At 43.5% G+C, this 109,921-nt stretch overlaps 2 protein-coding genes, 1 long non-coding RNA gene and 1 pseudogene across 8 annotated transcripts; 2 read left to right on the forward strand and 2 right to left on the reverse strand.

Moving 5' to 3' along the window:
- Window positions 1-19,697: 19,697 nt before the first annotated feature.
- LOC135504558 (uncharacterized) lies at window positions 19,698-24,982 on the reverse strand. Of its 2 annotated transcripts, XR_010450142.1 has the most exons (5): window positions 24,819-24,982; window positions 24,267-24,320; window positions 24,048-24,150; window positions 22,344-22,462; window positions 19,698-20,638 (listed from the first exon to the last, which is right to left on the reverse strand). It is a non-coding gene; the product is annotated as an uncharacterized LOC135504558 (long non-coding RNA). The 2 variants fall into 2 exon arrangements; XR_010450141.1 differs by lacking the exon at window positions 22,344-22,462.
- Window positions 24,600-83,142, forward strand: LOC135504557 (DNA (cytosine-5)-methyltransferase 3B-like). 5 transcript variants are annotated; one of them, XM_064923261.1, is made up of 22 exons: window positions 24,600-24,669; window positions 36,000-36,110; window positions 46,473-46,608; window positions 47,627-47,718; window positions 48,815-48,991; window positions 50,390-50,557; window positions 51,126-51,284; window positions 54,832-54,939; window positions 58,542-58,683; window positions 60,356-60,478; window positions 60,764-60,808; window positions 61,715-61,794; window positions 63,590-63,702; window positions 65,446-65,628; window positions 65,847-65,941; window positions 66,109-66,254; window positions 73,527-73,617; window positions 75,523-75,671; window positions 75,887-75,972; window positions 76,306-76,375; window positions 78,750-78,868; window positions 80,943-83,142. In XM_064923261.1, exons 2-22 carry the CDS (start codon window positions 36,051-36,053, stop codon window positions 81,082-81,084), a joined length of 2,484 nt encoding a protein of 827 aa, XP_064779333.1. In that variant the 5' UTR covers window positions 24,600-24,669; window positions 36,000-36,050; the 3' UTR covers window positions 81,085-83,142. The 5 variants fall into 5 exon arrangements, with proteins under 5 accessions (XP_064779333.1, XP_064779331.1, XP_064779332.1 ...); XM_064923259.1 differs by lacking the exon at window positions 24,600-24,669 and adding an exon at window positions 26,375-26,565; XM_064923260.1 differs by lacking the exon at window positions 24,600-24,669 and adding an exon at window positions 26,572-26,708.
- LOC135503691 (general transcription factor II-I repeat domain-containing protein 2-like) lies at window positions 30,886-33,068 on the reverse strand (annotated as a pseudogene).
- A 13,509-nt stretch (window positions 83,143-96,651) lies between the features above and the next one.
- On the forward strand, window positions 96,652-104,693 carry LOC135504559 (microtubule-associated protein RP/EB family member 1-like). Its single transcript, XM_064923262.1, has 7 exons — window positions 96,652-96,972; window positions 97,689-97,812; window positions 98,014-98,159; window positions 101,270-101,462; window positions 101,767-101,876; window positions 102,005-102,157; window positions 102,588-104,693. Exons 2-7 carry the CDS (start codon window positions 97,692-97,694, stop codon window positions 102,636-102,638), a joined length of 774 nt encoding a protein of 257 aa, XP_064779334.1. The 5' UTR covers window positions 96,652-96,972; window positions 97,689-97,691; the 3' UTR covers window positions 102,639-104,693.
- Window positions 104,694-109,921: the final 5,228 nt, after the last annotated feature.

The following is a 109,921-nucleotide window of genomic DNA, read 5'->3' on the forward strand; positions in this document are numbered from 1 at the left end:
CAATTTGAATGCAAAGAGATCCTGAGGCCCATTCTTGTGCCATTCACCCGCCGCCATAACCTCATGTTTCAGTATGATAATGCATGGCCCCGGGTCGCAAGGATCTGTACACAATCTGAAAATGTCCAAGTTCTTCCGTGGCCTGCATACTCATCAGACATGTCATCCATTGAGCATGTTTGGGATGCTGTGGATCGAAGTGTACGACAGCATGTTCCAGTTCCCACCAGTATCCAGCAACTTTGCACAGCCATTGAAGAGGAGTGGGACTACATTCCACAGGCCACAATCAACAGCCTGATAATCTATGCGAAGGAGATGTGTGGTGATGCATGAGGCAAATGGTGGTCACATCAGATACGGACTGTTTTTCTGATCCACGTCCCTACCTTTTTTTTAAGGTATCCGTGACCAACAGATGCATATCTGTATTGCCAGTCATGTGAAATCCATAAATTAGTTCATAATTCATTTCAATTGACTGATTTCGTTAAATTAACTGTAACTCTGTAAAATCTTTGAAATTGTTGCATGTTGCGTTTATATTTTTGTTCAGTATAATAGAACCCTCCTCCATCCTTATCTTCGGAATGTATACTTCTGAGAGTGTGAGACAATAAAGTAGCGTAGTTCTAACTGTAAATTCACAAGGGACTGCATCATAAGTCATTGAATGCTGCAAAGCCCGTTTTGCAATGTGAAGAATTTGGCTCATAGAAAAGGAAACTCAGATGATACCGGGAGGAAGTTATCTACACGGTAGTGCTACAGAAGCCATACTTTTGCAATACAGTTGGAAGATCCCATATCAGTCAGAAATTTTGAAATTCCAGGGAGTAGAGGGAAAGTGTAAGGGAAGTGTCCAGGGATTGAGGGTCTTAGGGTCTCTACTTTCTGGAAGTGCCTTTGTTTCTGTCTGTTGCCCCACTCCTCCTACAGATGGAGACAAAAGACATCAAAACCAAAAGAGAATTGAACTTTTCTTGTGTCTAATCAGGTTGTTTTCAGGATTGTTTTCAACGAACTGTGGTTAAATCAGTTTGGTGAAACTTTCCGATTGTTGCAGATAGAACGATATGAACTGATACAGATCAGTGAGTCATATTTGTCCAACAAAATCTATTTATATCGGTAGATTGTTGAAAGTTGCACTCTAATGAATAGATGTTGTGCACAAATTAGTTTACATCCCTGTTAGACAGCATTTCTCCTTTGACAAGATAATCCGTCCACCTGACAGATGTGGCATTTCAAGAAGCTGATTAAATAGCATGCTTATTACATAGGTGCACCTTGTGTTGGAGACAATAAAAGGCCACTCTAAAATGTGCAGTTTTGTCACACAACACAATGCCACAAGTTTTGAGGGAGTGTGCAATTGGCATGCTGACTGCAGGAACACCCAACAGAACTGTTGTCAGAGAATTGAATGTTAATTTTTCTACCATAAGCCGCATCCAACGTTGTTTTGAGAATTTGTCATGTACACTGCTAAAAAAAATAAAGGGAACACTTAAACAACACAATGTAACTCCAAGTCAATCAAACTTCTGTGAAATCAAACTGTCCACTTAGGAAGCAACACTGATTGACAATAAATTTCACATGCTGTTGTGCAAATGGAATAGACAACAGGTGGAAATTATAGGCAATTAGCAAGACACCCCCAATAAAGGAGTGGTTCTGCAGGTGGGGACCACAGACCACTTCTCAGTTCCTATGCTTCCTGGCTGATGTTTTGGTCACTTTTGAATGCTGGCGGTGCTTTCACTCGAGTGGTAGCATGAGACGGAGTCTACAACCCACACAAGTGGCTCAGGTAGTGCAGCTCATCCAGGATGGCACATCAATGCGAGCTGTGGCAAGAAGGTTTGCTGTGTCTGTCAGCGTAGTGTCCAGAGCATGGAGGCGCTACCAGGAGACAGGCCAGTACATCACGAGACGTGGAGGAGGCCGTTGGAGGGCAACAACCCAGCAACAGGACCGCTACCTCCACCTTTGTGCAAGGAGGAGCAGGAGGAGCACTGAAAGAGCCCTGCAAAATGACCTCCAGCAGGCCACAAATGTGCATGTGTCTGCTCAAACGGTCAGAAACAGACTCCATGAGGGTGGTATGAGGGCCCGACGTCCACAGGTGGGGGTTGTGCTTACAGCTCAACACCGTGCAGGACGTTTGGCATTTGCCAGAGAACAACAAGATTGGTAAATTCGCCACTGGCGCCCTGTGCTCTTCACAGATGAAAGCAGGTTCACACTGAGCACATGTGACAGACGTGACAGAGTCTGGAGACGCCGTGGAGAACGTTCTGCTGCCTGCAACATCCTCCAGTATGACCGGTTTGGCTGTGGGTCAGTCATGGTGTGGGGTGGCATTTCTTTGGGGGGCCGCACAGCCCTCCATGTGCTCGCCAGAGGTAGCCTGACTGCCATTAGGTACCGAGATGAGATCCTCAGACCCCTTGTGAGACCATATGCTGGTGCGGTTGGCCCTGGGCTCCTCCTAATGCAAGACAATGCTAGACCTCATGTGGCTGGAGTGTGTCAGCAGTTCTTGCAAGAGGAAGGCATTGATGCTATGGACTGGCCCGCCCGTTCCCCAGACCTGAATCCAATTGAGCACATCTGGGACATCATGTCTCGCTCCATGCACCAACGCCACGTTGCACCACAGACTGTCCAGGAGTTGGCGGGTGCTTTAGTCCAGGTCTGGGAGGAGATTGGATCCTTACTGCTGCCCACTGTATGTGGCACACGACTGCCTCCCATTGGCAAGTCACAGTGGGTGAGTGGACACTTCGGTCCGCGGGTAGTATAACTTTTCATTACATTTCATTATAGTACAACGGTTTGATTTGTCTAATCTTAGCAATTTCTTCTTAGCTAGCTACATAGCCGTCTTTGTATCAAAGATAATTGCGTAATTATCGTATTTCGTCGTCCTAACGTAGTCATCACTGCTTTCTGCCCAGCAGCTAGCTAACGTCCACTAGCACAGCAGCTAGCTAACGTCCACTAGCACTGTAGAAACTATTACACTCAACGACTCGATTAGTGTAGTGTTAGCTAGCTACATAGTTGTCTTTGCTGTCTTCGTATCCAAGGTAATTGTGTAGTTTAGAGTGTGTAGACTTAGAGTGATTATCTTAATTTACCGAGGTTAGCTAGCCAGCTATTTGTCGTCCTTAACGTAGGAGTCACTGCTAGCTAGCTAGCCAACAGCTAGCCAACGTCTTCCGAATTGAACTTCAACAACCCGGTCAACATTCCGCCTCGCTCCACAGGTAGTATCACATTTTCATTTCACTTCATTACAGTACAACGGTTTGATTTGTTTGATCGTAGCTAGCTAGCTACATAGCCGTCTTTGTATCTAAGACAATTGTGTAGTCTGGAGCGATTTTCTAGGTTAGCTAGCCAGCTATTGTCGTTCTTTTAACGTAACGTTACGTAATCAACACTGCTAGCTAGCCAGCTAGCCCCGAATAGCAGCACTGTAGAAACTATTACATTCGACGGAACGACTTGATTAGTGTAGTGTCAACAACGTAGCCACTGCCAGCTAGCCTACTCCAGCAGTACTGTATCATTTCAATCATTTTAGTCAATAAGATTCTTGCTACGTAAGCTTAACGTTCTGAACATTCGATAAGTGTAGTCCACTTGTCATTCCAATCTCCTTTGCATTAGCGTAGCCTCTTCTGTAGCCTGTCAACTATGTGTCTATCTATCCCTGTTCTCTCCTCTCTGCACAGACCATACAAACGCTCCACACCGCGTGGCCGCGGCCACCCTAATCTGGTGGTCCCAGCGCGCACGACCCACGTGGAGTTCCAGGTCTCCGGTAGCCTCTGGAACTGCCGATCTGCGGCCAACAAGGCAGAGTTCATCTCAGCCTATGCCTCCCTCCAGTCCCTCGACTTCTTGGCACTGACGGAAACATGGATCACCACAGACAACACTGCTACTCCTACTGCTCTCTCTTCGTCCGCCCACGTGTTCTCGCACACCCCGAGAGCTTCTGGTCAGCGGGGTGGTGGCACCGGGATCCTCATCTCTCCCAAGTGGTCATTCTCTCTTTCTCCCCTTACCCATCTGTCTATCGCCTCCTTTGAATTCCATGCTGTCACAGTTACCAGCCCTTTCAAGCTTAGCATCCTTATCATTTATCGCCCTCCAGGTTCCCTCGGAGAGTTCATCAATGAGCTTGATGCCTTGATAAGCTCCTTTCCTGAGGACGGCTCACCTCTCACAGTCCTGGGCGACTTTAACCTCCCCACGTCTACCTTTGACTCATTCCTCTCTTCCTCCTTCTTTCCACTCCTCTCCTCTTTTGACCTCACCCTCTCACCTTCCCCCCCTACTCACAAGGCAGGCAATACACTCGACCTCATCTTTACTAGATGCTGTTCTTCCACTAACCTCATTGCAACTCCCCTCCAAGTCTCCGACCACTACCTTGTATCCTTTTCCCTCTCGCTCTCATCCAACACTTCCCACACTGCCCCTACTCGGATGGTATCGCGCCGTCCCAACCTTCGCTCTCTCTCCCCCGCTACTCTCTCCTCTTCCATCCTATCATCTCTTCCCTCTGCTCATACCTTCTCCAACCTATCTCCTGATTCTGCCTCCTCAACCCTCCTCTCTTCCCTTTCTGCATCCTTTGACTCTCTATGTCCCCTATCCTCCAGGCCGGCTCGGTCCTCCCCTCCCGCTCCGTGGCTCGACGACTCACTGCGAGCTCACAGAACAGTGCTCCGGGCAGCCGAGCGGAAATGGAGGAAAACTCGCCTCCCTGCGGACCTGGCATCCTTTCACTCCCTCCTCTCTACATTTTCCTCCTCTGTCTCTGCTGCTAAAGCCACTTTCTTCCACTCTAAATTCCAAGCATCTGCCTCTAACCCTAGGAAGCTCTTTGCCACCTTCTCCTCCCTCCTGAATCCTCCTCCCCCTCCCCCCTCCTCCCTCTCTGCAGATGACTTCGTCAACCATTTTGAAAAGAAGGTCGACGACATCCGATCCTCGTTTGCTAAGTCAAACGACACCGCTGGTTCTGCTCACACTGCCCTACCCTGTGCTCTGACCTCTTTCTCCCCTCTCTCTCCAGATGAAATCTCGCTTCTTGTGACGGCCGGCCGCCCAACAACCTGCCCGCTTGACCCTATCCCCTCCTCTCTTCTCCAGACCATTTCCGGAGACCTTCTCCCTTACCTCACCTCGCTCATCAACTCATCCCTGACCGCTGGCTACGTCCCTTCCGTCTTCAAGAGAGCGAGAGTTGCACCCCTTCTGAAAAAACCTACACTCGATCCCTCCGATGTCAACAACTACAGACCAGTATCCCTTCTTTCTTTTCTCTCCAAAACTCTTGAACGTGCCGTCCTTGGCCAGCTCTCCCGCTATCTCTCTCAGAATGACCTTCTTGATCCAAATCAGTCAGGTTTCAAGACTAGTCATTCAACTGAGACTGCTCTTCTCTGTATCACGGAGGCGCTCCGCACTGCTAAAGCTAACTCTCTCTCCTCTGCTCTCATCCTTCTAGACCTATCGGCTGCCTTCGACACTGTGAACCATCAGATCCTCCTCTCCACCCTCTCCGAGTTGGGCATCTCCGGTGCGGCCCACGCTTGGATTGCGTCCTACCTGACAGGTCGCTCCTACCAGGTGGCGTGGCGAGAATCTGTCTCCTCGCCACGCGCTCTCACCACTGGTGTCCCCCAGGGCTCTGTTCTAGGCCCTCTCCTATTCTCGCTATACACCAAGTCACTTGGCTCTGTCATAACCTCACATGGTCTCTCCTATCATTGCTATGCAGACGACACACAATTAATCTTCTCCTTTCCCCCTTCTGATGACCAGGTGGCGAATCGCATCTCTGCATGTCTGGCAGACATATCAGTGTGGATGACGGATCACCACCTCAAGCTGAACCTCGGCAAGACGGAGCTGCTCTTCCTCCCGGGGAAGGACTGCCCGTTCCATGATCTCGCCATCACGGTTGACAACTCCATTGTTTCCTCCTCCCAGAGCGCTAAGAACCTTGGCGTGATCCTGGACAACACCCTGTCGTTCTCAACTAACATCAAGGCGGTGGCCCGTTCCTGTAGGTTCATGCTCTACAACATCCGCAGAGTTCGCCCCTGCCTCACACAGGAAGCGGCGCAGGTCCTAATCCAGGCACTTGTCATCTCCCGTCTGGATTACTGCAACTCGCTGTTGGCTGGGCTCCCTGCCTGTGCCATTAAACCCCTACAACTCATCCAGAACGCCGCAGCCCGTCTGGTGTTCAACCTTCCCAAGTTCTCTCACGTCACCCCGCTCCTCCGCTCTCTCCACTGGCTTCCAGTTGAAGCTCGCATCCGCTACAAGACCATGGTGCTTGCCTACGGAGCTGTGAGGGGAACGGCACCGCAGTACCTCCAGGCTCTGATCAGGCCCTACACCCAAACAAGGGCACTGCGTTCATCCACCTCTGGCCTGCTCGCCTCCCTACCACTGAGGAAGTACAGTTCCCGCTCAGCCCAGTCAAAACTGTTCGCTGCTCTGGCCCCCCAATGGTGGAACAAACTCCCTCACGACGCCAGGACAGCGGAGTCAATCACCACCTTCCGGAGACACCTGAAACCCCACCTCTTCAAGGAATACCTAGGATAGGATAAAGCAATCCTTCTCACCCCCCTTAAATGATTTAGATGCACTATTGTAAAGTGGCTGTTACACTGATGTCAGAAGGTGAATTCACCAATTTGTAAGTCGCTCTGGATAAGAGCGTCTGCTAAATGACTTAAATGTAAATGTTAAATGAGATCCCTCAGGAGACCATCCGCCACCTCATCAGGAGCATGCCCAGGTGTTATAGGGAGGTCATACAGGCACGTGGAGGCCACACACACTACTGAGCCTCATTTTGACTTGTTTTAAGGACATTACATCAAAGTTGGATCATCCTGTAGTGTGGTTTTCCACTTTCATTTTGAGTGTGACTCCAAATCCAGACCTCCATGTGTTGATAAATTTGATTTCCATTGATAATATTTGTGTGATTTTGTTGTCAGCACATTCAACTATGTAAAGAAAAAGTATTTAATAAGAATATTTCATTCATTCATATCTGGGAAGTGTTATTTTAGTGTTCCCTTTATTTTTTTGAGCAGTGTACATCCAACTGGCCTCACAACCGCAGACCACGTGTAACAATGCCAGCCCAGGACATCCACATCCAGCTTCTTCACCTGGGGAAACATCTGAGGAGGGGGAAAGGGGGTGCTGAGGAGTATTTATGTCCTTCATAAAGCCCCTTTGTGGAGAAAAACTAATTCTGAGTGGTTGGGCCTGGCTCCCCAGTGGGAGGGCCTATGCCCTCCCAGCCCCACCCATGGCTGCACCTCTGCCCATTCATGTGAAATCTATAGATTAAGGTCTAATGCATTTATTTCAATGGACTGATTTCCTTCTATTAACTGTAACTCTTTAAAAATGTTGCATTTATATTTTTGTTCAGTATATTTCTATTGGAATGCCATCAAGGCCAGGGGTTTTCCCCGTCTGAAATAGTCAATTGCCAACTGTAGTTGTGTTGCAGCAAGTTTTACCTGATTTTTAAGGAAAATAATATCATAACACTCTTCCTCAAGTTTTATATGAATTAAACCAGAAATTTTCTGGAGAAGTTCCTCAACCTCCTTTTGGTTTGCGTCTAAACTATTCAGTACTATTCAGTACTATTCAGTACGTCCACACCATTGATGTGCAATGTTAGTTCTACTTCTGCTGTAAGTCTTTTCTATGAATAAATTCAGCATATTGACATGTCCCACCGTGCACCATCTGTGACTTATAGGAAGATTTGAACCCACATATCCCCTTTCCTGCAGTCTTAACATTATTAATATTCTTCAGAATATCATCATTAATGAACATTGTTGTTTTTTTTACTTGTAGAAATTCCTGTTTCTATGTCAAAGGGTTTTGTTATATTTCAGTCTTCTGTGATGTACAGTACCAGTCAAAAGCTTGGACACACCTACTCATTCAAGGGTTTCTTTATTTTTTTACTATTTTCTACATTGTATAATAATAGTGAAGACATCAAAACTATTAAATAACACACATGGAAACAAATAGTAACCAAAAAGGTGTAAACAAATCAAAATATATTTTATATTTGAGATTCTTCAAAGTAGCCACCCTTTGACTTGATGACAGCTTTGCACACGATTGGCATTCTCTCAACCAGCTTCATGAGATATTCACCTGGAATGCGTTTCAATTAACAGGTGTGCCTTGTTAAAAAAGTTATAAAGTCATATCTCAGACTGGCCAATACTTCCGGCGCCGACAGAGATGGCCTCCTCGCTTCGCGTTCCTAGGAAACTATGCAGTTTTTTTTACGTGTTATTTCTTATATTGGTACCTCAGGTCATCTAAGGTTTCATTACATACAGTCGAGAAGAACTACGGAATATAAGAGCAGCGTCAACTCACCATCAGTACGACCAAGAATATGACTTTCGCGAAGTGGCTCCTGTGTTCTGCCTTTCACCCAGGACAACGGAATGGATCCCAGCTGGCGACCCAAAAAAACGACTTCGTAAAAGGCGGAAACGAAGCGGTCTTCTGGTCAGACTCCGGAGACGAGCACATCGTGCACCACTCCCGAGCATTCTTCTCGCCAATGTCCAGTCTCTTGACAACAAGGTTGATGAAATCCGAGCAAGGGTAGCATTCCAGAGGGACATCAGAGACTGTAACGTTCTTTGCTTCACGGAAACATGGCTCACTGGAGAGACGCTATCGGAGTCGGTGCAACCAACTGGTTTCTCCACGCATCGCGCCGACAGTTACAAACATCTTTCTGGTAAGAAGAGGAGCGGGGGCGTATGCTTCATGGATAACAAGACGTGGTGTGGCCACAACAACATACAGGAACTCAAGTCCTTCTGTTCACCTGATTTAGAATTCCTCACAATCAAATGTCGACCGCATTATCTACCAAGGGAATTCTCTTCGATTATAATCACAGCCGTATATATTCCCCCCCAAGCAGACACATCGATGGCTCTGAACAAACTTTATTTGACTCTTTGCAAACTGGAATCCATATATACTGATGCTGCATTCATTGTAGCTGGGGATTTTAACAAGGCTAATCTGAAAACAAGACTCCCTAAATTGTATCAGCATATCGATTGCTCAACCAGGGCTGGAAAAACCTTGGACCATTGCTATTCTAACTTCCGCGACGCATATAAGGCCCTGCCCCGCTCTCCTTTCGGAAAAGCTGACCACGACTCCATTTTGTTGATCCCTGCCTTCAGACAGAAACTAAAACAAGAAGCTCCCGCGCTGAGGTCTGTTCAATGCTGGTCCGACCAAGCTGATTCCACACTCCAAGACTGCTTCCATCACGTGGACTGGGCTATGTTTCGTATTGCATCAAACAACAAAATTGACGAATACGCTGATTCGGTGAGCGAGTTCATTAGAACGTGCGTTGAAGATGTCGTTCCCATAGCAATGATTAAAACATTCCCAAACCAGAAACCGTGGATTGATGGCAGCATTCGCGTGAAACTGAAAGCGCGAACCACTGCTTTCAGGGCAAGGTGACCGGAAACATGACCGAATACAAACAGTGTAGCTATTCCCTCCGCTAGGCAATCAGTATAGAGACAAAGTAGAATCTCAATTCAACGGCTCAGTCACAAGAGGTATGTGGCAGGGTCTACAGTCAATCACGGAATACAAAAAGAAAACCAGCCCCGTCACGGACCAGGATGTCTTGCTCCCAGGCAGACTAAATAACTTTTTTGCCCGCTTTGAGGACAATACAGTGCCACGGACAAGGCCCGCAACCAAAACATGTGGACTCTCCTTCACTGCAGCCGACGTGAGGAAAACATTTAAAAGTGTCAACCCTCGCAAGGCTGCAGGCGCAGACAGCATCCCCAGCCGCGCCCTCAAAAGACCAAGTAAAAGACCAAGTCCATATTATGGCAAGAATAGCTTAAATAAGCAAAGAGAAATGACAGTCCATTACTTTAAGACGTGAAGGTCAGTCAAGTGCAAAGTTTCTTCAAGTGCAGTCGCAAAAATCATCAAGCACTATGAAGAAACAGGAAAGGAAGACCGAGTTACCTCTGCTGCAGATGATAAGTTCATTAGAATTAACTGCACCTCAGATTGCAACCCAAATAAATGCTTCACAGAGTTCAACTAACAGACACATCTCAACATGGGCTGTTCATAGGAGACTGTGTGAATCAAGCCTTCATGGTTGAATTACTGAAAGAAACCACTAGTAAAGGACACCAATAAGAAAAAGAGACTTGCTTGGGCCAAGAAACCCAGGCAATGGGCATTAGACTGTGGAAATCTGCCCTATGGCTGATGAGTCCAATATTATTTTGTTCCAACCGCTGTGTCTTTGTGAGATGCAGTATAGGTGAACGGATGATCTCCGCATGTGTAGTTCCCACCATGACGCATGGAGAAGGTGTGATGTTTGGTGGTGGTTTGCTGGTGACACTTTCAGTGATTTATTTAGAATTCAAGGCACTCTTTAACCAGCATTGCTACCATAGCATTCTGCAGCAATACGCCATCCCATCTGGTTTGCGCTTAGTGGGACTATCATTTGTTTTTCAACAGGACAAAACCCAAAACACACCTCCAGGCTGTGTAAGGTGCTATTTGACCAAGAAGGAGAGTGATGGAGTGCTGCATCAGATGACCTGACCTCCACAATCACCCGACATCAACCCAATTGAGATGGTTTGGGATGAGTTGGACTGCAGAGTGAAGGAAAAGCAGCCAACAACTGCTCAGCATATGTGTGAACTCCTTCAAGACTGTTGGAAAAGCATTCCTCATGAAAGTGGTTGAGAGAATGCCAAGGCAAAGGGTGGCTACTTTGAAGAATCTCATATCTAATATATTTTTATTTGTTTAACACTTTTTGGGTAACTACATGATTCCATATGTGTTATTTCATAATTTATGTCTTCACTATTATTCTACAATGTAGAAAATTGTCAAAATAAAGAAAAACCCTTGAATAAGTACCAAATATTTGACTGGTACTGGATATAAAGTGTAATATTGGGATGCAAACTCAAAATGTAATACATTTCAAGCCCATAACCACGTGTGTGAGGTGTATACTTCTGTTTCAACGTAGATTGGTTTTAGACCAAGAAACACTGTGTGACCCTGATTTAGCCCACTGCAGTAAAAGGTTAACCCCAACAGTTCACCATCATTGTAAAGCCCTAGTTATTTGGTTGCTTAGACAAAGACAAGATTATTATTCATTTCATGTGATTAGTTTTAAGGTAAACATTTTTTTATGTTTGTCCCTCATTTTAAATCAACCCTGTTATGTGAACTGAACTCTACTACAAGTGAAACTATTTATTTATAAATATTTTTTTCAAAATAAATATTTAACATCTAAAACGTAAACTCAAAGTGTGAAAGCAGGTGAACTGGTTCTACTCCTTTTTGCATTTTTCTGGTGTTTTGTGGTAGACAACTGAGCATAACACTTCAACCCTGTTACCCAAAGTCAGGCTAGACATGTTGACAATGTGAGGACGTTGGTAAAATGAAAAAATGCAGAGTCAGGCGCAGGACACAGTTCTGAGTAATCATCCAAAATAAGTAAGATTCCAACAAGGAACAAATACAAATAATCCCAAGCACAAACAACGAGAACCCACATGACAAACAATAACGCACAAAACAGAGGGAAATCAGAGGTTTAAATAAGGAACATAATTAATGGAATAGAAACCAGGTGTGTATGATCAAGACAAATAAAACATAGATCGGTGGTGTTTAGAAAGCCGGTGCCGTCGACCACCGAACACCACCTGAAGAAGGAGAGGGACCAACTTAGGCCAAAGTCGTGACAGTACCCCCCCCTCCCCCTTGACGTGCGGCTCCAGCAGTGCGCCGACCTTGTTCAATCTCCTCAGGACTTTAAATGGCCCCACAAACCGCGGACCCAGTTTCCCGGCAGGGCAGGCGAAGAAAGAGAAAAGAGGCTGTTGTGAAAGAGGCTGTAATTTCCCTCTGGGCAGGTGTCTAGGTGCCTTGCACTGTGCGCACACCGAACAGGAGGAAACATAAACCCTCACGTCCTTAACTAAAGTAGGCCACCAGTACTTCCCAGCAAGACAGCACACTGTCCGACCGATGCCAGGATGGCCCGAATAGGGTGATGTGTGGGACCAACAGATCAAACGATTGCGGACATCAAACGGAACGTACAGACGCCCAACTGGACACTGTGGGGGAGTGGGCTCTGCACGTGACGCCCGCTCGATGCCCACCTCTCATACCACCGGTGCCACCACATTCTGGGAACCTGGTCTGTAGGATAGAGTGAAAACAAAGCGGTGAAAAACATGGCCGACCTCGTCTGGCGAGGGTTCAGTCTCCTAGCTGCCCAAATGTACTCCAGATTGCAGTGGTCAGTCCAAATGAGGAAAGGGTGTTTAGCCCCCTCAATCCAATGTCTCCACGCTTTCAGTGCCCTGACAACAGCCAACAGCTCCCGGTCCCCCACATCATAGTTCGCTCCGCCGGGCTGAACCTCTTCGAAAACAAGGCGCAGGGGCGGAGCTTTAGTGGTGTACCCAAGCATTGAGACAGCACAGCTCCTATCCCAGCCTCGGACGCGTCCACCTCTACTATGAACGCTAAGGAGGGATCAGGATGAGCCAGCACAGGAGCCGAGGTAAACAGAGCCTTCAGGTGACAAAAAGCCCTGTCCGCCCCAGCTGACCACTGCAGTCGCACTGGTCCCCCCTTCAGCAAGGAGGTAATGGGAGCCGCAACCTGACCGAAACCCCGGATAAATCTCCAGTAGTAGTTGGCAAACCCTAAGAACCACTGCACCTCCTTTACCGTGGTTGGAATCGGCCAATTACGCATGGCTGAAATGCGGTCATCTCCATCTCTACCCCTGACTCGGACAGGCGGTACCCTAGGAAGGAGATGGACTGTTGGAAGAACAGACAATTCTCAACCTTGATGTACAGGTCATGCTCCAACAGTCAACCAAGCACCCTGCGGACCAGAGACACATGCTCGGCGCGTGTAGCGGAGTATATTAGAATGTCATCTATATACACCACTACACCCTGCCCGTGCAGGTCCCTGAAAAACTTGTCTACAAAAGATTGGAAAACTGATGGAGCATTCATTAACCTGTACGGCATGACTAGATATTCATAGTGCCCAGATGTAGTGTTAAAAGCCGTCTTCCACTCATCCCCTCCCTTTATACGCACCAGGTTGTAAGCGCTCCTGAGGTCCAATTTTGCGAAGAAGCGTGCCCCGTACAATGACTCTGTCATACTGGCTATGAGAGGTAGTGGGTAACTGTATTTTATCGTGATCTGATTCAAACCTCGATAGTCAATACACGGGCGCAAACCTCCACCCGTCTTCACAAAAAAGAAACTCGAGGAGACAGGTGAAGTGGAAGGCCGAATGCATTCCTGTCCCAGAGGTTCGGTGACATATGTTTCCATAGCCACCGTCTCCTCCTGTGACACGTGACTCCTGGGAAGTGCAGCATCTACCAGAAGATTTATCGCACAATCCCCCCGTCGATGGGGTGGTAATAAAGTCGCCTTCTTTTTACAGAAGGCGAGAGCCAAATCGGCATATTCAGGGGGAATGTGCATGGTGGAGACCTGGTTTGGACTCTCCACCATAGTTACACCTATGGAAACACCTACACACCTCCCTGAACACTGACGAGACCATCCCTTGAGAGCCCTCTGTTGCCACAAAATAATACGATCATGAGAGACCAACCAGGGAAGGTCCAACACAACAAGAGGAGTCGATCAGAAAGAGACTAATTCTCTCCTTATGATTCTCCTGCGTTATCATACGGAGTGGAACTGTGACGTCCCTGATTAGCCCTGACCCCAACGGACGACTATCTAAGGCATGTACAGGGAAGGGGACATCAACAGGAACAATAGGAATCCCTAAACTAAGTGCAAAGGTACGATCAATAAAGTTCCCAGCTATGCCTGAATCTACTAGCGCCTTATGCTGGGAAAACTCAGGAAAGGCTACATACAACCACATGTGTGCAACTGGGAGCTCTGGGTGAGGTGTGTGCCTACTCACCTGAGATGATCCACCAGTGCTCCGCCTGCCACCTCGATTACTTGGGAAACCTCCCCAGCACTGACCAGCAGTGTGTCCTCTGCGGCCACAGTTGGTGCAGGGAACGGTCCCCCGTCCAGTCCCCCTCATAGCAGCACCTCCCATCTCCATAGGGGTGCATAGAGGTGCTAGGGGATGGAACTGACGGACCCCGATTTGGACGTCCGCGGGATGCCAACAGGTTGTCCAGCCGGATGGATAGGTCCACCAGCTGGTCCAGATTAAGGGTGGTGTCCCTGCAGGCTAACTCCCTACGAACGTCCTCACGTAAACTACACCTGTAGCGGTCGATCAGGGCCCACTCGTTCAATCCTGCGCCAGCGGCCACAGTTCTAAAATCCAGAGCGAACTCATGAGCGCTCCTCATCCCTTGTCTAAAATGGAACAAACGTTCCCCCGCCGCTCTCTCCTCAGGTGGATGATCGAAACGTAGTTGTCCAACGTCGGGCCTTCTTCTCCTCAGATGGCGTTGGCCCAGACCAGTGCTTTTCCAGTCAGACAAGAGATGAAGGCGCTCACTCTCTCGCGTCCTGAGGGAGCTGGCTGAACAGCTGCCAGGTAGAGCTCCAGCTGGAGTAGGAACCCCTGGCACCCGGCAGCCGTTCCATCATATGCTCCCGGGAGCGAGAGGCTAATCCCACTGGATTCTGATGAAGGAAGTATGGATCTTTGGATCGGTTGATGTGAGAGCTGGGAAGGTGCTGATGGGTGAACCGGAAAACCCCCACTCTCCCATCGGTACATGGTTTGCAGCACGCGATCCATGGCTGTACCGAGACTCTGTAACATGGTCGCGTGCTGCTGGACACACTCCGGTGGTGTGTGGGAGAGGAGGCTGGCTGTACCTGCTGACTCCATTTGTTGGTGCATTATTCTGTGAGGACGTTGGTAAAATGAAAACATGCAGAGTCAGGCACAGGACACAGTTCTGAGTAATCATCCAAAATAAGTAAGATTCCAACAAGGAACAAATACAAATAATCCCAAGCACGAACAACGAGAACCCACATGACAAACAATAACACACAAAACAGAGAGGGAAATCAGAGGGTTAAAATAAGGAACATAATTAATGGAATAGAAACCAGGTGTGTATGATCAAGACAAAACAAAACAAAAATGAAACATAGATCGGTAGTGTCTAGAAAGCCGGTGACGTCAACCGCCGAACACCGTCCAAAGAAGGAAAGGGACCAACTTTGACCGAAGTCGTGACAGACAATAACATTTTTTGGGTGAAACTTGCATTTAATTACCACTCCCTGTTGCACACAAAAAGCTTCCATTCCCCCTGTCACACAGAGATTCATGGCTGATTTAAGATGAAATTGTCAACCCTGTTACTTTATTTGGCACATAATTTAGACTTACTATAGTCATTTTTATTTAACCTCGAAATGCATTTAAAAACAAAATCAAGTTGAAAATGTGCTCTTTATGACAGAATGATAAAATTAGGTGACATCAAATGTTGTTTTTTGACCAAAGTACACTTCTCAAAAGGCATCGTAGTGGTGGAATGACCCACCTAGCAGCCAACATGCTTGCACCAATCCCATGTAATTACAGTAAAATACTGTGAAATACAAACCCCATCTCTCCTCAATGAATTCCATTCACTCACTCAATTATTTGCTCATAACGATTACAGTAGCATTTACTTTTGTACAGTATATGCAGGAAATTCCATGGTATTGTACTGTGTCATTACACAGTACTTGCTTTGATACTGTATTTAGATTACAGTAGATGTACTGCAATATGAAATACAGTACCTTACCACTAGTTGCTTATAAGTTACTGTCAAATGTGCTGCAACCCGTTTACATTGTAGTACGATTCAGGTTGGCCCTATAGTGTAAATCTGGTATGAGTATAGTGACACTGGTAATGGAAGAAAATAGCCACATTTCTCTCAAAGGACTCTGGGAAGACTAGTGTTTCCCTCTATTCCTCCAGAAGGACGGGGGTTTAGCACATCAGCACCTGGCCTAAAAATGAGCTCCCAGACTAAAGTTTGATGGATGCATGGCTGCTTTCCCTTTCTTGTCATGTGAGACTGTGGAAACTTCCGGGAGCTAGTCTCAGAAATCCCAGACCTTGGCACTACGTAAGCCTAGATTTCCACAGAGTCGACTCTCTCTCTCATAGAGCAAAAACATGTATTTGCATAAAAAGCATAAACTGCACACCCTTAGGGGAATGTTATATGATTTGACACACTCCCTCAGGTAACAACACAGTAAGTCGGGGAAAGTTGCTTTTTAAACATTCTGGAAATTCTTAACTAGATAACACACCCTCAGACATATCCTCGGGGCAAGATGAGATCGAGAGTGATATTGAACCACGTGGAAATGTTCAACAAATGAGCCACATACATACATCATTGAGGTATTTGATCTCTTGCCTCGATACGGTGTCTCTCAGGGGATACACCCAGGGGATACAACCAGCTGTGAAACTTCTCAAATACCACATTCAACGAAGTATGAAAGGTATGAGTAATCGCAGTAGGTTCTGTGAAATAACTAACCTGAACCAAGCTTCTACTTCCTCTTCTGTGCTGTGCTCACCAACGGTAATCTCCGTCTCTCTCTCTCTCTCACACACACACACACACACACACACACACACACACACACACACACACACACACACACACACACACACACACACACACACTGCAGGTGGCTGGTTGGCAGGTGGTCTTTGGCGTCATTGGGCGAGACACCGTAATCTGTCTGATCTAACTGGGAAAGACATTTATTTCACCGACTCATTTCTTTATTGAGAAATTGCATATATTCCTTCTTCAGAAACCCGCAAGAGGAATCCCCTCTTTAAATCAGCCTGGCAGTCTCAATCATACAAGTAAGAAAGTGTTTGCTTTCATATGAATTATTATGGATATTACTTGACAAGGGGAATTTCCTCAATAGAATACACTGGAAATGGGAGTACACAGCTGGGTTTATGAGAAACAGGTGGATTTCTGTGAACATGAATAGGTGAAAAACTATCCCCTTCCTCCCCTTTTCAAAACTGCACCACGTATCAATATATCTCATATTTTGTTTTATTGGTATAGTCCTTCCCTGTAATCATATCCAAGTTCTGTATTGAATTCATATGTAGACTGAGTATAACACTGGAATTAAGAATTGTTTAAAAGCCTAATTTGTGTTTTAGTTCTACAACAAGGAATATCAAAGGGGAACAGGCATGGTGTATGAAGGGGAATAAAGGAACATAATTATACAAGTGAGAATGTGAGAAGGGAAAATAGACGTTTTCATTAACTTGTCCATTGATTCTTTTTGTATTTTTTTAGGGTCGCCATTTAGAAAGTTTGCATAGAAAATAGGTGCAACAAATGCCTGCTATTGTGCGTTTCGACTGAACGGTCGTGTGGATAAAAACAGTGGCCGACGTGATTTGCACTCCCGTAGATCTGAAATAATTGAATGGTGAAACTTGCATCAAGTCAACTAGAAAAGCAAGAGGAAGCAATTCAGGCAACTTTGAAACTCAAGATGTCCTGCAAAAAAAACCATTGTTATAGTTGAAAAATAGATTTAGCAAGCAGTATGCATTTAGAATTAACTGTAGAGTAGAGCTTTATAGTTACGTGACCAAATCACGTGCTCCACATACTTTCAAAAGGATTCGGCAATCATAAATCATTCGAAAAACACCGCTTCTATCTTTTGTCGCAATAAAGTTTGACAAAAGAAAAATCCACCACGTAGAATGAAAAACATGTTTTCGATTTTTAGAACATTTCTCCTATAACTGCCGTTTCCAGAGGGGTGAAGACTGAAGAGGGAGACTATAACCCAGATTTTTGGGAGAAGGCCAAGAACTACAGAAAGTAAGACGTGAGTAAGACTAAGACCAGGCAGAAGTAAAGATATCAAACCCAACATGAATGAATGAGTAATCAAATGAATTGGTGACATCATTAAACGTGCAGAGCCATGCCTGATCATTTAAAAACTATAGGCTACCTAATATACACTCTTAAAACGCAAGTGCTTGATTATATACATTTACGGAAACAAAGACAATGACATTTTCCAAGCTTGTATTTCTCCAAAAACATATCACGTATTCTGATCAACACCCTATTGGTTATTATGACAATGTAACCATCAAGCAATGCAGGCAGTGTTAGGTTGTTTTCTGTTTCAAGCTCTTATTTCGCAAAACACTTTCAAAACATTTAATGAATGTAGAATGCCCACAAATGGCAGGCCATTGCTGCGGGCTCAAATGACAGTAGAACATATTTGGGTGTACATTTGATGCGACTAGTTGGATAATTGAGGTACAGAAGTAGGATGGCGTGACAACTAGTATGCACAAGCCCCTCTCTCTCATTATGCTGTCAGTGGAATAGCTACTGTTATTACTGTTATTAGAGCCAATTCAATAGTATCTTCTATGTCAGCGTAATAATCTTGCTGTATAATTGTCTGAGGATATTGTTCAGAATTTCTAGCATTCATTCATCATTATGTGAATACCTACAGCAGACCAGTGGTGGGCCGTCAGGGCCAGCAAGGCATTCTCTGCTGGCCTAAACATCATCAGAATATAAATTTTTTTTAAATATGTTTTCCCACAAATATGTATTAAATGATTCCCCAGAGTAAGAGTTACACTCTTCATTTCATAGCTTTCCTCTTGATTGCACTGCTTCCAGCCCCAGGTTGAGACTTGGAGGGCTGGTCTTTATGTTAGGTCTTTTATCCAATCATATTCAGCCATCATGTGTTGCCAGGGGTCTAAAATCTGCCCTCAGGCCTTCAGAATCAACAGTGCGGGCGCTTGTAGCTTAAAGTGAATGGAAATGAAAATTTAGTGTCAACCAATCAGCTTTAGAGTTGGCTATTGTACGCCTGCTGGCTGGCTCCAGTGTTACCCAGGAGCCAGCTAGCAGGCGTAGTGCGTGCACGTCTTTTGATTGGATCACCAATATTGAGAGGCAAGTCCTATGGGTACTGGAAACTGAATTTGCTAAACAAATTAATTTGCGTACTACTAAGCTGTTTTTTCAATCCACAAGGGCGGAAGGAGGAGAAGATATCGATTTGGTCCAGGATACAATTATAACGCCATTCTCAAGACAAACTTTTCAAGAAAAGTTAGACATTGTAAGGAGAGGTTGCCCGACTCAAAGTTCCAACTACGAGCGCTATCAATGGCTCACAGGCTCCGAGAAGCACTGCAAACTGTACTGCTGGAAATGCCTATTATTTGCAAGTGATCGATTTGGTGTTTGGAGCCACACTGGCTTTGCAAACTTGAGTTGTCTAACCAAGGTAGCAAAGAGACACCAAAGTACGGCTGGGCACTTACAAGCAATGGTGCTATAGAAAACTTTTGGAGACACCCGATTGGATCTACAGCTCAACGAACAAGCGCGCATGGCAATGGAGCTGCACAATGAAAAGGTGAAGAAAAATAGGGAAATATTGAAAAGACTCATTGATTGTGTCATGTTTTTGGGTAAACAGGAAGTGTATTTATTTATTTTTTAACTTAAAGCTCAAAGTTTGTGGACCAGAAATGGATAGAAGAAGAATATTAATATAACTCTGTTGCACTCGACTATGTTCTTGCCTATTAGTTGAACTGTACTGTATTGTACTCTTCCCCTGCAATTTTCTGAATAAAAATTTCAATTTCAAGGTGACGCACAACTTGGTTATACTGTTTTCCTATCTAAATGTATAGTGTCTAGAGCCATGGCATCATAATGATGGTAATAAGAGGTGGATTAATTCGGGTGGGACTGTGTAGGACCTCACTGAAGGCCCAGGCCCCAGGCCCACGGCACGCCACTGCAGCAGACCAATATGACATCTGAATACTTAATAAAATAGACAAAATAAACTGAAGGAAATCTGTGATACAAATGATTATAGATTGCAACAACAAAAAAACAGTTACATGTATGCCTCACATCACTTGTAGTGACAGCCAATGGAATTAAAGTAATTGGGTTACAATTCAAAACACACCCGCAAAGAGTTTCTCACGCACACAAAATCTCTACTGCGAAAAACAACTGTGCACATTTCAAAAGACAAAATATTGAAATCGTTTAATGGTATGTGAGAATCTGGACGTTTCCTTCAGATTCTGTATGTTCTATTTTGAACTCATTGTACGTCCCAAATTGCACTCTATTCACTATATTGTGCACTACTTTGCCCCCGTTCAAAAGTATTGTCCCATAATGGGAACAGTATGCCATTTCGGGCAGACCCAATGTCAACCACTGTCGCTGGCAACTCCATTCATGTTTCCTCCTGTCCCTCAAGGACACATTCAGTACATTCTCATGTTACTGGTGATAAAGCTCAGCTGAAGCAGTCCATACTGGCTTTGGCCCTCTCCATTTCATGGAGGTAGTTGTAAAACCGGGGGAGGGTCAACTCTGAAGAAAGAACAACAAAAAACAGACCAAATCTGTCAATGACACCAAGAACAATAGGCAAAGTGAACCAATGACATGTTGACTAGGAGATAGCGCAGCCAGAGTAAGAGCTTCACCCATGTAGACATTTTCAGTTGAGTTCCCCTTTCTGATGACCAACTTAAGCTGGAAGAGACGTAGAGATATTTTCAAATAGTGTAGAACACTGCAATGTGCCAATTTCCTCGAAATTATGAACATGGACAGATTCTGTATATTGTGCTAGTCAGGGTTACTAGTCACATGTCCACAGGTAACCACTTTTGGATTACCCAAACTCAGTAACGTAATCTGATTACTTTCCCTCTAAGAGGCATTAGAAGAGGACAAATTAATATTACCAATTGAATGAGATACACTACCGTTCAAAAGTTTGGGCTCACTTAGAAAGGTCCTTGTTTTTGAAAGAAAAGTACTTTTTTTGTCCATTAAAATAACATCAAATTGATCAGAAATAGAGTGTAGACATTGTTAATGTTGTAAATGACTATTGTAGCTGGAAACATCTACAAACTGTAGGACTACAGAGGCCCATTTTTAGCATCCATCACTCCTGTGTTCCAATGGCACGTTGTGTTATCTAATCCAAGTTTATCCTTTTAAAAAGCTTATTGATCTTCTTTAGACTAATTGAGTATCTGGAGCATCAGCATTTGGGTTCGATTACAGGCTCAAAATGGCCTGTAAGGGTATTTCTTCAAGTTGGAAAATCTTTGGATGATGTCGACAGCAGTCACACCATTGGAAGACAGCCTGGACTGTAGCCTATTAAAATCCTGTTCCTGCTCTTTTCCCGCAATCCATCAAACGCATTGGTGTGTCATAGTGGTCTCTGACTTGTGGTCAGACTCGCTCAGATGGAATAACGTAAACCTGCGCCTTTTTTCAATGCGGATTTAAATGTCATTGAGAAAACAGAAAGATGTACGATTTTTGTTGTTGTTGTTGTTGTTGCAACAATCCTTTCTGAATTTAAAAGTAATTATCTAATTTGATTACAATATTTTTGCAAACTGGTGGTCACACCAGATACTGACTGGTTTCCTGATTTACATTTTTTTTAAGGTGTCTGTGACCAACCGGTGCATGTCTGTATTGTGAAATCCATAGTTTAGTGCCAAATGAATTTATTTAAATTGACTGATTTCCTTATATGAACTGTAACTAAAAATCTTTGAAATTTTTGCATATTGAATTCATATTTTTGTTCAGTATAAATGAGTGAAACACACATCTACATTATACGATAAGGTGGGGAGGATCACAAAAGAGTGGACCATTCGCAAGGGAACTTCTATCCTAAGGTTATTTGTCTTACCACCAAACTTCCACTCCATGTCAACCAGCTGGTTGACCATAAGAGTCTGCCCTACAGCCAGCCTGGACAACACAGGGTAGTGGCTGCTCCACTGAAAAGAATTATTCAATCAATTACATTTTTTCTCAATTCAATATCCAACAGGGAGGATAGGATATTAAATGTTGTAACATACATGTTGTGAAAAATGGGCTGCCTTGGCATCATTGAATCCTATCAATTAAAAGTTATGGTTAAAAGTTGTTTAATGACACTGTAAAGCTCAGTACCAATATGGACTGTGGAGACTGGAGTATTTGCAGCTTTGATAGTGTACATGGGGTTTATTACATATATATTACAACATACCTAAAGCCAGAAGGTCCTCTTAGACTTGGTCTGCCGTCAGATTTTTCTTCAGGGCACCTGGAATTTTTTTCTTCCAATCTTGGTTTTGAGTTCAAATAAACATTGTCCATTTTATGTTGCTGTAACCACATAATTAAATCGAACACATTTTCCAGTGCATTCGGGAAGTCTTCATACCCCTTGACTTTTTCTTATGTTACAGCCTATTTCAAAAATATATTGAATGGCATTTTCCCTCAATCTTCACACAATACCCCATAATGACAAAGTAAAAACATGTTTTCAGAAATGTTTAGAAATGTATAAAAAATGTTTTGTTGAAATATCACATTTAGTATTCAGACCCTTTACTCAATACTTTGTTGAAGCACCTTTGGGCCACGATTACAGCCTCGATGCTACAAGCTTGGTATGCCTGTATTTGGGGAGTTTCTTCCATTCTTCTCTGCAGATCCCCTCAAGCCCTCTCAGGTTGGTTGGAGCGTCGCTGCACAGCTATTTTAGGTCTCTCCAAAGATGTTCGATCAGGTTCATGTCCAGGCTCTGGCTGGGCCACTCTAGGACATTCAGAGAATTGTCGCGATCCCATTCCGGGTCGTTGTCCTTTTGGAAGGTGAACCTTAGCCCCATTTTGAGGTCCTGAGCTCTCTGGAGCAGGTTTTCATCAAGGATCTCTCTGTACTTTTCTCTGTTGATCTTTCCCCTCAATCCTGACTAACCTCCCAGTCCCTGCTGCTAAAAAAACATCCCCACAGCATGATGCTGCCCCCACCATGCTTCACCGTAGGGATGGTGCCAGGTTTCCTCCAGACGTGACGCTTGGCATTCAGGCCAAAGAGTTCAATCTTGGTTTCATTAGACCAGAGAATTTTGTTTCTCATGGTCTGAGAGTGCTTTAGGTGCCTCAAAATCCAAGCTGGCTGTCATGTGCATTTTACTGAGGAGTGGCTTCTGTCTAGCCACTCCACCATAAAAGCCTGATTGGTAGAGTGCAGCAGAGATGGTTGCCTTTCTGGAAGTTTCTCCCATCTCCACAGAGGAGCTCTGTCAGATGACCATCGGGTTCTTGGTCACCTCCCTGACCAAGGCCCTTCTCCCCCCATTGCTCAGTTTGGCCGGGCGGGCAGCTCTAGGAAGAGTCTTGGTGGTTCCAAACTTCTTCCATTTATGAATGATGGAGGCCACTGTGTTATTGGGGACCTTCAATGCTGCAGAAATGTGTTGGTACCCTTCCCCAGATCTGTGCCTCAACACAATCCTGATTCTGAGCTCTACGGACAATTCCTTCGACCTCATGGCTTGGTTTTTGCTCCGACATGCACTGTTAACCATGGGACCTTATATAGACAAGTGTGTGCCTTTCCAAATCATGTCCAATCAATTGAATTTACCACAGGTGGACTCCAATTAAGTTGTAGAAACATCTCAAGGCTGATCAATGGAAACAGGATGAACCTGAGCTCAATTTAGAGTCTATTTAGAGTTGCTGAAAGGGTCTTAATACTTATGTAAATAAGTTATTTCAGTTTTTTTTATTTCATTAAAATTTGCAAAACTTTCTAAAAGTGATATACTAATTGATATACTAATATACTAAGATATGTACTGGACTCTTTACCATATTTTGGTTTAGGTGTATTTCACGTTGTATACACAAGTTATCTCTAAATCTCTTTATTTGTGAGTGCTGTCTGTCAGTCTCACCATAGGGAAGCAGCATGAAACTCTTCATAAGGTTTCTCAGAGGGCCTGCACTCATCCCATTCTCCTCTGCAAACTCACTCAGCTGCTGCAAGAGCCTGGTCATCTGCAAATACACACTACAATGAATGAAGGAAACACAGTCAAGTGGCAGTCTGTTCACACATCCAGCACACAAGTAAGTATAAGATCATATATGTCTGTCCTCATGAGTGTGTTTACCTCTTTTGGATCCAATAGGAAATTGAAAACAATCTCAGTCAGACTTGTAAATTGCTGCAGAGAAACAGTTTAAGAATACAGAGTTTATTGGTCTATTCAGTACATTGATTCATAGTCGCCATAGATCTACTTTGTTGTTAGGTTAGATGGGCCAGACCTCATATGAATCATGTGACCGTACCTAGTCATGTGACCTGGGACGTGTATGGCCTAACTACACACATTTCGAAACATTGCATCATACTAAAAGCAGCATGTTTCGAAATCAGTTAGGCTTTATGTCAATTCGTAAGTACAAGCAAGCATGCAGCTAATATTTGCAGGGGTGTATTCATTGCATTCACCGTTTAAGAACCACACGGAAGCAAAGAGAAAAACGAGAGCTTCTATTTGACAAATTCAGGTAGGTCCCGCCCCGTTTCGTTCCGTTTAAGAAACGTTTTGCAACAGAATCGGACTAATGAATATACCCCTGCAGTGTTTACAGTTCACTTTTGCTCACTGTACTGAGTTCATACTCAAAACGACCATTTCACGTTATCGAATGCTCACCTGCTCGTTGAATTTGTTAATGTTCAGAAAGTCATTGCTCACAGAATCTGGTAAAGTATCTTTAGTAAATTGAAGTTGCACAATTGTTGCTGTCAGCTAGTGCACTGATCAGCAAATTCAAAGTTCGTTGTCTTGCTATTCAACTCCGCACGTTCCATACTTGTTTCTTCTATTGTATTATGGAGGTCCGCAAACAAACGTTAGAAGTGCATGCCGCCACCTACTAGATGGGGTGAAAACTGATCATAATAGCGGAAGGGGGAAAAACATACTCATAATATTCCAAAGGTAAACAAAATACAGTATATATATTTAAAAAATAGATCTATATTTTGCTCCTTAAGTCGGATTCAGATGTCCCATCAGATCCCCCAGGCTCAGGGGCCTGAGAGGGGTACATCTTCATTCAGTATTCTCTACAAAGTTTTAGCCATGAAGTCTGGTTTGCCCAATGTGTATATAAATCCTGGTTTACTAATGCTATGTATTGGCCATTGAGAGGCATTGCCTCGATGACAGCTTTGCACACTTTTGGCATTCTCTCAATCAGCTTCATGAGGAATGCTTTTCCAACATATGCTGAGCACTTGTTTCCTGCTTTTCCTTCACTCTGCGGTCCAACTCATCCCAAATCATCTCTATTGGGTTGAGGTCGGGTGATTGTGGATGCCAGGTCATCTGATGCAGCCTGGAGGTGTGTTTTGCATTGACATTTAAGTCATTTGGCAGACGCTCTTATCCAGAGCGACTTACAAATTGGTGAATTCACCTTATGACATTTTGGGTCATTGTTCTGTTGAAAAACAAATTATAGTCCCACTAAGCACAAAGCAGATGGGATGGTGTATTGCTGCAGAATGGTGTGGTAGGAATGCTGGTGAAGTGTGCCTTAAATTCTAAATAAATAACAGACAGTGTCGAGAGCAAAGCACCTTCTGCTCCATGCTTCACGGGGGGAAATACACATGCAGAGGTCATCCGTTCACCTACTCTGCGTCTCACAAAGACACGCCGGTTGGAACCATCATCATAACTGTGCTCATTTCAATTCTATCGCACATTTGTCTTACATGTTCCTATGTTTTGTATTGTAGCCTATGTAATGTGCTTTGTTCACGAATTCAAGTTTGGTTTGCAGGTAGGATGAACAAAGCACATTACATAGGCTACAATACAAAACATAGGAACATGTAAGACAAATGTGCGATAAAATTTAAATGGGCACAGTTATGATGATGCATTTGCTATTATACCAATGGATTTAATAAGACTTCAGTAAATGAATAGAATGGGCAATCCTTTTTCAGTGACAACCTCAAATGTTTGGATATATTGTTATTGTGGACATTCGGTTACACGTACACGCACTCTCCTAACAAGGACCAGTGGGGTACTTACTAACTAGACCATTGGCAGAGCAGTTTATAAATTGTGTATAATGCAACGTAGGTTTATTAAGGGTTAACACTGGAAAAGGTAAATATATTTTTCATTCAGCTACAGCGTGATTCGAGACCCGGGAAAAGTTACGCCTGAATATTGTTGCAAAAAAAAGAGGAAAAAAGATTGCAGCAGGCAAGTTTGAGTAAAGAACTCGGCTTAAAATATTCTCCGCCAGTGTAAAAAAAAAAGAAGAAGAATGCGTGCGTAGGTTGAAGTAGGTAGAGTGTGGGCCAAGCAGTGAGAGAGGACCAATCAATTTCAACTGTTCCCCCTCTTTCTTTCCGAATTACAACCTCTGCAACAGGTATTTTTTTGTTGTTGTACAGTTGCACTTCTCGTGATAAGTGTTCATGTAGCCTGGGCTGTGCTCTCTGCAAAACAGCACTCAGGAGATCAATTTACGCCACAGCAGCATGCTGCTTGAGACCGTAAGAATTCCTGCATGAGGTTTGACCACTTTCTTACTTTTACAGTCATTTGTTCGATTGGGAGTTATATTAATTCCAACTTTATTTTGCTTAAAGACATGCCACACTTCGATGTAATTGACGCAACAAGGTTGCGCGGATGCATGATTATGAAAGTTGGAGACAAGGAAGGAAGGGAAAATATCCAACATATCATCAAACATGGCAAAATAGGGCTATTTACGGTGAAATTTACTATTTACTGTGAACTGTATTGTGTTCTGTATCGAAATGTTTAATATTGCAGTTTAAATTCAGCGAGTTGATCTGGGTCGCGCAGTTAGTAGCCTGTACAGTTGGCAACAGACGTTGCGAGTGGAATCTAATGCATTTTTACGCGTGAGTAGGCTAGTTTGTGATTTTCAAGAAGACGGTGATTCATTTTTTTAGCGTGTCTTTGGACGTTTATCTAAACGTTGGTTCAACTAGAACTCGACTACCGAAGTGTTACATTGCTATAGTGGCATTGGCACAATTTCCTCAAAATAATTTCAAATTTGATTGCGACGTTTTTCATACAAGCCAAGCGCATGTTTCCTAAATCCATGTCGTGCCAGAGAGAGAGTGATAGTTTTTTAATGGTTTATTTGGAATAGTTGTTTTCTGTAAGAATATGTGCCTTCGTAATCATTGTATGTACTGGGCCTAATGGGCCTACATTGTAATGCTGGAAACTTAATATAATAGGTGTTTAACCCTAGCCTAGTTGTTTGAGTGTTACAGAATTCGTAAACTGTTGTGCACCTGCGTGGATATTTATATCAAGTTTGCAGAGTCTTTGAAGTTGGGTCTTTATTCTCTGAGAGTTCACACGCATCAGCGCGAAAGTAATAGGATAATTGGCGTATTTGACTGTAGCCGAAACCGCATCGTGTGAACCCGCTTGGGCCTGCTCAAGGCATGCCCGCGGTAAGTGGGATTTCCAAAGATACATTTTTATTAACCACACATTCACGGATACCGTTTCTAATTAAGAACAAAAACTCATTGCTTTGGCTTGGTTGTTCATCTTTCGAGAACTATACTTTGTGCTTAGTGGCGAGGGATGGCATGAACCATCTTCGGACCCCTCATACGCGCTGCAGGCGCACGTGTGAACACACTCATTTTAAAACATCCACATGTTTCATTTTTTTCTGCACCAGTTTGAACTATTTGGAGGTTACAAATATAACAAATACTGTAGGCCTACAGTTTCTTGCATACATAATTTATGAATAGTTCATTTAAAGGTAGGCTGCAGAATTGTAATGACTGTTAGCGGTGACACCCCCTGTGGGTAAAAAAAAAACCTTTCATGTTGTAGCCCTAATCTCTGACATTCAGGCTGCCGAAAGAACTTTGATGTGGCCCCTTATTGTCCCCCCACCCTCCACCTCCTACCTTCACCCTCTCAGTCGCCATGGCTTTTGCCAGTGTTAACTTCACAATGTGGCTTTGCATTTCAAAGTGTTTCTTAAGAAGCAGTAAAAACAGAGGTTTGAAAGCTTGTTGAAAAGGTATTTATTTACAGACTAATCTTGAGTCATTTAGAGAGGATCATTAAGACTTACCTTGGCTGTGTGTGTGTGTGTGTGTGTGTGTGTGTGTGTGTGTGTGTGTGTGTGTGTGTGTGTGAGTGTGTGTGTGAGTGTGAGTGTGAGAGAGAGTGTGAGAGAGAGAGCGTGTGTGTGTGTGTGTGTGTGTGTGTGTGTGTGTGTGTGTGAGAGAGAGAGTGTGAGAGAGAGAGCGTGTGTGTGTGTGTGTGTGTGTGTGTGTGAGAGAGAGAGAGAGAGCGTGTGTGAGTGTGTGTGTGTGTGTGTGTGTGTGAGAGAGAGAGAGAGAGTGTGTGTGTGAGTGTGTGTGTGTGTGTGAGAGAGAGAGAGAGAGAGAGAGTGTGTGTGTGTGTGTGAGTGTGAGAGAGAGAGAGAGCGTGAGTGTGTGTCCCCTGTAGTTTGCAGGATGCACCTGTGGCCCTGGCTGTTTCTGGTCTTGGTATGGGCTTCTTCTTTTAATGCCTGGAATATTCATGCAAATGGGGATGTAGGTGTTGCATAGTAAGCTGTATGTGATCTTTCACTTCTTCTTTGGTTTATGGGGTGCTGCAGGGCTGACTTTTGAGCCCCTCCCATTGATAATAACATTCAGCCAGTGGCTGAAATTATCTCTCTGAAATGATCTCTCAAACAAAACAACAGCAGTGCCCCAACACACGATTTCAATTTGGTAACCGCCTGATCACTAGGCACCAACCAGCCTTATCTGACCTCGCTCATTGCCCTCCAGCGGGGTCAAATCACTATCCTGCGAGACAAATTCCTCTCTCTCTTTGCAGAGGCATGTTTGACAATACTGTTGACCTGTTAGGTCCTTCCCGGCCTCTGTGTGTGTGTTTACTCCCGGGGAAGTGTATGGACATGTCTGGTCTGCTCCCGGGCCTCATTCTGAGCCCATTGTGCTGTATCCTGTGATGTAGTGGTGAACAAAAAGGTGGGTACGCTGTAAACTTCAGTCAGGGGGCTAACGAGATAAGACGAACAACCACCGATATCAACGTTTTTTTGTAAACTGTTATTTGCATATTGATTGCATTTTAATGTATGCCTATAGTAGTGTTGAGGGAATAGTGCTTTTTGAGTTCAGTTTGTTTTTTAAAGTTTTTGTTTTATTTTTACATTTAATGATTTTAGAGCTTTTTAATGGAAATACCAAAGCCAAAAATAGTGAGCATTCAATTGCCAAAACGTAGAAAATATTGCATTGTCTCTGTCAGGTCATTGGGTAGACATCCGTAGAAAAATGTGTATATTGTTGTTTATATTACTTGAAATAAATCAAATTAGGCCCTAATCTATGGATTTCACGACTGGGCAGGGGTGCAGCCATGGGAGGGGGTGGAGGGCCAGGGGAGCCAGGCCCAGTCAATCAGAATGAGTTTTACCCCACAAAAGGGCTTTATTACAGACAGAAATACTCCTCAGTTTCATCAGCTGTCCGGGTGGCTGGTCTCAGATGATCCAGCAGGTGAAGAAGCCAGATGTGGAGGTCCTGGGCTGGCGTGGTCACACGTGGTCTGCGGTTGTGAGGCCGGTTTGACATACCTCCAAATTCTCAAAAATGATGTTGGAGGCAGCTTATGGTAGAGAAAGGAACATAAAATGATCTGGCAACAGCTCTGGTGGACATTCCTGCAGTAAGCATGCCAATTCCACGCTCTCTCAAAACTTGAGACATGTGTGGCATTGTGTTGTGTGACAAAACTGCACATTTTAGAGTGGCCTTTCATTGTCCCCAGCACAAGGTGAACCTGTGTAATGATCATGCTGTTTAATCAGCATCTTGGTATGCCACACCTGTCAGGTGGATGGATCATTTTGGCAAAGGAGAAATGCACATAAACAGGGATGTAAACAAATTTGTGCACAACCTTTGGGTCCCGACCTCAAGTTTTGGAACCTCTGTACTGTCCTCTCTGCTTGCTTCCTATCTCTGTGTCTCCTCTCCCTCCTCCTGCATGCATTGCAGCCTTTCTCAAGCTCACCACTGTCTGTGTCACTAGTACTCTCTGTAAAGCAACGTTAGAATGAGAACTAGCCTATTTTTTGCTCCTGCTGAGGTCAGGATCTGTTTAAAGTAGAACTGAAATGCTCAATTCAACCAACAACATTATTTTACATGTCAGTGTTTGGTAACCTTGTTGAACCATTGATTTACATGTCAATGTTAGGTAACCTTGTTATGAAAATGTATACTATTTGAAACAACGGCATGGGAATGGTAGTGTACGCGCTTTACTCATGACTTTTTGATCAAGACTGATCAAGAAGTGAATCAAATCTAACCTTAAACAATCAACTTGAGATCGAAAAACTATAAAATACTCACAACCATGTTAACAAACCTGTATAGTCCTGTCAAAAATCCACTTGCATACGTTTTTGAGCACATTGGTCAGAGGCATCATGTAAGGCAGGGGTGTCAAAGTCAAATGGACGGAGGGCCAAATAAAAAATTTAGCTACAAGCCGAGGGCCGGACTGTTCGAATGTTCATTGAAAAATTTTTAAATGACGCATATAGTCTAGTGAACCTAATTGAACCTACTGAAAACCTAACAAATATATTCCAATATGATCAGATAAATAAAGCAATATTTTCTTATGGCTCTGTCAGTAATCTTTAATTTTCAACAGACACAAAAGACAAATTTCCTTTATATAAAAATCCCCATAACATGAACATTAAATGAAAGAAACCGGTATTCAAGGCACCATCAGTAGCCTATATTTTCTATTTTAGCAAAAGTGGGCTAAATTTACTTCAAAGAAAAAAACAATAATAGCAATTTTCTATCATCCACTCAACTGAAATATTTTTAAAATATAATTGGATTGAAATACAATAAAATAAAGTGCAAAAATCTATTAATCAAAAACAACACTTTGTTTAAGGAGAAGTAACATGCAGTGAAAACAAATATTAAACTTTAACTTTTAAACTTGAACTGAGTAAAAACTCTAAATATGTGATTGCACAGTAATGTTCACTTGTTTGAGGTTGAGGGTGATACTTGGTGGTGTCCCATCTTTTCCACAAGTTCATCAATGTTCGGGGTAAGGCTCTGAGCTGAGGAAATCCTCAGAATTGAGTGGAGGTGTTCAGCAGTAAGTCGACTTCTGTGTGATGTTTTGTTCAGGTTCATCAAAGAAAAAAGTTGTTCACACAGGTATGTGCTGCCAAACATAGACAACGTTTGAGCAGCCTGGATGCGCAGCTGGGGCATTGTGTCGGGGAGGAAACGGGCGAACTCCGCAGCACCCACTGCCGCATATTTTGCCCTCAGTGCATCATTGCATTGGAGGTCAATCAACTCCATTTGGAGGTTTGGTGGTGAGCTTTCCACGTCAACAGCAAATGGGTTACCGAGCAGTTCCAACCTGCTTTTTTGTGCTTCAAAGTCAGCAAATCGGCGTCGAAAGTCAGCGGCAAGCATACCTATTTTATCAGCCAACTGTGCGCTCGGGAACGCACTGGTAGAGAGCTTCTCTTTCATGGTCTGGCAGCTGGGAAAGTGGCTCAAATTTTCTTTCCGCATCTGCGTCTCCCACAGAGTCAGTTTGGTTTTAAATGCCTTCACTGTACTGTACATATCAGAGATGACATGATCCCGACCCTGCAGCTGCAAGTTCATTGCATTCAGATGACTCGTAATGTCACACAGAAAAGCCATTTCACACAGAAACATTTCGTCTCGGAGTTGTGTTGTGTCTTTCCCTTTGCTGTCCAAGAACAGACAAATCTCCTCACGAAGCTCGAAACATCTTTGAAGCACCTTTCCCTGGCTTAGCCATCGCACCTCTGTGTGATAAGGCAAATCACCATGCTCCGTTTCTAACTCCGTCAGAAATGCCTTGAACTGGCGGTGATTCAAACCTTTGGCTCTGATAAAGTTAACTGTGCGCGTGATGATGCTCATTACATGCTCCATTTTCAAGGCTTTACCGCACAACGCTTCCTGGTGTATGATACAATGATAAGCTGTCAGCTCACCTGTCGCGTTTTCCTCTTGCATCTTTTCCCGTATCTTCGCCACCAGTCCGCTCCTGTGTCCACACATCGCAGGTGCTCCGTCGGTTGTCAAACCCACGAGTTTTTCCCAAGGCAGCTCCATCTCATTTACACATCTTGACACCTCTTCATACAAATCATGCCCCGTAGTTGTGCCATGCATAGGACGTAAAGCCAAAAACTCCTCTGTCACGCTTAGGCTGGAGTCCACTCCGCGGATGAAAATTGACAACTGGGCAATGTCAGAAATGTCGGTGCTCTCATCCACAGCCAAGGAATATGCAATGAAATCTTTTCCCTTTTTCACAAGCTGCTCTTTTAGATTGATGGACAACTGGTCTACTCTCTCGGCAATGGTGTTTCTGCTCAGACTCACATTTAAAAAGAGTTGCCTTTTTTCTGGGCAAACTTCGTCACAAACTTTAATCATGCAGTTTTTGATGAAATCCCCTCCGTAAATGGCCGGGCTGATTTAGCGATCTCTTCTGCCAAAATAAAACTGGCCTTGACAGCAGCCTGGCCTTGTGATTTGGCTTTTTTGAACAGAGCCTGTCGAGATTTGAGGCCTCGTTTTAATTCCTCTGCCTTTTGTAGCCTTTGTTCCATGTCCATATTCTTGTTTTTGTCCGCGTGTTTCGTTTCATAATGTCGTCTCAGATTATACTCTTTCAGTACCGCCACACTTTCTCCACACAGAAGACACACAGGTTTTCCAGCTACCTCCGTGAACATATACTCCGACTCCCACCTTGTTTGAAACCCCGGTTCTCAGTGTCCACCTTCCGTTTTGCCATTTTTGATGGGTATCTGAAAGTTAATTTTACTGTGATGCTGACGACTGCTGTGCCAATAAATATTGAAATGAAGCAGCCTACTGCTCGGTGCGTCACCGTTGCATTGTGGGAAATGTAGTATTGGTGCGTGTAAAAGATCTGCGGGCTGCCGGCTTGCTGCGGTCTGCGGGCCGGTTCTAATAATAAATCAAGATCATCCCAGGGGCCGTAAAAAACCTTCTCGCGGGCCGGATGTGGCCCGCGGGCCTTGACTCTGACATATGTGATGTAAGGGGTGCGTACTGGCGGCAGAGAAGTCAGGTGCAGGAGAGCAAAGAACTGTGTTACAACGGCGCAGTTTAATAATAAAAATCACCGTAAACAAAACAATCACTACAAAGGGTACAAAACCCATCGCACACCAGACATAATGTGCACAAGCACTTACAATAAACAATTCCGGACGAGGGCATGGGGGGAACAGAGGGTTAAATACACACTATGTAATGATGGTATTGAAACCAGGTGTGTGGGAAGACAAGACAAAACAAATGGAAAATGAAAAGTGGATCGATGATGGCTAGAAGACCGGTAACGCCGCCCGGACAAGGAGAGGAACTAACTTCGGGCGGAAGTCGTGACACATCAGATCTACTGTTACCCAACATTAGTAAACTAGCTAAATGCATGATGTCCACAATAGGAAAGCAGCTAGCTAGCATCAAATAAGTGTCTATAGTCCAGTCAAAACCCACTTGCACATGTTTTTGTGTTCATTCAGCAAGCAAGGTCTAGCTGTGTTAAACATTACAGTAGTTTTGACATGGGCATTATACTCAAGCTAGCTAACAGAAAACAAGATTAGTAAGCTAGCTAACTACTTGGTCATGCACCTGATAATAAAGACACTTTTGAAGGGAGATCGTGTACACAATGCAGGAAATGTTATTCATATATATGGCTTGTATTGAGGGTCTTCAGATGTGCCAAATCTAGTAGAGGCTAGCTAGCTAGCTAGTTGGGCTAGAAACAGCTGGCTAGAAAAATGAGTATTCAAGCTGGCAAGTTGGTTAACTAGCAAGCTGTTCTGCTAACTTCACAAGCTAACGTTAGCAAAATATCCATCAATGATAGCTGAGCTTGCCGTTGTTTTGGACGAGCTGGCTATGGTAGACCACCTGGCACAGTATAATTTTCTATTTGTCATTCATGCCATGTTCAAATCAAATCAATGATGTTACCTGGCTAGTCTCTAGCAGGATAGCCTTCTAAAAAGGCACTTGTTTTCAGATTTTTTTTTATTGTTGTCTGGTCTGCCTTTCAGCCGAACCATTCAAGTGATGTCATTGATGACACATTATCAAGATGGCGGTGCACAGTAGACAGATGAGGCCATTTTCAAATGTTTAAACATAAATATGTCACGTTGGCATAAATGGTCGGGAGACAGGCGCAGGAATGCGTAATAGGGTTTTTTATTTACCCAAATTACAGCGTGCCATGTTTAGGCACAGGGACGAAGACCAAACAAATAATTATACAAAACACAGAGTAGAAACCCAAACAACGTGCGAGGAGTACTTCGAATAAATACACAATCGAAACAATGATACCACATGGAACGAGACCCGTAATCATCTGCACAATCCACGTGGCATGAAAGCCACACAGCACAGGTACTCACACGACCAACTGACATTGTAACAATAATCGACAGGACAATGGTGAACAAAGGGCACATTTATACAAATACTAATGAATGGGAATAGGGACCAGGTGTGCGTAATGACAGTTCCGGAGGGATCCGTGATAAAATATGATTTTTTCAGCAGTTTTAAGAGTAAGAACATTATCACATTTGGTTATCAAAAATCACCTTAATGTTTCAGTTCATCTTTAACATTAGCTTCTTACTTCGACCTAACACGAGAGCCCTTTAACATTACTGGAATATGAATAGAATTCTCTGGCCTCCCGGGTGGTGCAGTGGTTAAGGGCGCTGTACTGCAGCGCCAGCTGTGCCACCAGAGACCCTGGGTTCGCGCCCAGGCTCTGTCGTAACTGACCGGGTGGTCCGTGGGGCGACGCACAATTGGCCTAGCATCGCCCAGGTTAGGGAGGGTTTGGCCGGTAGGGAAATCCTTGTCTTATCTCGCACCAGCGACTCCTGTGGCGGGCCGGGCGCAGCTTGCAAGGTTGCACTGTGTTTCCTCCGACACATTGGTGCGGCTGGCTTCCGGGTTGGATGGCGCTGTGTTAAGAAGCAGTGCGGCTTGGTTGGGTTGTGTATTGAAGGACGCATGACTTTCAACCTTCGTCTCTCCCGAGCCTGTACGGGAGTTGTAGCGAGATAGTAGCTACCAAACAATTGGCTACCACGTAATTGGGGAGAAAAAGGGGTATAAAAAAGAAGTCTCTGCTGGAGTTTATCCTGCCTGTATCCCCTGGCATTGAACTTCAGGAAGAACACTTTTGAGCTGTTGCTACTAATTTTGTTCTCACCAAATCCAAAAGATTTTCGATAAATGTATTTTTACGTGTGAATTAGCTTTCAGAGGCTATTTTGGTGGGGATCTTCTCTGGTGGTCTGATTGTAGTGTCAATACTGTTGCGTAAAGACAACGAGGTTAAAGCTTTTTTTGAAACATGAGATCTAACTTTTGTGGTGGGCATTTGAGTAGAAGACGTACGTCCAAAATGTAGCACTGGTGTATTATAGTAATATTATAATACTGTAATAATACATATTCAGGTGGCCACTAAGCTAGTGATTCTGTGTGATTAGATAAGGAATTGGTATTTGACTCAAGATTCTCTCTCTGTTTAGTTTGTGAACTTGTAAGAGGGGAAAGTATGGGAAATGTATGTCAATTGTGTGAAATAATGCACTTTTAAATGTGCTGTTTCGTGCACTCTCCTAACTGCTACATTGTTTTTCTGGTTTACCTCCAGGTTAGAAGAGAAACAAAAGAACAATCCCTGAAGAACACAACTGCAACAGTAATGCCATCCAACAAGTATTCTTCAGCCATCATGGTGGAGAGTGACAAGATGACGGCAACAGTAAGTGGTGGGGGGGGGGCTTAGGTCTTCTGATGGTGCTATTGCCAACAAAGTCACCAAATATCCACGGTTCACATTGTTTTCCACTGGGTTTTGCTCCAAAATGCACACCACCATTCTGAGCACTGTTGTACTATACAATATATTGTCCCCAAATGTTTATTGAAAACATAAATGCACAGTAAGCATTTGTGGTCTCTCATATACATCATTACAGTTGTTGGTTAGCTAGCTAGCGAATTTGAGCCATATTAGCATAGACGTGACATATAAGTCAAAAGACCTCAAAACAAGAAGGTGGTATCAAGAACAAGATGAAAACTAGCTGAAGGGAGCCATCTACGGTTTACCACGTGGCAGCTTCGAGATGCGTACACATTGTCATGATGTTGTCAACCCACCCTACATGTCATGGTAACTCATCTGCCTGGCTTTAGTGTCTGCCCCTCCTCCTCCTCCTCTTCCTCCTGTGTTTGCCAGAAGCCTCAGGCCTCAGCTCCCTCCCTCAGTCAACTGGCCTGCCTCTGTGTCTCCCAGCCTCCCAGGCTGAATGTGCATAATCATTTGGCCTCAGAGAGCAAACTGGCAACTTCTCACAGTACATCTGGCCTGGATGTGTCATAGCCTTTCATGGAGCAGCCAGGGCAGCTGCCTCTTTAGAGAGAGAGAGAGAGGGGGAAAGAGGAAATGGAAGAGGAGGAGTGTGTGTGTGTGGTGAGATCCATCATCACAGTGGGCTCTTTATGTACCGAATTAACACTCGCTCTAGTGTGGACTTCAGGTGGCTGTTGTTTCCACCCATTGCTATTTCTTGGTATTGCAGTATTACTAATGTGCTGTTACCTGTCTACACACCCCTCTCCGGTATTGGGGAACTGCAGTGCTTGGTACTTCACAGCAAATTACCGCCGTGTTTTCACCCTACAAAGCGCCCCCCCCCCCCTGCAATTCCATCAACAGGTGTTTTTTTCTTCACATCAGATCAGATGAGATATGCCCCCGGCTCCAAGAGTTGAGATTCTCATAGTTTGTCGCTGCTCGGATAACACTCCTTCTGGTTCCACCACTAACGCTCTTGCACAGAACTGGATCATGATACATTGGGACAGTTGTGATAGTTTCGGTTGTATTGGTTTTGCCCTCAAATCCCTCTTTTTCCGTTCAGCAGGACAGTCTATCTACCCAGTTAATTAGAGTTGGAAGAATGTTGACTTCCAGGCAGCCCCAATAGCATTCTCTGCCTGTTAGGTTTTGGCTTTCATTTCTGGATTATACCGTTAGTTACTTTGAGTCGCTGGACGAGTCAAATGGTTATGTAGTTATACAGTTACTTGAGTTTGTGTCAAAGACTCAGTCGGTCAAATGGGACAACCCCTGGCTATGGTGAAAAATGTTGTTATGGGCAAATGTCTCGATCATTCGCCATATCGTAACACGTTGTACGTTCTCTTCTGTGGTGTCCGTCCGTGTTGGAGCAGGGTGAGATTGTGGCGTCGGGCTTGTGTCTGCTGCTTGTAAGCCGGAGTGTGATCGCTCTTCAGGGCATCAAGGAACAGCTCGATGGAGAGAGAGACCTGTTTCAAACCAGAAGAACCTGCTCTTTATTTTCTCTCTCGCTCTCGGGTTTCTACATGCTTTTCCAATGGGGAGTTTCTATGGTTTCTAGATCTGCCTTGCATTCTGGTCCTCAGCTGTATGAATCTGTGATCTCAGAGCGTGTGTTCTATGGAAAGCAGTTAAAACACAGACATGTTGTCTTAGCGTTGTGTCTGTTGACCAACTTCTCCATTTATGGTTTCTGTCACGTTCTTATCTTGGTGCCTTTGTGCCGAGCAGGCGGAGTGAGTCTAAACTGTGAGAATGAGATTCACGGACGTCGGCTAAGCACCTTGACATGGCAAGCCAGTGACTTGTATTGTAAATGTGTCTGAAAGGTGTGTGCTTGTAATGCAATGCTGTCTGTGTGTAATACTGTGTGGGTCCATTGAAAGGGCCGATCTCTCTCTCCGTCTCTGCATAGTCTCTCTCCCCCCCGAGACAGACAGGCAGATCAACCAAAGGTGTTGCTCCGCAATCTGTCAACACACTTTGAATGAACCCATACATGCGTTGTCTTATGTCAGGCACCGATATGTTTCCTAAGTCTCCTGCGCTCTCCTAGCCAGATGTGGGGAGGAGGGGTGCAGACAGGAGGGTGGGGTAGCAGACGGAGCGTTAACACACGCAGAGGGGTGTCCTGGTTTGGGACAAGGCGACTCTCTCAGGTCTAATCTCACTAATGAGAGGAACTCTGGCACTGACCCCCCGGCCTGGATGTGTCACTCTCTATCTCTCTCGCTCTCTCACTCTCACTCTTGTCTGTCTCTCTCACTCTTGTCTCTTTCTCTCCCTCACTCTGTCTCTCGCTCCTCTCTCGCTCTCTCGCTCTCTCTCTCTCTCTCTCTCTCCTCTTTCTATCGCTCTCTATATTTCCCTCTCTTTAATTCTCTCTTTCTACCTCTGCCCCCTCTATGGCTAAATAATGGCTGTATCCTGGGTGAATTGAGTTCATTGGGACCTATGGCTGTACTTGTACTGTGCCTTACTATATTATACTGTGCTGCGCTGCCTGCGTGTGAGGCCCAGGTTGGCTTTGGTGAAACGCAATTTGGGCTGACACACTGTTGCATGTGCGTCAGAATGAGTCTCACAGCCTGAGGGCTCTCTTTTCTCCTCCATTAAGTTTGTGAGGAGCGGAGAGAGAGGGAGGGAGAGAGAGAGAGAGAAGGACACAAGGGCACAGCAGCCAGAGAGAGAAACTGCTTAGTTCTTTTTATATTGTAGTGCTGGTTTTCCAGAATGAGAGAGAACACACTGTGTGGCATGTAGGGCGCTATAAAATCTATTGATTTTTTTGACCGGATTCCAGTTAGTCTTTCCCCGAAATCTGTTTTCTCCTGTTTTTTCCCCCAGGTTTCCCCCCCCCCCCCCCTGTTTTTTTCAGTTTTTTTTCTCAAAAGTCACACAGAAAAACAACTCAATTGAATGTTCTAAGTCCACAACAAATCTTAAACCTCCTCAGGAGACCACTTTTGAGATCTAGAAACATTTAAAAGAGATGTAGAATTTTGGGTGTGGTAACCCTTTAATGCAAGTGTGCACCAGCAGTGTTTCTGTAGTGTACACCAGTGTTTCTGTAGTGTACACCAGTGTTTCTGTAGTGTACACCAGTGTTTCTGTAGTGTACACCAGTGTTTCTGTAGTGTACACCAGTGTTTCTGTAGTGTACATCAGTGTTTCTGTAGTGTACACCAGTGTTTCTGTAGTGTACACCAGTGTTTCTGTAGTGTACACCAGTGTTTCTGTAGTGTACATCAGTGTTTCTGTAGTGTACACCAGTGTTTCTGTAGTGTACACCAGTGTTTCTGTAGTGTACACCAGTGTTTCTGTAGTGTACACCAGTGTTTCTGTTGTGTACACCAGTGTTTCTGTAGTGTACACCAGTGTTTCTGTAGTGTACACCAGTGTTTTCTGTAATGTACACCAGTGTTTCTGTAGTGTCACCAGTGTTTCTGTAGTGTACACCAGTGTTTCTGTAGTGTACACCAGTGTTTCTGTAGTGTCACCAATGTTTCTGTAGTGTACACCAGTGTTTCTGTAGTGTACACCAGTGTTTCTGTAGTGTACACCAGTGTTTCTGTAGTGTACACCAGTGTTTCTGTAGTGTACACCAGTGTTCCTGTAGTGTACACCAGTGTTTCTGTAGTGTACACCAGTGTTTCTGTAGTGTACACCAGTGTTTCTGTAGTGTCACCAGTGTTTCTGTAGTGTACACCAGTGTTTCTGTAGTGTACACCAGTGTTTCTGTAGTGTACACCAGTGTTTCTGTAGTGTACACCAGTGTTTCTGTAGTGTACACCAGTGTTTCTGTAGTGTCACCAGTGTTTCTGTAGTGTACACCAGTGTTTCTGTAGTGTACATCAGTGTTCCTGTAGTGTACACCAGTGTTTTCTGTAATGTACACCAGTGTTTCTGTAGTGTACATCAGTGTTCCTGTAGTGTACACCAGTGTTTTCTGTAATGTACACCAGTGTTTCTGTAGTGTACACCAGTGTTTCTGTAGTGTACACCAGTGTTTCTGTAGTGTACACAAGTGTTTCTGTAGTGTACACCAGTGTTTCTGTAGTGTCACCAGTGTTTTCTGTAATGTACACCAGTGTTTCTGTAGTGTCACCAGTGTTTCTGTAGTGTACACCAGTGTTTCTGTAGTGTACACCAGTGTTTCTGTAGTGTCACCAATGTTTCTGTAGTGTACACCAGTGTTTCTGTAGTGTACACCAGTGTTTCTGTAGTGTCACCAGTGTTTCTGTAGTGTACACCAGTGTTTCTGTAGTGTACACCAGTGTTTCTGTAGTGTACACCAGTGTTTCTGTAGTGTACACCAGTGTTTCTGTAGTGTACACCAGTGTTTCTGTAGTGTACACCAGTGTTTTCTGTAATGTACACCAGTGTTTCTGTAGTGTCACCAGTGTTTCTGTAGTGTACACCAGTGTTTCTGTAGTGTACACCAGTGTTTCTGTAGTGTACACCAGTGTTTCTGTAGTGTCACCAGTGTTTCTGTAGTGTACACCAGTGTTTCTGTAGTGTACATCAGTGTTTCTGTAGTGTACACCAGTGTTTCTGTAGTGTACACCAGTGTTTCTGTAGTGTACACCAGTGTTTCTGTAGTGTCACCAGTGTTTCTGTAGTGTACACCAGTGTTTCTGTAGTGTACACCAGTGTTTCTGTAGTGTACACCAGTGTTTCTGTAGTGTACACCAGTGTTTCTGTAGTGTACACCAGTGTTTCTGTAGTGTCACCAGTGTTTCTGTAGTGTACACCAGTGTTTCTGTAGTGTACATCAGTGTTCCTGTAGTGTACACCAGTGTTTCTGTAGTGTACACCAGTGTTTCTGTAGTGTACATCAGTGTTTCTGTAGTGTACACCAGTGTTTCTGTAGTGTACATCAGTGTTTCTGTAGTGTACACCAGTGTTTCTGTAGTGTCACCAGTGTTTCTGTAGTGTACACCAGTGTTTCTGTAGTGTACACCAGTGTTTCTGTAGTGTACACCAGTGTTTCTGTAGTGTACACCAGTGTTTCTGTAATGTACACCAGTGTTTCTGTAGTGTACACCAGTGTTTTCTGTAATGTACACCAGTGTTTCTGTAGTGTACATCAGTGTTTCTGTAGTGTACACCAGTGTTTCTGTAGTGTACACCAGTGTTTCTGTAGTGTACACCAGTGTTTCTGTAGTGTACACCAGTGTTTCTGTAGTGTACACCAGTGTTTTCTGTAATGTACACCAGTGTTTCTGTAGTGTCACCAGTGTTTCTGTAGTGTACACCAGTGTTTCTGTAGTGTACACCAGTGTTTCTGTAGTGTCACCAATGTTTCTGTAGTGTACACCAGTGTTTCTGTAGTGTACACCAGTGTTTCTGTAGTGTACACCAGTGTTTCTGTAGTGTACACCAGTGTTTCTGTAGTGTACACCAGTGTTTCTGTAGTGTACACCAGTGTTTCTGTAGTGTACACCAGTGTTTCTGTAGTGTACACCAGTGTTTTCTGTAATGTACACCAGTGTTTCTGTAGTGTCACCAGTGTTTCTGTAGTGTACACCAGTGTTTCTGTAGTGTACACCAGTGTTTCTGTAGTGTACACCAGTGTTTCTGTAGTGTCACCAGTGTTTCTGTAGTGTACACCAGTGTTTCTGTAGTGTACATCAGTGTTTCTGTAGTGTACACCAGTGTTTCTGTAGTGTACACCAGTGTTTCTGTAGTGTACACCAGTGTTTCTGTAGTGTCACCAGTGTTTCTGTAGTGTACACCAGTGTTTCTGTAGTGTACACCAGTGTTTCTGTAGTGTACACCAGTGTTTCTGTAGTGTACACCAGTGTTTCTGTAGTGTACACCAGTGTTTCTGTAGTGTACACCAGTGTTTCTGTAGTGTACACCAGTGTTTCTGTAGTGTACACCAGTGTTTCTGTAGTGTACACCAGTGTTTCTGTAGTGTACACCAGTGTTTCTGTAGTGTACACCAGTGTTTCTGTAGTGTCACCAGTGTTTCTGTAGTGTACACCAGTGTTTCTGTAGTGTACACCAGTGTTTCTGTAGTGTACACCAGTGTTTCTGTAGTGTACACCAGTGTTTTCTGTAGTGTACACCAGTGTTTCTGTAGTGTACACCAGTGTTTCTGTAGTGTACACCAGTGTTTCTGTAGTGTACACCAGTGTTTCTGTAGTGTACACCAGTGATTCTGTAGCGCTCATGTGATTGCAGAGTTTGCAAAACAAATGGCTACTGGATTCAATGCAAAATGGTGATCATTAGCATTACCATGAACAGCTACTCAAAGTGTAGACTAAACATAGGCGCACCACACGACACACACAGACAGGGCTCTTCCTGTGCCGTTTCACAAAGTTGCAGGACAATAGATATCACTGATGCATTTTGTTCATGTCGTATGATTAACTTGGGCAAATGAATGAATGTTCGATTAGATGAGATGTTTTTATTTAGTCACATGCACAGGTGTAGTTGCAGTGTACCGTGACATTCCTAAGCGCCGAGCTCCCAACAGTGCAGGTGTGAATGAAACTATGAAAAAAAAATGTAGAATATATACATGTTTACAACCGTGACAGTGATGAATATTAATGTCCATTGGTGTGTGGGCAGGGTAATTGTCTGTTGAGGGGGGGTAGGTAGTGGTGGCTATTCAGCAGCCTGATGGTCTGGGGGTAGAAGCTATTGGCCAGTCTGTTCGTTTTACCCATGACTGCACGTGTCTGAGTGATGGAAGTGGGGAGAACAGGCCATGGCTCAGGTGGCTGAGGTCCTTGATGATTTTCTTGGCCTTCCTGCGACACCTGGTGTTGTAGGTGTCCTGGATGGCAGGCAGTGTGCACCCAATTGATTAAGTTCAATACATTTAGTTGATTTCCTACTAAAGTTTTTATTTTATTATTATTATTTTTTTTGTCTGGATTCCGTGATTCCATGCACGTTTTCCGCAACACAGAGTTTATAGGGCCCTAGGTATGGTATTGAACTGTGCTCAGCTCTGCTGTACTGCTGTGCTATTGTGCTCTGTGCTAGCCTGGTCTAGGTTGGGTTGTGTCTTGGCCTGTGTCTGCTGGCTGGCTGCGTTAGCTTTGGCAAGTGACAGTGCCACCAGAGGACAGCTGTGGTAGGAAGTGTACCGTGTCTCAGTCTGGCATTCCAGAGGAAGATTCCTGATAACCCACAGCTGCCGGCATTGTTCCAAGGCCAAGGGCTTACGCTCCCTGAGGAGGAAGCCTGACTTTGGTGAAGGCCCTTAACTCTCTCTTACCCCTCGTTCCACCTCTCTCACCCTCCTTCCTTCCTTCCTCCTCTCTCACCCTCCTCCCTCCCTCCTCCTCTCACCCTCCTCCCTCCCTCCTCTCTCACCCTCCTCCCTCCCTCCTCTCTCACCCTCCTACCTCCCTCCTCTCTCACCCTCCTCCCTCCCTCCTCTCTCACCCTCCTCCCTCCCTCCTCTCTCACCCTCCTCCCTCCCTCCTCTCTCACCCTCCTCCCTCCCTCCTCTCTCACGCTCCACTCTCACCCTCCTCCCATCCCAGCCCCATGTTCCCTGTCATTGCAACAGAGGTGTGACAATCTAAAGATGTCAGATAGATGCTTTCACTCTTCTCAGTCCATTCTATAATCTCTGTATCTACAGTCACGTCCATAATTATTGGCACCCTTAATAAAGATGAGTGAAAGAGACTGTATGAAATAAATAATACAAATTTGGAGCTACACTATATAGTGTGGACACCCCTTCAAATTAGTGGATTCGACTATTTCAGCTACGCTCATTGCTGGCAGGTGTATAAGATTGAGTACACAGCCATGCAATCTTCATAGAGAAACATTGGCAGTAGAATGGCCTTACTGAAGAGCTCATTGACTTTCAATGTGGCACCATCATAGGATGCCACCGTTCCAGCAAGTCAGTTTTCTGCCAAACTTCTGCCCTGCTAGAGCTGCCCCGGTCAACTGCAAGTGCTGTTATTTTGAAGTGGGAACATCTAAGAGCAAAAATGGCTCAGCCGCGAAGTGGTAGGCCACACAAGACCAGAAAATGGTAGCACCTAGTGCTGAAGCACGTAGCGCATAAAAAATCATCTGTCCTCGGTTGCAACGCTCACTACCCAGTTCCAAACTGCCTCTGGAAGCAGCATCAGCACAAGAACTGTTTGTCGGGAGCTCATGAAATGGGTTTCCATGGCCGAGCAGCTGCACACAAGCTTAAGTTCACTATGCGCAAAGCCAAACGTTGGCTGAAGTGGTGTAACGCTCGCCATTTTTGGACTCTGGAGCAGTGGAAACTCGTTCTCTGGGGTGTGGAATCACGCTTCACCATCTGGCAGTCCGACAGATTAATCTGGGTTTGGAGGATGCCATGAGAATGCTACCTGCCCCAATGCATAGTGCCAACTGTAAAGTTTGGTGGAGGAGGAATAGTGGTCTGGGGCTGTTTTTCATGGTTCGGGGCTAGGCCCCTTAACGCTACAGCATACAATGACATTCTAGACGATTCTGTGATTCCAACTTTGTGACAACAGTTTGGGGAAGGCCCTTTCCTGTTTCAGCATGACAATGCCCCCGTGCACAAAGCGAGATCCATACAGAAATAGTTTGTCGGGATCGGTGTGGAAGAACTTGACTGGCCTGCACAGAGCCCTGACTTCAACCACATCGAACACCTTTGGAATGAATTGGAATGCCCACTGCGAGCCAGGCCCAACATCAGTGCCCGACCTCACTCATGCTCTTTTGGCTGAATTGAATGAAGTAACACTAACACAGTTTTGCTTGTGCCTGTCGTTTTACCCGTAAACATTATGTCCGCAGAAATGTTTGTAATGACCTGTCAAACACACCCCGTTATTAATGGCTGAAATGTGCTCAATGGAATACATTGTCTTTCCGTCTATAGGAACGCTAAAGCTTTGTCTGGAATTGAATGCAACGTCTCGACACATACATCACCAAATAGAGAAGAAAGATAACTTTATTTTGATGGGTGTACATTTTTTTGGGGGGTTAACAAAATAATAATTTAGTGAAGATGAAATGTTTTCAAATGATATGCGCTGAAATGAAAGCAACTTCCTAAAATGTACACTTGGATTATAGTGATATTATGTCTGATCTCGCAAACAATGTAAAGTATGTTTAGATAGGTGTTATCTAGAGACAGGCGTGTTGATTTTTAATCTGAGCATATCCTGCTATTGAATTATGCAAAAGACCTTAACAACAACAATAGTTAATGATGCAGTCTAGACAGCACAAGTGAGTGCAAGTAGGGTAGACAGAGCTGGTGAGTGCCGGTAGGGGAGACAGAGCAGGTGAGTGGAGGTAGGGTAGACAGAGCAGGTGAGTGCAGGTAGGGTAGACAGAGCAGGTGAGTGGAGGTAGGGTAGAAAGAGCAGGTGAGTGCAGGTGAGTAGACAGAGCAGGTGAGTGCAGGTAGGGGAGACAGAGCAGGTGAGTACAGGTAGGGGAGACAGAGCAGGTGAGTGCAGGTAGGGTAGACAGAGCAGGTGAGTGCAGGTAGGGTAGACAGAGCAGGTGAGTGCAGGTAGGGTCTACAGAGCAGGTGAGAGCAGGTAGGGTAGAAAGAGCAGGTAGGGTAGACAGAGCAGGTGAGTGCAGGTAGGGTAGACAGTGCAGGTAGGGTAAACAGAGAAGGTGAGTGCAAGTAGGGTAGACAGAGCAGGTGAGTGCAGGTAGGGTGGACAGAGCAGGTAGGGTAGACAGAGCAGGTGAGTGCAGGTAGGGTAGACAGAGCAAGTGTTTAATGGTTTCAGCCCTGCCCCACCCCTTTATGTTAATTGAGTCATACAGTGCCTTGCGAAAGTATTCAGCCCCCTTGAACTTTGCGACCTTTTGCCACATTTCAGGCTTCAAACATAAAGATATAAAACTGTATTTTTTTGTGAAGAATCAACAACAAGTGGGACACAATCATGAAGTGGAACGACATTTATTGGATATTTCAAACTTTTTTAACAAATCAAAAACTGAAAAATTGGGCGTGCAAAATTATTCAGCCCCCTTAAGTTAATACTTTGTAGCGCCACCTTTTGCTGCGATTACAGCTGTAAGTCGCTTGGGGTATGTCTCTATCGGTTTTGCACATCGAGAGACTGAATTTTTTTCCCCTTTCCTCCTTGCAAAACAGCTCGAGCTCAGTGAGGTTGGATGGAGAGCAAAAAAAAAAAAAAAAAAAAACGATGACCGTTGCTTCTGTTTTCCATAGTGTTGTTGAGTGCTGTGTGTTGATAGATCCTCTCCTGTCGTACCCAGGCTGAGGTGAATGGGGACATGCCTGCAGCCGATGACAGTGGCATGGAGATGACAAATGAGAACAGCCCGCTCACCCTGGCCGAACCTCACTCCCCGTTCAGCCCCAAGCAGAATGGAGATGCTGCCTCACCTGCAGGTCCGGAACACACACACACACACACACACACACACACACACACACACACACACACACACACACACACACACACACACACACACACACACACACACACAGGACATTCTCGGAAAGCTTTCACCCCTCTCAGTTGACTTCAGGCCTTTGATCTCATTATCACATCACACCTTCTGACCGCGTTGAGTTAGATCATTCTCTCACCTCTCAACCCTCACCCTTCTCACACACTCTCTGAAACCTGTGTTTGCATAAAGGGGTCAGCATGCTTCAGTTCGAGTGTGCCGGCATACTCCCTGGAAAGACCTTCGCTTGAAAAACAAGAAAAAGCACCAATCGTACTGTTTGTCCATTTTGAGACGCCGTAACCAATATACACTTCCTCAAAATAGTCCAAATTAATCTAAGATAACTCAAGGAATCTGTCATTAATTTTTCAGTTTTTGCCAAAGAGATCTTATTATCTAACTAAGTCGTTTGGTGTCTGAAAATGCCTCTCATTGAATGACAAAGACTTTATTGAAGAATCCCCACTGTTGACCAAACACAGTTGAAGGGGCGTAGACTTCGGCTCCGAACTTCGTCTTGCCTCCAGAAAGAATGCTGTGTCCGAACAGCCGAAAAACCCTCACCCAAGTCCAAACCGGGAAAAAAACATGACAAAATGTCAGCATAATTTTGGGGCGGCAGGTAGCCTTGTGGTTACAGTGTTAGGCCAGTAACTGAAAGGTTGCTGCATCGAATCCCCGAGTTGACAAGGTAAAAAATATTTTGTTCTGCTCCTGAACAAGGCACTGTTCCTAGGCCGTCATTGTCAATAAGAATTTGCTCTTAACTGACTTGCCTAGTTAACTATTTTTTTAAATGTTTTATAATCATAATATATGAACCAATTCCTTGGCTGTTTCGGCTGGGAAGCGGGCGGATGGCTTAAGTCACCATCCTTACCTTGTATCCCATGTATCTCTCTCACTTTCTCACCTCCCCTCTCTCTCCCTGTTGCCCCCCCCCCTCTCTCCAGACTCAGATGTGAATCAGTTGTCTGGCAGCAGAAAGAGAACTAGGAAGAGGTCCTCAGAGGAGGAGTGCAGCTGGGACTCTACCGACAGTGAGGTGAGTTTCACACACACTACACACACACACACACACTCTCTCTCTCTCTCTCTGAGGGTGTCTCAGGGGGAGTTGGGATATGCAAAAAAACACATTTTCATTATACACCTCATACTCATACAGGTGACCCACTTGTGCATATGGACAAATATCTTCTTTCCCCCCCATTTTTAAAAATGTATTTCAATGTTATGAATATCGCTAGCAACAACAGAATTAACCAATTATTATTTATTTCTCACCTCCTGATATTGAGCAAATGACACTCATTGGAGCCATTTACACTCACTTGCGTATCTGACAAAGGCTCTGAAGAAGCACCTGGGAATAGGTTGCGTAGAGCCACTGGCTGCTGGTTTAGCTTTCTAGACCAGCTGCTCGTAGGGAAAATGCTCTGAGCCCATTACCTTTCTAGCTAAGAGGCTATGTTAAAGTTTATAGTTACTCTTCCAATTGTAATGTGGGGAGTTCAAAATAATGACAAACTATCTACCAAATCTATTCGCCTGATAAGACAAGACTTGTGATTATTATAATTATTTTTTGCCTGGGAGGGGGACTCTGGTCAAGAAAAGGTTGAAGACCCCTTCCTGATATAGATATATGCGCACACACACACACACACACACACACACACTGCTCCAGCTTTCTCCCCAAGTCACTGTCATACCTGTGACCCATAAACCAAAAGAACTGTCTGTCTGTCTGGCAGACAGCAGGACTAACTGGTTCTAACTGTTAGGGACACTGCTGGTATCAACTCAGCTTTGATATAACCACACATCTCTTATCAACCGAAACCTGAACGTTGATGATGATCATCTCGTAGCCAGACACCCTCTTCTCACACTCCTCCTGCACCCTGGAACCAAGACAAGCACGGCTGGTAATGCTGAAACCTGACCTGTGTACAGTTGGTAGAAACGTTTTGAAACGGCGAGGCGATACCTGAAATTGCCCAATAAGAACACAGATTGTTGTGTTTTTTTAAACACTTGCCCTATTAAACAAGACTCTGACGCTGTGTTTGCCTGGATCTTGGTCCCCTTGGTACCTATTGGTTGAGTGAAAGGGTTGTGTTGTGTCTTTTCTACAGCAGAAGGCCAAGGTGGCAGGGGTGGGGGCCTCGGAGTCGGGCTCGGGCCTGAGACAGAGACCTTCTCCCAGGACCATCTTCCAGGCCGGTCTGCTGGCCCCTCACAACAAACCGCGCAGCCGCGAGCAGAGAGGAGGAGGATGCCAGAGCAGGCTGGAGCACCACAGCAGCTCTCCGGTGAGACTAGACTGAATGTGCAACAATGTAATGAACAGACACGATAACTCCCAGGGCATATCCTATCCAGTCTGTCAAAATATTCAGCTCTGATCTTTTGTATTAAAGTTCATTATTTACAATCATCTTTTTAATTCACGCAAATTTGACACCCCCTAATAAATGTTTTACTTTGCTCCAACAGTACCTGAGACATTATTTGACATTAAAAGAAGACATTGTGTCAATCGCATTAGCGATGACATGACTAGGTAGTCATGCTTTTGGCAGTCTCTCTGACTCTTGGCCTCAAAGGGCAATTCATGTTTCTCTCTGCGTATTCTCTCAGTTCTCTGAGACATGACAAGTCAGCACTTGTAGAAAGACACCATCCAGCATGACTTGTCACAGTCAAACAGACACACACACACACACACACACAGGAGATATGACGCTCAAACAGGAGATATGAGTGGGTAGGTAGAGCTAAACCAAACCAAATCGTTGGAGACATAACACCGTAAGTGCTGCCTTTGTTTGAAAGGCTGTGGTGATTATTTCTCTCTCACCCACTTTTTCCTCAGTGTTTATTTTCTGAAGCCTCTTCTTTGCAGCGAGAGCCAGTTAAAACATGATTGTCTGCAGTCCGCCACGTGATGAGATTCCAGAAGTGCTTACTTAAGTCCTCGCCGGCTTCGCTTCGTGACGGCGCCGACAATGTTTGGCGCCTCTCTGGATCTCTTTCTTTCCCTCTCTTTAGCTCTCTCTCTCTCTCTCTCCCTCTTGCGCTCTCCTCCCTTTCACTCTCTTTACGTTCTCGCTCTCTCTCTCTCCCTCTTTCGCTCTCCTTCTCCCTTTCACTCTCTTTACGTTCTCGCTCTCTCTCTCTCTCCCTCTTGCGCTCTCCTTCTCCCTTTCACTCTCTTTACGTTCTCGCTCTCTCTCTCTCCCTCTTGCACTCTCCTTCTCCCTTTCACTCTCTTTACGTTCTCGCTCTCTCTCCCCCCTCTCTCATACCCTCTCCGTCTGTCCCTCTGTCACAGTACCTGCATGAAGAGTTGCTTTGGTTCGGTTACCACTGAACCAAAGCAATTGAATCGGAAAGAGAAAAGAACACTTGAGCAGGTTTCAAGGTGTTGGTCTGAATTAGCTGTGTAGGTGTGGGAGTCCATTTGAGTCAAGAGGACTAAAACACACACGGATGGCGCTGAGAAATAGGGTTGGGTAGAGCAGAGAACATCAGGACCAACTTAAACCACAAAAAACACATACAAGTTCAACAGTTACTTGGTAACATAGTGTACTTTACACTGTAGTTAGACAGGTTGTAATGACCAATGCAATACAATACACCCCAACTAACGTTTCATGCATTGTGCCTGCCTTTCTCCCTCCCTTCCCCTTTCTCTCGCTCCACAGAGCCTGGCCTGCGGTGTTGGCCCCGGGCCCCTGGTGTCCGTGGTCCCTGAGGGCCCCTCCCTGGAGCTCCTGGAGCAGGACTCTAAGGACTCGGCCCAGAGCACCTCCACCTCCTCCACCTCCCTGATCTCCCATGCCACAGAGATTGCCTGCCAGCCGGAGTACAAGGTAACTGAACGGGGATAGAGGAGAGGGTAGGAGGGAGAAGGGGAGAGCGGGGGAGGGGGGTGAGAGAAGGGAGAAATGGAAGAAGTGTGGAAGTGAATATAGGGCCAATAGAAGAGTGAGTGAAGGTGAAACAGAGAAAGAAAGGGGAGGAGATCAAAGAGGTCTCTCATCCCCGTCTTCTGTTTGTCCACCTGCAGAGAGAGTGTGTGCGTCGAGCATGGCTAACTGTGTGTTTGTACATCTCTGCACCCTTTGATGCTGGCAACCTCACAGATCTACACAGCTCTGTGGCGTGTGGTTAGTCGGTGGCACATGAAGTAAATGAAGTGTAACATTCTCATGGTAAGACTTGAGTCTTTGTAATGTGTGGTTGGAGACCAACCCGTATCCACAGTCCCCTAGCAGCGGTATATCCATTATGATTATGTGCACCTGGCGGTGTATCTATGCACTGACATGTCCCATGGATGCTAAGACCTCCCCCGTCTCAAACTCCAAATCCAGGTCTCACACGCACACCCCGTTTTACCCCTCTAAACCCCCCCCTCTCTCTCTCTTCCCCTCGCAGGACAACAAGGGTTTTGGTATTGGGGAGCTAGTGTGGGGGAAGATTAAGGGGTTCTCCTGGTGGCCAGGCATCGTGGTCACCTGGCGCGCTACGGGCAAACGACAGGCCACGCATGGCATGAGGTGGCTGCAGTGGTTTGGCGACGGCAAGTTCTCTGAGGTGAGCATTGAGGAAGTGGGTTCCACAACCCTCCGTCATTGTTTTGGGCGAGCGAAACATTTTGGGTGTTATTGTAAGTCTGTCATAAAGTCTGCTGTATTATCAGGGCCAGCATGCACAAAAGCCATGTTTATACCTGGTGCTAACATGTGTCCTTGTCCTGATCTTGTCCACATTCTGATTGTGCCCACATTTTTAGAATGGTGTAGATGATTAAAAGATGCATTCCCTGTGGAGATAGTTAGGCACAAATTGTATCTGGATATCAATCAAGTGTAAACAGATCGAGATGGTGAAACTATTTAAATCATCATTATACCGGCTTCTAAAATCATTGACAGGTAGCACCATTGCCTTCATAATTATCTTAAAATAAATAAATATTATCTGTATGCCAGAAAATTGCATACAGGGAGGGACTAGGAAATCTGCAGTCACAGTGGCTGGATAAGATAGACATTTTAATACCATGTGTAGATGCAACATATCTTGATCAGATAATGATTGAATCATCTTGATCAGATTGTGATTGAATCATCTTGATCAGATAGTGATTAAATTATATTGATCTGAACATAAAACCCACATACACTATATATACAAAAGTATGTGGACACCCCTTCAACTTAGTGGATTTGGCTATTTCAGCCACACCCGTTGCTGACAGGTGTATAAAATTGAGCACACAGACATGCAATCTCCATAGATAAACAATTGCAGTAGAATGGCCTGTACTGAACTGCTGTACTGCTAGAGCTGCCCCGGTCAACTGTAAGTGCTGTTATTGTGAAGTGGAAACGTCTATGAGCAACAACGGCTCAGCCGCGAAGTGATAGGCCACACAAGTTCACAGAACAGGACCGCCGAGTGCTGAAGAGAGTAGCGCGTAAAAATCGTCTGTGCTCGTTTCTAACACTCACTACCAAGTTCCAAACTGCCTCTTGAAGCATCGTCAGCACAATAACTGTTTGTTAGGAGCTTCATGAAATTGGTTTCCATGGCTGAGCAGCCGCACACAAGCCTAAGATCACCATGCGCAATGCAAAGCACCGGCTGAAGTAGTATAAAGCTCGCTACCATTGGACTCTGGAGCAGTGGAAACACTTTCTCTGGAATGATGAATTATGTGTCACCATCTGGCAGTCCGACAGACAAATCTGGGTTTGGCGGAAGCCAAGAGTACCCTACTTGCTCGAAAACATAATGCAAACTGTAAAGTTTGGTGGAGGAATAATGGCATGGGCTGTTTTTCGTGGTTCGGGCTAGGCCCCTGAGTACCAGTGAAGAGAGATCTTAATGCTACAGTATACATTCTAGACGATTCTGTGCTTCCAACTTTGTGACAACAGTTTGGGGAAAGCACCTTCCTGTTTCAGCATGACAATGCCCCCGTGCACAAAGCGAGGTTCATACAGAAATGTTTGTCGATATTGGTGTGGAAGAACTTGACTGGCCTGCACAGAACCCTGACTTCAACCCCATTGAACACCTTTTGGATGAATTGGAACGCCGACTGTGAACCAGGCCTAATTGCCCAACCTCACTAATGCTCTTGTGGCTGAATGGTAGCAAGTCCCTGCAGCAATGTTCCAACATCTAGTGGAAAGCCTTCACAGAAGAGTGGTGACTATTATTGCAGCAAAGGGGGGAACAACTCCATATTATTGCCCATGTTTTTGGAATGAGATGTTCAATGAGCAGGTGTCCACATACCTTTGGTCATGTTGTGTATTAACGCAAGGTGTAAACAAGGCTCATGCGACACAGAGTAGGATTGCTGATCGAGAATCCGTTTCAGATCATAATGAATAACATTATAGGGCACCTGGTCCTAGATAAGACGCTTGGGGCCTTTCCTACGGACTTCTCAGTATTTGGTATTCAGACTTACCTTGTTAAGTAGGGTAACGCACTCTGCAGATGTGGGTACCTTGCAGTCTCTCAGGGGCATCATGCACCGCAAGAATTTGAGGGGGCACAAACTATGTGAGTATGGCTGGGGGGTGGTCCAGAAGGGTGCTATGCCCCACCCCCTAGTTCTTAAGTTGTAGAATCTTTCAAACACCTGAAACAGCTTTTTCCTGCTGTCTTGAGCTACAATCATTATGCTTAATTCTATGACAAAAATATTTTTCTGCATATCTAATCATACCTCTTGAGCTGTCTGTATCCACCTGACTGGTGTTTTTTTGTTGTGTTGGAACTAAATAGGCTTCTTTGCATCTCTCCTAAAATCTGTGTAGAAGATGGAAAGGAACGTGAGTCTTGTTCATGAGTTATTTCTTGCTTTTCTAAAGTCTACCAGCCTTACCAGCAGGCCTGCCAGCTAAGATAGTTGGACAAGCTAGCTACTTTAACTTGATTGACAGCGTTTTATAGATCCCTGTTAGTGAGCATTTATTCTTTGCCAAGATAATCCATCCACCTGACAGGTGTGGCATATCAAAAAGCTGATTAAACAGCATGATCATTACACGGGTGCACCTTGTGCTGAAGACAATTAAAGGCCACTTTAAAATGTGCAGTTTTGTAGCACAACACAATGCCACGAAAGTGTGCAATTGGCATGCTGACTGGAGGAATGTCCACCAGAGCTTTTGCCAGAGAATTGAATGTTCATTTTTCTACCATAAGCTGCCTCCAACGTCATTTTAGAGAATTTGGCAGGAAGTCCAACCGACCTCACAACCGTTTACAGAGGAAGCAAATGAAGGTAAACGAAAAAATGTAATTAAATGATAATGTAGGCTATATCAACTGAAGGGAACTAATAGTAAATTGGCAGTTGAATGTCTGTGGTTAGTATTCCTGCTGACAGTCGATACTGATAGTGGCTAATATTTAACATGATAGAAATCGGAAACAGAGAAAGTTGGGGTAGCCTGTAATAAGACATTAGAGAGTGCCCATCCCTGCAAGTTAAATGGCTGTACACATGAAATTATGCATAATGGCACCAGCATTTCATAAACTTTACTTTGGGAAAGTTGATATGTTGATATGCTTCAGTTAGCTGCCATATGACTAGTTTCAATTTTTTTCTCCAGCCATCATAAGGTAAAATATATCTAAAACCATTGTCATTTATATTTACAATTCCCTTATCATTTACCGAGTTATTACCACGAGCTCTTATCGAGTTGTGAATGACAGTGCGTGGAGAATGGTGTAGATGTTTTTCTCCCCCACTTGGAACCGGTTGGATCGCTAGACCTTATTTACGGTTTCCTTGCGAGAAAAAGGCGGTGGAATTATTAGGGAATTAAGTCAAGGTCAGAATAGGGAGTCTGCGTAGACAACACCTCCGCCACACCTTCATTTATTCCATCTACATCCCAAACGAATAGCGAGTGAATAGCATGCTGTTCTCATGCTGACGTTATAAGGGTCAGAATATGCATAGAGCGAAAAAAGGGCATGAAAAAAGGGAATTCCACGGTTAACTTGTGTCGGAATTCCCCCCTATGTGAATGCAGACCTTGTTTTACAGTAAAGCAATGAATGAGGGTTTAACCCTCCATACCTCCACTCATCATCCTTCCTCCAGGTGTCTGCTGACAAGCTGGACTCCATCACCGCTTTCCCCAAGTTCTTCAACCAGGCCTCCTACACCAAGCTGACATCCTACCGCAGGGCCATCTTCCAGGCGCTGGAGGTAAGGAGGAGGGGGGGGGCTATATGTGTGTGGTTTAACGCTTACCTGCCTAGTGCCTACCTTCCTTCATGTCAGGAGTGTGTGTGTGTGTGTGTGTGTGTGTGTGTGTGTGTGTGTGTGTGTGTGTGTGTGTGTGTGTGTGTGTGTGTGTGTGTGTGTGTGTGTGTGCGTGTGTGTGTGCGTGTGCGTGCCAATATAACTGTGGTTGCCTGTATGGGGGTGTGACAGCTGCACAATAAAGTCAATACAGGGCCTTGCTTTCCCTGCAGTTTATTTATCAGTCTCTCAATACGAGGAGCTGTTGACAGACAGACAGACAGACAGACAGACAGACAGACAGACAGACAGACAGACAGACAGTCAGTCAGTCAGTCAGACAGACAGACAGGGACACAGACAGACCGACATCTCACTAGACACACAGGTCTTCCTCTTTCTCGCTCTATCTCACAAAGGCGGACAGATCATCATTAACCAGAGAAAATAGTCAAACAAACACACAAAAGAACATGACAAGGAGTCGAGAACAAGTAGGGTCGGCACGCTCATTAGGCAGGATTAGGCAGCATTTTCTGACAGACAGACAGATAGATAGATAGATAGATAGATAGATAGATAGATAGATAGATAGATAGATAGATAGATAGATAGATAAGCAACATGATGTTGAAAATAAGTCTAAAATACATATTTTCCAGACTTTGAAGTTAGCTTAAATTTAGGTTCTGAGTGAAAGGTGAAAATTCTTATTTTCTGGATGTTGAAATAAGGTTCATTTTCAGTTCTGAAAGAAAGTTGAAAATACATAATTGATAGACCAATACATAATTTATAGACCAAGAATCTATGTCCGTGGACGTTGACATTAAGGCCAGAATGCTTCAGATCTAAACCAGACATAGCCAGCTATGTTTGGTTCCGCCCCTGAACGAGGCAGTTAACCCACTGTTCCTAGGCTGTCATTGTAAATAAGAATTTGTTCTTAACTTCATGCGACGAGCAATCCCGGATTCGGGATCCTATTTATAGCCTCAAGCTCATTAGCATAATGCAACGTTAACTATTCATGAAAATCGCAAATAAAATGAAATAAATGTATTTGCTCTCAAGCTTAGACTTTTGTTAACAACACTGTGATCTCAGATTTTCAAAATATGCTTTTCAACCATAGCTAAACAAGCATTTGTGTAAGAGTATTGATAGCTATAAGCCTAGTATTCAGCCAGCAACATTTTCACAAAAACAAGAAAAGCATTAAAATAAAATCATTTACCTTTGAAGAACTTCAGATGTTTTCAATGAGGAGACTCTCAGTTAGATAGCAAATGTTCAGTTTTTCAAAAAATATTATTTGTGTAGGACAAATCGCTCCGTTTTGTTCACGTTTGGCTACGAAAAAAACCTGTATCCAGTTATAGCCTCAAGCTCATTAGCATAACGTAACGTTAACTATTTATGAAAATCGCAATTGAAATGAGATAAATATGCTAGCTCTCAAGCTTAGCCTTTTCTTAACAACACTGTCATCTCAGATTTTCAAAATATGCTTTTCAACCATAGCAAAACAAGCATTTGTGTAAGAGTATTGATAGCTAGCGTAGCATTTAGCGTAGCATTTAGCAGGCAACATTTTCACAAAAACCAGAAAAGCATTCAAATAAAATAATTTACCTTTGAAGAACTTTGGATGTTTTCAATGAGGAGACTCTCAGTTAGATAGCAAATGTTCAGTTTTTCCTGAAAGATTCTTTGTGTAGGAGAAAAATCACTTTTGGCTACCAAAAGAAACGAAAATTCAGTCACCAAAACGCCGAACCTTTTTCCAAATTAACTCCATAATATCGACTGAAACATGGCAAACGTTGTTTAGAATCAATCCTCAAGGTGTTTTTCACATATCTCTTCATTGATATATCGTTCATGGAAGTCTGCTTTCTTCTCTGAATTAAATGGAAAAATACTTACAGCTGAGGTTTACGCACCAATTTCGACGCAGGACACCGGGCGGACACCTGGTAAATGTGGTCTCTTATGGTCAATCTTCCAATGATATGCCTACAAATACGTCACAATGCTGCAGACACCTTGGGGAAACAGCAGAAATTGTGGGCTCTCTCCTTGCGCATTCACAGCCATATAAGGAGACATTGGAAAACAGCGCTTCAAAAATCTTGCTCATTTCCTGTTTGAAGTTTCATCTTGGTTTCGCCTGTAGCATCGACACTGTGGCACTCAGAGATAATATCTTTGCAGTTTTGGAAACGTCAGAGTGTTTTCTTTCCAAAGCTGTCAATTATATGCATAGTCGAGCATCTTTTCGTGACAAAATATCTTGTTTAAAACCGGAACGTTTTTTTATCCAAAAATGAAATACTGCCCCTAGAGTTCAAAGAGGTTAACTGACTTGCCTGGTTAAATAAAAAATGAGTTATCCTGAGCCTATTTGCAATGTGTTTACACAGCGAGAAATGCAGAAATATAAGGATACATACTTGAAACCACTGATCATGACAATTTAGCCCACAGGATGAAAATCATGGACAGCAGTTGTGAGTAGCCTGATTGTCCATTTCACCTGTCCTGTGTTTTTTATCGGATCGCCCGTCATTTAGGATAGGCTATTCGATCGGAGAAACATGATGTTTCCGTCTCTTTGCGTTGTCTTTCATTATATCTCCAGCCTGTAGGCTACAGAAAAGGCCACATAGCCTACTCTGTCTACCATATGCTATATCTGATACATGATTTATGTTTGATCGTTTTTGGGACGGAACGTCAGTGGAGCGCTGCAGAGATGAATCTCTCCAACAGCACCCTGGACAAGCACGCTGGGAATGGACAAGATAAATATTTTGCTTCCTTGCCTTTGACAAAGTGGGCACTGTTTATCCCAAGGCGGCGTCAGCCCTCACCTAAAAAGCCCATATGCCACTGGTTGAGAGCAATTGTCATAGTTTTTTAGAAGAATTATGTGAGGTTTTATGTGTTGTTGAAGGTGCTTCTTGGCCAGTTTAGCTCAGAAAATGCCATGCTCAGAAAATGCTGCCTAATCCTGCCTAATGAGCGTGCCGACCCTACTTGTTCTCGACTCCTTGTCATGTTCTTTTGTGTGTTTGTTTGACTATTTTCTCTGGTTAATGATGATCTGTCCGCCTTTGTGAGATAGAGCGAGAAAGAGGAAGACCTGTGTGTCTAGTGAGATGTCGGTCTGTCTGTGTCCCTGTCTGTCTGTCTGACTGACTGACTGTCTGTCTGTCTGTCTGTCTGTCTGTCTGTCTGTCTGTCTGTCTGTCTGCGAGCACAAGCCCCTTCTTGTAGTAGCCTAGTTCAGTCTGTTGTCTCTGTCTACCAGGTCTGTTTGGTCTCTCGTGTGCTTGACTGTCTGTATAGAGTACCTGCCTGTTTGATCACCTGTTTGTTTAGCAAGGCTGACAATCATCTCTTCTCAGCTCCATTCTTCTCTCTGCCCCTCTTCCCCCCTCTCCTCTCACTTTCTCTCTCCCTCCCATCTCATATTATCTTCCCCCTAACCTCCTCCCTCTCCTTCTACCTCCCTTCCTTCTCTCCTTCTCCCCGCCTCCCTTTCCCCCTCCCTCTCTCAGATGGCAAGTCTGCGTGCTGAGAAGACATTCCCTCAGTGTGAATCAGAGGGGCCAGAAGACCAAGTCAAGCCCATGCTGGACTGGGCCATCGGGGGCTTCCTACCTAAGGGCCAAGAAGGCCTCAAACCCACAGACAACCCTGGTGAGACTCACCAACCAAAGCCAATATAAGGTCTAAATGTCATGGCTGGGGTTTTCTCCTGCCTCCTCCTGTCTTGTCTAATGTGGGCACGTTAAAGGGATAGTTAACTTTTTAGAATTGTTTTGTTGTTGAAACTTCTCAAATGCGAATGTTCCCTTGAAGCAATATTTTAGTTTTCACATCATACAGTAATTGTGAATGTGCCTAGGAAGTACCTATGTAGTCCAATAGATCACTGTTATAGCACCCAACTTAAAGGTGCAATATGCAGAAATGTTGCCGCCATTTTGTTGCTAAAATTCTAATAGTTCAGGTGCTTTCAGTTTATTGTACCATCTAAACTGCTGTGAAATATATTTCCAATAACCAAAAATATAATATTTTCAGCTTTTTAAAGCTGGTGTACAAAATCGAAAAATAAAAGACGCAAAAACAACATTTATGAACGGGAAGCATAGAAATAGCGCATATATAACAGATCTACTGCTTCTTGAGAGTGACAGATCCATAACTCATATTTCTATGTGAATTTGGTCGGGTCGCCCCAAAACGTTACATATTGTGGCTTTAAACGATAGCCCCAGTTCGGGCTGAGACAATAGTTGCTAATGTATTTAAGAGTTCCACCATTACTTTCTCTTCGATCAATATGACACATTTTTAATTAAATACTTTTAAGACTTACGTAATTTATTCCTGTCTCTACTTGGCATCCTAATCTGCCTTTCCTATCTCTGTCATATGATCGGTTAATTGTATGTTGGCACGTTGGTATTTCATTAGAGAGGAGGGGTGGTTATAGCCTATGTACCAGTTCCTTTAGCTAATCCACTTCCTGTTCTCCGGTTTCCACTAGTTGGCCTAGATCGTAAAAAATGTATGAAAAGGTTAGGGTTAGGCATAAGGTTAGCAGTGGGGCTAAGGTTAGGGTCAGGTTTAGGTTTAAAACAGTGGAGGCTGCTTGAGGGGAGGACAGTTCATAATAATGCTGGAACGGACCAAATGGAATGGTGTCAAATACATGGATACCATGTGTATTTTCTATCATTCCACTGATTCCGCTCCAGCCATTACCACCAGCCCGATCTCCCCAATTAAGGTGCCACCAACCTCCTGTGGTTTAAAATCAGATTGAGAAGAGAAGTGTTAGAAATAGATGGGGTTTTATGACTTTGTGACTGTGGTAGCTAGTGATGACCAAAGTTGCTAGCTCACATCGAAATTCTCAAACTAAATACATACTGCAATTCCAACCACAAACTGTCGTCTTAGTTTTGATTTCAAACCTAAAAATACCACAACCTGCCTAGGTAACAGCTAAATGTTTGTTTTTGACTTTGTCCTAAATTCTAATTCTATTTCCGAAGCTCCGCATGCTGGATAATATTCATGTTATTTCCAACAACCAGAGCAGAAAAGGTACTCACACTAGGGTGGTTAAGGGTTGTCTTCTGTTTAGTATGCTTTATTATGTCATCCACCATACTCCGGACGTAAGGGTTCAATAGGTTTGTCGGGTCTAGTGGGCCAATATTACTTGGCCAATAATACACAGTAATATCAACTGGTATACAGTAATATTACATATATTCGTTGAGTATTTTAGGTACCGTATACTTTCTTCTACATGCTTTGACAGTTGCGCGCGCGTGTGTGTGTGTGTCCTCTCCAGATAGCAGCACGTTGAACCACCAGGTGTTGGACGTCAGTCTGCCAGAGTATTTCCCGACAGCCAAGAGGCCCCGCGTCAGCCTGTGTAAGGCCAAAAGCGGCCCAGAGGAGGTCTACAGTCGAGGTCAGAGGTCAACCAAATGGGTCTACCCGGGGTTATCAGGGTCGTATTTATTAAGGCACCAAACGGAAGAAAACAGAAACGGGGAAGGGACTACTTGGATTTGTTCTATAAGAAACACTAATTTCCCATTTCCGTTGCAAAATTTTTCTGACATTTTATGCCCTAATAAATATGATCCTGGAGTCGTCTGTGATTTATTGCTATGGCATGTTATTATTCCTGTGACTCAAGACCTGTCTTTAATTGTTGACCTGCATGTGTCTCTCTCTCCTCTCTGCCCTTCAGAGCAAATGGTGCATGAAGTTTTGAAGAATAACAGAAGTATAGAAGGTATGTTCTCCTTTTAGTTTCAGATATTTCTTTCTAATTGACATACAAGGGTCTTCAGATATTGTAGAAAGTATTCATACCCCTTGACTTATTCCACATTGAAACCACATTTTCTTCCTCACCCACCCATTCCTTCTTTTCACTCTTGTCAATTAGGTTAGTGTTGTAGAGTAACTACAATGTTGTTGATCCATCCTCAGTTTTCTCCTATAACAGCCATTAAACTCTGTAACTATTTTAAAATCACCTTTGACCTCATGGTGAAATCCTTAAGAAGGACACCTGTATCTTTGTGGTGACTGCGTGTATTGATACACCATCCAAAGTGGAATTGATGACTTCACCATCCTCAAAGGGATATTCAATGTCTGCTGTTTATTTGTACCCATCTACCAATAGGTGCCCTTCTTTACGAGGCATTGGAAAACCTCCCTGGTCTTTGTGGTTGAATCTGTGTTTTAAATTCACTGCTCCACTGAGGGACCTTACAGATATTTGTATGTGTGGGGTCGAGTTGAGATAGTCATTTAAAATATCACGTTAAACACTTTTATTGCACACAGAGTGAGTACATACAATTCATTAAGCACATTTTTACTCCTGAACTTTTTTAGGCTTCCCATAACAAAAGGGTTGAATATTTATTGACTCAAGACATTTCAGCTTTTCATTTTGTATTCCTTTAAAAAATGTGTTTTTTAAACACTTTGACATTATGGGATATTGTGGGTAGGCCAGTGACTAAAAAACACCTCAACCCGTTTTAAATACAGGCTGTAACACAACAAAATGTGGAAAAGGTCAAGGGGTTTGAATACTTTCTGAAGACACCGTAGCCGTTGAACATGAGCTGCGAAAAGTGTTTTCGTCGAAAGTCTCCGTCTAGCTCATATTTGTTTCGTGCAGACTTTTGCCTCTCTTGCGGGAAGACAAGAGTGGCAACCTTCCACCCACTTTTTGAAGGAGGCCTTTGCCAAGCATGCAAGGTTAGTGCACTTCTCTAATGCCCTCTCATTCAGAAATGACATGCTGACAAGAAATACACCTATATTACATTTACACTGTCATCACTGTCATCAGTCTCACACCACCATCTTTACCAACCGCCACTGAGTCTCGATCCCATTTAAAGAGTCAGGACACCCTGAGGTGAATAACACCTACCTACCTGAACGTGTAATCCAACCCTGAATCCCTGCGCTGGGGGTGATAGTGTTTATTCGTGTGTGGCTCTCTGGAGGAAGACTTTCCACAGAAGTCATCTTGAGCTATTTTGTCAATAGAACCACTGTGTTCAGAACTTAAGAGTGAGACATGCCTAGGCCTGCCTCTCTTGTGTCAGGGACTAGAAGCATCGATACCAGGCCTAGCTGACTGCTTCTATTGACATTACCTCCAGTCCAATAGATCATTACCACCGGTGTGACTGTTCACTACATGATCATATTACGTCACCTCATCCAGACCTGGGTTCAATTACTATTCGGAGTCTTCCAAATCCTTTTAGTGTTTGCTTTAGCTTGTATGGAGTGCCAGAGGGTTTGTGGCGTTGAGGCTATTCTATTTGCTCCCAGGAAAGCTCAAAGCTCATCATTGTTGAACCCAGGTCTAATCACACCATCTTATTGGGTTTCTGAAGCAAAGGCCTTTATCCAGACTTATCGAGGTCTCAGGAAGTTCTTATAGGAACTATTGGCTGAAGCATTCTCCATTATTATTAGCAGCATTGTTGTTATGGGCTCGGTTCCATCATAGTTCAAATAGCTTTGTTAAGTGCAATGGGTGCATGGTGAGTGACTGGTACAATTGCAGTGATGTTGATGTCAGTTTACAGCTTTGTCAATGTGTCCCAGAGCGGTGCCTTTGTGTCTGTGGACTTTGGTCTCTGTGTTTAAAACACACAGATGTTAATATTTCCCTTCCCAGGAACTGAGGCCTAGACCGAACCATGAAAAACAGACAACAGACCCAGACCATTATTCCTCCTCCACCAAACTTTACAGTTGGCACTATGCATTCAGGCAGGTAGTGTTCTCCTGGCATCTGCCAAACCCATATTTGTCCGTCGGGACTGCCAGATGGTGAAGCGTCACTCCAGAGAACGTGTTTCCACTGCTCAAGAGTCTAATGGCGGCGACGCTTGGCATTGCGCATGGTGATCTTAGGCTTGTGTGCGGTGCGGCTGCTTGACCATGGAAACCCACTTCATGAAACTCCAGACGAACAGTTCTTGTGCTGACGTTGCTTCCAGAGGCAGTTTGGGAACTCGGTATTGAGGACAGATGATTTTTACGTGCTACGAGCTTTAGCACTCTGCGGTCCCATTCTGTGAGCTTGTGTGGCCTACCACTTCGCGGCTGAGCCGTTGTTGTTTCTAGATGTTTCCACTTCACAATAACAGCACTTACAGTTGCCTGGGGCAGCTCTAGCAGGGCAGAAATTTGACAAACTGACTTGTTGGGAAGGTGCATCCTATGACGGTGTCACGTTGAAAGTCACTGAGCTCTTCAGTAAGGCCATTCTACTGCAAGTGTTTGTCAATGGAGATTGCATGGCGGTGTGCTCGATTTTATACCCATGTCGGCAACGGGTGTGTCCAGATACTTTTGTGTATATTGTGGATCTTTGTATTCACATTCTTGTTTGATTTCCTGCCTCACTATACATGCTCGAACTGGTTAAAGATCCTGGTGTCAAGACATGTGGTATTTTGTTGTTCTGTAAGTGAACACTGGCATCTAGATATTGTTGTTAATGACTGTTGTTGCATGCGTGTGGTAGGACGTGTATCTAGAGATATCCTACATGTATGATGACGACGGCTACCAATCCTACTGCACGGTGTGCTGCGGGGGCCGCGAGGTGCTACTGTGTGGGAACGCCAACTGCTGCAGGTTGGGACTCAACACTCACCTCGTTAACCGTATCTCGGTAATCTTCTGAGAGTGTGGCCCAAATGCTACCCTTGTCCCTTTTATACATTCTTAGGGAAAAAAAGGGGCGCTTTCTAAAACCGTAAAAGGTTCTTCCGCTGTCCCCATAGGAGAACCCTTTCCAGTGAGGTTTCTGCATGGAACCCTAAAGGGTTCTCCTTTGGGGGCAGCTGAAGAACGCTCTTGGAACCCCTTTTTTTCCCCAAAAGTGCAGTGCACTACTTTATGGGCTGTGGTCAAAAGTAGTGCACTAGGGAATATGGTGCTATTTGGGACGGGCTGTATCTATACTGTGTCATTAGTGTATTATTCTGCATCTTAACTGTAATCTGCTGTATCTTAGTTCATTTCAACCCTCTTTTACGTTTTGCCTTCTGTCTGCTTCTACTTTTTCTTTCGCTCTCCTTTCTCTCTAACCTGCTGATTAGATGTACAGTGCTGTGAAAAAGTATTTGTTTTCTATTTTTACATATTTTCTTTATACTGAATGTACTGTTTGGTTTTGCCAGACGTAAAGGAACCCATCTCGTCCGAAAAGTTGACTCAAGCTTGCCAACAAAAAAAGCACCTGGATGATCATCAAGACTCTTGGTAGAATGTTCTATGGACAGATGAGTCAAAAGTATAACTTTTTGGACGATATGGGTCCCATTATGCCTGGCGAACACCAAACACTGAATTCCACAGTAAGAACCTCATACCATATCAAGCATGGGGTTGGTAGTGTGATGGTTTGGGCATGCTCTGCTGCCTCGGGATCTGGACGACTTGTCTTAATAGAAGGAACCATGAATTTTGCTCTGTATCAGAGAATTCTACTGGAGAATGTCAGGCCATCCGTCTGCGAGCTGAAGCTGAAGCGCAGATGGGTCATGCAGCAAGACAATGATCCAAAACACACAATCAAGGCTACATGAAAATGCTTCATGCTTGATAACCTACAAATGTTGCTGAGTTAAAGCAGTTCTGCATGCAGGACTGGACCAATATTCCTCCACAGCGACATTACAGACTGATCAACAACTACGGGAAGCATTTGGTTGCATTCATTGCAGCTAAATGTGGCACAACCAGTTATTGAGTTTTTCACATAACGGAATTGGTTGTTGTATAACTTTGTTAATTAAATAAAGGAGGTATATTTTTTTTGTGTTATTTGTAAACTTGATCCAATATTAGATTTTGGTTAAAGATCTGATAACATTCAGTATAAAAAATGTACAAAAATAGAGAAAATCAGAAAGGGGGCAAATATTTGTTCACAGCACTGTATATGTTTCCTCTGTATTACCTTTTATTTTCACTAGTTCCACCTGCTTTCTCTCTCTGCTTTCTCTCTCTGTCTCTCCCCCTCCCGCCATGTCTCTCTTTCCCCTTCCCACAAATCTCTCTCCCATTCCCCCCATAACCCTCTCTCACCCCATATCTCTCCCCCCATATCTCTCCCCCTGCCCCATATCTCTCTCTCCCCCTCCCCCCGTATCCCTCTCTCTCCCCCTCACCCACATATCCCTCTCTCCCCCTCCCCCACATATCCCTCTCCCTGCCTTTCCTCCCTTCTCCCTCCCTCCCTCCCCCTACTCCCTCCCCATATCCCTCTCTCCCCCTGCCCACCCTTTCCCTCCCCCTCTCCCCTCCCCTACTCGTCCATCTCCCCTTTTCCCCCCTCAACCTTATCACACCTGTCTGTCTACTCCCCTGCAGGTGTTTCTGTGTCGACTGTCTGGACATTCTGGTGGGCGCAGGGGCATCGAACAGTGCCCGTAACCTGGACCCGTGGCGCTGTTTCATGTGCCAGCCCCTGCAGAACTACGGCGTGCTCAAACGACGCCACGACTGGAGCATGAAGCTGCAGGAGTTCTTCGTCAACGACAACGGCCAGGAGTTTGTGAGTCCCATCAAGATGCTTTAGTTAACTCCTAACATTGACCCTTGTCCCACTACCGAGGCCAAACTAACTTCGCTCATACAGTATGTAGGGCCTGCCGTTCTTCTTGGACAGGTCACAGGGTCAGGAAAAGTTCAGGGTCCCACTGCATAGCAACACTACTACAGTACATACAGTGTCTGTGTTTGTTTATATAAACATTTTGATTTGGTCTATATGTTTCTCAGGAAAGCCCAAAGATCTACCGGGCTGTCCCTGCAGAACAGAGGCGCCCCATCCGCGTGCTCTCACTGTTCGATGGCATCGCCACTGGTAAGTGTGTGTGCGTGCGTGTGTGTGTGTGTGTGTGCGTGCGTGCGTGTGTGTGTGTGTGTGTGTGTGTGTGTGTGTGTGTGTGCGCGTTAATGCATTACTCAAGTGTAATATTCAGAACCCGCAAAAAAAAATATCTTGACGTATGTTTACCTGTGTGTGTTCAGGGTACTTAGTGCTACGAGACCTAGGATTCAAAGTGGACCATTATATTGCGTCAGAGGTGTGTGAAGATTCCATATCGGTGGGGGTCGTCCGACATGAAGGAAGAATCCAGTATGTGCACGATGTGCGCAACATCTCCAGGAAGAATGTAAGCAGATCTCCCTCCCTCTTTCTCTCTCTCTCTTCTCTCTTCACAGTCTTTACATATGGTTGGGCAGAACAAATTGAATCTGAGTTAAATCATATAGAGGGAGGGGTGAGAGAGGGGAGAGTAGAGTACTAGGTTTGTCTCTAAAGCAAAGATCCAATCCGTTCCCCAATGGCTCATTATGTTGTTGTGTAAAGCAAGTGCTTCTTTTCCTTCTCATAATTCAACATATGACAAAGTATCGTTATATTTAACAAAAGTAACACGTTACTTTACAATGTCACTTTGTGTGCAAAGTAATAAGTTATATTACTTTGTTTTAGTTTCATGGAAAAGATCTCAATCTCCCTGTTTGTTTGACTGTCGGAGGGAACAAGGTTGATCCCTGTGCGCTCTACCAAAGATTACCAACTCTTGTTTGATCGCTGGTGGTCCTGATTAAAGAAGCAATAAAACTGGCCTTCTTTAGACTAGTTGAGTATCTGGAGCATCAGCATTAGTGGGTTCGATTACAGGCTCAAAATGGACAGAAACAAAGAACCTTCTTCTGAAACTCGTCTGTCTATTCTTGTTCTGAGAAATGAAGGCTATTCCATGCGAGAAATTGGCAAGAAACTGAAGACCTCGTACAACTCTGTTTGCTACTCCCTTCACAGAACAGTGCAAACTGGCTCAAACCAGAATTGAAAGAGGAGTGGGAGGCCCCGGTGCACAACTGAGCACATTAGAGTTTCTAGTTTGAGACACAGACTAGAGGTCAACCGAATATGATTTTTCAACGCCGATACCGATTATTGGAGGACCAAAAAAAGCTGTTACCGATTTGTCGGGTGATTTTATATATATATTTGTACCCTCAAAACACCAGTCTCAATGTCAACAGTGAAGAGACGACTAGGCAGAGTTGTAAAGAAAAAGCCATATCTCAGACTGGCCAATAAAAATAAAAGATTAGGACGAGCAAAAGAACATAGACACTGGACAGAGGAAGATTGGAGAAAGGTGTTATGGACAGACAAATCTCATTTTGAGGTGTCCGGATCACAAAGAAGAACATTTGTGAGATGCAGAAAAAATGAAAATATGCTGGAGGAGTGCTTGACGCCATCTGTCAAGCATGTTGGAGGCAATGTGATGGTCTGGGGTGGTTTGGTGGTGGTATAGTGGGAGATTTGTACAGGGTAAAAGGGATCTTGAAGAATGAAGGCCATCACTCCATTTTGCAACGGGATGCCATACCCTGTGAACGGCGCTTAATTGGAGACAATTTCCTCCTACAACAGGACAATGACCCAAAGCACAGCTTCAAACTAATAAAAAATAATTATGTATAACCTTGTCAACATCTTGACTGTATTTCCTATTCATTTTGCAACTCATGAAAAACAAGGACATTTCTAAGTGACCCCATACATTTGAACGGTATTGTATACTGTAAGCCAAACATCTGTACTGATTTCCTATCTTTTCATTCCAAATCTTTCTCTCAAGACGTAGAGATGAATAAAGGGAACACTTGCCACTAGACAGGAAAGCCCACTATGGGCTTTGCTATCACAGAAGCAATCAATGGCAAAGATCAGAGGTGCAGCCTCTCTAAAAATAATTGTTGGTGCTATTTTATAGACAATACAAATCATTGGATTATGGACACATGCGGCAGGTATAGTAACTGTAATAATATTACCCAATTTGAAAAAGTTATGAGTTACTTTACTACATTACTCAATAATGTAATTTGATTACGTTCAGCGCCTTGCAAAAGTATTCACCCCCTTGGCATTTTTCCTATTTTGTTGCATTATAACCTGTAATTTAAATTGATTTTTATTTGGATTTCATGGAATGGACATACACAAAATAGTCCAAATTGGTGAAGTGAAATGAAAAAAATGAAAAACTGAAAAGTGGTGCATGCATACAGTGCCTTGCGAAAGTATTCAGCCCCCTTGAACTTTGCGACCTTTTGCCACATTTCAGGCTTCAAACATAAAGATATAAAACTGTATTTTTTTGTGAAGAATCAACAACAAGTGGGACACAATCATGAAGTGGAACGACATTTATTGGATATTTCAAACTTTTTTAACAAATCAAAAACTGAAAAATTGGGCGTGCAAAATTATTCAGCCCCCTTAAGTTAATACTTTGTAGCGCCACCTTTTGCTGCGACTACAGCTGTAAGTCGCTTGGGGTATGTCTCTATCAGTTTTGCACATCGAGAGACTGAATTTTTTTCCCATTCCTCCTTGCAAAACAGCTCGAGCTCAATGAGGTTGGATGGAGAGCATTTGTGAACAGCATTTTTCAGTTCTTTCCACAGATTCTCGATTGGATTCAGGTCTGGACTTTGACTTGGCCATTCTAACACCTGGATATGTTTATTTTTGAACCATTCCATTGTAGATTTTGCTTTATGTTTTGGATCATTGTCTTGTAGGAAGACAAATCTCCGTCCCAGTCTCAGGTCTTTTGCAGACTCCATCAGGTTTTCTTCCAGAATGGTCCTGTATTTGGCTCCATCCATCTTCCCATTAATTTTAACCATCTTCCCTGTCCCTGCTGAAGAAAAGCAGGCCCAAACCATGATGCTGCCACCACCATGTTTGACAGTGGGGATGGTGTGTACAGGGTGATGAGCTGTGTTGCTTTTACGCCAAACATAACGTTTTGCATTGTTGCCAAAAAGTTCAATTTTGGTTTCATCTGACCAGAGCACCTTCTTCCACATGTTTGGTGTGTCTCCCAGGTGGCTTGTGACAAACTTTAAACAACACTTTTTATGGATATCTTTAAGAAATGGCTTTCTTCTTGCCACTCTTTCATAAAGGCCAGATTTGTGCAATATATGACTGATTGTTGTCCTATGGACAGAGTCTCCCACCTCAGCTCTAGATCTCTGCAGTTCATCCAGAGTGATCATGGGCCTCTTGGCTGCATCTCTGATCAGTCTTCTCCTTGTATGAGCTGAAAGTTTAGAGGGATGGCCAGGTCTTGGTAGATTTGCAGTGGTCTGATACTCCTTCCATTTCAATATTATCGCTTGCACAGTGCTCCTTGGGATGTTTAAAGCTTGGGAAATCTTTTTGTATCCAAATCCGTCTTTAAACTTCTTCACAACAGTATCTCGGACCTGCCTGGTGTGTTCCTTGTTCTTCATGATGCTCTCTGCGCTTTTAACGGACCTCTGAGACTATCACAGTGCAGGTGCATTTATACGGAGACTTGATTACACACAGGTGGATTGTATTTATCATCATTAGTCATTTAGGTCAACATTGGATCATTCAGAGATCCTCACTGAACGTCTGGAGAGAGTTTGCTGCACTGAAAGTAAAGGGGCTGAATAATTTTGCACGCCCAATTTTTCAGTTTTTGATTTGTTAAAAAAGTTTGAAATATCCAATAAATGTCGTTCCACTTCATGATTGTGTCCCACTTGTTGTTGATTCTTCACAAAAAATACAGTTTTATATCTTTATGTTTGAAGCCTGAAATGTGGCAAAAGGTTGCAAAGTTCAAGGGGGCCGAATACTTTCGCAAGGCACTGTATGTATGCACCCCCTTTGCTCTGAAGCCCCTAAATAAGATCTGGTGCAGCCAATTACCTTCAGAAGTCACATAATTAGTTAAATAAAGTCCACTTGTGTACAATCTAAGTGTTGTGATCTGTCACGTGATATCAGTATATATATTTTTTCACCTGTTGTGAAAGGCCCCAGAGTCTGCAACACCACTAAGCAAGGGGCACCACCAAGCAAGCGACACCATGAAGACCAAGGAACTTTCCTAACAGGTCAGGGACAAAGTTGTGGAGAAGTACAGATCAAGGTTGGGTTATAAAAAATATCTGAAACTTTGAACATCCCACAGAGCACTATTAAATCCATTATTAAAACATTTTAAGAATATGGCACCACAACAAACCTGCTAAGAGAGGGCCGCCCACCAAAACTCACGGCCCTGGCAAGGAGGGCATTAATCAGAGAGGCAACAAAGAGACCAAAGATAACCCTGAAGGAGCTGCAAAGCTCCACAGCGGAGATTGGAGTATCTGTCCATTGGACCACTTTAAGCCGTACACTCCACAGAGCTGGGCTTTACGGAAGTGTACGGAGTGGCCAGAAAAAAACATTGCTTAAGGAAATAAATAAGCAAACACATTTGGTGTTCGCCAAAGGGCATGTGGGAGACTGCCCAAACATATGGAAGAACGTACTAAGGTTAGATGAGACAAAAATGTAGCTTTTTGGCCAACAAGGAAAATGCTATGTCTGGCGAAAACCCAACACCTCTCATCACTCCAAGACCTCCATCCCCACATTGAAGTATGGTGGTGGCAGCATCATTCTGTGGGTATGTTTTTCATCGGCAGGGACTGGGAAACTGGTCAGAATTGAAGGAATGATGGATGGCGCTAAATACATGGAAATTCTTGAGGGAAACCTGTTTCAGTCTTCCAGAGATTTGAGACTGGGACGGAGGTTCACCTTCCAGCAGGACAATGACCCTAAACATACTGCTAAAGCAACACTTGAGTGGTTTAAGGGGAAACATTTAAATGTCTTGGAATGGCCAAGTCAAAGCCCAGACCTCAATCTGTGGTTTGACTTAAAGATTGCTGTACACCAGCGGAACCCATCCAACTTGAAAGAGGTGGAGCAGTTTTGCCTTTGAGAATGGGCAACAATCCCAGTGGCTCGATGTGCCAAGCTTATAGAGTCATACCCCAAGAGACTTGCAGCTGTAATTGCTGCAAAAGTTGTCTCTACAAAGTATTGACTTGGCATTGACTTTGTTGTGTAAATCAAATGATACAAACCCCCAAAAACTATTTTAATTCCAGGTTGTAAGGCAACAAAATAGGAAAAATGCCAAGGGGGGTGAATACTTTCGCAAGCCACTTTTGCCACAAGTGTCACTTTTGTAATGCATTACCCCTAACACTGGTCATAAGGAGTAGTCCTCGTCAGTGTCATGGAAAATCAAACAATTGCACACATTCATACCACACACCTGTTACTGGTTTGTCATGTCTGGACCAGGCCATTGCCTGTCCAGACAGGACAGTAGTACCTTATTGTAACCTAATGAGCCTCACCTTATAGTGAATGCCCTTCCCCCTGACCTACATTATGTGAATCCACAATGAAACCTATACAAACTCATGGGCTCGCAAGGACTCTTTTGAGGGCTTCAACACAAGAGCACAAACATGCAAACACATCAACAGACAACATTAACCACTCCCAAGTCGAACCTAAACACATGGCTCCACCACAGCTGCAGAGAGGGGTGTGCTGGTGGGTTGCATGAGAGTCCGTGAGGTCATCTGGTTTAGAGGACAAAGCACAGCCTCTTGTCAGAGTAAATCCCCCAGAACCCATTCACCCCTTTGTCAGCGACTCAGAGCACTCCTCAAAGAGGGGCTGGGCCCGAAGAGGGTCTGCTCTGGCCCTGCTTGGGGAAGCTACACCCCCTCTCTCTCTCTCTCTCTCTCTATCCAAGGCCTTTGTCACAGATGAAAAGGCCCCTATGTAGAGCTGGGGAGGAGGGGGGTGTTCTGTAGGGAAATGGGGGGGGTCTGTATGGGTCGTTCTGTAGGGTGGGGGTTGGTGTTTATACAGTGCCTTCAGAAAGTATTCACACCCCTTGACTTTTTCCACATTTTGATGTGTTGTGTTTAATTCTTACAAATTAAATATGAAAAGCTGACATGTCTTGAGTCAGTAAGTATTCAACCCCTTTTTTATGGCAAGCCTAAATATGTTCAGGAGTAAACACTTGCTTAAGAAGTCACATACTGTATGTAGATGTGATATCAGTTTTTTTGGTATACATTTGCAAAAATGTCTAAAATCCTGTTTTAGTTTGTTATTATGAGTTATTGTGTGTAGATTGATGAGGGGGGGAAACTATTTAATCCATTTTAGATTAAGGCTATAATGTAACAAAATGTGGAAAAGTTAAGGGGTCTGAATACTTTCCAAATGCACTGTAATAAGTTGCATGGACTCTGTGTGCAATAATAGTGTTTAACCTGATTTTTAAATGACTACATGATCTCTGTACCCCACACATACAATTATCTGTAAGCTCCCTCAGTCGAGCAGTGAATTTCAAACACAGATTCAACCACAAAGACCAGGGATCTTTTCCAATGCCTCACAAAGAAGGGCACTTGTTGGTAGATGGGTTTTAAAAAAAGTGGACATTGAATATTCATTTTAGCATGGATGGTGTATGAATACACCCAGTCACGACAAAGATATAGGCGTCCTTCCTAACTGAGTTGCTGGAGAGGAAGGTATGGGGGATTTCACCATGATGCCAAAGGTGACTTTAAAACAGTTAAAGTTGCAGAGTTTAAGGAGCTGTGATAGGAGAAAACTGAGGATACTAACCTAAATGACAGCGTAAAAAGAAAAGACTGTATCGCTCGCATAAAATATTCCAAAACACGCATCCTGTTTGCAATAAGGCACTAAAGTAAAACTGCAAAAAATGTGTCAAAGAAATGAACTTTATGTCCTGAATACAACACATTATGTTTGGGGCAAATACAACACAGCACATCACTGAGTACCACTCTTCATATTTTCAAGGATGGTGGTGGCTGCATCATGTTATGGTTATGCTTGTCATCGGCAAGGACTAGGGATTTTTTTTAAATAAAAATAAACGGAATAGAGCTAAGCACAGGCAAAATCCTAGAGGAAAATATGGTTCAGTCTGCTTTCCACTGGAAGACAAATTCACATTTTCAAGTTTTGCCATAGATTTTCAAGCCGATTGAGGTCAAAACTATAACTAGGCCATTCAGGTAGGGTTAGGGTTAGAAAGAAAGACTGACAGATGTAATCGCTGCCAAAGGTGATTCTAACATGTATTGACTCAGGGGTGTGAATACTAATGCAAATGAGATATTTCTGTATTTCATTTTCAATAAATTTGCAAACATTTCTAAAGACATGTTTTCACTTTGTCAATTAGGGGTATTTTGGGTGAGAAAAAAATCTATTTCATCCATTTTGAATTCAGGCTGTAATGTAACAAAGTGTGTAATAAGTCAAGTACTTTCTGAAGGCACTGTACTACCCTGCGTTGGGGGTGGTGGGCAATATGGATGAGGTGATGGGGGGGAGGTGACACTATGTAGGGATAGGATAGGGGGATTGGGAATGACAGAACGGCAGATGGGGGGCAGATGTTGGGGCATTGACGTGTGTTACACTCAGTCTGACAGGAGTGTGGTGTGATTGTCTCACACAGATAGAAGAGTGGGGTCCATTTGACCTGGTGATCGGAGGAAGCCCCTGTAACGACCTGTCCATCGTCAACCCCGCCAGGAAGGGGTTGTACGGTAAGAAATCAAACCAAAATAATGCATTTGAATCAAACTTCATTACATGTATTAACAAGCATGCTTCACTTCACTCCAATTAGGGTTTAGAATTCATGCCAAGTGTTGCAGGCTAAAATTCCAGTGAAGTAGTTCTTATGAAATGTAATTTATATACATTCCCTCTTACATGTACATTATAGACGTGTACCTCTAAACGTCCAGGGCAACGAGTAAGGTATAAGAATCAGGGATATTTGAAACTCATAATGACAGATGCATTATTGGAATTAGGGCTGGGCGGTATACCGTATTTGACTTTAGACCGGTTTTGATGCACGGACCGGTTTGGGTTTTTACTTTACCTTCTGTAACGGTATGTGAATGTTTGGTTTGTTACATGTGATACGCTGTGTGTAATGTCCCTTTTTATAGTTTACTCCGCTACTTGAGTCATCTCTCTCTTCTGTCTCTCTCTCCATGCTGTTTTGCACCTGGACCGAGCTCGGCCCCGTCGATTAAGGAGCGCATTTGTTGTTGCTCGACCACGAGACGGTTGCGTTCAGTGGTCCATGCAGCACAAATGTTGATGACTACGATTCTGTTTCCACTTTGCTTCTTAATATCAGTCCTCAAGCGTTCTATAATTGCACTATTATTTAATGTTTCTTACATCTGCAAACAGCTAATTTGTCTTTTCTTAGCAGGTTGTGGCTAAGTCGTGTTAGCCACTAATGCTAGTCACTAGTTAGTCAGAGCAAACGTAGCTAGCTATACAGCCTGATACTAGTGTTGGTGTAAGCTTTAATCAGCATGTTGTTTGTGTAACAATATCTTCTAAATCAAAGAGCATGAATATGTTAGCTACATGAAGTAGCTAAGAGAAATCATTAAATGTAGCCAAAGATTATAGTGTCCCCGAGGAAACACTGGCCAACACTTTGGTTCCTACCGTGTCACAATAACTCCTCCCTGCCATTTTATTTTGTTATCATGTCAAATAACACTGTATTCAAAGTGCCCACTATTATCTTCTAACTGTAGAACATTATTTTTCCTTCATCCCATCAGTTCACCCAAGTGTTTTGATCTAAATTGTAAGTCAAATCACAACATTTGGTTAAAAATAAGGCCTAGTTGTCACGTTGGTCGTAAGGAGGAGACCAAGGCTCAGCGTGATACGAATACATACTCTTTAATTAAACAAAGAAACGCTAAACAAACGTGACGCTATATAAATCGAGTGCTGACATAGGCAACTACACATAGACAATAACCCACAAACTATCCAAAGCATATGGCTACCAAAATATGGTCCCCAATCAGAGACAACGATAAACAGCCTCCTTGGATTGAGAACCAATCTAGGCAACCATATACATAAAAACACCTAGACTGGAAAACCCCATAAACATACAAAAACGCTAGACAGGACAAAACACATATATCACCCTCGTCACACCCTGACCTAACCAAAATAATAAAGAAAACAAAGATAACTAAGGTCAGGGCGTGACATTAGTTTTCTTGCCCATTTCGTGAAGCCCTATGTGGCAGTGTGAAAATTATCTCCAATGAGTGCAGGAAGTGCAGAAATGTATGAAAATTAAGAAATGTATTTTTGGTTTAAGTTTAATTGAACAGTATAAAACAATCTGAATAGAGATAGATAAACCCATCGGAATCACTTAGAACGTATGTGTTGGCACCCTAGGGTCTCACATCACTCATAAAGCAAAATTAGAACTTTTTAAAATCCAAAACATAAAATACAGTCACATTATTTTTAAATAGAGTGATATGATATTTTGGCCATATCGCCCAGCCCTAATTGCAATTGATGTACATTATTATTCGGTGTACATTGGACTGTAGTAGGAATCTCCTAGTGTGTTCTCCTCATCCCCCGTCTGTCTGTCTGTCCAGAGGGCACAGGGAGGTTGTTCTTTGAGTTCTACCGCCTGCTGAGTGAGGCCAAGCCCAAGGAGGCCGAGGACCGCCCCTTCTTCTGGATGTTCGAGAACGTGGTCGCCATGGGCGTCAACGACAAGAGGGACATCTCCCGTTTCCTCGAGGTTTGTTGTGTCCACAATATCAATTCAATATCAACGGATCAATACAAGTGACAACCTCAGAGGTCTTTGGCGGTACCTCGTGAGATAGCTTGAGAAGTCGTCTCGTCTACTGAAAATGTGTATCCCACGGTAGCAGCGGCATGTTCAATTAAACACCAACCTGTGCGTGTGCGTGTGCGTGTGCGTGTGCGTGTGCGTGTGTGTGTGTCCTACAGTGCAATCCAGTAATGATCGACGCCATTGAGGTGTCTGCGGCTCACAGGGCTAGGTACTTCTGGGGCAACCTACCAGGGATGAACAGGTGTGTGATGACCACAGTGTGTTTCCTATACTAACACAATCTTTCATATTCCTGTTGTTACTTTACAATACAAAAATGACCAAATTGCACTGTAAAATCTAATGGTAATTACACAGTAATAACTTATGAATTATTTTTACTTGTTTGTTCATTTGGAATTCATTAAACGCACCATTTGATAGTTGCCAAATGTGTTTAGTAAGTAAATGCGAGGAAGTACACATTGTTACCAGTTGATACTAGTGGAAACCGTACAGTAAAACAAAGTGCTAGCCACTTCACTTTACGGATCTCTTGGAGGATTCCATTTCTAATTCCCATTCTTGTTGTCAGGCCACGGTGTGCATCTGGGATGGACAAGCTAGAGCTACAGGACTGTCTGGACCATGGCCGTGTGGCTAAGGTAACACTATCTAGCTCTCCTTCATTCAGTGGAACTGGACAGGAATCACTAAGTGATTTTATTTCAATGTACACTACCATTCAAAAGTTTGGTGTCACTTAGAAATGTCCTTGTTTTTGAAAGAAAAGCCCATTTTTTGTCCATTAAAATAAAAATACATTCAAAATCAGTCATCTCCAGCTACTATTGTCATTTACAACATTAACAATGGCTACACTGTATTTCTGATCAATTTGATGTTATTTTACTGGACAAAAAATGTGCTTTTCTTTCAAAAACAATGACATTTATGAGTGACCCCAAACTGACCCCTAATTAGAGCAGTAAAAATACATGTTTTGTCATATGGTCTGATAACTTTTTACTGCTCTAATTACTTTGGTAACCAGTTTATAATAGCAATATGTTACCTCAGGGATTTGTGGTATATGGCCAATATACCACAGCTAAGGGCAGTTTTTACGCATGACGCAACGCAGAGTGCCTGGATACAGCCCTTAGCCGTGGTATATTGGCCATATACCCCGAACCCCCAAGGTGACATATCGCTATTATCAACTGGTTACCAAAGTAATTGGAGCAGTAAAAAGATATCAGACCATTTACAATGGGTATGACAAAACATATTTTTACTGCTCTAATTACGTTGGTAGCCAGTTTATTATAGCAATAAGGCACATCAGGGGTTTGTGGTATATTGCCAATGGATTAAATGTTGTTGTTTTTTTATCTACACACAATACCCCATAATGACAAAGCAAAAATAGGTTTAGACATTTTTGCACATTTATTAAAAATAACAAACTGAAATGTCACATTCACAGTTCCTTTGGAAAGTATTCAGACCACTTGACTTTTTACACATTTTGTTACGTTACAACCGTATTCTAAGATTGAGGGGAAAAAACAATTGAATCAACCTACACACAATACCAAAGCAAAAATATGACATTTACATAAGTATTCAGACCCTTTACTCAGTACTTTGAAGCACCTTTTGCAGTGATTACAGCCTTGAGTCTTCTTGGGTATGACGCTACAAGCTTGGCACACCTGTATTTGGGGAGTTTCTCCCATTCTTCTGTGCAGATGCTCTCAAGCTGTCAGGTTGGATGGGAAGAGTCGCTGCACAGCTATTTTCAGGTCTCTTCAGAGATGTTCAAATCAGGCTCAAGTCTGGGCTCTGACTGGGTCACTCAAGGACATTCAGAGACTATTCCTGAAGCCACTCCTGCGTTGTCTTGGCTGTGTGCTTAGGGCCATTGTCCTGTTGGAAGGTGAACCTTCGCTGTCGTCGGAGGTCCTGAGCGCTCTGGAGCAGGTTTTCATCAAGGATCTCTCTCTACTTAGCTCCGTTCAGGCCAAAGAGTTCAATCTTGGTTTCATCAGACCAGAGAATCTTGTTTCTCATGGTCTGAGAGTCCTTTAGGTGCCTTCCGGCAAACTCCAAGCGGGCTGTCATGTGCCTTTTACTAAGGAGCGTCTTCCGTCTGGCCACTCTACCATAAAGGTCTAATTAGTGGACTGTTGCAGAGATGGATGTCCTTCTAACATCTCCACAGAGGAACTCTGAAGCTCTGTCAGAGTGACCGTCGGGTTCTTGTTCACCTTCCTGACCAAGGCCCTTCTCCCCTGATTGCTTAGTTCGGCCATACGGCCAGCTCCAGGATGAGTCTTGGTATTTCCAAACTTCTTCCATTTAAGAATGATGGAGGCCACTGTGTTCTTGGGGACCTTCAATGCTGCAGACATTTTTTGTAACCCCTCCCCTGATCTGTGCCTCGACACAATCCTGTCTCGGCACTCTACGGACAATTCCTTCGACCTCGTGTCTTGGTTTTTGCTCTGACTTGCACTGTCAACTGCCGGACCTTATATGGACAGATGTGTGCCTTTCCAAATAATGTCCAATCAATTGAATTTCATCACAGGTGGACTCCAATCAAGTTGTAGAAACATCTCAAGGATGATCAATGGAAACAGGATGCACCTGAGCTCAATTTCGAGGCTGATAGCAAACGGTCTGAATACCTATGCAAATATGGTATTTCTGTTTTTTTATTTTTCATACATTTGCAACAATTTCTAAAAAAAATATGTTTTTGCTTTGTGTAAATTGAGGGGGGACAACTATTTAATAAAGTTTAGAATAAGGCTGTAATGTAACAAAATGTGACAAAAGTCAAGGTGTGTGTGTGTGTGTGTGTGTGTGTGTGTGTGTGTGTGTGTGTGTGTGTGTGTGTGTGTGTGTGTGTGTGTGTGTGTGTGTGTGTGTGTGTGTGTGTGTGTGTGTGTGTGTGTGTGTGTGTGTGTGTGTGTGTGTATACATATATACAGTGTATTAATATGAGTGTGCATTTTCCTTGTCTGGTAGTTTGGAAAGGTGCGCACCATCACCACACGCTCTAACTCCATCAAGCAAGGCAAAGACCAGCACTTCCCCGTCATGATGAACGGCAAAGAGGACATCCTGTGGTGCACCGAGTTGGAGAGGTGAGACCGAGACCCACAACTCTAATCTGACTGTGCCACTCTCTTTGTCCCAAGTGCGCCCTCTACCTTTTTTACTCTGTGGTGCCTCTGTTAAAAAACATTGTCAAATCACATTCCTGGGTCATAGTCACTAGGCACCAAACAAAAGAAAACAGGGAGGGACTACTGGAACTTGTCTTAAGCTCGTTTTTGTTTTCTGTTGCAAATTGTTTTGCTACTGTGTGCACTAATAAATAAGACCCAACTCTGCCCACGATGCCCTCTGATGCCATTTTAATACTACTAATAATAATCATACATTTTATTTTAAGCGTTTTCCATGACACCAAAAGTCACTTTACATACACAAGAAAATCAGCAGGATAAATTGCAATAAAATTACATATTAAATAAGTATAAAAAATATGACTAACCAGGGAGAACACTAAACATGATGACAGACTAACCAGGGAGAACACTAAACATGATGACAGACTAACCAGGGAGAACACTAAACATGATGACAGACTAACCAGGGAGAACACTAAACATGATGACAGACTAATAACCACACTAAACATGATGACAGACTAACCACACTAAACATGATGACAGACTAACCACACTAAACATGACAGACTAACCAGGGAGAACACTAAACATGATGACAGACTAACCAGGGAGAACACTAAACATGATGACAGACTAACCAGGGAGAACACTAAACATGATGACAGACTAACCAGGGAGAACACTAAACATGATGACAGACTAACCACACTAAACATGATGACAGACTAACCACACTAAACATGACAGACTAACCAGGGAGAACACTAAACATGATGACAGACTAACCAGGGAGAACACTAAACATGATGACAGACTAACCAGGGAGAACACTAAACATGATGACAGACTAACCAGGGAGAACACTAAACATGATGACAGACTAACCAGGGAGAACACTAAACATGATGACAGACTAACCAGGGAGAACACTAAACATAATGACAGACTAACCATTGAGAACACTAAACATAATGACAGACTAACCATGGAGAACACTAAACATGATGACAGACTAACCATGGAGAACACTAAACATGATGACAGACTAACCAGGGAGAACACTAAACATGATGACAGACTAACCAGGGAGAACACTAAACATGATGACAGACTAACCAGGGAGAACACTAAACATGATGACAGACTAACCAGGGGGAACACTAAACATGATGACAGACTAACCAGGGAGAACACTATACATGATGACAGACTAACCAGGGAAGTGAACTAGGCAGTGGATAAAAGCTAAGACAACAGAGAATCTGGGTAAGCCTGTCTGAAGAGGTGTGTCTTTGGTGTAAACATATGGGTGTGTAGGGGTGCAAGTGTAGGGGTACGTGAGGTCGGTGGGTGCCAATAAATAAGGTATGTGGGTGTTTTGTAGGTGAGCATGAGCAATTTGAAGATGGTCCTGTATTGAATTGGGAGCCAGTGGGGGTGATATGGTCTCAGGGTCTGGTGTGTGTGTATGAGGAATAGTCCAGCTGAATTTTGAATGTGTTGAAGTCTGTCCAGTGTTTTAGTGGGGAGTCCATAGAGAATGGTGTTGCAGTAGTTCAGGCGTAAGAAAACAATGGTGTGAATGAGGGTTTTAACATTGGGGTCAGTGAGAGAGGGTCCGAGTTGTGAGATGTTTTTGAGGTGGAAGAAGGCTGACTTAGTGATGTTTCGGATGTGGAGTACAAATGCCAGAGTGGGGTCAAATGTAACATCAAGGTTGCTGACTGTGGAGTTGGATTGGATGGTGAAGCCTTCGATTTCCATTTTGAGCTCACCCAGTTTCTTGATGAGAGAGTTGGGGCCCATGAGTTTTGTCGTCATTTAGTTTTTTAAGGTTTTCACCTCACAGAGATAGTCAACAACACAGGGGGGTTGTGGAGTGGTGGTGTTTTTTGTGGATGTAGATGTATGTCTTCATAACAGTGAAATAGAGTATTCAAATACTAAACAGTAATGGACCTAACACTGAGCCTTGTGGGACAACTTGTGATAGACCCTTGTTCTGATCATCTGTTTCCTCAAGGATCTTCGGCTTCCCAGTCCACTACACAGATGTGTCAAACATGGGTCGCGGTGCCAGGCAGAAGCTGCTGGGCAGATCCTGGAGCGTGCCCGTCATCAGACACCTGTTTGCCCCACTGAAGGACTACTTTGCATGTGAATAATTCCCTCCCTGATCCATCACTCTATCCATTCCACACCTCACCTTGACCTTCTCCAATCATGAGGCTGTGTAGGTAATGGTAGAGGAGGGCCCCTTCTGGAAGAGCAGGAGGACACAAGACTGGGCAAGTACAAATGGTGACTATGCTCTCACCCCTCTCCGTTCAGCCTAGGTGTTTTCATCCAACACACTTGAAAAATACCCTACAATCAAGGAGCCAATCCTGCTTCTACTGAGCGAAACCAGCCCTGCAATTGGGGAATAATTTGAGGGTCTGGCTCCTGTATCCTTTCCTGTAGCAAAAGGCTGGGCTGAGTGTGACATGGAAAACACCACTGATCGTCAATCAGAAGTGCCAATGCCAAGTTAGACCATCTTGTTGTCCCCTGGTAGCCAAAGTGTTATTATAGGGTTTTAAGGTTTTAAACACTGCTTTTATTTTATTTTTTACTAATGACTTCCCCTTATGTTGTCTTTGACTGGTTTTGTTGTGATCACCATTTTGTTTTGTTGGTCAAACTTATTTTGATACCACGCTGATTTATATAAATTCTTAAATTGATATAGATCTCTTTATGAATGAGTAGAAATGTTGTTGTTTTTTTCATATTTTCGTTTTTCATTTTTATGTCAACATAGTCAGAGTTGGGAAATATACATGTTCTTCTCCCAAATGCCAATGCGACTGAAGAAGAATCCGTTCTCAGCCATATCCAAAAAGATGTATTTTTTAAATACTGTAAAATCAATGCAAAGACAGACATGTAAAGACATCTCAATATTGGACATTTTGACATTTGTCTATGGTATCCATCTTTTTTTAACTGGAAGTTTGTTTTTTTGCTTTCACCAAAAATAAGTGGGCATTACCTCATCATACAGGGCATCTATATATATATATTTTAAACTTGGTCATCTGTGCAAAAACAACAACAAAAACATTTGACACTTATTTTTTTAGTCACTGGAATGTTTTATAGAACTTTTATACTTCATTGCTATACTGTATATTTACAAATGTTTACAGGATTTAACAGTATTTGATTGGACTGGGAGTTTGACTGTCCTAATGTCATCTTAAATTGATATTTTTTAAATCTGTGAATTTCAGCAGTTGATAACCCCCAGTATGCCTCACCTCACATTAAAGTACTCTGGACTTCAGATTGAAGTACAATATACACTTTTTGCTACTCATTTTGGCTACATTTCTAGCCCATTTTTGTTTTGGTAATTGAATGTGTACAGTTTGCTATTCAGTTTTTTAAATACTGGACATTTAACAGATTTTACATATCATATGTGCACAGTGGAGACCTGCCAGTTATTTGTTTTTGAGTTGTCTGTACTCACTGAGTACTACTCAATAATACTCACTCATTCAGGGTGCCTTTTATGAGTATGTTCAAAGAGCTACTTCAGTTACACACTGATTGTATGTCCATGACATAACCAGCAGTTGCTTTACTTCAAAGGTTATTTTTTACTAAGATGCCAAAATACATAAATCGTTTACATGCTTCATCACTACTGTATCCTTTTAAGTTTGTTGAATGTCATGCTTATGATTTTGAGTATTCTAAATGTTTTTTTTTTTAATATAATTTTATGACTGTACCTTTAAAATGTTTAGTTTTATATACTCGGATATTCTGCTTACTTGCAACAGTATCTGAAATAGTAGCACAACATACTGTATATAAGGCTTGCTTCACATTTATCATTTTATAGAGCATTTTAGAACATGATATTAATCAATAGGATTGTTTTTATTGTCAGTGGATGTTAGATTCGCAACATCGACAAATGTTAGATGTGTTTGATCTATCTTTTGTGAAAAAATACTTTCTCCAATAATACTGTACTTTCATTGTGCTTTCAACATTTTTTTTCATTAACCTTTTTATTTCAACACTTGTGATTTGAAGTGCAAGCAATTCAAAAAGACCAGTCTGCAATTTTTGTACTAATTGTGCACTTTTTGAAAAAGCAGCAAGAAAGTATTTCTGTACTCGTATATGTTACTTTTATTCAATAAAAAGCCTTCATTCTAAGCTGACATACGGAATTGTTTTAAGAAGGTCATACCGTGGATCATTTAGCTATTTGTTTTTTAATTTTAAGACCCCTTTAGGCATCAAAAAATATGTACAAAAATGTGATATAATATTGAATTTGGCCTTTACTACTACAGCTCATAGAAATGCATTGAATAACACATTCATAAATGTTTAAGTCTCTGCCTTAGATCTAGGAAATGTAAGAAAATGTGTATATATATATTTATATATACAGTTGAAGTCGGAAGTTTACATAAACCTTAGCCAAATACATTTAAACTTGTTTTTAACAAATAAAAAGGTCAGTTAGGAACACCACTTTATTTTAAGAATGTGAAATGTCAGAATAATAGTAGAGAGAATGACTTACTTAAGCTTATATTTCTTTAATAACATTCCCTGTGGGTCAGCAGTTTACATACACTCAATTAGTTTTTTGTCCATTTGGAAGACCCATTTGCGACCAAGCTTTAACTTCCTGACTGACGTCTTGAGATGTTGCTTCATTATATCCACACCATTTTCCATACTCATGATGCCATCTATTTTGTGAAGTGCACCAGTCCCTCCTGCAGCAAAGCAGCCCCACAACATGATGCTGCCACCCCCATGCTTCATGGTTGGGATGGTGCTCTTTGGCTTGCAAGCCTCCCCCTTTTCCTCTAAACATAACAATGGTCATTATGGCCAAACAGTTCTATTTCTGTTTCATCAGACCAGAGGACATTTCTCCAAAAAGTACCATCTTTGTCCCCATGTGCAGCTGCAAACCGTAGTCTGGCTTTTTTATGGCGGTTTTGGAGCAGTGGCTTCTTCCTTGCTGAGCAGCCTTTCAGGTTATGTCAATATAGGACTCGTTTTACTGTGGATATAGATATTTTTGTACCTGTTTCCTCCAGCATCTTCACAAGGTCCTTTGCTGCTGTTCTGGAATTGATTTGCACTTTTCGCACCAAAGTATGTTCATCTCTAGGAGACAGAACGTGTCTCCTTCCTGAGCGGTATGACGGCTGTGTGGTCCCATGGTGTTTATACTTGCGTACTATTGTTTGAACAGATTAACATGGTACCTTCAGGCATTTGGAATTTGCTCACAATGATGAACCAGACTTGTGGAAGTCTTGGCTGATTTCTTTTGATTTTCTCATCATGTCAAGCAAAGAGGCACTGAGTTTGAAGGTAGGCCATGAAATACATCCAAAGGTACACCTCCAATTGACTCAAATGGCTTCTAAAGCCATGACATAATTTTCTGGAATTTCCCAAGCTGTTTAAAGGCACAGTCAACTTACTGTATGTAAACTTCTGACCAATTGGAATTGTGAAACAGTGAATTATAAGTGAAATAATCTCTGTAAACAATTGTTGGAAAAATTACTTGTCTCATGCAGAAAGTAGATGTCCTAACTGACTTGCCAAAACTATAGTTTGTTTACAAGAAATTTGTGGAGTGGTTGAAAAACGAGTTTTAATGACTCCAACCTAAGTGTATGTAAACGTCCGACTTCAACTGTATATATATACATCGCAATCGCAATCTCTATTGAGACATATTGCAGACTTGTTGAAAAATATGTTAGTAATCTCCTTAAGAACAAACAGGAGTACATATCTTTCCATAATTTACCTAAGGATGAAATATAAACTTTGCTTGATTTACATTCCGATATGTCAGTCCTTACCTGTCCTGGTGATAAGGGTGGGTCAGTTGTACCCATGGATTGGATAGCTTATGTAAATGAGGGGCATAGACAACTGCTTGACAACACCTTTTACAAGAAACTCCAAAGTGACCCCACTTCCCAATTTCAGAACACAATCTTTCCTGTCCTAGATGGGTGTTTAAATTCTGGTCAGATTACCAAAAAAGAACACAACTTTTTGCCTATTAAACACCCTAAAATTGCCACATTATATACTTTGCAGAAATTACACAAGAATGGTACAAAACCTCCAGTGCGCCCTATTGTATCAAATCAAATTGTATTGGTCACATACACATGGTTAGCTGATGTTATTGCGAGTGTTGTGAAATGCTTGATGGGCATTATAGACTTTTGTTTACTTTTTTATTAGACCAGTCGCAGAACAGCTCCCCTCCTTTGTAAAGGACAGCAGCAGTATGATCTCTATCATTGAATATCTTGATCCTCTCCCTGATAATACTTTGTTATTACTTTTCATGTTGAGTCGTTATACACACATATTCTACACGAGGGCGGTATTGAAGCCATGGAACATTTTCTTCTGCAACGTGACCCTAATAAATTACCTTCCAGTGCATACATTATTGGCTGAAATAGTACTCACACACAACTATTTCATGTTCCTAAACGATTACTTTATTCAGACGAAGGGTAGTGCTATGGGATGCCCTATGGCTCCTAACTATGCTAATTTGTATGTGGGTTACATGGAGAAACAGTCAATTCTCAATCCTATCAAAAATGTTTTCTTGCCTAACATAATTATTTGGAAACGGTACATTGATGATATTTTTGTTCTATGGAGGGGTGATGCAAAACAGCTCCAGGCGTTCCATGCTTTTCTTAACTCTCGTTCTGAGCACCTGAGATTTATTATGCAGTCTGACACACGTCAAATCAGTTTCCTTGATCTTCTGATTTTGTGTGAGGATAATGTTCTATACACTGATCTTTACAGGTAACCTACTGATCGTAACAATTTGTTGAGGGCTGATAGTTGTCACCAGCTTCCCTTAAAAAACAGTTTCCCTACAGCCAATTCTGTCGAATAAAAACAAATCAGATTTCGACAGAAATATGGTTTAGACGCAAAGATAATTAAAGGAGAGGGTACAATAATTGTCAGATGAATACTGTCATTGAAAAAAATCAAACCGAAACATCTTTCAATAACGACCCGCTATTCAAAGTGCACTGAAAAAATGAAGGGAATCGTTCACAAACAAGATCCGATAACTGTAACGGTAATGTGTTTTCCGATTCTCCCTTGGTCGTATTCTCGCCGGGCAGAAATCTCAGAGATCAATTAGTAAACTCCACCACACTTTACCACCACAAAATATCCCCTGCACGACGTCTATTTGCGCCTCTACCGGGTGAAAACCACAAGTGTAGTGGCTGCGCTCAATGCAATGGCTCTTACAAATGTAGATCCTTCAAACAACCCCAAACAGGGAAACAGATCCCAATCAAAGGTGTTATCACGTGCTCCACTAAGGCAGTTATTTATCTTATAACTTGTCCTTGTGCTAAAAACGTATGTGGGTATATCGGCATCAACAATTTATTGTTAAAACGAGATGCTGTCTGGATCTTTAATTTAAAGCCCCTTGTGCCCTTTGGTCTCAACATAGACTTTGATCTGAAGACATTGTGATTTTGCTATTCATTGTAAATGTTTGTAGGCCTATGTAGCCAAATTGGATCTTTTCAATGTTATTTTTATATCTGAGAATTAACCAATGATATCAGGCCACACCCAGCCATGATTACTGACTCCTGTGTCTCCTTTGACAGTGTTTGTGGTTATACCATGATGAAGATAGCTTGTCTGTTGAAACTTTGGATATTAGGTTACTCAATTATTGCATCTTAGCTCCTAGAGTGTGTAGCTCTCCTTTTCCTTTTCCATGTGTTCTACTCCACTTGCCAGCACCTCTGCCTCAACAGGTGTGTGTTTTCTTTCGCCTCCAGATTAAGTCAAGAAACACCAACACATTTCTTATGAGATTTTGGGGTGATTACGATCAAATGGTCACATTCTTCTCTCATGTGAACAAAACTCAAGAGCTTTGATTGAAACAAAACCCATGTAGGCTATGCTACCACGTTAACACCATCTGCTCTGAAATTTGCTGGCAATACATCATTTTTAAAACAACACTATTTCGAAACTGTAGCCTATAACTCAAGAAGATCTAAATGCATATCCCATGTCACTGGTTTGAGATCAAATGGACGGGCATGCAGATGCTACATGGACGATTCCCGGGAAAACTTGAAGAAAAACTAGCTGTTGGGAAAAAAGGTCCAGAAAAGGTGGATCTGCAGCCTCGGCCTTGTATTAAATAATAGTATTGTGTTGGAAGTCCGGCTCATTCATTGTTTTGTTCACTCATGAATCACTCACTACTTAATTTTCTATCTTCCAAAGCTTTCTGCATGTGCTGTATGACTGACGATGTAGAGATTGTCCATCCACTATTTGAAGGAAGCCTTTGCCTTTAATGCAAGGTAAAGCCAAACATATGTTCCTCGTACGGTTCCTTTCTACATTTTACCATGTAGTACTGGTCACAGAGGTTCCAAAAAACATATATGTTACACAAAATGTATCGTGTGTGTTGCCTCCAATAACCAAATGAGAGAGTTTGACCTTTGCTCTCTCTAGGAGCTCCACCAGGTATGCCCGTCCATCCCTGACGGAAGAGTGGCCAGAAAAGATCCATTGCTTGAATAAAAAAGTAAGCAAGCACGTTTGGTGTTCGCCAAAAGGCATGTGGGAGACTCCCCAAACATATGGAAGAATGTACTCTGGTCAGATAAGACTAAAATGTAGCTTTTTGGCCAAAAAGGAAAACACTATTTCTGGCGCAAACCCAACACCTCTCATCACCCCGAGAATCTCATCCCAACAGTGAAGCATGGTGGTGACAGCATGTTTTTCATCGGCAGGGACTGGGAAACCGGTCAAAAGTGAAGGAATGATGGATGGCGCTAAATACAGGGATATTCTTGAGGGAGACCTATTTCAGTCTTCCAGGGATTTGAGACTGGGACAGAGGTTCACCTTCCGGCAGGACAATGGCCCTAAGCATACTGCTAAGCAACACTCGAGTGGTTTCAGGGGAAACATTTAAATGTAAAAAAAATGTAAAATATATTTTAATTCCAGGTTGTAAGTTAACAAAATAGGAAAAATGCCAAGGGGGTGAATACTTTCGCAAGCCACTGTATTCTAACCCTCTTTCTTTGGAACCTGTAGCTGTCTGTTTCCAAGCATTTCCTGGTGTCTTACGTTCTTGTTTTCCTTTGTTTCGTTTGTATGCTATTGCACAGTTCAGAAAAGTGAGGACAATCCCCACCAACTCGAACTCTCTCAAGCAGAACAAAGATGTGGGCAAGCTCCCGGTATCCGAGAAAGACGTGGATGACAACATCTGGATCACAGTGCTGGAGAAGGCATTTGAAATGTAGCATTTAATTTATTCTCACATTTATTTCTTGAAATTCAGTTGAAATGAAAGGTCAACTGCCCCTTAGAACCAACCTCTCTGGTTTTGAACGGCCTATGTTGCATCAATATGAGTCATATGAAACATTAATTCTACACTCTGACTTTTTTTTCTCCAAAAGGATTCATCGGCTGTCCCCATAGGAGAACCCTTTTTGGTTCCATGTAGACCCCTCTGTGGAAAGGGTTCTACCTGAAGCCAAAATAGGTTATTCAAAATAGTTATCTTACTGGGACAGCTGAAGAACACTTAAGATCTAGAGTGTAGTGTCAAAATTGACTACATAGTGTAAATAGGATAATTTTGGTCATGAAGTTTGTCCAAAGCAGAGTTTTGTAAATGAGTTAGTCGCGACTTACTGGAGGTTGGTTATGGATTATGAATATGGCCACTTGCCCAGTGCCCACTAACACCGGAGAAGCATTGAGTGCTGCGTGCACTCTATCCATTCAGAGCAGCCAAAACCTCCAGACAGTGAGACAAAACCTGCACAAAACCTGCACATTACACAGACCCTAAGACTTGCTTACATAAGACAACACGTCACTAACGTTATGTTGAAATAACCCTTGGCCCTAAGCCCTTTATGGAGTGGCCATTTGCTGATATGTTTGATCGTGTCAATCACTCCAGTCTGCCACTTTATTGGGCAAAATTAGAATTGAGATGATCAAACGCCCACTTTTATCTCAACTGCAACGTGTCAATATTGCAAAACACATTCGTGAGCATCTTATGTGCAACACAACCTGTTTTGTAACATGATTCCTTGTGAAACACTACTAGACAGACACATACTCTGTTGATAGGTTGTAAAAAAACAAAATGGCACTGCAGCACACACTTCGCCACTCGCCAGTGACTTGATAAGCTAATTGTGGCCTGGCTGCTCAATGTGCCTGCTCGCTACTACTTGTAAGCTTCATTGACAAACACAGAGTTGGATCTTAGCTAGCGAGCAAGTGATTTTGGGCACTGATAAACAGCTTGTACTATATTTACGATAGTTTGAAAGCTTGCAGATGATGACGCTGTAGATATGTTATTGTTCTCAGAAATCAGTCATGAGCACGCAGACAGACTTTCCTGACTCGATAGGCTGCATGCAGTGCACTGACAAGTTTTTCATGCACATGTTTTTACCTGAGAAATACTACACCAAAAACCTTAGCTAGAATTGCATGACTAAAACCTCTTCTGCAAAAACATTGAAATGAATGACAGATGTCTTGACACTGCTAGCTAGCCAGCTAGCCAGCTAGCCCCCGAATAGCAGCACTGTAGAAACTATTACACTCGACGGAACGACTTGATTAGTGTAGTGATTAGTGTAGTGTCAACAACGCAGCCACTGCCAGCTAGCCTACTCCAGCAGTACTGTATCATTTCAATCATTTTAGTCAATAAGATTCTTGCTACGTAAGCTTAACTTTCTGAACATTCGAGACGTGTAGTCCACTTGTCATTCCAATCTCCTTTGCATTAGCGTAGCCTCTTCTGTAGCCTGTCAACTATGTGTCTATCTATCCCTGTTCTCTTCTCTCTGCACAGACCATACAAACGCTCCACACCGCGTGGCCGCGGCCACCCTAATCTGGTGGTCCCAGCGCGCACGACCCACGTGGAGTTCCAGGTCTCCGGTAGCCTCTGGAACTGCCGATCTGCGGCCAACAAGGCAGAGTTCATCTCAGCCTATGCCTCCCTCCAGTCCCTCGACTTCTGGCACTGACGGAAACATGGATCACCACAGATAACACTGCTACTCCTACTGCTCTCTCTTCGTCCGCCCACGTGTTCTCGCACACCCCGAGAGCTTCTGGTCAGCGGGGTGGTGGCACCGGGATCCTCATCTCTCCCAAGTGGTCATTCTCTCTTTCTCCCCTTACCCATCTGTCTATCGCCTCCTTTGAATTCCATGCTGTCACAGTTACCAGCCCTTTCAAGCTTAACATCCTTATCATTTATCGCCCTCCAGGTTCCCTCGGAGAGTTCATCAATGAGCTTGATGCCTTGATAAGCTCCTTTCCTGAGGACGGCTCACCTCTCACAGTCCTGGGCGACTTTAACCTCCCCACGTCTACCTTTGACTCATTCCTCTCTGCCTCCTTCTTTCCACTCCTCTCCTCTTTTGACCTCACCCTCTCACCTTCCCCCTACTCACAAGGCAGGCAATACGCTGACCTCATCTTTACTAGATGCTGTTCTTCCACTAACCTCATTGCAACTCCCCTCCAAGTCTCCGACCACTACCTTGTATCCTTTTCCCTCTCGCTCTCATCCAACACTTCCCACACTGCCCCTACTCGGATGGTATCGCGCCGTCCCAACCTTCGCTCTCTCTCTCCCCCGCTACTCTCTCCTCTTCCATCCTATCATCTCTTCCCTCTGCTCATACCTTCTCCAACCTATCTCCTGATTCTGCCTCCTCAACCCTCCTCTCTTCCCTTTCTGCATCCTTTGACTCTCTATGTCCCCTATCCTCCAGGCCGGCTCGGTCCTCCCCTCCCGCTCCGTGGCTCGACGACTCATTGCGAGCTCACAGAACAGGGCTCCGGGCAGCCGAGCGGAAATGGAGGAAAACTTCGCCTCCCTGCGGACCTGGCATCCTTTCACTCCCTCCTCTCTACATTTTCCTCCTCTGTCTCTGCTGCTAAAGCCACTTTCTACCACTCTAAATTCCAAGCATCTGCCTCTAACCCTAGGAAGCTCTTTGCCACCTTCTCCTCCCTCCTGAATCCTCCTCCCCCTCCCCCTCCTCCCTCTCTGCAGATGACTTCGTCAACCATTTTGAAAAGAAGGTCGACGACATCCGATCCTCGTTTGCTAAGTCAAACGACACCGCTGGTTCTGCTCACACTGCCCTACCCTGTGCTCTGACCTCTTTCTCCCCTCTCTCTCCAGATGAAATCTCGCTTCTTGTGACGGCCGGCCGCCCAACAACCTGCCCGCTTGACCCTATCCCCTCCTCTCTTCTCCAGACCATTTCCGGAGACCTTCTCCCTTACCTCACCTCGCTCATCAACTCATCCCTGACCGCTGGCTCCCTTCCGTCTTCAAGAGAGCGAGAGTTGCACCCCTTCTGAAAAAATACACTCGATCCCTCCGATGTCAACAACTACAGACCAGTATCCCTTCTTTCTTTTCTCTCCAAAACTCTTGAACGTGCCGTCCTTGGCCAGCTCTCCCGCTATCTCTCTCAGAATGACCTTCTTGATCCAAATCAGTCAGGTTTCAAGACTAGTCATTCAACTGAGACTGCTCTTCTCTGTATCACGGAGGCGCTCCGCACTGCTAAAGCTAACTTCTCTCCTCTGCTCATCCTTCTAGACCTATCGGCTGCCTTCGATACTGTGAACCATCAGATCCTCCTCTCCACCCAGTCCGAGTTGGGCAACTCGGCGGGCCCACGCTTGGATTGCGTCCTACCTGACAGGTCGCTCCTACCAGGTGGCGTGGCGAGAATCTGTCTCCTCGCCACTCGCTCTCACCACTGGTGTCCCCAGGGCTCTGTTCTAGGCCCTCTCCTATTCTCGCTATACACCAAGTCACTTGGCTCTGTTATAACCTCACATGGTCTCTCCTATCATTGCTATGCAGACGACACACAATTAATCTTCTCCTTTCCCCTTCTGATGACCAGGTGGCGAACGCATCTCTGCATGTCTGGCAGACATATCAGTGTGGATGACGGATCACCACCTCAAGCTGAACCTCGGCAAGACGGAGCTGCTCTTCCTCCCGGGGAAGGACTGCCCGTTCCATGATCTCGCCATCACGGTTGACAACTCCATTGTGTCCTCCTCCCAGAGCGCTAAGAACCTTGGCGTGATCCTGGACAACACCCTGTCGTTCTCAACTAACATCATGGCGGTGGCCCGTTCCTGTAGGTTCATGCTCTACAACATCCGCAGAGTACGACCCTGCCTCACACAGGAAGCGGCGCAGGTCCTAATCCAGGCACTTGTCATCTCCCGTCTGGATTACTGCAACTCGCTGTTGGCTGGGCTCCCTGCCTGTGCCATTAAACCCCTACAACTCATCCAGAACGCCGCAGCCCGTCTGGTGTTCAACCTTCCCAAGTTCTCTCACGTCACCCCCGCTCCTCCGCTCTCTCCACTGGCTTCCAGTTGAAGCTCGCATCCGCTACAAGACCATGGTGCTTGCCTACGGAGCTGTGAGGGGAACGGCACCGCAGTACCTCCAGGCTCTGATCAGGCCCTACACCCAAACAAGGGCACTGCGTTCATCCACCTCTGGCCTGCTCGCCTCCCTACCACTGAGGAAGTACAGTTCCCGCTCAGCCCAGTCAAAACTGTTCGCTGCTCTGGCCCCCAATGGTGGAACAAACTCCCTCACGACGCCAGGACAGCGGAGTCAATCACCACCTTCCGGAGACACCTGAAACCCCACCTCTTCAAGGAATACCTAGGATAGGATAAGTAATCCTTCTCACCCCCCTTAAATGATTTAGATGCACTATTGTAAAGTGGCTGTTCCACTGGATGTCAGAAGGTGAATTCACCAATTTGTAAGTCGCTCTGGATAAGAGCGTCTCCTAAATGACTTAAATGTAAATGTAGATGTCTTGATTGATATTTTGAGGAAGTGACTATTTTGTGGAAGTGGCTATGTTGTTGCTTTCTACGGTGACAAAGAACAAGGTACAATATGTGACCATAACACACCCACATCAAACCTCACCCTAAGACAACTCTTGTTTGGCTTCAGTCATGGACGAGGCCTAATCAGGAAGTGCAGTCACTCTTGAACAATTTTCTCTTCTCTTCTGCCTGTCACTTCAAGGATCTTCGGCTTCCCCAAGCACATCTAGTTCCTCAGCAACAGAGGTGGGGGAGAGGTCAATGGCTGACCCTTTGTGGTGTAATCCCCTGGAGTGACAGTTGGGTTCAGCAAGGATGCTTAAACTAGACATACATTTGACAATGACAAAAATCTTGACATTTTGGGAGTACTCCTATTATGGGAATTGTCTGCATAATCTTGTCATCCTGAAGTCTGTGACCGGTGTGCTCACATTACACAAGTTTACTCACATTGCAACCTGCTAAGACCCCTCCCTGTCCCACGATTTCCAGATGTGTCGTATCGACCGTGGTTTTAAGAATTGTCATCATTGCCCCTTCTTCTCTGTGGCTGTAGCCGAGCAACGAAGACCAAGTTGCAGAAGTCGCATTGTAGCACACCGCTCACTATACAAAATACGACAAAAATATCTGTCATGTCAAAAAAATGATTTGGACCTAAGGTGCAGATCAGGAGAGCGCCAGACCCATAATTGCACGTCTTTCGCCCACTCACATTATGCGACCTACGACTATATGATTTACCTGCTACTCCAGATATTTGTTGTGGATCCCAAACTTTGAAATGGTCTGAAGGTACCTGAAAATAGCTGTGCAGCGACGCTTCCGATCCAGCCTGACAGAGCTTGGGAGGATCTGCAGAGAAGAATGGGAGAAACTCCCCAAATACAGGTGTGTCAAGCTTGTAGCGTCATACCCAAGAAGACTCAAGACTGTAATCGCTGTAAGGGTCTGAATACTTATGTAAATGTGATAATTATGTTTTGTATTTTTTTTTATAAATTTGAAAAATATCTGAAAAACTGCTTTTGCTTTGTCATTATGGGGTATTGGGTGTAAATTGATGGGGGGGGAAAACAATGTAATACATTTTAGAATAAGGCTGTAACGTAACAAAATGTGGAAAAAGTCAAGGGGTCTGAATACTTTCATTTACATTACATTTACATTTCCGAATGCACGGTATATCTTTGTAAATAGAACTCAATTGTTATTGTATGATAATAACGTAAATAATTTGGACAACTATTGAGTGTTTTTAAATGGTTCCTTGATTGTGTGAAAGAAGGCTTTTGACGGAATCATGTGTAATTCACAAAATCAATGCTATGTTGTTAAACTATATGTCCTATTTTGTTAATTGAAATGATTAATACAAATCCAAATATATTCTTATAGTAATTCATATATACTGAAGAAAAATATAAATGCAACATGAAACAATTTAAAAGATTTTACTGAGTTACAGTTCATATAAGGAAGTCGGTTAATTTTAATTAATTAATTAGGCCCTAATCTATGGATTTCACATGACTAGGAATACAGATATGCATATGTTGGTCACAGATACCTTTAAAAAGAAGGTAGGGGTGTGGATCAGAAAACCAGTCAGTATCTGGTGCGACCACCATTTGCCTCATGCAGAGCGACACATCACCTTCACATAGAGTTGATCATGGCTTGTGGCCAGTGGAATGTTGTCACTTTCCTCCTCAATGGCTGTGCTGGATATTGGCATGAACTGGAACACGCCGTCATACAGATTGATCCAGAGCATCCCAAACATGCTCAATGGGTGACATAGTATTCAGGCCTTGGAAGAAATGGGACATATTCAGCTTTCAGGAATTATGTACTGATGCCTACGTCCATTATCATGCTGAAACATGAGGTGACGGCGGCGGATGATTGGCACGACAATGGGCCTCAGGATCTCGTCATGATATCTCTGTGCATTCAAATTGCCATCGATAAAATGCAATTGTGTTTGTCGTCCATAGCTTATGCCTGCCCATACCGTAACGCCACCGCCACCATGGGGCACTCTGTTCACAACGTTGGAATCAGCAAACCGCTCACCCACACGACGCCATACACGTGATCTGCAGTTGAGGCCTGTTAGACGTTCTGCCAAATTCTCTAAAATGATGGCTTATGGTCGAAAAATGAACATTAAATTCTCTGGCAACAGCTCTGACATTACTGCAGGCAGCATGCCAATTGCACACACCTTCACAACTTGAGACATCTGTGACTGTGTTGTATGACAAAATTGCACATTATAGTTGCCTTTTATTGTCCCCAGTACAAGGTGCACCTGTGTAATAATCATGCTGTTTAAACAGCTTCTTGATATGCCAACATTTTAGAGAAATAAGCTTTTTGTGAGTATAGATCATTTCTGGGATATTCTATTTCAGCTCATGAAATATGGGACCAACACTTTACATGTTGCATTTATATTTTTAAAAGCTAAACTACTATACTTGCCCACAAGATCTTCGGGTAAAATATTCACATTTGAGCCAGGCCTACCTCAAAGCAGCGAGCCGTGCAGCACTGGGAACAACCACTGTTATTTTATCATAATGAGCTCCAAATGCAATGTCTTCACTGGAAACCCCAATGTCCATGTAGATGATTATCTAATTTGTGTGTTTCTCTTGCTCTGCTCTCTCTCGTTTTGTGCATGCGTGCATATATTGCATTGTGAGTGTGTAGGGTCATGTCTCGTGAAAAGAGGCCATTCAGATGAAATGTCCCTTTCATAGCACAAAGGAGCCTTTGGTGACTACTTTTACAACCAAATAGGAGAATAAAGGGTTGAAAGGGATGAAGTCACGGTGATAGTACAGTTGATATACAACTTTAGCAGTTCAAGGTTTGGAGGGAAGCATGCATGCCTTTCCCAACATAAAGTAGAATTAGACCACTGTCAAACTCTGTGCCACCGGTGTAAAGTGTAAAGAAATGATGTAAAGTAAGCGTTTCAAATCATATTTGTCACATACTTCATAAACAACAGGTGTAGACTAACAGTGAAATACTGACTTACAGGCACTAACCAACAAATCAGAGAGAAAAATAAAAAATTATATCACGAGGAATAAATGACACAATGAGTAATGATAACTTGGCTATACACAGGGTACCAGTGCTGAGTTCATGTACAGGGGTATGAGGTAATTGAGGTAGATATGTACATATAGGTAAGGATAAAGTGACTAGGTAACAGGGTAAATAATAAGCAGTAGCAAATGAGTCAAAATAGTTAGTGCAAGGGCGGCGGAGGTTGGGGTCAATGCAGATAGTCCAGGTAGCTATTTGGTTAACTATTTAGCAGTTTTGTGGCTTGGGGTTAGAAGCTGTTCAGTGTCCTATTGGTTCGAGACTTGGTTTCTGCTTGCCATGCAGATCGGTAGGAGGGAGAACAGTCTATAACATGGGTGGCTGGAGTCTTTGAGAATCTTTAGGGCCTTCCTCTGACACAGCCTGTTATAGAGGTCCTGGATGCCAGTGTTTCAAATTAGTATGTTGCCTGTAGTAATAATAATGTATAAAGGTTGGTTGATACAGAAAGCGTTAGTCTAGCCCAGCGTTGTAGCTGTGTAGTGCTAGGGCAAAAAAACAACACAAAAAACGTGCACCGAGTTTGTGAAACCCTGTTCTAGCTCAATGACTGTAGGTCTAGCCTCGCCCAAGCTGCTCCGATCAGTGCTATTTAGAATCCTTGGGACGTCCCTACCATTTTAAATTTCTACTTCGATGTGGTAAGGACGTCCCAGGGATTCCAGATAGCAACGACCAAGCTGCTCCCAATCTCTACGCACGCAGTCGCGCTGAAAGGAATCAACCCGCTGTCGCCGGCATTATTGAACTCGGAACTGGCTACCAGGAGAAGAAAAGAGTAGCAAACATTGACGTCTGTATTTATATGAGAAACAGTTTACGTTGAATTAATATATTAGCAACACCTAGAGTTCTGAAAGCCATTCCAAAACAAGGTAAGTATTTTGTTTGTAATTTAGCTAGCTAGCTGTGTAGTTGATGCCTAGGCGGGGGCGCAGAGGCCGGGGAGGCTTGAATGCGTCTGTCGTTGGGAGTCTAGCTGTAGCACGCTAGCCTTCTGAGTTGGGCAGGGGACATGTTGGTAGCTAGCCATCCAGTATAAGTCAGCTGACAGTTGTCTAACTAGCTAACGTTAGTTTACTCACTAGTTAGCTAACTATTTAAATATAACTAGCTAGCATGTCTAATATTCAAACGTCCGCTAAGTTGATACAGTAACGTTTGCTAGTTCAAAAAGCTATGTAGTAACTTAGCTACCTTGCTAGCTATTTAGCTCAAACTAGCAGGCTTGCTGCTGGTGTTATAACTAGCTAGTAAGCTAACGCTGGCTCTGATTACATTACCTTGGTGTTAGCTGGCTAGCTGACTTACTGTTGTTAGCCTTTTCAGGCCCACCCTACCTAGCTAACTAACGGTATCTGGCATGCAAGACAGGTCAGAAATGGTACTTTCTCTAGCTAGTAGTACTGATTTTATTAGGGAAAACTGAAATGATCGTTTCTCCTCATTTCAGGAATGGTCCCCCACTGAACCAGTGCTAGGTGGCACCTGTTGTGCCGCTGACATGATTACTAGCTAGTAACTTTGTGCTTTGTGCTTTTTCTGACGTGACATACACTTGAAAACAAATCTCTCCATTGTGCTTCAACAGAAAATGGCTGTGAACGTTTACTCAACCTCAGTGTGCAGTGACAATTTGAGTCGTCATGACATGCTTGCATGGATTAATGAATCGTTACAGATCAACCTTACCAAGATAGAGCTGTTATGTTCAGGTGAGTGGATGGGTATGGATGGCACAAATGCATTTGTTCTTGCATTACATCATACGGCAGAGATTGCTTATACTTGAGTAAATGAAAGTAAATCCTATAATTGATGTAGCCTAAAGGTTTAGCCTAATTTCCTTTTGTGTGATCAAAGAGGAATAGTTCAATAGGATTTGTGATGACCCCTGGTGTGTCTGTCTTCTAAAGGTGCGGCCTACTGCCAGTTCATGGACATGCTTTTTCCCGGCTGTGTGCCTTTGAAGAAAGTCAAATTTGCTGCAAAACTAGAGCACGAATTCATTCACAACTACAAGATCTTGCAAGCTGGCTTCAAAAGAATGGGTGTTGACAAAGTAAGTAGGCTATTCTATTTTCCCTCTCAGCATAGCCTAGGCTGTAGAGCAGTGGTATTCAAACTTTTTCAGCGGGGACTCCATTTTCTTCCCCAGCAGAATTTATGGGGAACCAATTTGTCCCCAATAATTTCTCCAAAACCACACCCAAATCTAATAATACAACCATAAAATATATACATTTTGATTTTTACATCAACAAATAACCTTCAATTCATTGCATTTTAATCTCTTATCAAAAGGAAAATAAACTTTTTTTGTTGTTGTCCCATACAATAATCTGTTCTCTTAGTTTAAAAATAATAATTTTGGTGACCCCACTGCAGTTCCCCCGTAACTGTGACTTTGAATGCCATTTCTCTAGTCCACATCCAGAGCTGTACCTATTTGCCGGGCTACGAATATTTGTTTTTTTATCTGTTGAACTGGTTGCTTTTGAAGCATATGTATCTATTAATCCTTTTGCTTCCTGTCTTTACCATGTGTTGTCTTGCAATATATTAAACATTTCAATATCACCACCAAGTGCGTACAGGAATTCATACAACCGAAAGACATGGCCTACTTGTCTCTTGGATGTTCTCTAAACCTAATATCCTAATCTTTGGCTTCTCATTTGGATTTAGACATCTGAGTTGCCCATAGTGTGTGTGTGTAATCATTACGGCGATTCTGTTGAAAAACGTTTTGCACAAACCATTTACTCCAAACGGAAAATGCAAACGAGTTTCTATTGGAGAAATTCGGGTAGGTCCCGCCCCGTTTTTTTCCTGTTTGCTTCCGTTTTGTTTTTTAAACTGTACAGTTCCCTGCTTTATACTTCTCTGGCACTGCTTGCTAATTGTTTCCTGCTGAGCTAGCATGGCCTCTGTCTACTGTGGCTCACTGATATTTACTTTCCTGTGCCAGAAGAGAGGGACTGTTGGCATCCTATACAGACTCCTCTCTGTTAGTTAGTCGTTAGTTCTCAGCCAGTAGTTGGATGGCGTATTTGTTGGCTTCTGCTACTGCACAGTCGAGTGTGTGAGATGGAGAGCAAAAAAATGAGTAAGGATTTTCTCCCTTCAAGTGTCATGACGAAGTCCCTGAAATCAAATTTTATTTGTCACATGCAGAGGTTAATGTGAGTGTAGTGAAATGCTTCTGTTCCGACAGTGCAGTAGTATTTAACAATTCCCCAACAACTACCTAATACACACAAATCTAAAGGGGTGAATGAGAATATGTACATGTAAGTATATGTATGAGAGATGGCCGAGCTGCATAGACAAGATGCAGTAGATGGCATAAAACACAGTATATACATGTGATATGAGTAATGTAAGATATGTAAACATTATTAGAGTGGCATTATTTAAAGGGCATTGTATAAAGTGACTATCCATTTATTAAGTTAAAATGGCCAGTGATTGGGTCTTAATTTAGGCAACAGCCTCTCTGAGTTAGTGATTGCTGTTTAGCAGTCTGATGACCTTGAGATAGAAGCTGTTTTTCGATCTCTCGTTCCCAACATTGATGCACCTGTACTGACCTCGCCTTCTGGATGATAACGGTGTGAAACGGCAGTGGCTCGGGTGGTTGATGTCCTTGATGATCTTTTTGGCCTTCCTGTGACATCGGGTGCTGTCAGCGTCATGAAGGGCAGGTGGTTTGCCCCCGGTAATGCGTTGTGCAGACAGCACCACCCTCTGGAGAGCCTTGCGGTTGAGGGAGGTGCAGTTGCCAAGCTGTGATACAGCCCGACAGGATGCTCTCGATTGTGCATTTGTAAAAGTTTGTCAGGGTTTTGTGACAAGACAAATTTCTTCAGCCTCCTGTGGTTGAAGAGGCCCTATTGTGCCTTCACCACACTGTCTGTGTGTGGACCATTTCAGTTAGTGACGTGTACGCCCAGGAACATAACTTTCCACATTCTCCACTGCTGTCCCTTTGATGTCAATAGGGAAATGCTCCCTCTGCTGTTTCCTGAAGTCCACAATCATCTCCTTTGTTTTGTTGACATTGGGTGAGAGGTTGTTTTCCTGAAACCACACTCCGAGTGCCCTCACCTCCTCCCTGTAGGCTGTCTCGTCATTGTTGGTGTTAAGGCCCACTACTGTTGTGTCGTCGGCAAACTTGATGATTGAGTTGAAGGCGTGCATGACCACGCAGTCGTGGGTGAACAGGGAGTATAGGAGGGGGCTGAACACACACCCTTGTAGGGCCCCAGTGTTGAGGGTCAGCAAAGGGGAGATGTTGTTTCTTATCTTCACCACTTGGGGGCGGCCTGTCAAAGTCCGGGACCCAATTGCACAGGGTGGGGTTGAGACCCAGGGCCTCCCACTTGATGATGAGCATGGAGGGTACTATGGTGTTGAATGCTGAGCTGTAGTCAATGAACAGCATTCTTACATAGGTATTCCTTTTGTCCAGATGGGATAGGGGAGTGTGATGGCGATTGCATCATCTGTGGACCTATTGGGGCGGTAAACAAATTGAAGTGGGTCTAGGGTGGCCAGTTAGGTGGAGTTCTTGAAGCATGTGGGGACAACAGACTGGGATAGGAATTGGTTGAATATGTCAGTAAACACACCATCCAGCTGGTCTGCACATGCTCTCAGGATGTGGCTAGGGATGCCACCTTGCGACGGTTAACAAGTTTAAATGTTTTACTCATGTCAGCCTTGTTGAAGGAGAGGGGGAGATTGCAGTCCTTGTTAGCGGGCTGCGACGGTGGCACGGTATTATCCTCAAAGCGGGCAAATAAGGTGTTTAGTTTGTCTGGAAGCGTGACGTCGGTCTCCGTGACGTGGCTGGATTTCTTTTTGTAGTGTGTGCAATTTCCTGTAGATCCTGCCACATACGCCTGGTGTCTGAGCCGTTGAATTCCCTGAACTGGCATTTTGCTTGTTTGATTGCCAGTACAGGGACAAGGTGGAGTCGCAATTCAACGGCTCAGACGATCTTCCTAGTCTGTGTTCTATCCATATTCATTCAGCATTAACGGTAGTTACCTCCGCAATGCATGTTTAGGGTAAATCAACTGTGTCTGGCGTTGCCATCCACTAGTGTTTATCTAACCCATTTTTGTGGTGTTGAATCCACTAACATGGTTATTTGTTCCTCTCAAGATCATCCCTGTTGACAAGTTGATAAAAGGCAAGTTCCAGGACAACTTTGAGTATGTGCAGTGGTTCAAGAAGTTCTTTGATGCCAACTACGATGGGAAGGAGTACGACCCTGTGGAGGCTCGCCAGGGCCAAGACACCATGCCCAGCCCTGCCATGTCTGCCCTCAACAAACCCAAGAAGATCCTCAATGCTGGTGAGTGGTGGCTCAGCCTGTGCCATGATTGTATTTTTATTTTTTTAGGAGAAGGTTCCACTAGATAATGTTCCAGGCAGGGCACAAAGTCCCCAAAAATCAACATCTTGAGACATTTGAACTAAAATTGTCAATCGAAAGCAACGAAACCAAATTGTTTTGGGTTGGAGGGAGAATAGAAACGTTGAGAGAAACTGACTGCTGTAAGCAGTTGAGAGATGACTCTTTCCATATTGAAATCTACTGAGCTTGTCAATAACAACCTCTCCCCATCTCATTCTAATTAGTTGCTTGTTCCCCTCAGCACCCCAGCGGGCAGCAGTTGCCAAGGTAGCACCCAAAATGGCGCCCAGCTCGGCACGAAGACCAGGGGCTGGCGGAGGTGACGAGGAGCGGGCCGAACTCATCCAGGAAGTACTGTCATCCATCCTTCCATTCATGTGCCTTGACATGTATTAGAATAAAAAATTGCTGTATTCACACATTGTTTGGCTGAAGTTGTAGCAAAAGTTTGGATATGCATATTGCCCTTTCCCTCCCAGGTGAATATACTGAAGTCCACCATCCAGGACATGGAGAAGGAGCGGGACTTCTATTTTGGCAAACTGAGGAACATTGAGCTCATCTGCCAAGAGAAGGAAGGCGAGGGCGACCCCACACTGCAGAGGATTGTAGATATACTCTACGCCACAGATGTGAGTTTAGTAAATTTTACACGCAGAGCCTCGTGGGTCAACTTTAGCTTTCTTAGATTTTAAGCCTGTGTTTTGGTTCAAGCAATTGCTTATGCCCTCTAAAATTCCATCCGTGGATTGGCATGTATTGTAGCTCAAGTGGAATGCTAAGGTACAATCATACAGCTTGGAAAAACTGCTGTTTCCCTCCATCAGGCCGCGCATGATTGGTTCAGTCTGTTCGAAACCCATTCATCTGAGTCAAATAAATGTCAAAACACTGGTGTGCTTGATTTAGTGTGGTTTGCACTTTTGGCACTATTCCATCTGTGCCTCTACCAGGCAAATCAAACGCTGCGCAAGTATTTTTTAAGAAGTATTTGACACATGTCAGGTTTAGATCAAAATGTGAGTATTTCGACTCTCTTCATCCGTCTGTCTGTGCTTTCAGGAGGGCTTCGTCATACCGGACGCTGAGTCAGAGGACCACGAGGAGTTCTAATGTTCAAGACTGGACGTGCAACTTTTAATACTACCCCCCCCCCCCCCAGCCCCTTCAATCAGCTACAACAGCTCCCATCCTCACCCTGCGTAACACACCCTAAACATCCAGATCATGTTATTCATTGCTTGGTCTCTGAATAGACTATATCAACAACAACAAAAATTGTCTCTCAGATCAAGTTGAAATAAGTAGTGTGAAGTACCTCTGAAGCCCCTTCTTCGGGTTATCCTATTGGCCTGTGCCAGGGTCGATCTTGGCATCATGTTGGAAGAAGGCGACTATTTTGGCTCTCTATTTGGGTCCAGAAGAGTAAACTGTCAGTCTAAGATCCTGCTTTTTTCTTGGTCTTTTCTCTAATTTTCTGTCTCTTCCGGGAATTGGAGTTTGAGTTAAATTGGAGTTAAAAGTTTGTTGGCACCTGCACTCACTTTTGTACATTGTATTTTTCTTAGTTGACTTGTTTCCCAAATTATCACAGTCTTTCCCACATGTATATTGTTTTATGGGTCTGAGAAAATGTATTAAGTTCCTAATCATTTCAATAGAGAAAGTGTTTTTTAGATGGTTTCAATGAAAGGTTAATGTACTTATTGTGGAAGAATTGTTTTCTTCACTAACCACAACTCTCATATTTTCAAAATTCTTTAATTTGGTCTCATCCAGTTTGGAGATTAACCTGTTTTAAATAGTACTATTCTTTATTCCAGGAAAGTGGATATTATTATTATTATTATCATTATTTTTTCTCAAAGATACAGGACAGCTCATAACATGACAATATTTAATGCTGAAGAAACATGTTAGAACTACAAGTTTACGGTGGAATACTTTGCGTGATTTATCTGTTTTGTTTGTCTCTTGGCTGTTGGAAGGCATGTGCACTGTGGATGCCAGAAACTCCCCTAGTCCCAAGCCCATCCCAAACTACCTGCTTTGGGTTTTTTGTCTTTTTTTCTCCCGATATATAATTTGTCAGTTGGCAGGGGATGGAAGTTTTAACTTGATTTAGCCTCTCGTGTCTAATTCATCCTCTTAGGGAATGTGAAAGGTGAGTGACTTTGCTGGGGTTTTTTCTTCTCATTTCTACATACTCAACAAACAGAATACTCCTGGTTCTGTAGCATGTTTTAACACTCCAGTTGTAAGTTTGTTTTGATCATGTAGCAACTGCACCAGTGACAGGTTCTGAGGCCCAAAATGCTGATATGCAAATAGAACTGCCAGTCTGCGCTAGAAGATCAGATTATTTTTTTGAATTGCTTTATTCTTAATGAGTAAAAAAAAAAACTTTTAATAACCTACATAGATGTGACTTTGATGTACTCTTTTTTTTTTGGGGCAGATGTTTGTAATACGATTTAAAGTATTGTAATTTAAGCTCTTATCAATTGTTTTTCTCTCTCTGCTGCTCTGAAATAAAGATGTGTAGAGAATCTGGCAGAAACTTGGGTATTTTAAGCTATTATATAGACTTTCAGTCTTCCGGTTATACGAAAGCCAATGACATTTTTATACCGTTGATGGTTCATTAATGTGTTATGAACCTATTGGTGTACTTACTGGTGCCGCCCAACGTTTGAATGAAATACCTTCATAGAAATAACCTCTCCAATGATTAGCAATACATAACTGTTTAGTCCAATGTTTAGTCCAATGTATTGTCTCCTAGCAGGGCTCGTTAAATAATGTTTTAAATTGTCGCATTATTGTACAATGGGAACAGCAATAGGATCAATCGGTTGCGTTTAGCGAGGCATCATTCGCTTTTCATGATGGGGATTTTCTGATGCTGATTAGGTAATTGCCCATTTGGTTTGGAGTCCACATTGGAGTAGCACACATTTTAACATTGCAGGGTACTTCAGTTATCTGGCACTAAAACAGGCCCTTTGAATAATACACAGAGATACTAATTGTGACGATCATCCTTTTCAGCAGATTCCATAGCGCTTTTCGAGGGTCGGTTCGATGAATAGAAAACAATCACGGATTTCGGTTTTGATTATTTGGGTTGAATGCTGTAACACAGAATAAAACAATTAAGTCCCATGATGATAGTGACTTCTCATTACTGCTTACTGCTCACTTGGTGATTGGCCGACAGCTGTGGTATATCAGAAAGTATACCACGGCTATGACAAAACATTTTTTTGTACTGCTCTAATTACGATGGCAACCAGTTTATAATAACAATAGGGCACCTCGGGCGTTTGTGGTATATGGTCAATATACCACGGCTAAGGGCTGTGTCCAGGCACTCCAGGATGCGTCTGCTTAAGAACAGCCCTCAGCCATTGTCCATATACCACATCCCCTCATGCCTTATTGCTTAATTAACATTATATTACTTTCCTTTAATGAAATATCTCAGTTGTGTGTGTATTACATTGGTTTTATTTGATGACTTCATTTAATTCTAAGTAATTTAAGCTCTGCTGCATATGCTGTCTAAAAATCACTATTTTGTAGTTATTCCAAGTAAATAAGGCATACTTTGACCGCTGAATACCAGCTATCAATCACTTGGAGCATGTATTTTCAGGTAGAAATACTGCTCGAAGCAACAGCTGCGCTATATCCTCACGGTCGCGCATTCTAAAAGGAATAGACTGGATAAGTTTATGCACAATGGATCATTGTAGTTGATTACCATGTATATTATTTATAGAGAAACTGCAATGTGCACGTTGAGATCAAAGGAAGAAAAAAATGAACCAAATGTAATTCAAATAATTGAACCGATGTCAGGCAATTAGTTGTTTAAAACGAAAAAATAACCGCAATTTCGGTTAATATCTCCGCACTAAGATTTCAACAACTTTGAGTGATATAGGCTTGAAAGTTTGAGAACTTCACATTCTCTTGTTTGAAACACATCTAGCTTGTGGTTTGATGACTAAACAAGTCTGATGGCTGATACTGAGGGGTTTTGCCAAGACAAATCTTAGAAACACTAGTCTGTTCCAGGCTGAATACATTGAAAGGTGTTTTATTGCATCAACCAATGGTTGTGTGCCACGTCATCGTCTGCGCAGTCGGGCTTCAGTTTGCTATGTCATATGATGTGGTTTGCTGATATTAAACACCTATCCAGGCGTTCTGAGGTCTGGCATGCATCTAGAGTACTCATCTTGGAACGCTTTCATTGTCTTTGTAAACGTCCATTTTATATGCAAGTGGGACAACCCCTCAATGGCCTCTTCATCTAACCCTTTGCCAATCTTAACCTCTAACTTTGATCAACTTTCTGTTTGCCTTTTGATTCCCATTTTTATTTTATTTTTTAGATATTTTCAATGATTAGAATAGAGTGGTTATTGGAAGGATGTTACTCACAGCACACACTGTAAGCAAGCCATATGTTTTGGGGGTGCAAAAGATCAGTGATGCTCATCAGATCTCCACTGTGACATTCTCACCAATCTGTGCTGACATTCTTGTACACTGTGGGCCTTGTGCCACCTTTTTTGTTCTCTTTTTTGCTTTCGCTCTTCTGCTCTTCAGCGGGAAATTCATAATTTTTTCTTAATTTGCTTCTTAAATCCTATTTGCTGAATCAAGTTTCTTACAAACAATAAAACAGTATTTCCATGTAAATGTTTTCTGTTGGCTGTTTCTTTTTTAAGCTGGAGCGGCAGGGTAGCCTAGTGGTTAGAGCAGGGTAGCCTAGTGGTTGGCCTAGCAGCCGAAAGGTTGCAAGTTCAAATCCCTAAACTGACTATGTACAAATCTGTCGTTCTGCCCCTGATCAAGGTCTTTGCTGTGAGTATTGTGTTGACAAAAAAACAAACCTGGTTCAGAATGTGAAATTGACATTACACCATTTCCAGCTGAAGCTTTCAGATTGGAATTCCACTGCTGTGGCATTAGCTTTTCTGGAATGCCAATAATTTTCTGTGAAACTCCATTGTTGAAAACCTTACATAGATTCCACCTATACCCTATATCTCTTATATTATCCTAATGCCTCTCTTTTCTTCTCTCTCTCTCTCTCTCTCTCTGCCCACCTGTCTTTCTCTCTCTCTCTCTCTGCCCACCTCTGTCTTTCTCTCCCTCTCTCAAAGGATTGTATATGGATGAGTTTCTCTAGGCTATCAAGAAGATGATGGGTGATATTAACGATGAAGATGTGGACATCTTCATGAAGGTGGACACCAACTGTGACGGCGGTGTGGACTAAATGGGTGTGTCTGGCCAAGCTGGTAGTTTTGAGGACCCTGGAAAAAGGCTGTTGTCTATTTTATTGCTCAGGGCAGGGGTTAATGGGTGGGTAATTAGAATTCCGGGGATAAATAGAGTTTAAAATCCTTCTGTCCTCAGGCTTTTGACATGCTTGTGTGGGCGTGTCCCATAGAACGCCACTTGTGTCCCTCATAAGACAGTGAGCCCCCTCTGACTCAAACCCCCAGCCGCCACCCAGAATGATTATTTTATGAGCATCCCTACCCTGTTACTAGACAGAGGGCTAGACCAGGAGGTGTCTGTGTGCTGAGACACTGAGGAAGACTGTGGTGGGAATCTCCTATCTGAAATGACTGAAGGACTACTCACACACATACACACTGATACAGGCCAGACTTCTACTAGACTAGACTGGAATGCAATGTCCACAGGGACTTATTTGAATAATACATGATCCCATTGTTTCTGTTTCACATGGAATAATTTGAATGATTCATCATTCCTCACCCATAATTTTACTGTCTTCTATCTTATATGAATACATCCACAGGCAGCTTGCTCATGAAACCCATGGATCATTAGACTCTTTGGAGAACCTCTATGCTCACAAGCAGGAAGCAACATTTATAACTCTCCACTTTCCTCCTAAATCCTTGATGACTGCATCCAACATGACACACTATTCTCGACCCTCTATATCACTCATGGGGAATAGGGTGCCGTTTCAGATTTGGCTTTGGACATAAAGAACATTTAGCTCATGATGTGTGTCTGCCTGTAGGATCGTCCCTGTATTAGTGGTCGCTCACCTGGGTTCTATTCATTAGGGCACACCGTGGCCAAACGTTTTGCAATAGAAAACTAGTCCATCCAAGTTTTAGTCTGTGAATACAACCCTGGGTTAGGTGTATTGTCATGGTATGGTGCCGTCCCTTGGATCCCTGGGGAGACCGGAGAACGATAGGATGCTACTGCTTTATGTGAGACAAAAGAGGCTCACAGATAGACATGGATGATTCCCATTGTGGTTGGCTATAACATGATGACTACTTCCCATGTATATGTATGTGGAGAGAGTGAAAGAGATTATTTGCATCTAACAATCCATTTCTGGTTTTACATGTCGATAATTCAAAGAGGCTGAGGATTTTGGCCGGGAATCTCCCAAGAACTCTCTAACTCCCACTTTTTACTTTGCATTCTGAAATGTATATTCTCTCGCTCTCTCTCTCTGTGGTGTTCCGCGCTCATGTTTGTGTCTGGTGTGTATGCAGGCATATATTTCCCCCTGTCTGTCTGTCTGTCTGTCTGTCTGTCTGTCTGTCTGTCTGTCTGTGTCAGGGACTCATGTCTGTGGATGACACATCGCTGCTACTCTTCTTACTTACTGTGTAATGGGAGTAGATTACTCTGTGGGTCGGCTCTTACCTGACGAGTCATACTGAACTTAATTCCACTGTTTTATCTGTCGCTACATACATTCATCGTGGAGAAGTGACGTCAGTGGGCGTGGCGTTTTGCCGGAGCGACATGGATGGGTAGCCAGACAATGTATGTCCCATGTGTCTAAGAAACCCTGCATGGTGAAAACTAATCAGATCACCAGCATTTAGGCCTCCTGGGTTCAATTTTCTGACTATAGGAGACATGGATACAGGCACAGTCTATAAATATCAACACAGAATGGCTAAAATAATCCAATTGAATCATCATGGAATAGGTCTTTAGAAATATTGCAGCTTGCCACATTTGCTCACGTACGGATTTTGACCAACAAAAAATATTCTGATTCCTAAATGTCCAACACATAATCCACAAACAGGTTTTGTTCTTTGACTGATGTCTTGGTGGTCTGTGGGGTTTCTCTGTCTGGTTCTCTGCAGTGCCCACAGTGAGCCCATCATCCGGCTGCAGTTCTACCCCTTCCAGACACCCCAGGCGGAGAGGATCAGGGGTCAGGGCAGGGCCGTGCCCAAAACCTGCACCAAGCTGGGATGCTACCTGTCCATCAGCCGAGACGGCATCCTCAACTACTGGAGCGAGAGGTTCAAACTGACACGCGCGGCCAACGTGTGTGTGTATTAGCGCTTGTGTGTAAACACCAGAACACTTCACTTTTGGGGTTGGACTGAGTGAGGAGAGAGGAATTCAGCGCATTGCGTGGTAGGATGAAAATATTAGCTGAGTCAATGCTGCGCTTCCATAGAGAAGAATGGATGGATGTCCCGTCACCACCTAGTCTATTCTAAAGTGGGCCACTATGACAGCTGTCATGGCAATAAATCAGACAACGTAGTTTAGCTCCGCGGGGGACAGGGGCGCCACACATAGCAACTGCTTGAGTAGGGTGGGCGACTGTGGATGCAGTTGTCAGGCGGATTACCTCGAGTCTATCCATGGTCTCTCAGTTAACCTCTGTGCTTCTGTAAAGCCTGGCTGAGATTAGCAACATCTCATGTTGCAACATCTCTCAACCCTCTGAATCTTGTATTGGATGCCATCTCAGTAATGTGATCCAATCAGCATAAGCGCCAGCCAGGTGTCTATAAACAGCATATAATATATCATAATTCCAAGCCCCTCCTTCCTAGCCATGTACAGTACCAGTCAAAAGTTCAAACACACCCACTCATTCAAGGGTTTTTCTTTATTTTTACTATTTTCTACATTTCTGTAGAATAATAGTGAAGACATCAATACTATGAAGTAACACATGGAATCATGCAGTAACCAATAAATTGTTTAACAAATCAAAACATTTTATGTTTTAGATTCTTCACAGTAGCCACCATTTGCCTTGATGATAACGTTTCACAGCTGGCATTCTCTAAACCAGCTTCACCTTGAACGCTTTTCCGAAAGTCTTGAAGGAGTTCCCACTTATGCTGAGCACTTGTTGGCTGCTTTTCCTTCACTCTGTGGTCCAACTCATCCCAAACCATCTCAATTGGGTTGAGGTCAGGTGACTGTGGAGGCCAGGTCATTTGATGCAGGACTCCATCACTCTCCTTCTTGGTCAAATTGCCCTTACACAGCCTGGAGGTGTGTTGGGTCAAAACAAATGATAGTCACACTAAGTGGGATGGCGTATCGCTGCA

Source organism: Oncorhynchus masou, chromosome 18, assembly GCF_036934945.1.
Source record: "Oncorhynchus masou masou isolate Uvic2021 chromosome 18, UVic_Omas_1.1, whole genome shotgun sequence".
Lineage (NCBI taxonomy): Eukaryota > Metazoa > Chordata > Actinopteri > Salmoniformes > Salmonidae > Oncorhynchus > Oncorhynchus masou.

Excerpts from the sequence above, each read along its gene's own strand:
- LOC135504557 (XM_064923256.1), top strand. The coding sequence starts at position 26,833 with ATGATTATGAAAGTTGGAGACAAGGAAGGAAGGGAAAATATCCAACAT. Across the intron at positions 36,111-46,472 it reads GTGACAAGATGACGGCAACA|GCTGAGGTGAATGGGGACAT; the intron begins GTAAGTGGTGGG and ends TGTCGTACCCAG. Across the intron at positions 75,672-75,886 it reads ACATCTCCCGTTTCCTCGAG|TGCAATCCAGTAATGATCGA; the intron begins GTTTGTTGTGTC and ends TGTGTCCTACAG.
- LOC135504559 (XM_064923262.1), top strand. The coding sequence starts at position 97,692 with ATGGCTGTGAACGTTTACTCAACCTCAGTGTGCAGTGACAATTTGAGT. Across the intron at positions 101,463-101,766 it reads CAAGAAGATCCTCAATGCTG|CACCCCAGCGGGCAGCAGTT; the intron begins GTGAGTGGTGGC and ends TGTTCCCCTCAG. Across the intron at positions 101,877-102,004 it reads GGGCCGAACTCATCCAGGAA|GTGAATATACTGAAGTCCAC; the intron begins GTACTGTCATCC and ends TTTCCCTCCCAG.